The sequence below is a fragment of the Anolis sagrei genome, chromosome 1 (genome assembly GCF_037176765.1).
Source record: "Anolis sagrei isolate rAnoSag1 chromosome 1, rAnoSag1.mat, whole genome shotgun sequence".
NCBI classification, from domain to species: domain Eukaryota; kingdom Metazoa; phylum Chordata; class Lepidosauria; order Squamata; family Dactyloidae; genus Anolis; species Anolis sagrei.
In genome coordinates, this window is record NC_090021.1 from 327,465,886 (window position 1) to 327,610,064 (window position 144,179).

Genomic DNA, 144,179 nt, shown 5'->3' on the forward strand with positions numbered 1-144,179 from the left:
ATTTTTCTATGAATTTTGTGCTTGTACCTTTTGAAGCGTATTGCTTGTATGTGCATCCTTTTTGGCTGAATCGTAATAAACCTTGGTAACTTTGGCTTCAACCTGGAGCAGCTGTATTCTCCCTGGCTGATCTGGTTTAGGAAAGAATCACCAGGCATGGACCTCTTCATCCACGGTCCTAGCTGAAATCTCTACAATATCCAAAGTTTGGAAAGACAGACCAGAAGCTTCATTTGAAGACTATAAGTGAAGAGAGATATTTCTTTGCTATATGCATTGCTCTCTATTTCTCTTCTCCTCCACTACACGAACCAAACTTTGAATCAGCCTCACTGAAACTCTCATCCATGCACTAGAAAGATCTTGGGCAGAGCTTTTGGACCACAGCTCCCAGAATCCCCCAGCCTACATGCATTAGTGCAGTGGTTCTTAACCTGGGATCCCCAGATGTTTTTGGCCTACAATTCCCAGAAATCCCAGCCAGTTTAGCAGCTGTTAGGATTTCTGGGAGTTGAAGGCCAAAAACATCTGGGGACCCACAGGTTGAGAACCACTGCATTAGTGGCTTCCTTGGGTACCACTGCAACATTAATGCAGTTTGACACCACTTTAACTGCCTTGGCTCAATGCTATGGGATCTGGGGTGTTGTAGTGCATACAACACCAACAGTCTTAGGTTGAGAAGACTAAAGACCCATGGCAGTTGAAATGATGTCAAACTGCATTAATACTACAGTGTAGATGCACCCCAGTTCACTGGATTGGTGAATTTGTTTTGGGATTTAGTTTGAATTTCAAAGGAGCCATCCAAGGTATTAATTCCTTTATCCTATGTGGCTGCAGAGGAATGAAAAGAAGATTTATCTTCCTCTCTTAAAAATAACTCCTGGTTTAGATGTCCCAAAGGAAATAGACACATTTGTGGAGATTAATACAGCTTCTCCTACTCACAACTGCTGTTTGAAATTTCTCAGTTCAGAACCAATAGGCGACTGAATCACATAGCAATTCATATTATACTGTTAGTCATTGGTTTTATTTTTTAAGACAAATGAAGCAATGAGTAACACATTACTTTAAAAAGACTAGTAACATGAGTCTTGTCTTTTTTTTAAAAAGGAGAGAGCAATATGGCATGTTACCTTATTTATTTATTTATTTATTTATTTATTTCCACATTTGTACCCTGCTCTTCTCACCCCTTAGGGGACTCAGGGCAGCTTTACAACAGGCAACGATTTGATGCCAACATATATCAATAAAAAACCCAAATATATTAAAAGTCAAACAATTAAAAAATTAGTCTCAGGCCTGTCCATTTGTCAATCACATTAATTCATTATCATTATCACACTGCTACAATTGCTGCTCCAATTCTTGGTCCCACAACCATGTCTTAAGCTTTTTCCTGAAGATCAGGAGAGAGGGGGCTGATCTGATTTCCTTGGGGAAGGAGTTCCACAGTTGAGGAGCTCCTTCTGAGAAGGCCCTGTCTCTCATCCCCACCAGTTGCTCCTGTGAGGGGGGTGGGATCGAGAGCACGGGCTCCCTGGATGATCTTAACATCTGAGGTGGATCATGGAGAGAGATACATTCAGACAGTTAAACTGGGTCGGAACCATTTAGGGCAGTGGTTCTCAACCTGTGGGTCCTCAAGTGTTTTGGCCTACAACTCTCAGAAATCCCAGCCAGTTTACCAGCTGTTAGGGTTTCTGGGAGTTGAAGGCCAAAACATCTGGAGACCCACAGGTTGAAAACCACTGGTTTAGGGCTTTATACGCTAAAGCCAGCACTTTGATTTGTGCTCGGTAGCAGACTTTACAATAATATACATAGATAAGTGGCTCCAAAGTACCACAAACTTATAAGAAAAAAGTATTACTTCACAAAAATACATCCCTATGCATACATTATCCTAAAAAGTAATGTGTCGCTAGTAATATTGGCCAAAATCCTGTTAAGTGAACTTACATTTCTCATAGATAGATAGATAGATAGATAGATAGATAGATAGATAGATAGAAAGACGGACAGACAGATAGATGAACTTACATCTGCAGGAATTAGAAAAGGACAGTTCTGTAAAGTTCTGTAACATCCGTATCCAATAAAAGGCTGCTATTATGCTACTACATAGGAGAATCAGTAAGTGAATGAGGCACATTGGAATCAATACACAACAGGACAAATGCACAATGCGAACAATAACAGAATAGGATTGATGCACAGTGTTGCATTATTCATCTTCGCAATTCATTAATAGGCTTTCTAAGCTCCTCTTCTGTTACATAGCTGAGGATCTGTAAAGTTACGTAACATAACCATGATAAAGGATTCCAGCCATCATTACTTCTCAGCTCTGGTTGGATTAACTTCTGTTTGGGAAATATGTGAAGTGTCAGTTTATATGTCTTGCTTCAAGAGCCAGCTTTGCTTCTTAGGGGCAAGTGCGAACAGCTTAAATGTTTCTCCAACCCATTCAAAGATTCAAACATAGTTTGCTTTGACTTGAAAAGGACTATCTCACATTCCTCTGACCAGTCTGTTGAGTGATCAAAGATGTTGAGGATCAGTTGTCTCTACCTGGGGTTCCCCATAGCAAGCATTGGCTTTGGAGCCAGGAATGCCAAAGCACATTGTGCAATCCATTGGGCATGTGGAGACTTGTGTGGGGATTGACATCTTGCTAACCCCATCTCCTGCTTAGAGGTGTGCAGATCAAGGCAAGAAGGTATTTCCTAAACAGAACATATTGCTCTCCTGTGAAAACCAGGAATGGAGTAGGGTCCCCAAGTTTCATAACTGAAAAGATGTCAACCATTAACCTGTGGGCTGCAAGGAAAGCAAGACAAAAATTCCTTCTGTTGTTCCAGTTAACCCTTGGACTTTTCACTTTGTCTACTGTGTCTAAACACATGCGGACTGAATATGGCCCACCACATCATTTTACGTGGACATCCTGATGCTGGACTACAACTCGTGTATTCCTTACCATTAGACCTCATGATTAGAGTTGATAGGAAGTGGGATATAGTTACATCTGGAAGGATGCAGCTTTTTCTGTTTAGTCAAGAGATTAGGGTTTGAATGTAAATATCAGGCTTGTGGATATGATGACTGGCTTTAAAATTCCATTGGGCTGCCTTTTTCCTTGAAAATAAGACATAGCAGGATTTCTAAGCATATGCACAATGTAAGCCATACACTGAAAATAAGACATAGTAATAGGTGTGGCTATGCAGCATACCTGCATGGAGCGGTAAAGGGAGTCTCATCAACAATGTCAGCTCCCCGAGTCAGCTCCCAGTCATTCTGTGTGTGCTGCAAGCTGAGGCATAGAGAGAGACATAGAAAGTGAATGAGAGCTCTGTTGCTCAAGATGAAAGATTGGGAAATGGAGTCACAAAAAAATCCAGATGGAATTGGATTTTTGGACAGTTATGCCCTGTTATGTCAGTTCCACTGGCTGCCAGTCCAATTCAAAGTGTTGGTTTTGACCTACAAAGCCCTATACGACTCTGGCACAGTTTACCTGTCTGAACATATCTCCCTCTATGTTCCACCTTGAAATTTAAGATCTTCTGGGGAGGCCCTGCTCTCAGCCCCCCCTTTGGTGCAAACACGCTTGGCGGGGACAAGGGACAGGGCCTTCTCGGTGGTGGCCCCCTCTCTGTGGAACTCGCTCCCCAGCGAAATCAAGTCAACAACAACATTTCAGGAAGAAATGGAAAATGTGGTTATGGGACCAGGCCTTTGGGTAGCTGACAGATAATTGACAATGGTAATAATGATAGTGCTATGGAAAATGGACTGTGGACAGGCTTCTGATAGTGTTGTGCTCACTGAACTTGTTTCTACATAAGGCTAGACAGCCAGTATTATTGCACTTTTCATTAATGTACTTTTTATTTTAAAACTAATTTTGTAATCAATTTACTGTGTTTTATATGTATTACTGTGTGTATTATTTATATGTAATGGCATCAAATTGTGCCAGATGTAAGCTGCCCTGAGTTGCCCCCCCCCCGGGGGGGGGGGGTTTGAGAAGGGTGGGGTACAAATGTTTGAAATAAATAAATAAATAAATTCCAGAAGAAGATGACTTAATTATATTTGAATATATTGTCGAAGGCTTTCATGGCCAGAATCACTGGGTTGTTGTAGGTTTTTCAGGCTATATGGCCATGTTCTAGAAGCATTCTTTCCTGACATTTTGCCTGCATCTATCCTCAGAGGTTGTGACCTGCCATACATAGATGCAGATGAAATGTCAGGAAAGAATGCTTCTAGAACATGGTCAACTAGCTCAAAAAAACCTACAACAACCTCTATTTGAATAAATACAGATTGTTGTACCATACTTAATAAAAGACATCCCCATAAAATGAGCCATAGTCTGTCTTCTTGAGGAAAAATAAATATAAGACAGTGTCTTATTTTTGGGGAAACACAGTATGGTGTAGCGCAGATCCGACCACCAGCGAGAGCAATGAGTGCTGTGAACCTATTGACAGTTGTGTTCCACTCAGCCTTCCCTTCCACTGCGCAGCATCAACCTGGAAAGGTTGGTGCAGTAGAACTGCTCTATCATTGCCACCATTTCCCGTTACCCTGCTACTAGCTAGCCATACCTGAAGTTAGTTCAAGTCCCTGATATCTTATAGGATGACAGTACTGGGGAATTTTACCAATCAGCCCCCCTTTGACCATCAACTTAGTACTGAAACCCTTTGTACTCAGGTGACTTCTGTTGCTACAAACAGAATTCAAAGTGCAAAAATAATTTATACTCAATTAATGGGATTGTGAAGAGACGAGGGGCAAAACTAAAAGGCTAGAGCCCTTCTGGTCTATACTTATTCATTAGTAACTTACTCATTTGTAACATCTCGACCTCAGTATTGATGTTGCTTGGACACACTGGTCCCATTTTCATCTGTAAAATGTTGGAGGGCACGAGAGAGGCTCTGTGCTATAAATGTAGCCAGCAGAAGAAAACTATGAAGGCATAGTAGAGCGTGAAAAGATTCCCTTTTTGGCTCTATCTAAGAATTTCCCAACCAACATGGGAATTCTAGGAGTTGTAAGGCAAAGAAAGCACATTTCTCATCTCTGTGGAAGTGCCCCTGGCTTCAAGGTTATTAATTTTTAAAATTGCTCCCTGCTCATGTGCTTTTAAGCAGCAGCCTGAGCTGCATATGTTAACAGGCAATATTACTGGCCTCAGAACTTCAAAGAAACGTGACATCCCACCTATTCGTATTAGCTGTGTCATTGCTTTGGTCACTGTCATCATCATTATTACCACCATCTGCAGGCAGTCCCCAAGTTACAAACAGGATAGATTCTCAACATCTCTGATCGCTCAACAGACTGGTCAGACGAATGTGAGATGGTTCTTCTCATGTCGAAGCAAACTGTGTTCTTAAGTTGAATTGGTGTGTAAATTGGAACAGGTACATTTTAAAATGTAACTCTGGTCAAATATCTGTCTGTCTGTCTGTCTGTCTATCTATCTATCTATCTATCTATCTATCTATCTATCTATCTATCTATCGTTACACACCCTGCACATTCCACTTGCCTAGTTTCCAACAGACCTCGCAACCTTTGGGGATGTCTGCCATAGATGTGGGCGAAACGTCAGGAGAGAATAATTCTGGAATATGGCCATACAGCCCAGAAAACTCACAGCAACCCAGTGACTCCAGCCGTGAAAGCCTTCAACAACATATAGTTAGATAGTTAGTTACTTTTGGATAGCATAGGGAAGGGCTAACACCCCTATGGTGTTGGTTTTGTTGTCTGTGCCCCTGTTCAGAAGATTTTACGACACTTTCTGTCCCTTTTTGGTTTGTTGTGAGAACAAGAATTGGTGATAGAGCTTCCATGGACACACTTCCCCCCCATGATAATAACTCTTCTAGGATTCAATTTCCATTCCAAGGGGTAGATTTTTCTCACTTCCTGTTGTTTCACTCCCATTCTCAACCAGGAGTAATTTGTAAGTTGGATGTTCGAAACGAGGGGACTGCCTGCATTTATAAATCACCATCAATGTACATGTTGTTCACTGCTTTGAGTCCCCCCAAGGATGAGAAAGACGATAAAGAAATACAATAAATAAATAATTAAATAAACTAAGACAATATTAAGTTTATGTCACATTGTTCTCTCTATTATCAGAGTCTGGTAAGAATTATACCTCACAGAGTCCTCCAGCCGCCAGCTGTGGGATTCCCAGGGTTGTACTTTAAAAAATACAAGCTTTGTTATAAATGTTCAGACAATGTCCATCATGTTCCCAAAACAGTACCATTTAGGCAACAACGAGCAAACCTGAAGCTTGCAGAAGCATAGCATATATTTAGTTTTGCACAGCTGAATGCAGAACGGGGATACAATGGATTACAAATTAATCCTGATTTTTCTTCTAGGCCGACTTGTTTCTGAGAGGAAGAAGGACTCATCTCTTGGCTTTTAGACAAAAAAGCATTACACAAGCTCACAAGGAGTTTTTTTTTAATTTGCAAAGTAGCCAGAATCCATGTTCAGATGATGACACAACTGCTCTGTGCTTCCAGGGAAGGAAAATGAGGGTGCATGCAATCTGCAAATGCACCCTCATTTTCTCCCACTCCTCTTTGAACTAAGACGAGTTGCTTCCTCATTGTCTGAATCGCCTCCTTTCCCTCCTCCCCAGTAAACAGCAGAAGCAGAGATCCTTCTCAGAGTTTGACAGCTACTGAGGTAGTGAGATGATATGGAGCTTCATGTATGGCATATAGAGTCATTGAATCAAAGAGCTGGAAGGGGTATCATGGGCCATCACGTTCAACCCTTACTCCATGCAGGATCTCCAGCTAAAGCATCCTTAGGAGATAGCTATCCGATTTGAAGATGTCCAAAGAAGGAAACACTAGCTAGGCATTTGGTTCCATTGCTGAATCACTCTTACTCCCAAGAAGCTCCTTCTGAAGTCCAATTGAAATCTACTCTCCTATAACTTCAAGCCATTAAGCCTGTTCCAACCCTGTGGGGGATCAGAAAACATGCGACATCCTTCAACATGTTTATTTATTAAGTAAATAAATTGTTTCTCTCAATGTAGGAACTCAAGATGACTATATTCAAGGATTATGACCATTTCACTCTTCAGACTTCTCTTCACCAGGCTGAACAAGTCCAGCTCCTTCAACTCTTCCTGATAGATTTTGCTCTTCATACTTCTTATTCTTTTTGCCCTTCTCTGAACCTACTTCAACTTGTCTATGTCCTTCTTAAAATGAAACCAATGGAACTGAGTGAAGTACTCTCAATGTAGGACTTTATCAAATTTTGACTAGTTCACCTGTAGTCCAGATGCCTTTGACGACAACCTCAAACCACCCTACCCAGCATGGCCATTTGCAAAGGACTATGGACTGCTTTAAACAGCTGAAAAGCCATTGTTACCCATGCCTGATCTAGTTAGTTTTACATAATTTACCACAGTAGTCAATGTTTGGGAGTCCTACAACTGAGGGCAAAAAATATATATCTCTGTGATTCCCTGGTAGCTGATACCATGGGGATCATGAAATGAATGCAGGAAAGTATTCCCATGCTTCGCCTTTATGAGAAGCAACTAATGGACACGAAAACAGATCCCAACTAAACATGTTGTTGTTCATGTTAGGTAATCCCTCGCTGTCCAAGTAAGATTGTCCTCCAAGTTCGGTGTCCTGGCGGTGGGTATGTAGGTGACTCTGGAGCCCTATTCTTGATCCACATGTTCTCCCTTAGTGAGGACATTTGTTTCCAGGTGGAAGGTGGTCCTGGTCAGTTTGGCTTGACGTGCCTTCCTCTTGGCATGTTTCTCTCTTTCGCCCTCCATTCGTGCCTCTTCAAATTCTACAGCACTGCTGGTCACAGCTGACCTCCAGTTAGTGTGCTCAAGGGCCAGGGCTTCCCAGTTCTCGGTGTCTATGCTGCAGTTTTTAAGGTTGGCTTTGAGCTCATCTTTAAATCTCTTTTCCTGTCCTCCAATATTCCGTTTTCTGTTCTTGAGTTCGAAGTAGAGCAACTGCTTTGGAAAACGGTGATCGGGCATTTGGACGTGACCGGTCCAGCGGAGTTGATGGCGGAGGACCATCACTTCAATGCTGGTGGTCTTTGCTTCTTGCAGCACACTGACATTTGTCTGCCTGCCTTCCCAAGAGATTTGCAGGATATTTTGGAGGCAACACTGATGGAATCGTTCCAGGAGTTGCATGAGACGTCGGTAGATAGTTCACGTTTCGCAGGCATATGGCAGGGTTGGGTGGATGATAGCTTTATAAACGAGCACCTTGGTATCCCTATGAATGTCCTGGCCCTCAAACACTCTCTGCTTCGTTTGGAAGAATGCTGAACTCGCAGAGCTCAGGCGGTGTTGTATTTCAGTGTCAATGTTGACTTTTGTGGAGAGGTGGCTGCCAAGGTAGCAGAAATGGTCAACATTTTCTAATGTTACACCATTAAGCTGTATTTCAGGCATTGCAGATGGGTTTGTTGGTGACTCCTGGAAGAGCACTTTGGTTTTCAATGTTCAGTCACAGGCCAAGCTTCTTGTATGCTTCTGCGAAGGTGTTTAGGTAGGACTTCTTCAACAGTGGAACAGACTATTTTGGACTGTGTTAGATTCTCATTTCTTGAGTGCCTTTAAAACAGAGGTTGGATGGCTATTTCTCAGGAATGCTTTAACTGGTTCTATCTGCATAGTGGTGGATTAGACCAGATGGCCTTTCTAAATGCACAATTCTATGAAGCATCTTGAGATGGACCTTGATAGAATGGTTTGCCATGAGGAGGTTTGCCATGAGATCTTGGTATGGGAATTTGTCTGACAGCCATTTAAAAACACACAAATTGACTCTCGAAATATCAACTAAAATAGTCACATTTGGATAGGAATGGTGAGATGATAAATGTAGCAGCACTCCTGTAGTTTTTATAGATGTGCCACAGAAGGAATGTAAGCAGGTGTTGTTTGCATGACTTTTGCTGAAATCCCCACACAACTTCAGGAGCTTTATCTTCTTTTTGGTTTCTGGTGGCAACCCTATATGTCAGGAATGGGCAAATATCGGCCCTCCTACTGTTTTGGACTTCAACTCCCACAATTCCTAATGGCTGGTAGTCGGTAGGCTGTTAGGAATTGTGGGAGTCGAAGTCCAAAACACCTGCATGGTTGAAGTTAGCTCATGCCTGCTATATGTGGAATGCAGCACCATTCTTTCTCAAAGAGAAAATTCCAACGAGATAGATTCTCCAGTTCAGAAAACAGGTAGCCTGGAGAAACAAGATGAATGCTTGGATTTTTGCAGGAGGGACGTCAATATTTCTGTACTCCAGAGAGGACTATGTTTCTTTCCTCTCTTGTCCTGTCCTCTCTTTCCTTCCTGTACTGCTGAAGAAAACCACTTGACATTTTAAATAACACCATGTTTTATGTTCCTTCCTGCGGTAAAAGCAAACACAGCCCACTATTCCAGCACTTCTTAATTTCACCGCAGTGCAGTGAATAAATGATCAAGCCAGGGAGACATTTTATAGTCAGCCGAGGCTACAATCTCAAATAGATACTTGCTTGGGAGTGGGATGGATTTTTGAGTTGAATACAGTGCTTCCACATGTTGCGTTCACTCAACTCAAACTGAACCACATATGTGCCGCTGTTCCTTGCAATATTTCATTTGAGTTTGTCCTTCATTTAATTTAGTCATTCAGAAGTTTTCCTGTTTTAGAAATGCATGTACTCATTGGAAAGCAGGCAGGTTTCCCTGCTTTTCCCAAAAGAACAGGGCAGGAAAAGCTTCTGCTATACTCTATGAAACTTAGCTCTTCCTTTCATGGCAGCTTCGGTTCTCTCATCAGAACTTGCTTCATGTTCCTACTGAATAATAATAATAATAATAATAATAATAATAATAATAATAATAGCAATTCGCAGTACGTGTGGAAAGGATCTTGGAGTCCTTGTGGACAACAAGTTAAACATGAGCCAACAATGTGATGTGGCAGCAAAAAAAGCCAATGGGATTTTGGCCTGCATCAATAGGAGCATAGTGTCTAGATCCAGGGAAATCATGCTTACCCCTCTATTCCACTTTGGTTAGATCTGACCTGGAATATTGTGTCCAATTCTGGGCACCACAACTCAAGAGATATATTGACAAACTGGAATGTGTCCAGAGGAGGGCAACTAAAATGATCAAGGGTCTGGAGAATAAGCCCTATGAGGAGCGGCTTAAGAAACTGGTCATGTTTAGCCTGAAGAAGAGAAGGCTGAGAGGAGATATGATAGCCGTGTATAAATATGTGAGAGGAAGCCACAGGGAGGAGGGAGCAAGCTTTTTTTCTGCTTCCCTGGAGACTAGGATGTGGAACAATGGCTTCAAATAACAGGAGAGGAGATTCCATCTGAACATGAGGAAGAACTTCCTGACTGTGAGAGCCGTTCAGCAGTGGAACTCTCTGCCCCGGAGTGTGGTGGAGGCTCCTTCTTTGGAAGCTTTTAAACAGAGACTGGATGGCCATCTGTCAGAGGTGATTTGAATGCAATATTCCCGCTTCTTGGCAGGGGGTTGGATTGGATGAGGTCTCTTCCAACTCTTTGATTCTATGTTCTAAGATCCAATACTTTATTTATATTCAGCTCTATCTCCCCAAAGGGACTCAGGGCGGATTCCAAACATAAAAGGCAAACATACAGTGCCCAAATACAACAACAATACACCCATACTAACAAAATTGAGGGTGCATCTAGATTGTGGATTTAATGCAGTTTGATGCCACCTTAACTTACATGGCTCAATGCTGTGAAATCATGGGAGTTGTAATTTTATAAGGCATTTAGCCTTCACACACACACCCCACCCCCAGTGGCACAGTGGGTTAAATGGCTGAGCTGCTGAAATTGATGACCGAAAGGTTGGTGGTTTGAATCTGGGAAGCAGGGTGAGCTCCCACAGTTAGCCCCGGCTTCTGCCAACCTAGCAGTTTGAAAACATGCAAATGTGAGTAGATCAATAGGTACCACTTTGGCAGGAAGGTAATGGCGCTTCATGCAGTCATGCAAGCCACATGACTTTGGAGGTGTCTATGGACAACGCTGGCTCTTCGGCTTAGAAATGGAGATGAGCACCACCCCCCAGAGTTGGACACGACTAGACTTAGTCAAGTGGAAATCTTTACCTTTGCTATAGCCTTCTCAGCCCAAGAATGCTGATACCTCACCAAACTACAAATCCTAGGTTTTGATAGCATCAAGCCATGGCAGTTGAAGTTGTCTCAAACTGTGTAGATGTATCTCTAGTGAAAAGTCCAATTGTAGCTGAAAGCAGGTATTTTCCAAGGTGCATGTTTCCCCATTTTTTACTCACCTTCAGAGCAATGGTAAGGCTTTTACATCTTTCAATTTGGCCAGATAGCTGTGGTCAGTTCACCCTGGAATACACTTCTTTAAGACTTGGGTTTTTTTAAATTCTCTTTTGCCAGTTTGAGCATTTATTGTGATTTGCCTTAAAATAAGGTCTGACTTGAGTTGTTTCAGCCAGCTGCTCCTGCAGTTTTTGTTTGGCCATTCTTCTGCTCATTTATGGATACTCTTTCCCTCATATCTGTGGGCAGGCGTGCATTTACAGCCGCTCCATTAATGATGCAGCAGTTTCAACCCTGCTTTCCCTCAAAAGTGCTTTAGAGCAGCGTGTAGTCAAGACTTTCACATCCTTCCTTGGAGGAAAGCTGGAGCCCTGGAACACTTACGTAACATCCTCAGCTCAGATGCTTTGCTTTCCTGAGTTTTAATCTGCTCAGCCGGTTCTGTCTTCGCGTGTCGTGGGATTGGCGGAACATTTGCTAAACTGTTATGGATTAGCGCCGGGGCTGTAACCCGTTAAAAGCTCAGCTGTGTTTATTTTCGTCAAGAAAAGGGCAAAATCGGGTTCACATGAGCTGGCAGATACACTAAAGAGCTTGTGCTTGCAGTGGATAAAAGAGGTATAATTCATGGGCTGCAGTTTTATCCAAATATTGCTTGGATAAGATTGTTCGGAGATAAGACTGTTCAGTGCACAGGCTTCGGAAGGAACGGGGAGAGACTTTAGGCTCTAAGTATCTACAGTAACAGAGCTCTGTAAATGTGAACTCAGACTTGCATACAGAATGGATCAAACCCATGTGTGCAAAGTATGAAACAGGATGAAAATCTTGCTGATCGAAAGGCTGACAATTCAAGCCCAGGTTGGGGTGAGCTCCCAACCATCAGCCCAACTTCTGCTCACCTAGCAGTTCGAAAACAATAATGTAAGTAAATAAATAGATACCACTTTGACGAGGAGGCAATAAAAGGCTCCCATGCAGACATGCCGGCAATTCGGTCAGGAAAGCTTCTAAAGACAACAAAGCTCCTCAGCATAGAAGATGGGAGTGACAGAACACACACACACACTCCCATGGCTGGAGTCGAGCACAGCCGCTAGATGCCTGAGATGGAAAAAGATGGGAAGCCTTTACCTCTGTTTATGTACGGTCTGTCTTTGTTAAGTGTGTAATGGCATTTAATGTTTGCCATATATGTATACTGTAATCCACACAGAAAAAGATGGGAAGCCTTTACCTCTGTTTTTGTACTGTCTGTCTTTGTTAATTGTATAACAGCATTAAATATTTGCCGTATATGTGTACAGTAATCCTCCGAGTCCCCTCAGGGAGATATTATTTATTTATTTATTTATTTACAACATTTATATGCTGCCCTTCTCACCCCGAAGGGGACTCAGAGCAGCTTACAAATTATATGTACATACAATATGTTACATTATTAGCATAGCACAATATTAGTATTATATATTACTGTATTGTACTGTACCACTATACTGTAATATTATTAGTAATATTACATGTAATATGAAATATAAAATTATTATATTGAATTATTATATTGCATTACATTATAATATTATCAATATTATGTGTATATATTATATTATTAGAACAGCACAATATTAGTATTATATATTACTATATTGTACTATACCATTATACTGTAATATTATTAAATGTAATTTAAAATATAATAACAATAATTAGCCATTAATTTGTGACCAAATGGACTTCTTCAAGGAGCAGATGAGAAAAAAATACTTCTGAATCATATTACTTCGGGTTACAAACAGGGAGGAAACAGAATCAAAGGAAGTTGCTTTTCTGTTGCTAAAGAAATTGAAATTCTATTACCTGTTTTTATTGGCCAAGGAAGGAGTGGTATTTGTCTGCACTGAGATCTCTCCAGAACAACTGAACCACAACAGATATTATTACCTCTTCTTCTCTAAACAAAGACTTGATGTATTATCTGCATTTTGATTGGCTAATAAATGGGTTGCTCTCGTGTGGATTTTGCATTTTGTTGCTTTCTGCTGCAACATAAATTCTCTATGTTAATGATTGCACCAGGGGAAGACATGCAGCTGCATGCTCACAAGAACTAGTCTCGTGCATGAATTTTTCACAACAGGGAAGTTCATTCAATCATGTAATCCCACACCTATAAGCTCACAAGCTATTTCACCATCTCACCTGTTGCATGCTTGCTGAATTTCACCAATAAAATGGTGCTTCCGGATGGAGGACTGCTAGCACAAGCTACTGAAAGGCATTTCAGAGCCATTCTGTCTCCCTCCTCCCCAAAGGCCAAAAGATAATGACTGACAACATAACCTAAAAAAAAACATTTTCAGCCCTCCAAAGTAAGTATTCATTATGACATAAGGACATAAGACCAAAGTGAGTGACCACATATGCGGACTAAGTTGAACATGATTTTACCTTGGCGATTTGGTATATATGTATTTTATCTATATGTATTTTAATCTTGTATTGTTGTATGATGTTTTAACTTGTATTAGTAGCATTGAATCCTTGCTGTAAGCTAGTCTGAGTCCCTCTACGAAGGTGAGAAGATCGGGATATAAAAGTTTTAAATAAATAATAATAATAAATAATCATTTCCGTTATTACTTTTGGGCATCAAGGGAAAATGGTCATACTCTCATTAGCCACAAAAAACATTCTTAAAGGAGCTGATGATAAATTGGACTGCCCACAACATGTTTTCCAATATCATTGATATAATATTAATACTAAATATCTCAGTGTCACATTAGATAGAACACTAACATTTAGGAATCACTGAATGAACACCAAGCACAAAGTAGCTGCATGCAATAACATACTGTGGAAACTTCCTGGCAGCACATGGCGTGCAGACCCAAAATTAAGAAGAACATCAGCCCTGGCTTTGTCTTACTCAACTGCTGAGTATACCTGCCCTGTTTGGCACAAGTCTGTCCACACAAAGCAGGTGAATATAGCACTGAATGAAACACTGAATGCAGAATAATCACAAGATGCCTCAAACCTACACATGTTGATAGACTCTATAAGTTAGCTGGCACTGCCCCCTCCCCCCATGTGTGATGGTGAGAGAAATAAGGTTGAACACTGTGAAAGCCACCCACTGCATGGCTATCAGCCACCTCCCAGTAGACTTAAATCAAGGAAAAGCTTCATGAGAACCACCACTCCTCTATATGTTCCTCCAGCAACAGCAAGAGTATCCCTCTGGGCAGCTAAACCAGGAAATTCCAACTAGATGGTCCCCCATGAGGGTCTTCCTCCAGGGACATACCAAGAATGGTCAACTTGGAAGTCCCTGGACAGACTGAGAAGTGGATTGGGCAGATCAAAAGACAACCTGGCAAAATGCCACTATCTAGAAGAATCCTCAACCTTGTGAGACTGTGGAGCAGAACAAACAACTCAGCATCTGTGTCCTTGCCCACAATGCCCTGCCTCACGCACAGAGGAAGAACTGTTTAAAGCTACAGACAATGCAGTTGCTGTTGCCAGTTTTTGGTCTAAAATCATTTACCTGCTTGTGCTCTATTTTATCAGTTTTATAATAATTTATGAAATGCTTTTGACACAAAATAAACAAAATGCCATTAATTGAACAACTCTGAACTTCTTTCAAATTCTTTATTGGACATTTGGTGAATTCTTTTTTAAAAATAGCTATTGTTCCCATTTGTAAGCATTCTGCTTAGTAAATACACACACACACACATACACACACACACTTTTTTCCATGGCAGGCTGTTTTAAAGAAGAATAATCAAGACAGAATCTATAAAGAGGACAAGGAGACCTTGTTGACATCCCCTAAAGCCTCCATCCCCTTCTCCAACCTAAGCAAGTGGTTGTTACTTTGCAAATTCCAGCCCACAGCTATTAGCTGCTAATCCATCTCCCCACCTGACAGCCAGCCAAGCAGTGTTCCAGAATGACAATGTCCCGCTAAGGCGGATCTGGTTAGTGCTCCTACGTACTATTTAAACAAAGCATAATCTTACTCAATCTGACTATATATGGAGTTGCCCGGCGAGCAAAAAAGCCCGAGATGCTCAGTCAGGAGGGCGAGGCGGGACAAGGCTGCTCTCCTCTCCGTGTGTAACTAAAATAGACTTTTGGTAGCAAAGGTCAAATAGCCAGTGTGACCCACCATTTCCCTGAGCGGTACACTGCTTCTGAATTGCACGGTCCCTGCCTGAGGACTTGCCGCATCTTGATTTGATGGGCTGCCTCTGTCAAACGCTGTGACGCTGGCATTATCCTCGGCTGCTTTTCCAAGGTCAGGGATTTGCAAGCTAATTGTCCGAACGTTGTACACCCTGAGCAGGATCTCCGAAGTATTAATTTCAGTAAAGCCGTGTTCCTCCAAAGCCAGGCAGGTCCTTTGAACTTGCTCGATGCAGGGGGAGAAAGAACAGATGCGTCCACCTAGAGAAAGAGGAGGAGGGGAGAGAGAGAAGGAATGAATGAATGAATGAATGAACGAATGGATGGGTGACAAAAGAACCAGCAATTGCAATCATCATTTCCAAACTCAATTCCTTGGTAATGTTATCTAAGCTTCAGTTCTGTGAATCCTTGACTGAATGTCCAAAGCAGCTTTGCCTCCGTTAAATTCCACATCACATTGCATATACAAATACCACAGATTTCAAAGTTAATTTGTTGTATTGCAGCTGATCATAAATGGAATAATCACTGCACATGTCCATATCCTATTTCTCAAGGTGTTACATTGCTAACAGTTAGTTAAAACACTTTTTTTCTAAAAAAAGAAAGAAAGAAAGATATAGTGCTACTGAAAAAACATCAAAATATAATGTCAGGTCTAATGAGGTTTTAGGTAGGGAGGGAATTCCACAGCTGAGGAGCCACCACTGAGAAGGCCCTGTCTCTTGTCCCCGCCAGGCGCGCCTGCAACAAAGGCGGGATCGAGAGCAGGGCCTCCCCAGAAGACCTTAAATTCCTAGCTGGTTCTTAGGGAGAGATACATTCGGACAGGTAGGGTGGGCCAGAACCATTATCAATGGTTTCCTCTTTCCACCAGGGATAGAGAAGTCACACTGGATATACTGAACTGGAAGTAAGCTCCAATGAGCTTAATGGGAAACTTCCTTCCAAACAGACATAGATATGGCTGTATTGAGAAAGTATCCCCATGCCAGCTTTGTTTTTCCTGGACTTTGTCATTGTACGGAAAGAGGCTCCTGGAACAGAATGTACTCGATCTATGTGCCTTGTCGCTGATTAATGCTCCACTTCCTAGATGCTTCACACAGATGTTAGCACCTCATTAAAAGAACCACTGGCTTTCTCAAAAATGCCTTTGATATTTTTTGGAAGAGCTCTTGAGGTTGTATTTGTGTAAACAATGATTGCATTTCAGATAATGGCCTTTTTGACTCACAATGGTTAACGGCCAGGCACACCACCTTGGCCAGAAGAAAGACAAATAGCGCCTAAATACCATAAAAGCACCAGATATCATCTCATCTTACAAGTTAAGCAGGGTCTATCCTGGCTAGTACTTGGATGGGAGGCCACCAACTACTATTAGGTCTTGTAGGCTATATTTCAGCCCCTGGTGGCACTCTATGCAGTCATGGCAGCCACATGACCTTGGAGATGTCTACAGACAATGACATCTCTTTGGCTTAAAAATGGAGATGAGTCGGAAACGACTAGTCTTAAATCAGGGAAAACCTTTACCTTTACTTAGGATATATTTCAAAGGAAGGAACTGGCAAAAACATCCCTGAATAATTTATTGACTAAGAAAACTATGGAATTCATGGGGTTGTTGAAAGACAACATGAAGCTGCAAAGCAAGATCAAACTATAGATAAACATGACTTGAGTAGGTCTCCCTCTCCCAAAACAAGAGCAAATTTGTGGAGCAAATCCATATTTTTAAATCCAGGGAACCAATAAATGATGTTGGAATGGTCTAGTGTTGACGATATTCCCACCAATATTAGACCTGACAGATAATACAATAGATGCTGGGATGATATGGGATAGATAGTAAAAGTTTTTAAGAGCAATGGAACAGAATTTGAACCAGTTAACTACAAGAGAGGAGATTCCATCTGAACATTAGGAAGAACTTCCTGACTGTGAGAGCCGTTCAGCAGTGGAACTCTCTGCCCCGGAGTGTGGTGGAGGCTCCTTCTTTGGAAGCTTTTAAGCAGAGGCTGGATGGCCATCTGTCAGGGGTGATTTGAATGCAATATTCCTGCTTCTTGGCAGGGGGTTGGACTGGATGGCCCATGAGGTCTCTTCCAACTCTTTGATTCTATGATTCTATCCGTTTTTATTTCCTCTCCTTTGCAGGAATGCATTGCATCACCTTTTCTAACCTTGCAAAACTCTGGAGACTTCAATGCTCTTTATGGGTATCTCAGAATAGCGCCCTTTTTGTTGTTAAAGAACATCACTGGTGCTTAAAAAAAACCAAAACACAAATTTTAATCAAACCCAAACAGCACCCTACATCCCTAACCAAAGGAAGCACATTTGTACAGGAAATTCAGAAATATCATTTCTGGGTCTGAGTAAAACTGGACAAGGCTTGGCATGCTTTCTGCACTGCAGAGATACTACAGTTCCCGTTAACATTTAGCATTCGTATGGTCAGCTACAGAATACAGTTGACTGCCAGTCTTGAGTGTCTTCCCATTTTTGCTTAATATTTCTATTACTTAACATAGGATCGTGCAGTTTTGGCAAATCTATGAGTCATATATCTGCTCCAGGGGGTCAATGGACCTTCCCAAATAGAAGGGAAAAAACAAAACTGAATGTTGCCAGGAAAGGTTATGTTGAATATCTTATATACTCAAGTATAAGCCTAGTTTTCAGCATATTTTTATGCTGAAAAAGGCCCCCCTTGGCTTATACTCGAGTGAGGGTCCTGGCGGGAAGGCATGGAGCTGAAAGAAGCCCTTTGCAGGGCATATACCAGCTGTGTGCCTCCTCCCCTTTCTGCACAGCAACCCAGATGGGTCGTTGTGCCGAGAGGGGAGAGGAAGGAGCGTGGCTCATCAGTCACGCACCTTCCCACCAGGCTGAGCCTTGTCTGGCCTCTCCTCTTGGCACAACAACCTATCTTACAAAGAGGAGAAGCTGCATGCCTTGGCACATCAACCAAGAGGACAGGAGAAGCTGCATGCCTTAATTAATGTAATTTTATTGGTGTCTATTTTTATTTTGAAATTTACCAGTAGCTACTGCATTTCCCACATCAGACTTATACTCGAGTCAGTAAGTTTTCAAAGTTTTTTGTGGCAAAATTAGGTGCCTCGGCTTATATTCAGGTCAGCTTATACTTGAGTATATATGGTAATAGGAAGACCCTGTAAACTAACTAAAGGAACAATTCCTCGTAGAGGTTTCAAAGAGGGACAATCAATCCTTTTTATGCAAGAAAAAAAAAAGGTATTCCAGGTGTGTTTGAAGATGGATTATGGACTATAAAACCAACCTTGTGAATAGGGAGAATCAGGCCTGATACATATTTATATAACTATATAAATAAAAATGTAATGTTCGTTTGTGGGATTAACAGAACTCAAAAACCACTGGACAAATTGACTCCAAATTTGGACACAAGACACCTAACAACCCAATGTATGTTCTTCACTCAAAAAAAAATGATTTTGTCATTTGGGAGTTGTAGTTGCTGGGATTTATAGTTCACCTACAATCAAAGAGTATTCTGAACCCCACCAACATGAAATTGAACCAAACTTGGCACACAGTTCTCCCATGACCAACAGAAAGTACTGGAAGGGTTTGGTGGGCAGTGCCCTTTGGTTTTGGAGTTGTAGTTCACCTACATCCAGAGATCACTGCGGACTCAAACAATGATGGATCTGGACCAAACTACACGAATAGTCTATATGCCCAAATGTGAACACTGGTGAAGTTTGGGGAAAATAGAATCTTGACATTTAGGAGTTGTAGTTGCTGGGATTTATAGTTCACCTACAATCACAGAGCATTCTGAACCCCATCAATGATAGAATTGGGCCAAACAACCCACACAGAACCCCCATGTGGGCCACAGCAACGCGTGGCAGGGGATGGCTAGTGTGTGTGTGTGTGTGTGTGTGTATATATATATATATATATATATATATATATATTCCCAGAGGTTTTGCAATATGCATTTGTATGGAGAAGGCAAGTCTAATTTCCTTGTCTCTCAACTATGAAATGGTCTTTTTTTGTATCAGGCCTGATACTATACACACACACACACACACAGATGTTTTACAATATGCATTTGTATGGAGAAGGCAAGTCTAATTTTCTTGTCTCTCAACCATGAAATGGTCTTTCGCAAAGCTATTTGGTCTGAATTTCCAATCCAAAAACAAGGCACCTGAAGATACCAGGCATACGCAAACTTTGGCTCAGTAAGTGTTTTGGACTTCCACAATTCTGGCTGTTAGGAATTGTGGGAGTTGAAGTCCAAAACACCTGAAGGGGCAAAGTTTGCCCTGTACCAAGGATAGGTAACAAAATACAATGTGGGTGAGAAAATTCCCTCCCACGGTCCAGCATTTATGTCAGGATTACAGTTAAGCTCCAAGGGAACAGGGATTTGCAACTGACATTATCATCAACCCTGTTAATCAAAAAGTCAGATGCTTTGATGCTGAATCTGGCTCCATCCCAAGACAGTGCAGGTATAAAGTAGTCAGGTGGAAATGAAAGAGAGTAGGACATAGGATGTTATTTGCTAAAGATGAGGTCCTTAAAGACAGATCAGTTCAGGAAAGGGCATAGCACTCCAAATGCAGCTAGACTCCAAAGCTCAGATGTCCTTGCTAGCTAGGGTTGCCATAATTCAAAACTGGAGAAGATTCCCACACCAATAACACTTGGACTGGAGACAGAATTTTAGCAGGCATTGCTTGTTACCTGCAAAAAAATTCCTCTTTTTACACATCTCTTAAATGTATGTGCATTGGTTCCTGTTTTGAATTTGCCAATCCTATATAGTCAATAGGAGTTCCCATTCCTGGTTCAGATGAAGGCATTTAGACTATAAAGAATCATGTGATATGAGTTCTAAAAGGACAAAATAAATTAATTTGAAAGTGTGGGTTTTAAATTTGCACTCTATTTCTCTTTTAATGTATGTGGTTTTATTACATTTCAATCCTTGCACAAAGTATTTTAATACATGTATTTTGTGATGATGTGTTTGAATGTATTTTTTTTTCCGTGATAGGAGTGACTTGAGAAAATGCAAGTCACTTTTGGTGTGAGAGAATTGGCCATCTGCAAGGACATTGCCCAGCCCAGTGGACACCAAGATGTTTTACCATCCTATGGGAGGCTTCTCTCATGTCCCCACATGAGAAGCTGGATATAATAATAATAATAATAATAATAATAATAATAATAATAATCGTGCAGTTTTCTGGCATTGTATATTTCTGCTGCTTCTGTGATTGTTCATTTGTATTTTGATTCTGTAGCCCACTTGTTGATGGATGTCCAGAATCAGCAGCATCCACTGTGGTACTTTTTATCCTGGGCATCGACCATAGTGCTAATGGGTTAGGTGCTTTTGGTTCCACTCCTCAGCTGAGACCTCTCTGACTTGGTTGGACCTGCTCGAAGTTACACTATCACCAGCACAGCTCTCAGCATCCCTGGAGCAGTTAAGCCTCCCACCACGACAAGGTGGCACCCATTGGGGGTGGGTAGGCGAAAAATCAGTTGATCACCCAAAATGCAGACTGTGCAAGGAAGGTGATGAAACCATTGATTATATCCTCAGCTGCTGCAAGAAAATCGCACAAACGGACTACAAACAGAGGCACAACTCTTTGGCCCAAATGATTCATTGGAACTTATGTCACAAGTACCACCTGCCAGTAGTAAAGAACTGGTGGGATCATAAACCTGCAAAAGTAGTGGAAAATGAAAAGGCAAAAATACTGTGGGACTTTCGAATCCAGACTGACAAAGTTTTGGAACAAAATACACCACACATCTCGATTGTGGAAAAGAAAAAAGTTTGGGTTGCTGTAGGTTTTTCGGGTTGTATGGCCATGTTCTAGAACAGAGGTTCTCAACCTTCCTAATGCCACGACTCCTTAATACGCTTCCTCATGTTATGGTGACCCCCAACCATAAAATTAGTTTTGTTGCTATTTCATAACTCATTTTGCTGCTGTTATGAATAGTAACAGATTGGGGGAGGGTATTGATTTTGTCCTGTGGGAGTTGTAGTTGCTGGGATTGATAGTTCTACAATCAAAGAGCATTCTGAACTCCACCAATGATGGAACTGAATCGAACTTGCCACACGGAATTCCCATGACCAACAGAAAATACTGGAAGGGTTTGGTGGGCACTGACCTTGAGTTTTGGGAGTTGTAGTTTACCTACATCCAGAGAGAACTGTAGACTCAAACAATTATGGATCTGGACCAAACTTGGCATGAATTCTCAGTATGCCCAAATGTAAACAGTAGTAGAGTTTGGGGGAAATAGACCTTGACATTTGGGAGTTGTAGCTGCTAGGATTTATAGTTCACCTACAATCAAAGAGCATTCAAACTCTACCAAGGATTGAATTGGGCCAAACTTCCCACACAGAACCGCCATGACCAACAGAAAATACTGTGTTTTCTGGTGGTCTTTGGTGACCCCTCTGACACCCCCTCACGACCCCTCCAGGGGTCCCGACCCCCAAGTTGAGAAACACTGTTCTAGAAGCATTCTCTCCTCACAACCTCACAACCTCTGAGGATGCTTGCCACAGATGCAGGCGAAACGTCAGGAGAGAATGCTTCTAGAACATGGCCATACAACCCGAAAAACCTACAACAACCCAGTGATTCTGGCCATGAAAGCCTTTGACAATACAAAAAGGTTTGGATTATTGATGTCGCCATACCAGGTGACAGTCACATTGAGGAAAAACAACAGGAAAAACTCAGCCGTTATCAGGACCTCAAAATCGAACTGAAAAGGCTCTGGCATAAACCAGTACAGGTGGTACCAGTGGTGATCGGCATACTGGGTGCTGTGCCAAAAGATCTTAACTGGCATTTGGAAACAATAAACATTGACTAATTCATGATCACTCTACTGCAAAAGGCCACCTTACTTGGATCTGCGCGCATCATTCGAAAATACATCACACAGTCCTAGGCGCTTGGGAAGTATTCGACTTGTGATTTTGTGATACGAAATCCAGCATAGAGATATCGTTTGCTGTGACATACTGTTTTTTGTGTCATAAAATAATAATAATAATAATAATAATAATAATAATAATAATAATATCATTTTAATCTTCGGGGTAATCAAACAAATGTCACCTTGCACACAAATGCCTCTACAAATAGCAAATTGTAACTGGTCTCCTTATGGAGCCCCCGGTGGCGCAGTGGGTTAAACCCCTGTGCTGGCAAGACTGAAGGCCGACAGGTCGCAGGTTCGAATCTGGGGAGAGGCAGATGAGCTCCCTCTATCAGCTCCAGCTCCTCATGCGGGGACATGAGAGAAGCCTCCCACAAGGATGATGAAAACATCAAAATCATCCGGGCGTCCCCTGGGCAACGTCCTTGCAGACGGCCAATTCTCTCACACCAGAAGCGACTTGCAGTTTCTCAAGTCACTCCTGACACGACAAAAAACAAAACAAAACTGGTCTCCTTAATGTGACAGGGTTTTTTAAAAAAATGAAGGGAGGTTTTTCTGTTTTTTAAATACAGTGCAGCATTAAAACCTGGACAATCCCCCACCTGCAGTGTGAAGTGGTAGAGTTCATTATACATCATCTCAGAACACTGCCACCTAATTCTATATAACATAAAAGCATTTGTCTAATTTCTCTTTCAAAAGCACTTCTTCAGCAAAGCTTTCTTAATTTCTGGTTTACTCGTATTTGAATCTGTGTAGTGCAGGCCAATGGGATGTTCTGGGCTTTGAGAAACAGCAGAACAGATGGCATAAAAGGCCAGGGAGGGGGAGAGAAACAAAGAAGTTGTACAATAGATGACTCCCTGCCCCTCGGAGGGGGATGAAAAAAGGACAGGTTTTAAAAAATGCCAGATTTCTTTTAAGACAAGCTCTCATGGACCAGATCTCGTTATAGCAAACACAATGAAGAGTCCTCAATCTCATGAAAGAATTCACCCAGAGACAGTCGGGCACATTCCAGCTTGCTGTAACTCAGAAAGGAAACTGCAGAATTGGAAAAGTTGGAGATGGGAACCATCAGATTCTCTGGGGAGCTGAAAGCACTCCTTATGAACCAAGCTAAATATATTACATTAATATCTTGTTAAAGAAATGTGCATTTCTACTAGGCCACTTTCTAGTTGGGTACCCTCATGAAAATATGTATGTGACACCTAATTTATACAAAACCGTTTTGGTATAAACAAGGTTTCACGGTGCAATTGATTCTGTGCAAATCTGTTTTAAAAGAGATGTACAACTTCTAGAGATTTGAAGCCATGTTTTCCACTGTATTTTTTAAACTCCCTGAACAAACTCCAAAATTGTTTAAACTAATGTATTGTGGAAGGCTTTCATGGCCGGAATCACTGGGTTGTTGTAGGTTTTTTTCGGGCTATATGGCCATGTTCTAGAGGCATTCTCTCCTGACGTTTTGCCGGCATCTATGGCAAGCATCCTCAGAGGTAGTGAGGTCTGTTGGAACTAGGAAAATGGGTTTATATATCTGTGGAAAGACCAGGGTGGGACAAAGGACTCTTGTCTGCTGGAGCTAGGTGTAAATGTCTCAACTGACCACCTTGATTAGCATTTAATAGCCTGGCAGTGCCTGGAGCAATCTTTTGAGAGGTGCTTAGATGTCCCTGATTGTTTCCCCTCTGCTGTTTTGCTGTAATACTGGTTACCAGTATTAAAAAACTCTAAAATTAAAACAACCAGGGTTTTTGGAAAAAGCATTTTTGGAAAAAAGGGGGGAACGCCCACAATACACCAGGCACTAATTCTGCTCCCTGAAACTCTGTCTCATTTTCTAAGCCGTCACTGTCAGCAGTTAGTTTCTTCTGATCCTTCATTTCTGCAACCTTCATAGACTTCTAAAAATGGAAAGTTTGCTTGGATGGAGACAAAGCTCTGTCTTTTCACATGCCAATCTATTTTTTGATTTGATGCCTTTCCAAATATAGACCAGTTTCTTTCCTACACTACGGAAGGAGAAGCATCAAACGCTGGAGAGAAGCAAGAGGAGTCGCTGGCTGCATCCAGAAGGCCTTAGGACCTGGTTGTGGGAGGAATACGCTTGGCTGAATCCCTGACAGCGTGTCTGCACCAAATATCTTAGGACTGCCATATTTGTGAGGGGAAAGTCCCTCAATGTATGGTGGAAACATGAAATTGCAGATAATAGTGAACCCTGGGTTGTTGTAGGTTTTTTCGGGCTATATGGCCATGTTCTAGAGGCATTCTCGCCTGACGTTTCGCCTGCATCTATGGCAAGCATCCTGTGATTCCGGCCATGAAAGCCTTCGACAATACAATAGTGAACCCTATTGAAAAGACTTCTGATGGGAATTGACCACAGAGACATGCCAAAGGACCGAAACAACATCTACACATCAACAACTTAAGTGTCCTGGTTCTATTTCAAATATACATAGACTCACTGGCCAACACACATTTTGGTTCCTGAAATGTTAAGACCTGTTTCTGGGCATGTCTGACTGCCCAATTCCAAAATTTGCACCAGTTCCCCCCTATCAGCTCCAGTTTTTAGATATAGAACATATGCCATATATGAATCTTCATCTGCCTGTGCATAGAAAATCATGATAACCATATCTAAGAAACTAGAGCTGATGTAGCAGCTGCGGTGGCGCAACGGCTTAAATACACGTTAACGTTATGTAGTAATTACTGTATTTATGAATTTGGCACCAAAACATTACAATGTATTGAAACAGTTGTGGATCCGGGCGGGAGGCAGACTGCGTTGGATAATACAGAACGTTGGATGAGCGAAGGTTGGATAAGTGAGACTCTACTGTAGTATCAATTATATATATACACTAGCCATCCCCTGCCACGCGTTGTTGTGGCCCAGTCTGTGTATATGTGTTTTGTGTGTGTATATATATGTATGTGTATATGTATTTGTGTATATGTATAAATGTGTGTTTGTGTATATATGTGGTCTTGCGCATGCACTGTAGTGTCTTTTTGCTTTTTTGGCTTTTTAAGTCCCTTCTGCTCTGTTTTCCAGTGTTTTCCTGAGTAATGGTCACTCGTTGGCCTGAAAGGTGTATTGTGTCTAAATTTGGTGTAAATTCGTCCAGTGGTTTCTGAGTTATGTTAATCCTACAAACGAACATTACATTTTTATTTATATAGACTAGCCGTCCCCTGCCACACGTTGCTGTGGCCCACATGGGGGTTCTGTGTGGGAGGTTTGGCCCAATTCTATCATTGGTGCTGTTCAGAATGCTCTGTGATTGTAGGTGAACTATAAATCCCAGCAACTACAACTCCCAAATGTCAGGATTCTTTTTCCCCAAACTCCACCATTGTTCACATTTGGGCATATTGAATATTTGTGTAGAGTTTGGTCCAGATCCATCATTGTTTGAGTGCACAGTGATCTCTGGATGTAGGTGAACTACAACTCCCAAACCAAATGACACTGCCTACCAAATCCTTTCAGTATTTTCCGTTGGTTATGGGAGAACTGTGTGCCAAGTATGGTTAAATTTTATCGTTGGTGGGGTTCAGAATGCTCTTCGATTGTAGGTGAACTATAAATCCCAGCAATTACAACTCCCAAATGACAAAATCCATTTTTTTGAGTGAAGGACATACATTGGGCTGTTAGGTGTCTTGTGCCCAAATTTGGTGCCAATTCGTCCAGGGGTTTTTGAGTTCTGTGAATACCACAAATGAACATTACATTTTTATTTATATAGATGTTCAAAAATCATTCACTATGTATTGTCGAAGGCTTTCATGGCTGGAAACACTAGGTTCCTGTGGGTTTTTTCAGGCTATATGGCCATGTTTTGGAGGCATTTTCTCCTGACGTTTCGCCTGCATCTACAGCAAGCATCCTCAGAGGTAGTGAGGATGCTTGCCATAGATGGAGGCGAAACGTCAGGAGAAAATGCCTCTAGAACATGACCATATAGCCCGAAAAAACCCACAAGAACCTAATCATTCGCTATCTTGCAGAGAAAAGGGATCTAGGAATCCCTCAATGAGCATTGGTCTCTCTTCGCCAAAGTACATTTCCCAAAATCGTTTAGCCATTTAAAGTTATATAGTATTTCCAGTTTAAATGCATTCTTCGTGTATCTTGAGCCATAGCCAAGGTCCACAAAGTGCACCCAGACACATACGCTAAATGTTGTTCAAATTGTGGTTTGGCTACATTCCACTACGTTTGAATTTCTTGCACTGGACATGGCAGGAGGGGTGGAGCGAGAGAAAGCTGGCGAGGTTTATTTAAGAGGGATGGTATGTGTACACAGAATAATCTCCACTCCTTAGATGGAGAACTCTGGAGGCTTTAACTTCCCAGCCAAGAAGGCTCTCGTCTCCTGAACATATCAGTTTGACAAGAAGACGGCAGAGGAAAAAGCCTTCCAAGGGTAACAGAAACGGGGCAGGCGCATCAATGTCTTTGAGCCGGTCATATTTTACAGAGAGGTTGCCCTATATACCCCACAAAGCAGCCTTTCCAGTCCAGCGTTTTGAAGACATCCTTTCTCTGTTTCCCACAATGTCACCTTTGTGGCTGGGAATAGACTGTTTCAGATTTACCCTGAAAAGCCACCCATCCATCCAAATCAGCTCAAGGAATTAAAAAGGATGCTGCCGGCCAGAAATCCAAGGGCCATGTGGTCTTGGTCATGATGCAACGGCCCCCATAAAGCAGGCTTCCCGGCACAATGTGGATTTTCGCAGAGAATGCAAGCGGTTGGGAAAAGAAGAAAAGGGAGGAAAAAAATAATAATAACCGGAACGGCGTTAATTGCTTGGCTGAACTATTCTGCATTTTTCTCCCTCGCTCTGCTTTGCTGCTCAGCCCTCTAATGAAACTAACCCCCACAAAAGCCTCTTATGTAATTCAAGATAACAAGGCAACCTGTCTGCTAAAAATAGAGGGTAATGGGGACATCACAGCATACTATCTATTCCTCCCTATTAAAAGAAAAGCTTTGGATTTAACACTCCCCCCCATTTCAAAGTGTCAATCATTCAATATAATTCACAAAATAATCAAGACGATGCAGTGGAATCTGGAGCTGAACTATATTTGAGCAAACATACGAGGTATGGGAGAAGCACCAATATTTTTCAATTATTCGAACAGAAAGCTACCTTAATTGGAAGAAAGCCCGATTCGCTTGCCATGCTAGATAGCCACATGGAAAGAGAGATGGTTAGTTCTGAATTCTTTTCAAAATGTGTATGTGTGGGTATATTTCTATCCTGTTTTTTCATAAGCTTAAGGCAGCATGGATAAGACTTCACTTCTCTACTATGTGTGGATAGGAAGGGATACATCATCCCACTCACCTCATGTAGGTTAGGTTAAGAAATGGATGGCTGGTCCAACATAATCAAGTGAATTGCATTGGCTGTCTGAATTGGAATTTGAACCAAGGTCTCCGCAGTCCTTGTCCAATATTACAGTGCAACTTTCTCTAACAGGATGGGTTAGACAACCAGTCCAACATATGAAGGAAGATAGATTCGGGACATCTGTTCCAACCAGTATTCTGGTTATAAAAGCAATCATGTTTGCTTGCTGCTGAATTAGAATTGTCCAGTTAGGCCAGTGGTTCCCAACCTTTTTTTTTTTTTGAGCAGGGACCACTTGACCAGGGACCACTCTCCAACATTAAGCCGGTCTGAGTCCCTCTATGGAGGTGAGAAGATCAGGATATAAAAGTTTTAAATAAATAAATAAATAACATTAGTAACAAAAGGGTTACGAATCAGTTTTTGGTCAACTTTAGATTCAGTGTGGTTATTTGGGGTGCTGATTCAGAAAATTGCATTGGATAGACCACATCAACTCTAGTTTCTGATACAAAATATATGCCATGCAGTAGTTGCGATCTGCTTGCCCAGAGAAAACCATATTTAACTATCTAGAGATGACGTGGTCTATCCAATGCAATTTTCTGAATCATCACCCCAAAAAACCCCAGGAACAGGCCTAAAAACGAAGACACCAAGGTACCCCCGCTTCCAGGCGCCACGTGGAATGGCTCCACTTGGTGGGAGAGAGGAGGAAGAGAAGCAGCAGACAGGAGTCTTGTTGTGCTGCCTTTCGTGGGTAGTCGTGGGTAGTCAGCCACTCCCCTCCCGACATCCCAGCACTATAAGCGGGTTTGAAGAGACTCAGTGTACCAGAGTCTTTGCAGTTCGATCTTTAAACCCTTATGTCGTGTCAGCTTTTCCAGTAGTTTCTCTTCAATCCTGCTGTCGCCTGGGATTGCAATAATAATAATAATAATAATAATAATAATAATAATAATAATAAACCAGTACAGGTGGTCCCAGTGGTTATTGATGCACTGGGTGCCGTGCCAAAAGATCCCCACTGGCATTTGGAAACAATAAACATTGACAAAGTCACAATCTGTCAACTGCAAAAGGCCACCTGACTTGGATCTGAATCAGCACCCCAAATAACCAACTGAATCTAAAGTTGACCAAAAACTTCATAACCCTTTTGGGTACTAAAACTTCATAACCCTTTGGGTACTAATGTTGGAGAGTGGTCCATGGTCGAAAAACTTCATAAATCTTTGGGTCGTGGATGGTTGGAGTCATGGATGGTTGAATCAGTGGATTACAAAATCTGTGGATAAGGAGAGGACATCAAGACAAACCCCATGATCCTGGTTCCTTCTACTCAGGAAGTTAATCTTCTCTTGGAGGGGAAATGAAACCTCAAGACAGACCCTTAACAGCTTACATTTAGGTAAGTTTACTGGCCCACTTCAAAAGGCAAATCTGAAAGAGGTCCCCCACCAAACAGTTCATCCTTGGTAAATAGAGACTTGTGAGAACACAGAAGAGAAATCTCAGACAGATTTGCTGTTCCAGCAGGCAAAGTACTTGTCATTATGAATGTCTAATGACATGCTTGATAATCCTGCTGCAGGCTGGAAAACACATCCCACCCCCCAAATAAATCAAAAACAAACTCTCACTACCTCTGAGGATGCTTGCCATAGATGCAGGCGAAACGTCAGGAGAAAATGCCTCTAGAACATGGCCATATAGCCCGAAAAAACCCACAAGAACCTAGTGATTCCAGCCATGAATGCCTTCGACAATACATTAAACTTAGAATAATTCTGCTAGCTTTGCTGGTGACTAAACTCTCATCACATACCTTAAAAACTGAATTCCTCTTTTTTAGCTTTATGAAGCAGTGAAACAACAGCTCCAATAGGCTGCTAGAAGATGCTATTTAAATTTTATGCAGAAATAAAGATAAAACACATTGCAGATATGAGAGAGAGTGATAGAAAGAAAGAAAGAGAGGAAGGGAGACTGTTATCTAAAGTACTGAACATCTGGAACAGAGCTTTCTTTCCAATGCAAACTGTTTGCATTTCTGCAATGCCAAGTACATTTTTAAAACAGCGCAGAAGGGAAACTCTGTGGGGAGTCTAATTAATAAATCACAGCAAAGAGAAAAATTATTCTGGACTTTTAGCATCAAGTTAAAGTTGCTTTTTAAGTAAAGGCTGTTTTGGAAAAAAATACAGGATGGAGGGAGAACTTTTAATTCTCGTCCTTTAGGAATGAGGGAGCATCTCAGCTCTGTGAAATGTCACCTCACAATAAATGCTTTGTGCTCAGAGAAAGTGCTTGGGAAACACAAGAGCGACTTATACTATTGTTTGTGGCAAGCCTTTAAAGCATTTGTACGCAGTGGTTTACACTGGAATGTTATAAGCTACAGAGGGATATACTGGCATGTTATGATGCCAGATGTTCTAGTGAAACAAAAAATATATATTCCCTAAATGGCAAATGTTTAATACTCTCAAGGCAGAAGAAAACACTCCTGGCTGCTGAAACTCACATCCTAATTAAAGCTTTTTAAAAAAGACATGTAAACTCTTACCCATCACAAGCTTTGGGGAGTTATCTAAATTTTAAAATTTTGATTTTATTTTTCTTCCAAGGTTAAGATGCAAGGCAGTTTATAGCATTTTATTTTAAAATATTTGAAAAAAATGTGAAATATAAAATTAGAGTGAGATCCCATCCTCCAAACCTTCCACACACAATTGAAGAAATGGCTTTTCCAACAAGTCTTCAACCATTTTTAGACTCTCTAATAATACATATATATGTGGACCTTAAGATTCTTTATTAGCACTTTATACCTCTGAGATTGAATACTGCTGTTTTATCTACTAGAAACAATATCATACAAAAGCTGACTGGCACAACCTGGGGATCACAGCCAGACACAGTGAAGACATCTGCCCTTGCGCTGTGCTACTCTGCTGCTGAGTACGCATGCCCACTGTGGAACACATCTCACCACGCTAAAACAGTGGATGTGGCTCTTAATGAGACATGCCACATTATCACGGGGTGTCTGCGCCCTACACCACTGGAGAAAATACACTGTCTAGCCAGTATTGCACCACCTGACATCCGCCAGGAAGTAGCAGCCAATAGTGAAAGGACCAAGGCAGAGACATCTCCAGCTCATCCCCTGTTTGGGTATCAGCCAGCACGTCAACGACTTAAATCTAGAAATAGTTTTCTAAGATCTACAGAGACACTCGCTGGAACACCTCAGCAAGCAAGAGTCCAGAAGTGTCAGACTCAAACCCAGAACCTCAACCAATGGCTGATACCAAATGAGAGACTCCCCCCCTGGGCACACAGAAGACTGGGCGACTTTGAAGGCGCTGAACAGACTGCGCTCTGGCACCATGAGATGCAGAGCCAACCTTCAGAAATGGGGCTACAAAGTGGAATCCACGACATGCAAGTGTGGAGAGGAGCAAACCACTGACCACCTGCTGCAATGCAACCTGAGCCCTGACACATGCACAATGAAGGACCTTCTTGCAGCAACACCAGAAGCACTCCAAGTGGCCAGCTACTGTTCAAAGGACATTTAATCAACTACCAAACTCACAAATTTTGTATTTTGTCTGTTTGTTTGCTTTGTTCTGTTAGAAATGTAATATAATTGACTGGTTGCCCTGACATGACAAATAAGTAAAATCTACAGCAATTGCTGTATTTTATTGTTTTTACCAGGGGGTACTGTGAATCAGGGACAGCCAATCACCTCTCAACAAAGGATTTTCCCAGACACTAACAAGCCATAACTAAAAACTGCAAGGCCATTCAATGCTAATCAAGGTGGCCAATTGAAACATTCACACCTACCCCCCAAACAGACAAGAGTTCTTTCTCCCAGCATAGACATTCCACAGATATATAAACCCCATTTTCCTAGTTTCCAACAGATCTCACAACCTCTGAGGATGCCTGCCATAGATGCAGGTGAAACTATGCTTCTGGGACATGGCCATGCAGCCCAAAAACTTACAACGACCCAAATAAATAAATATTTGGTACAAATTCAATCACCTATAAACAAATGAATCAATTTTAGCCAAAGGTTGAAATGACTTGAATACAACAACAACAACAACAACAACAACAAGTCTTTCTCCTCTTCTCCATGGAAGACTTCTGGGTAGTTGAATATGTGAACTAAAAGCTTTTAAAACCACAATAGTAATAACAGTAATAGATAAGGATGGTGATCATAACAAGAAAACTCTGAACCCCTCCCCCCTCCAAAAATGAGTAAGAAGTGAACAAAAAGCAAATAGAGAGACGGCAAAGTTTCCCAAGGGAATCCTTTCATAGAGACAACCTCTCCTAATGAGAAAAAAGTGTTGCGCGAATGTCAACCCCTGCCCCGCCATTCCCAAGGTGGTTCCTTCAAGTGCCTCCCAGCTCCCTCCTATTTTTCAGAGAAGCTACCCCTGCTCAATTTGTTTAATGAGATCTCTGCGTCAGCCTGAGTTGATACAGTAATTATCCCAGATTAGTCCTGCTCACATTGGGAAGCTGTGTGAGCCCTTTGATCCGGGGAGGGTGCAGGGAGCTGTCTCCAAAAATGAATGCACTCATGTATAATGCATCCAAAACTGCGGAGGCAGAGGAGGTGAGAGGGAATAATGGGAGGGTCTGTAGGAACTCTCCCACCCGACTTCCATTCAATAGAGGGGGCCAAAGGGTCTCGCCGAAACGGTCCTATCAAGAGGTCTACTCTCCCCGTTGCATCAGCCGGGGAAGAGGTTAGGCGGAAGGCCAGCAGACGCTATAAGTAGGAACAGATTCAGGGTTGGTACAGGTCACAGCACAGCTCAGGGTGGAGAGATTAGAAATGAGAGATGCTGGTGTAGGCATGGATTGGAAGAAGAGAAGCAAGAAGGAAAATGGACATTCGACTCTTTCCAAGAGCTTTTTCAACATGAAAAGAGAGCTGAGGAATCGGACAACAGTATGTTTTGCAAAGAAGGTTAGGTCAGAAATCTCTTGAGAGACCAGGGAGGCATGATCATGGCAATGATGAAGTACATCCCATCCCTGCCACCAATTTATCATCAAATTCTGTTATAATTTCTCTTAAAAGGTCTTTGCTTGCAGAAAAAAGCCTGTAGACCAGTGTTTCCTAACCTTTGGTCCTCCAGTTGTTTTGGACTTCCAACTCCGAGATATCCCAGCCATCTTACCAGCTGTTAGGAATTGTGGGAGCTGAAGTCCAAAACATGTGAAAAACCAAAGATTGGGAACCACTGTTGTAGAACAGGGGCAAATGCAAGATACTCCACTTAGGCAGAAAAAAATGAAATGCAAAGATACAGAATGGGGAACGATGCCTGGCTCGACAGCAGTACATGTTAAAAAGATATTGGAGTCCTTGTGGGCAACAAGTTAAACATGAGCCAACGATGTCATGTGGCAACTAAAAAAGCCAACGGGATTTTGGCCTGTATAAATAGGAATATAGTGTCTAGATCCAGGAAAGTCATACTATCCCTCTATTCTGCATTGGTCAAATTATATCTGGAATCACACTGTGTTCAATTCTGGGCACCACAGTTGAAGGAGATGTTGACAAGCTGGAATGTGCCCAGAGAAGGGTTATTAAAATGATCAAGAGTCTGAAGAACAAGCCCTATGAGGAGCGGTTTAAATAGCTGAGCATGTTTAGCCTGCAGAAGAGAAAGCTGAAAGGAGACATGATGGCCATGTATAAATATGTGAGAGGAAGTCAGAGGGAGGAGGGAGCAAGCTTTTTTTCTGCTGCCCTGGGGACTAGGATGCGGAACAATGGCTTCAAACTACAGGAAAGGAGATCCCACCTGAACATGAGGAAGAACTTTCCAACTGTGAGAGCTGTTTAGCAGTGGAACTCTCTGCTGCAGAGTGTGGTGAAGGCTCCTTCCTTGGGAGGCTTTTAAACAGAGGCTGGATGGCCATCTGTAGGGGGTGCTTTGAATGGAATTTTCCTGCTTCTTGGCAAGGGGTTGGACTGGTTGGCCCTCAAGGTCTCTTCCAACTCTTTGATTCTATGAAAGAAAAGGGCCAGCCTAGCCTTCATGGGAGAGGAATTTCACAACTTCAGAATAGGCACTGGGAAGCCTTTCTTCCTTTCCCTCCACAGCAGACCTGGGATGGTAACAGGAATGGGAGAAAGCTTTCGTTGGGCCGGGAAGGACCTCTGCCTGAAACCTGGTGATTGGGTACTAATCACTTCAGGCATGCTTCAGCAAGATAAACCAAACAAGGTAACATCTCATGTTTCCAACATCTCATGTTCCAAAGCTTTTATTTTTAACATTAGCTTTCTGGAACATCAGATTGGTTCTCTCATCCCATGTACAGTCTTAATAATGATTTAAGGCAGCCTTTTTCAACCTGTCGGTCGGGACCCCAAGAGGGGGCTGAGAGGGGGTGTCAGAGGGGTCACCAAAGACCATCAGAAAGCACAGTATTTTCTGTTTGTCATGGGGGTTATGTGTGGGAAGTTTGGCCCAATTCTATCATTGGTGGGGTTCAGTATTCTCTTTGATTGTAGGTGAACTATAAATCCAAGCAACTACAACTCCCAAATGTCAAGGTCTATTTTCCCCAAACTCCACCAGTGTTCACATTTGGGCATATTGAGTATCCGTGCCAAGTTTGGTCCAGATCCATCATTGTTTGAGTTCTCTGGATGTAGGTAAACTACAACTCCCAAACTCAAGGTCAATACCCATCAAACCCTTCCAGTATTTTCTGTTGAAAATGGGAGGTCTGTGTGCCAAGATTGGTTCAATTCCATTCTTGGTGGAGTTCAGAATGCTCTTTGATTGTAGGTTAACTATTAATCCAAGCAACTACAACTCCCAAATGTCAAGGTGTATTTTTCCCAAACTCCACCAGTGCTCACATTTGGGCATATTGAATATCCGTTCCAAGTTTGGTCCAGATCCATCATTGTTTGAGTTCTCTGGATGTAGGTGAACTACAACTCCCAAACTCAAGGTCAATGCCCATCAAACCCTTCCAGTATTTTCTGTTGGTCACGGTAGTTCTGTGTGCCAAGTTTGCTTCAATTCCTTCATTGGTAGAGCTCAGAATGCTCTTTTGATTGAAGGTTAACTATAAATCCCAAAATCTACGACTCCCAAATGACAAAATAAATCCCAACCCCATCAGAATTCAAATTTGGGCATATTGGCTATTTGTGCCAAATTTGGTCCAGTGAATGAAAATACATCCTGCATATCAGATATTTACATTACAATTCATAAGAGTAGCAAAATGACAGTTATGAAGTAGCAACAAAAATAATGTTATGGTTGGGGGTCACCACAACATGAGGAACTGTATTAAGGGGTCACGGCACTAGGAAGGCAGAGAACTACTGACTTAAGGAATGATAAATTACAGAAGCAATGCAATTTAGTTTGTTTTTTAATAGATTTTCAAGGGGGAGAAACCACAGTGTTCAGCAATGCCACTGCTGCGTCACAACAGCAGCAGCGCATTACCAGTATCTCAGTGGCAGCAACTGTGGTGGGAGGCATCGATGGCTTGTGGGAGTGAAGCAGCAGCATCCGAGACAACAACGGCATCTTCTTGGCAGTCTCCCAATGCTTACTAGCGCACTAAAAACATTGCCTTTGCAAAGAGGGGGACAGAATGTCCTTTAAGTGAGCAAGCACGTGGGCAAACTGACGTTTTGCTGACAAGGAAGCCAGGAGGGTTCACCTCTGAGAAGAAATGCTTTTGATTCATTACAAGTGTGTACGTGAGAGAGATCTACAAAAATCACAGCATTATACACAAGGTTGATGCATAACATCAAACTCCGCCAACAGCAAAGAATTGGAAGTAGGCACTGAGAAGCAATAACTCCTCATTCGAAGCACAGTTTGGCCTTTCCAAGATTTGATGCAAATCAAATCCAACTGGCAAGCATTTGCCTTTCTAAACAACTTTTGCTTTAATGAAGCGAACACATTTCTAGTGCTCATTATCCTGAGTTGGAAAATCCTGAAAAATCTGGATATTGTGAGCAACATGTGGACAAATGCATAGGAACCCTATCTGCATTGCAAACCTACATACGATTTTGTAAGCAAGCTAGTAAGAGGCAGTCTTGCATAGGGGTTAGGTTAGCATGCTGGACTTGCTTGCATGCTGGTCCAGGGCAGGAGAAGCACATGGCAGAAACAGAAGAACGGCCTACCTCAGGGGAGCGTGCTTGCTCCATCCATGTTCAACATCTACACAAATGACCAGCCACTGCCAGAAGTGACAGAGAGTTTCATCTATGCTGATGATCGTGCCATTACCGCTCAAGCAGGGAGCTTTGAGATGGTTGAACAGAAGCTTTCCGAAGCTCTAGGTGCTCTTACTGCCTATTACAGGGAAAACCAGCTGATCCCTAATCCATCTAAAACACAGACATGTGCCTTTCATCTCAAGAACAGAGAAGCATCCCGAGCTCTGAAGATCACCTGGGAAGGAATCCCACTGGAGCATTGCAGCGCACCCAAATACCTGGGAGTCACTCTGGATCGTGCTCTTACCTACAAGAAGCACTGCCTGAACATCAAGCAAAAAGTGGGTGCTAGAAACAATATCATACGAAAGCTGACCTGCACAACCTGGGGATCACAACCAGACACAGTGAAGACATCTGCCCTTGCGCTGTGCTACTCTGCTGCTGAGTATGCATGCCCAGTGTGGAACACAACTCACCACACTAAAACAGTGGATGTGGCTCTTAATGAGACATGCCGCATTATCATGGGGTGTCTGCGCCCTACACCACTGGAGAAATTACACTGCTTAGCCGGTATTGCACCACCTGACATCCGCCGGGAAGTAGCAGCCAATAGTGAAAGGACCAAGGCAGAAACATCTCCAGCTCATCCCCTGTTTGGGTATCAGCCAGCACGTCAATGACTTAAATCTAGAAATAGTTTTCTAAGATCTACAGAGACACTCGCTGGAACACCTCAGCAAGCGAGAGTCCAAAAGTGGCAGGCTCAAACCCAGAACCTCAATCAATGGCTGATACCAAATGAGAGACTCCCCCCTGGGCACACAGAAAACTGGGAGACTTGGAAGATATCTGCACAAGATGCAGAGCCAACCTTCAGAAATGGGGCTACAAAGTGGAATCCTCGATATGCGAATGTGGAGAGGAGCAAACCACTGACCACCTGCTGGAGGACCTTCTTGCAGCAACACCAGAAGCACTCCAAGTGGCCAGATACTGGTCAAAGGACATTTAATCAACTACCAAACTCACAAATTTTGTATTTTGTCTGTTTGTTTGCTTTGTTCTGTTAGAAATGTAATATAATTGACTGGTTGCCCTGACATGACAAATAGATAGATAGATAGATAGATAGATAGATAGATAGATAGATAGATAGATAGCATGCTGGACTGGAAATATCAGATTTAATTTCTCCATTGGACTATCTGGATGACCTTAAGCCAATTATTCTCTTTTACCCCAACCTATCTCATTGGGATTGTTCTGAGGATGAAATATTTTCTAGCCTTCTTCTCAAAACGATTGACCCAAGACTTATCTGGCGTGAGGAAAAAACGATGACATTAATTCAAATCTGTAGCAAAAATACAGCCTATAGATCAGAAAGCCTGCTTTCTCAACCATGCCTGTTCCCATCTGAGCTTTGCCTGGTCATCCTTTCCTCCCTCCCCATTTTGTCCCCTCTGACTTCCTCATCTGTGCAAATCTATTTCTGGATCTTCCACACTTTAAATGCTACATTGAGAACATTATGCAAATGCAATTTTGCACAGCTTACTCCAAGCACAGCATCTGGGCTTCTCCAGCACAGAATTAAGGAGGGATTCTATTGGATTTCTGATATTGTGTTCCTTAATTATTTTTTTAAAAAACCCCACACTTTTCCATACAGGATGCTCATTACAACAAGAACAAACAAGAAGAGAAAGGCAATTGTCCTCAGCAGTAGCTCGAAGCTGGTCTTTCCAGGAAAGGAAGAGCAATTGAAGGTCACTACAATTTGCCTCTAGCCTACCATGGAAGACAGATGGCAAGTGTGTGTGTGTATGCGTGTGAGTGTGCATAATACATTACAAAAATCACTGTGGATTTTCTCCTCCTCACCCCAACTCTGCTGTTCTTAATACATCTTGCAAACTACTGAATTGTACATGAAGCACAGCACTCAGGTGCCAATGCTATACAAAACAACGTTCAGAGATGCATTCTAGGACAGGGTTTCAGGGCATAGTATCAAGCAACAACAGCCTCGGTTGGGTCAATATCTGGATGGGAGATCAAGATACAGAATGCAAAGATACAGAATAGGGGACAATGCCTGGCTTCAGAGCAGTACGTGTGAAAAAGACCTTGGAGTCCTCATGGACATCAAGTTAAACATGAGCCAACATTGTGATGGGGCGGCAAAAAAAGCCAATGGGATTTTGGCCTGCATCAATAGGAGCATAGTGTCTAGATCTAGGGAAGTAATGCTACCCCTCTATTCCGCTTTGGTTAGACCACACCTGGAATATTGTGTCCAATTCTGGGCACCACAATTTAAGAGACATATTGACAAGCTGGAATGTGTCCAGAGGAGGGCAACTAAAATGATCAAGGGTCTGGAGAACAAGCCCTATGAGGAGCGGCTTAAGGAGCTGGGCATGTTTAGCCTGAAGAAGAGAAGGCTGAGAGGAGATATGATAGCCATGTATAAATATGTGAGAGGAAGCCACAGGGAGGAGGGAGCAAGCTTGTTTTCTGCTTCCTTGGGAGACTAGGACGCGGAACAATAGCTTCAAACTACAAGAGAGGAGATTCCATCTGAACATGAGGAAGAACTTCCTGACTGTGAGAGCCATTCAGCAGTGGAACTCTGCCCCGGAGTGTGGTGGAGGCTCCTTCTTTGGAAGCTTTTAAACAGAGGCTGGATGGCCATCTGTCAGGGGTGATTTGAATGCAATATTCCTGCTTCTTGGCAGGGGGTTGGACTGAATGGCCCATGAGGTCTCTTCCAACTCTTTGATTCTATGATTCTATGAACTTGTATTTGGGTTTCTGGATGAATGTAAAGCAGGATATACACTGTTTCAACCCACTCTTAACGTCTGGTCTGTCGGCTGGATGTAGACAGAGTGTGTTGGAGCATGTAAGAAATCAGTTAATGTGTGTGTGTCAACTGTAAAATAAGATGCATGAAGCTGATTAACTGGGAGGTGGCTGAGCCTGGGACTTTTGGTTACTGTTACACTTTTGTTCAGGCTTGAGCTATCCAAGTGCAGAGAGACAGTTTGAAGACAGGAGCAGAGAGAGAAAGAGTTTGGAGTATACTCTTGCTTCATAAGCTGCTGAATGAATTTATCCACATGGACAAAGAAATACTATTTTAAATCTCTCATAAAAAGGACATTAAGTGAATTGATGCAACTGATCACATTGTACATATTTTGTTCTGAACCACAAAGAGGAAACTACTTGTTCTTTACTGTTCACCTGTGTGGCATATGCTGTTTTTAAATTGTTTTAAATTGTTTTTAAATTGTGTTAGATTTTAGCCTGTTCTTGTAAGCCGCTCCGAGCCCCAGGGGAGTGGCGGCATACAAGTTTGAATAATAAATAAATAAATAAAAAAAATATTTTCTTTCTCTGGGAAGCAAGTGTATGGGCTGATCAAACGTGAACTCTGCATGGTTTATTTTTACATTACACTAGCTGTGCCCTGCCACGCGTTGCTGTGGCCTATAGTAAAACTTATCAAAGTTGAGGTAGATATCTGGACTATTATGAAAGAGAGGTCCCTACCTATTCCTTCCCCCTTTTCCTCCCCCTTTCTCTACTTTCTTCCTTCTCTACCTCTTTCTTTCTTTCCTTCTTTCACTACTTGGTTTCATCCTTCTCTCTTTCCTTCATTCCCTCCCCCTTTCTTCCTTTGCCTTTCTTCCCTCCCTGTTTGCTTCCTTCTTTCACTTTTTATTTCCTTTTATTTCACCACCATCATAACAATAACAATAATGCAATGCATTGCCTCTGGGACCTGACACCTCTCCCATTCCCCCTAAAAGGGTCTCAGAGGAACAATAGCATAATAATAATAATAGAAATAACAACCTTCACCCGCCACCTGTTGCTGTGGCCAATCTTCCCTCTTTCTCTCCTTCTTTCCCTCCCTCCTTCCTTCCTTCCTTCCTTCCTTCCTTCCTTCCTTCCTTCTTTCCTTCCTTCCTTCCTTCCCATCTTTCCTTCTCCTCTTCTTTCTCTACCTCTTTCCTTCCTTCCCCCTTTTTCTTTCTCTTCTGCTGTCTCTCTTTTCTTTCCTTCCATCTTTCCTTTTCTTTCCTTTTCTTCTTCCTCTAACTTTCCTTCCTTCCCCCTTTTTCTTTACCTCCCTTTCTCTTTCTTCCTTCTTTCCTTCCTTCCTGTCTTTCCTAGATTTTGACAGGGCGGGAAGGGCGGGGTGGGGTTTGGAGGTGGCCTGAAGTAAAAGGAGGTAAGATTGGGGCAGGGGAGTGATGGAGCGTGGGGTTGCGTGTGTGTGTGTGCGGCAGCGGGGGGAGTGATGGAGCGTGGGGCTGCGTGTGTGTGTGCGGCGACGGGGGGAGTGGGGTTGCGTGTGTGTGTGCTGCGGCGGGGGGAGTGGGGTTGCGTGTGTATGCGGCGGTGGGGGGAGCGATGGAGCGTGGGGTTGTGTGTGTGTGTGTGGCGGCGGGGGAGTGGGGTTGCGTGTGTGTGCGGCGGCGGGGGGAGTGATGGAGCATGGGGTTGCGTGTGTGTGTGCGGCAGGGTGTGTGTGTGTGCAGGAAGCGGCGCGGCGGGGCTTGGAGTGGGCATGGTTTCCGCAGAGGGAACGTTGGCCGGAAGGCCATGTGCGCGCGCCAGGGAACTTGCGGCTGGGCGCCAATGCGCATGCTCAGTTGTTTTGCTGTTTTGTGAGTGTGTTGTTGTGTTGTTTTTCATTTTGAGTAGATATGTTTGTACCTTGTGGGTTGTGTTATGGGCATGGGAATTTTGGTTAAGTTTCGTTGGGGTTTTTTTTGAGTTTTGTTCTTTTGCCGTTTTGTGAGTGTGTTGCTGTGTTGTTTTTCATTTTGAGTAGATATGTTTGTACCTTGTGGGTTGTGTTATGGCCACGGGGATTTTGGTTAAGTTTCGTTGGGGGATTTTTGAGTTTTGTTGTTTTGCCGTTTTGTGAGTGTGTTGTTGTGTTGTTTTTCATTTTGAGTAGATATGTTTGTACCTTGTGGGTTGTGTTATGGGCACGGGGATTTTAGTTAAGTTTCGTTGGGGGATTTTTGAGTTTTGTTGTTTTGCCGTTTTGTGAGTGTGTTGTTGTGTTGTTTTTCATTTTGAGTAGATATGTTTGTACCTTGTGGGTTGTGTTATGGGCACGGGGATTTTGGTTAAGTTTCGTTGGGGGATTTTTGAGTTTTGTTGTTTTGCCGTTTTGTGAGTGTGTTGTTGTGTTGTTTTTCATTTTGAGTAGATATGTTTGTACCTTGTAGGTTGTGTTATGGGCATGGGAATTTTGGTTAAGTTTCGTTGGGGGGGGTTTTGAGTTTTGTTTCTCCGTTGGATGCCCCTAACAAATTTATATATATAGATTACAGAGTGTAGGGAAGGAATGGGGAAAGTGCAGCCCCAGGTCCCAACTCTACTATCCTGAACCCCCTAATCTGTTTCCTCACAACTCCTAATTTTTTTAAAAAAAAAACTGGCCCAATTTTCTGGCAATTCCTTCTTCCTAAAATTATGCAGAAATGCCATCAAATGCATCAAAATATGAAGGAAGATCCACCACCATTACAAGTACCCCGGAATCCTGTACTATCCCAAATATCTCCATTTTCTTCTGCAACCACTCTCAAAATAGAGACAGGAAGGGATGCATGATCATTTTGAGAAAGTCTGCAGATAATGTGCCTCTCAAAATGGTGACTGGAAGTTGCCATTTAGAGAGTCACTGCAGAAGAAAATGGGTATTTGGTCATTGAGTGTTTGAGGAATGCGGCCCACCAGATGGGGAGACCTGGGAAGGAGTGGGTCCTTGAGTCCAATGCTTTTACCCATTACCGCTATAGGGGTTCTTCATCACGTCGATAAACATCTATTGCTCTGTGATAGGAGACTATTTAAAGTCTGGGAAGCTGTTGCAAAGAAAGAAAGAAAGAAAGAAAGAAAGAAAGAAAGAAAGAAAGGGACAGATCAAAGAAAATATGCAATGACAGCCAGAGTTTCCTCAATATAGGTTGCCTGCTGATGTTTGGCTCTAGATTTGTAGGTTGCCTGCTGATTCCTGGCTTCAGACTCATAGGAGATTACTGAATATATTCTGTGCTGCATACCTTGCTTTATATGGGGTCATGGTGAGACCCAAAAAGCTTGACCCGCACCACATATATTCACCGAACAACTTAGATGGGAAAAATCTTGTACACATTACTGTTACATTATGTTTACAGCCTAACGTGGGACTAGCTTTTTTTAGTCTCAACTTCTCATGAAAAGTGCACAGCAATTTCAGAGTTGAAATGGAAGAGCTTTTGCTAAGTTACAGCTCGGGCTGATGGCTGTTGTAGTCCAACACATCTGGAAAGTGCCCACTCAGGGAAAGCTGCCATTCAGAGGTATTTATGACCAATAATTTATTTAATTACTTACAAATCCAGCAAAATTCAGTGTCACACAGGTAAGCAATAAACATGTCTCATCAAAATATAAACAATCTAAACATATATAAACAATCTAAACATATAGCCGGTCTGAGTCCCTCTGCAGAGGTAGAGAAGATCGGGATATAAAAGTTTTAAATAATAATAGTAATATAAGCAATTAGACATATATCAATCAATTAAACAGATTAAAAGGATATAAAATGCAGAGTCATAATTTCATGTCCAAACGTTTTCCAAAATCTATAGTCCATTATTTAAGCTGTTAAAGTCTCACTCTGTAGTTTCCTGTTCACCAAACGCCTATGAGAAGAGCCAAATCTTAGGGTTTTTTCCCTAAAAACCAAGAGGGATGCAGCCTGCCTGCTGTCACTAGGGAGATTTCCACAGCCGAGGGGCCATCACTGAGAAGGCCCTTTCTCTCACCCCAACCAATCACAGTTGCAAAGAGGTTGGGACAGAGAGCAGGCCTCCCCAGCTGATCTTAAAGCTCCTGTAGGTTCGTAGAGGAAGATGCATTTGGACAGGTAAGTTGGACCAGAACTGTATAGGGCTTTGTAGGCCAAGACCAGCACTTTGGTAGCAGACTGGCAGCCAGTGGAGCTGACGTAACGGAGTAGTATGCTCCCAGTTAGAAATCTGGCTGCTGCCAGTTGAACCAATTGAAGCTTCTGGGCCGTCTTCAAAGGCACCCCCATGTAGAGTGTGTTGCAGTAATCTATGCAAGATGCAATAAGAGCATGGACCATCGTGCTCTCCGTGCATCCACCGTGGCCAAGTCTGAGTTCTCAAGGTACGGGTGCAACTGGCGCACAAGTTTTAATTGTGCAAAAGCTCCACTGGCGGCTGCTGAAACCTGAGATTTTAGGCTCAGCGATGAGTCAAAGAGAACTCCCAAGCTGTGAACCTGTGTCTTCAGGGGGAGTATAACCTTGTCCGACACAGGCTATAACTCTATACCCTGCTCAACCTTAAGACAGTCCAGGAGGACCTCCGTCCTGCCTGGATTCAATTTCAATTTGTTTGCCCTCATCCAGACCGTCACAGTGGCCAAGCCACCTGAACAGCATCCTTAGTAATGACTTCCAGGGTCTTTTTCCCAAGGGGTCTAGATTGTGTCTCCTTGTTCTGTATCAGCAGTTAGCAGTGGACAACTGTAGCAGGTGCGTCAGTCCTTTTTGGAGGCCAGAAAAAGGAAAGTCCAGAGAATCTGGAAGGCTCAAGGCCACAAAAATGTCCTTGGAAGGTCAGATTTGACTGAATGCACACTGTACTGAACATTGCTGTACTTTGCTCCCTCATGTGCTGGGACACTGAGGGATAACCAAGAGAATAATAGCATCTCAAGAAGACAGATGGAGAACTTTGGATCAAGGTGTCCCTTTGAGCATAGAAATCTGTTCTCAGGTCCCAATCTGCAGTTCACACGGCACTGCTTTCCTCCAATAATTTTTTTATATTTCAACAACCTAATTTAGGAGTGTGAGGGCAGAGAGCTTTCTGTTCTCCTTGTTGCTGAAGCAGAAGGATTGGAAACCTTTGCCTATGTGCTCAAATTACCCGGAGATCTACCTTCTGTTTCTCCCTGTTCTACAGTAGCCCCCGGCAAACACTGCTCCAAAATGCTGTGCAATGTTCCAGGTTTCTGTAGCAGATTTCTTAGCTGACAAATCGATGCTGGAAAAAAAAAGAACAGTGTGAACGCCAGTGCTCTGTGGCAAAACTGCAGTCACGTAGCTGTCTGGCTGGTTAACACTGAAAGAGGAAAAGAGAAAGAGAGGCAAGCTGATTCTGTACGCAAGGAGTTCCCTTCTTTCTCGCAGCGGTAAGGACTGAAATTATCACTCCCAAAACATCAATCAAAAGCTACACAATTACAAGAGGATTTAAAAACCTTGAGATAAATGCAGTTCTAGCAATAGGCTTCTGCACTACCTCAACAACCGAAAGAAGGTGAACTATGAAGGAATCTGTAAGAAGAGGAAAAACAGAAGATGAGATCTAGTAAAGACCGGTCTAATGCAATCCCGATTCAGAAATTCGCTCCTCAAAAATATTATCTCTGCACAACCAACTAATGCTTAATGTATTCTCGAAGGCTTTCATGGCTGGAATCACTGAGTTGTTGTAGGTTTTTCGAGCTATATAGTGATGTTCTAGAAGCATTTTCTCGTGATGTTTTGTCTGCATCTATGGTGGGCATCCTCAGAGGTTGTGAGAGTCCTCTTGGATTCATCACTTAAGCTTGAGGCTCAGGCGTCGGCGGTTTCCGGGAGGGCTTTTGCACAACTAAGACTTGCGCGCCAGCTGCGACCGTACCTCGCAAAGGCTGATTTGGCCGGGGTGGTCCATGCCTTAGTCACCTCTAGGTTGGATTACTGTAATGCACTCTACATGGGATTGCCCTTGAAAATGGCTCGGAAATTCCAACTGGTTCAATGGGCGGCGGCCAGGATGTTAACTGGCGCCCCTTACAGAGAGAGGTCAACCTTCCTGTTTAAGGAGCTCCATTGGCTGCCGTTTACCTACCGAGCCCAATTCAAGGTGCAGGTGCTTACTTACAAAGCCCTAAACAGTTTGGGACCTGCCTACCTGCGTGAACGCATCTCCGTATATGAACCCATGCACTCCCTCCGTTCATCCGGAGAGGCCCTGCTCACGATTCCACCTGCGTCGCAGGCTCGTTTGGTGGGGACGAGGGACAGGGCCTTCTCTGTGGTTGTCCCCCGACTTTGGAACACCCTCCCCAAAGACATTAGACTAGCACCCATGCTGGCAGTCTTTAGGAAGAACTTGAAGACCTGGCTATTCCGATGTGCCTTTCCGGATTAGGATAACCTCCAGCACTACGTCCCAGAAGCACTTTATTAGAGTTTAAGTGCACATTGCCCAGAATCCCAACATATCACCTCTTACACCCAGCACTTTTAACTTGTACCCTTCATTGGCCCGGCCCTGGTTTTATTGCGTAATAGTGTAATGTTTTGTTGTTGTTATTGCTTATGTTTTTAATTTGCTTGTATTATATTGTTATTGTCTGTTGTTGTTGTTTGAGGCCTTGGCCTTTGTAAGCCGCATCAAGTCCTTCGGGAGATGCTAGCGGGGTACAAATAAAGTTTAATAATAATAATAATAATAATAATAATAATAATATAGATGCAGGCAAAAAGTCAGGAGATAATGCTTCTAGGGCATGGCCATATAGCCCGAAAAACCTACAACAATCCAACTAATGCTTACATTAAGAGCAAATGCTCCTCTCTGATAAATATAGTAAAGTTTGTATTCTTTTGCATGCCCTTCAAGATTACTTTAAGTCACTCAGAGGTTACAGTGAGTTCATCTCTATGTTCAGAAAAAAGCAGGGAACAGGACCAATCTCACTGTGAGGGGCAGCAAAGCAAAATGTCTCAGCTGGCAAATGTTTAAAAGCCTGGAGACAATTCCTGAGCTTTGCCTTCTGGGCAATCCTAAGGTGGAACATGTTCAGAGGAAAGAAAACCAGATGGTAAAAGGCCTGGGAAGAAAGCCCTTTGAAGAACATCCTAGGCAGTTGGGTAGGATTAACTTGTAGAAGAGTATATTGAGAGGTGATATGACCTTCATGTTAAAATATCTGAATGGCTTCCATGTAGAAGATGGAGCATGCTTGTTTTCTGCCAATGGTTTCCATTTAGCTTTTAGGAAGAACTTATTGACTGTAAAAACTATTTTATATTAAAACACTTCCTTGAAGGGTAGGGGATTCTCCCATTTTGCAGGTCTTTAAACAGAGGTTTTCAGGAGCCCTCTCTTTGTATATTCCTGCATGATAAGAAGTTGAACTAGATGGCCTTCAGGTTCCATTCCACTTTTAAGATCTCATGAATCTATGATTCAATTAGTTTATAACCCACTGCAGTGGTTCTCAACTTGTAGGCCCCCAGATACTTTGACCTTCAACTCCCAGAAATCCTAACAGCTGGTACCGGGCTGTGGCACAGCTAGTTAGTAGCCAGCTGCATTAAATCACTATTGACTGACAGGTCATGAGTTCGAAGCCAGCCCGGGTTGGAGTAAGCTCCCGACAATTAATAGTCTAGCTTGCTGTCGACCTATGCAGCCCGAAAGACAGTTGCATCTGTCAAGTAGAAAATTTAGGTACCACTTTATGCGGGGAGGCTAATTTCACTAATTTATGACACCACAAAACCTTCCAGCAGCGTGCAGAAGAATGAGGAAGTACTCCATCAAATGCAGCTTTTCCTTACTTGCTTTCCAGGCAGACTATTTTTTTTAACGCAGGGAACATTCAATCTGTTGAGCCCACGGCTTGCATCCTGAGGAAATCTCACTTCTGCCATGGTTTTGGCACATCAGATATCTGTCAGCCTTGGCCTTCTATGTGCATTAATAAAGGGATTACATTGATCTACTTGGAAGACGGGGATGGGCACCTGCAGAGGTCTGGAGGCATACCTGATGCATTTTCCACCTCCATTGGACACACTTCTGGAGATTTAGGAAAGCAAAAACAACCTGGATTTATTGCAAGAGGGCCAGAGTTAAAAGATAGTTTAAGCAGTATGAGTTGTATTCAAGAATCATACACCTGGAAGCTTCCAGAAAAACTATCCTCATTTTATTATCCTTTTTTTCTATATTTTTGTGTGTGTGTCAGGAGCGACTTGAGAAACTGCAAGTTGCTTCTGGTGTGAGAGAATTGGCCGTCTGCAAGGACGTTGCCCAGGGGACACCAGGATGATTTGATGTTTTTTTATCATCCTTGTGGGAGGCTTCTCTCATGTCCCCGCATGAGGAGCTGAAGTTGATAGAGAGAGCTCATCCACCTCTCCCCGGATTCGAACCTGTGACCTGTCGGTCTTCAGTCCTGCCGGCATGGAGAGCCTCTGGGGAATGGAGCAAAAGCCCATGTGAAATGTGAGTTACCTGTGAACCACAGAATTCCTGCTCCTACTGCAAAGCATGTTGAGATGAAAATGGTTGAGTCTCAAGAGAGATTTGTGTGTAGGTATGTATTTTGCAGAAAATTTAGATCAGTCCTCCAGTTATATATAACAAGGAGCTCTGTACTCTTATCTGCTAAATACAACAATAGCTCTGCTGTTTTCCTGGAGATGGAAAAAAAAAACCCTTAACCTCTCATGGAAATCTCAACAAGTTTGTGATTCATTCCATCATCTACTTATTGGAAGTGGGACATAATTAGAGGTTGAAACAAATTCAGGGCTGGTCATTAACCTAGTACATGAACAGGCTTTGGAGAAAATTACTGCATGGGAATTCAGAATTCTTACAGTGTTTTTCATTACTTACTCAAGTCACAAGGAGCCTTCTCTTTGAAAAATAATAACCGTATATACTCGAGTATAAGCTGAGGGCGGGAAATGCAGCATTTACGGGTCAATCTATATAAATAAAAATGTAATGTTCGTTTGTGGGATTAACAGAACTCAAAAACCACTGGATGAATTTACACCAAATTTGGACACAAGACACCTAACAACCCAATGTATGTCCTTCACTAAAAAAAACATTGATTTTGCCATTTGGGAGTTGTAGTTGCTGGGATTTATAGTTCACCTACAATCAAAGAGCATTCTGAACCCCACCAACGATGGAATTGAACCAAACTTGGCACACAGAACTCCTATGACCAACAGAAAATACTGGAAGGGTTTGGTGGGCATTGACCTTGAGTTTGGGAGTTATAGTTCACCTACATCCAGGTAGAGCACTGTGGACTCAAACAATGATGGCTCTGGACCAAACTCTAAAAGAATACTCAATATGCCCAAATGTGAACACTGGTAGAGTTTGGGGAAAATAGAATCTTAACATTTGGGAGTTGTAGTTGCTGGGATTTATAGTACACCTATAATCACAGAGCATTCTGAACCCCACCAATGATAGAATTGGGCCAAACCTCCCACACAGAACCCCCATGACCACCAGAGTGGGCCACAGCAACGTGTGGCAGGGGCAGCTAATTTCAAAATAAAAATAGATACCAATAAAATTATATTAATTTAGGTATCCGTAGGTTAAATGTTTTTGAATATTTACATAAAACTGTAATTCAAGATAAGACTGTCCAACTCTGATTGAACCATTTTTCTAACCTTCTTCAATGTAAATATGCTTACATGTCCTCCAATAATAATATAGAGTAAAATAATAATAGAGTAAAATAATAAATGTAATATCAATACAGTAAAATAATAAATGTAACAATGACAATAATAGAGTAAAATAACAACAACAACAAAATAATAATAAATATATAATAATAAATAAAATAATAAATAATAATAAATATAACAACAACAACAACAACAACAACAAAGTAAAATAATAAATAATACTAACTCGAGTATAAGCCGGGGGAGAATTTTTCAGCCTAAAAAAAGGACTGGAAAACTAGGCTTATACTCAAGTATATACAGTAAATAAATAGCCTAAAGGAGTTATCTAAAATACTCTGTCAACATCAAGGTCACACATGGGGTAATGCAACCATTGCAGCGAATAGCATTTTACTAACAGAGGCTGTAAATGGAAGATGCGGGGAGGAAGAGAGAGAGAGATTGGAAATCTGTGCAGGTTTTTGAAGATGAAGCAAGATCTGCAGTGCAGCAGTTTTGAGATAAGGCAAGAATTGCTGCTGTTAGAAAAGAGCAGCCACAGCAGAAGCTCTTGGATAAAAAACCTCGGTGGCCCAACCCAATATCCTTGAGCAAAGAAGGCCTTTCAACAGGCATGGCCCCAAAGCCCCTTTCCCTTTATTCCTTCCATCTCTTTGCAATATATTGCTAAAAAGGGAGGTCAAAGCAATCTGGGGCAGGAGCAGCAGAGAAAGATGTATGCCTAGCAGACCATTAACGCTCAGCCTATTAAAATAATGAAGTGCAGCTATTCAGAGCTGGGGATTTGAGTCACGCAACAGGGTGGGCGGGATGCTCTTTCCCCTTGTTAGGGATTCATGGAATGGGTAAATTAAAAATTAACGGCCGCCTTCAAATAATTCGTTATGCGATTTCATGGGGAGAACAGAAAAAGGTGGACAAGCAAGAGAATGGCATGGAAGCAACTGCATTCTGTCATTCATCTGCATTATACAAACCTTGGCACCTTAGAATCATAGAATCATAGAATCAAAGAGTTGGAAGAGACCTCATGGGCCATCCAGTCCAACCCCCTGCCAAGAAGCAGGAATATTGCATTCAAATCACCCCTGACAAATGGCCATCCAGCCTCTGCTTAAAAGCTTCCAAAGAAGGAACCTCCACCACACTCCGGGGCAGAGAGTTCCACTGCTGAACGGCTCTCACAGTCAGGAAGTTCTTCCTAATGTTCAGATGGAATCTCCTCTCTTGTAGTTTGAAGCCATTGTTCCACATCCTAGTCTCCAAGGAAGCAGAAAACAAGCTTGCTCCCTCCTCCCTGTGGCTTAGATCAAACACTAGCATTTAGGAAACACTGCATGAACACCAAGCACAAAGTAGCTGCAAGCAATAACATCCTGCAGAAACTTACTGGCAGTGCATGGGGAGCAGACCCAAAACCTAAAATTAATATGAATATCAGCCCTGGCCTTGTCTTACTCAACGGCTGCATATGCCTGCCCTGTTTGGCACAAGTCTGTCAATGTGAAGCAGGTAAACATAGCACTGAACGAAACATGCAGAATAATCACAGGATGCGTCAAACTTACACCTGTTGATAGACTTTCCAAGCTAGTTGGCACTGCCTCCCTTGATGTGCGATAGGAAGTTGCTGCTAACTGTGAGAGAAATAAGGTAATAACACTACAAAAGCTATACACTGCAATGGCTATCAGCCTCCTCCCACATCAAGGAAAAGATTCATGAGAACCACGATTCCTCTTAATGTTCCCCCAAGAAGGAGGAGGAGGAGGAGGAGGAGGAGGAGGAGGAGGAGGAGGAGGAAGAGGAGGAGGAGTCATCGTAGTAGTAATTGTTGACAAGGAGAAGACCTGGTTATGGCTCACTGAAGAAGGAGACAGAAGGCCTAATTCTTGCAGCCTAGGAGCAAGCCATCAGAACAAATACAATTAAGGCCAGGAGTGAAAAATCAGCTGATAACCCAAAATACATACTGTGCAAGGAAGCTGATGAAACCATTGATCATATCCTCAGCTGCTGCAAGAAAATCACACAAACGGACTACAAGCAGAGGCACAACTCTGTGGCCCAAATGATTAATTGGAACTTATGTCGCAAGTACCACCTGCCAGTAGTAAAGAACTGGTGGGATAATAATAATAATAATAATAATAATAATAATAATAATAATAATAGTGCGGTTTTCTGGCATTGTATATTTCGGCCACTTCTGTGATGGTTCATTTGTATTTTGATTCTGTAGCCCACTTGTCGATGGATGCCCAGAATCAGCAGCATCCACTGTGGTCCTTTTTATCCTGCACATCAACCAAGCCAGTATGGACTTCGTTTTGTTTTGTTTCTCCATAGTGCTAATGGGTTAGGTGCTCTTAATTCCATTCCTCAGCTGAGACTTCTCTGACTTGCTTGGACCTGCTGGTCGTTACACTACCACCAGTACAGCTCTCAGCATCCTTGGAGCAGTTAAGCCCCCCACCCACGACAAGGTGGCACCCATTGGGGTGTGAAAAATCGGTTGATGACCCAAAATGCAGACTGTGCAAGGAAGCTGATGAAACCATTGATCATATCCTCAGCTGCTGCAAGAAAATCACACAAACGGACTACAAACAGAGGCACAACTCTGTGGCCCAAATGATTCACTGGAACTTATGTCACAAGTACCACCTGCCAGCAGTAAAGAATTGGTGGGATCATAAACCTGCAAAGGTAGTGGAAAATGAATACTGTGGGGCTTTCGAATCTAGACTGACAAAGTTTTGGAACAAAATACACCAGACATCATGAATGTGGAAAAGAAAAAAAGTTTGGATTATTGATGTCGCCATACCAGGTGACAGTCGCATTGAGGAAAAACAACAGGAAAAACTCATTTGTTACCAAGACCTCAAAACTGAACTGTAAAGGCTCTGCATAAACCAGTACAGGTGGTCATAGTGGTCATTGGCAGCTAGCATTTGGAAACAATACACATTGACAAAATCATGATCTGTCAACTGCAAAAGGCCACCTTACTTGGACCTGCACACATCATTCGAAAATATATCACATGGTCCTAAACGCTTGGGAAGTGTTCAACTTGTAATTTTTGGATATGAAATCTAGCATATGTATCTCATTTGATGTGTCATACTGTGTTTTTGTGTCAGTAAAATAATAATAATAATAACTTTACTCTTATATCCCGACACCATCTTCCTAAAGGGACTTGGGGCAACTTAAATGGGGACCAAGACCAGTCAAACAGAGTTAAAATATAACACAATAAAAACATATACTAAACATCATAAAAACATAAACCATCAATAACCAACAACCATTAGCTGAGCACAGTGGACTTGTTCAGAACTGAAAGGGCGAGGGAAGGGTTTGTGCAATACAACTGCAAGGGCGAGGCTGATAGTAACGTGAAAGAGCCGGATATTAAGTTAGGGCTAGAAGGGCCAAGTCAATTAGTGCAATATAACTGCAAGGACAGGGCTGATAGTAAAGTGCAAGAGCCAGATATTAAGCTAGGACTAAAAGGGCCAATCCACTAGTGAATTGATTAATCAAAGGCACATTGGAACATCAAAGTTTTTAGGTCTTTATGGAAGGTGGACAGGGTGGGCACTAATCTAATCTCCCTGGGGAGAGAGTTCCAGAACTGGGGAGCCACCACCGAGAAGGCCCTCTCCCTTGTCCCCACCAACCATAATTGCGATGGAGGTGGGAGCAAGAGAAGGGCCTCCCCAGTAGATCTTAAAGCTCGCACAGGTTCATATGGGAAGATGCAATCACGAAGCAACAGCAAGAGCATCTCTCTGGGGAGCTAAACCCAGGAGATCACAATTGGATGGCCCCCCACAAGGGTCTGAGTCCAGGGGCAAACCAAGAATGGTCAGCTTGAAAGTCCCTGAACAGACTCAGAAGTGGAGTGGGCAGATCAAAAGACAACCTGACAAAATGGAACTACCTATTTAATCTGTTTTACTGTTGTTGTTATTGCTTGTATTGATGTATTGTGGGCTCGGCCTTATGTAAGCCGCACCAAGTTCCTAGGAGAGATGGTAGCGGGGTATAAATAAAGTTTAATAATAATAATAATAATAATAATAATAATAGAATCTTCCACCTTGTGCGACTGTGGAGCAGAACAAACAACTTCACACCTGTCCACAATTCTTAAAGCTACAGACAATGTGGTAGCTGTTGCCCAGTTTTGGTCAAAAATTATTTAGCCGCTTGTGCTCCTTCTATTTTTACCAGTTTTATACTTTTGTATGCAATGCTTTTGACACAAAACAAATAAAATGAATATCTTATACAGTCTCAACCAATTAAACATAGTTTGCAGTAACCATGAAAACAATGTTTCTGGAGGATAACAACTAGTTTCAAAGTAAGTACCACATAATTAAACAGTAAACAACATTTTCAAATCAGGAACAGAATTTTTTTTCAAATTTGTGTAGCCTGTAAATTAGAAGGGATCACAAAGGCCACCTAGTCCAATCCCCTGCCACATAGAAATACACAATTAAAGCAGTGTTGAAATACATCTATCCAACCTCTGTCTTAAGACCTCCAAAGGAGAACTCATCATAATCATTTCCCACTTTTCCCCACAACTCTGGGAGGAAAGGCACTTGCAAATATTAAAACTTGCACAGATAAGAATTCATATCATGATAGAAAAATATATATATAATTGCACTAGCAATAATATAAAAGGCAATAAAAAGCATGCTTATTAAAAAATACTTATTGCAGTATTTATTACAGTACACATTTATTAAACATGCCTATAAAATTTTCAGATTGTGGGGGTGTTTTCAATGGTTGGGGACCTGGCCTGTCAACACAAATCATTCCTGTTTTATTCCCGCAATCCAATCCAATTCTGTGATGGGGGGAAGGGACCTGCTTGTCATTTATTTCTTTTTAATACGCCACCCACGTCACAGCTAATTGCACAAATGGGGTCTAATCCAATTTGGCCTGGCAAAATAAGCACAAAAGGCTTCTTCCTGATTGTACTCTGGTCTCCTCCAAGTCCACACAAAAATGCTATGCAGATGAAATCATGCCAAAGCAGTTTGTGCCTTGTCGGTAATGCGTTTTGTAGTCAGAACACATTGCCGATTCTCATGCGGTGCGTCTCAAATTCCCTGACAAAGAGCAGGCTTTTTCTACACACACACACCCCACACCCCCAAGGGACCCACCAGAAAGCTGTAGAAATGCTCACCTAGATCTACTGAATAATTCAGCCTAGAATAAATCAGCTCAGTACAGTGTGCTCATCTGAGAAATGAGATAAGCAGTACAGTCATTGAGCTGGAACACTGCAATGAGGGACACACCGAGCATTGTGTGAATGGATTGCTGGCCCACTGGGCCATAGGAAAGCTACTGAACAACCACCAAAAAATAAAAGACTCCCGACTTACTCCTAGCAGTAGGGAAACTTCTTTTTTTGGATGTAATCACAGATGTGGACATCTGAATGACTCATAGAGGACTACATGGGTGGGATCATTTCTGCGAGTCTTGCACACTCCCCACCAGAATGGGAGTGTGCCCCAGTGGCGCAGTGGGTTAAACCCCTGTGCTGGCAGGACTGAAGACCGACAGGTCGCAAGTTCAAATCCGGGGAGAGCACAGATGAGCTCCCTCTGTCAGCTCCAGCACCCCATGCGGGGACACGAGAGAAGCCTCCCAAAAAGGATGGTAAAACATCAAAAGCATCCGGGTGTCCCTGGGCAACGTCCTTACAGATGGCCAATTCTCTCACACCAGAAACTTGCAGTTTCTCAAATCGCTCCTGACATACACACACACACACACACACACACACACACAAAAACCCAAAAAACCCACTATGGTGATAGTGGTAGTGGAGGTCTGAAGGGTAAAGACTTGTGCTTGAAAAGTGACTTTCCTAAGGAGACTTAGTCAAGTTTTTGAAAGTCCTTGGTTGCCATTACTTATTGCAATTTTTTTTTCAAAAGCATGCTCAGAGCATTATTTGCTGTCTTGTTCATTGCCCTTTTCAATTTGTGTGTGTGTGTGTGTCAGGAGTGACTTGAGAAAATGCAAGTCGCTTCTGGTGTGAAAGAATTGGCCGTCTGCAAGGACGTTGCCCAGGGGATGCCCAGATGTTTTTATGTTTTTTACCATCCTTGTCCCCACATGGGGAGCTGGAGCTGACAGAGGGAGCTCATCCACGCTTTCCCCGGATTCGAACCTCCGACCTATCAATCTTCAGTCCTGCTGGCACAAGGATTTAATCAATTGCACCACCGGGGGCTCCTGCCCCACTGTCAGGATTGATAAAACCATTGTAATGTACCCTAACTACAGAACTAAAATGCTGCTAGTGGGGTAACTTCATCTCCTCTCCTTATCTTGCTTTAGAAATTTCCCTCTGTGATGCCCTTGCCACCACAAAAAAGACAAGCACAGTTGACTGTAAGAGCTGTTTACAGTAAAATGTTTCTTGGTGGATGAGTAACTCATCTTCTTTGGAAATCTTTTAAGCAGAGGCTGGATGGCCACCTCTCAGAAGACCCAGTACTCATTCATGCCCTGGCCATGGAGGAAGAGTAGACAAGGCAAAGAGAACCTGCGTTGGACTAGGATCCCAGAAGACCAGAGTTCAGAATCTCACCCAGCCATGGAAACCTTTTGGGTAGCCTCGGGCAAGTCACTCTTTCATCTTGGGAGGGAGGCCAAAATCCTTGAAGGCACACAACAACAACAATATAGATCGAAACACACAGAAATCACCACATTCCCTGATCTTAGCAGGATGAAGACTGGCTAGTACTTAGATGAGAGGCCACGAAACAATACCAGGTACTTCAGACTGGATTTCAGAGGAAAGAGATGGCAATCCACCTCCTGAGTATTTTCTACCTAAGTAAACCCTACAGAAATCATGGGATCACTGTAAAGCTGACAGACAACTTGAAGGTATGTGCACACTCTTTTCACCTATTTTCCAAGTGGACCTATTACTTCCAGTTGTTTTTCTTTTGGTAACTTCGGCATTCTGTAAAGCCAGCAGAGTCCCAAACACAAAAAAAGTGATCTGTATTGTCGAAGGCTTTTATGGCCGGAATCACTGGGTGGTTGTGGGTTTTTTGGGCTGTATGGCCATGTTCTAGAACAGTGTTTCTCAACCTTCCTAATGCCATGACCCCTTAATACAGTTCCTCATGTTGTGGTGATCCCCAACCAGAACCCTAACATTATGAATCGCCATGTAAATAATGATCTGCAGGATGTATTTTCATTCACTGGAGCAAATTTGATACAAATATCCGGTATGCCCAAATTTGAATACTGGTGGGGTTGGCGGGAGGATTGATTTTGCCATTTGGGAGTTGTAGTTGCTGGGATTTATAGTTAACCTGTAAACAAAGAGCATTCTGAACCCCACCAACAATGGAACTGAACCAAAGTTGGCACACAGAACTCCTATGGCCAACAGAAAATACTGGAAGGGTTTGGTGGGCATTGACCTTGAGTTTGGGAGTTGAAGTTCGCCTATATCCAGAGAGCACTCTAGACTCCAACAATGATGGATCTGGACCAAACTTGGCACGAATACTCAATATGTTCAAATGTGAACACTCATGGGGTTTTGTGAAAATAGACCTTGAGATTTGGTAGTTGTAATTGCTGGATTTATAGTTCACCTACAATCAAGGAGAGGTCTGAACAGCAACAATGATAGAATTGGGCCAAACTTCCCACACAGAGATACCCCTGACCAACAGAAAATACTGTGTTTTCTGGTGGTCTTTGGAGACCCCTCTGACACCCCTTCGCGACCCCTCCAGGGGTCCCGACCCCCAGGTTGAGAAACACTGTTCTAGAAGCATTCTCTCTTGACGTTTCGCCTGCATCTTTGGCAGGCATCCTCAGAGGTTGTGAGGACCTCACAAGCTCTAGAACATGGCCATGCAGCCCAAAAAACCCACAACAACCCAGAAAGTGATCGCTTGACTCCCCACCATAGCCCATCCCTTCAGTAGAATTTGAGACATACATTTTATGGCATCTTAAGTGGAAATGTAGGCATTTCAAGGGTGTTAACAGATCCAATGCTGAAGTACCCTTGGGATAACGGGAATGCTCTCCCACAGCTCCAGAATCTTTGCAGCATTGCTTTCTGCCCACATTGATTCAGCTAAAAGGGTTGATGTAATTTGCAAGGCTACATCCAGTTCATGAGGCAAAGGAAGGCACAAGCTTTGCCGTGGGAACAGCGGCGACTACAATCAAGGACTCAAAATGACACTCACCATGAACACTTTATAGGAATTCAATGCTATCTGCGGCATAGTCCTTTACGTGACTGCTTTAAATGTGGCCCTGCTCCATCCAAGGGGGATGGGCTTCCAGGAAAATGAGGACAAGATTGCATAAGAGTTAGCTAAGCATGAAGCAACGCTTTATGTACATGTGGTTTGTATTAGGAGCTTTTGATAGTTTATTGTGTTGTTGTGTGCCTTCAAATTGTTTCCAAATTATGACAACTCTAAGGCCAACCGATCATGGAACTTTCTTGGCAAGATTAATGGAAGTAGGAAGAGTCACCCTTTCCTTCTTCTGAAGCTGAGAGAACATGGTCAACCAGTAGGTTTCCATGGTGAGATTTGTATCTGCTCTCACAGAGTACTAGTCTAGCAGTCAAATCACCACACCACGCAGGTTCATCCTCTGGTAATAGATAATGCTAAATCACTACCCACAGTTTGGTATGGCCCAATAAAGTCTATCTTCTGGCAGAGGAAGTGACACACCTGCATCATATCATTTCTCCATATTTCATTAAGAGAGTTGCATGGGGAAACTCTCCAGAAAACACTGGACAAGATCCAAAAGAGCCCTACCCTTTCAGAAAAAAGCACCTCCCACTCCATCAAAGGGTGGGCCATTTGGTATCTTATCCTAGATCATAGTGTGAGAAAAAATGATATTGAGCAACTTCTCGTGCCATCTGTTTTGCAACCTGTTGCTCAACATCTTGATGGACAACCTCTTTGGAAAACAGAGCAAGGGGCTATTTTCCTTCCATTCACAGCCACTTTGGATCAAGTCCATGATGTAGGACAGTGGTTCTCAACCTGTGGGTCCCCAGGTGTTTTGGCCTACAATTCCCAGAAATCCCAGTCAGTTTACCAGATGTTAGGATTTCTGGGAGTGGAAGACCAAAACATGTGGGGAACCACTGATGTAGGAGGTGACAGGACAAGTGAAAGGTCTACAGGTGATTTTATGTCATTGTTGTTGTGTGCCTTCAAGTCATTTCTGATTTATGTAGACCAGTGGTTCTCAACCTGTAGGTCCCCAGATGTTTTGGCCTTCAACTCCCAGAAATCCTAACAGCTGGTAAACTGGCTGGGATTTCTGGGAGTTGTAGGCCAAAACACCTGGGGACCCACAGGTTGAGAATTACTGATGTAGACGCTATCAATGTGTTTTTTTTTGGGGGGGGGGGGGTTGTGTGAGAATGTATGACTTACCTAGGGTCACTCCATGGGTTTTCATGGCTGAGTGGGGATTCAAATCCTGTGATGGCCCATTCATACATGTAAATCATTTCCCATTGGATATAGCTCTTACCAAGGAATGACTGAGGAACAGACATCTTTCCACATGTTGCTCTTGGTATTTGTGTTCAACATATGGCTACCCTTTAAATGAGAGACTTCCAAGAGTCCTAGTCAGTTAATCAATACATCCGTAATACAGTCTCCCATCCGTAATACAGCCTTGCTCCTTCAGTACTTTGATGGGTCAACAAATACCCTAATGCATCTGGACAAGAAGGCGATTAGAGACAAAATCTTTGAGAGGGATGCAGCTGACAACTTGCAGATTAGCAAACTGCAAGGTTTCTCTACCTGGTATCCTCAGCTAAAAAGTGACCAATATCGTCAACAATATCTTCAAGACCTAACGCCAGCAGTCCTGAGGAAAGCATTTACAGCCCTGCGATTCCAAACAATGCCATCAAACTGGCTAGAGGGAAGATACAGAGGGATCCCCCATGCCCAACGACTTTGCATTTGTGGCACAGGGGAAATAGAAGACCTAACACACTATTTGCTACGTTGCCCCTTGTACAATGACCCTAGGAAAAATCTCCTAGGGTTACTCTTGGAAGAAAGGGCAGCATGGCAACAATCTGCGGTGATCTACGACTTGCTAGCAGATCATTCTAAAAATATAACACTAAAGGTTGCCACATTCGCAATCGCAGGCCAAAAGATCAGAGCCAAAGTAGCAAAATCCATACTGGGGGTCAGAAATGGAAACGGTTTGGAATGACACAAAGCAGACACTGTTATTGTCATGTTTCTGCTTTCATAATTTTAAAGAACTTGTTTTAGTTTTAATTCTTGTTATGTTTTAAGGTTTATATTGGAAAGTGTTTATAAAGTTAGTATATTACTGATGTCATGGCCTATGGCTAGTACAATAAACAATTCGTTCAATACAGTCTCCCTCTTTTCCTACTGCCTTCCATTTTTCCAAGCATATTATCTTTCCGGATGGGTCATGTCCTCTCGTGATGAGTCGAAAGATTGACAGTCTCGCTTTAGCCATCCTTTAGTAAGAGTTCAGTTTGATTTGATTTCCTCTAAGACTTGACATTTTAGCCATCCATGCTATGTTTATAAGTCTTCTCCAGCATTACTGTTGCTGGATCCTAACTCCTATTAATAACAGCATAGCCCAGGGGTCCTCAAACTTTGTAAACAAAGGGCCAGGTCACAGTCCCTCAAACTGTTGGAGGGCCAGATTATAATTTTTTTTAAAAATGAATGAATTCCTACGTACACTGGACATATCTTATTTGTAGTGCAAAAAAACACTTAAAAACAATAAAATAATTAAAATGAAAAACAATTTTAACAAATATAAATTTATTATTTATTATTTATTTATTTCGAGTACTTCTACCCCGCCCTTCTCAACCCCCGAGGGGGGGACTCAGGGCGGCTTACAAAAAAGGCACAATTTGATGCCTGTACAAAATACACATACGTACAGAACAGCAGTTAAAAACAATTATCACAGTTAAAATAGTCGTTATATAACACAATCAATAAAACTAATCTCATGGTCAGCGTTCATCTTTCAGAGTTCTATAATTCCATTCCACTTAGTCAATTCCTGTCCATCATCAAGATCTTTCTTTATCTGCCAGATTGTCCGAATGCCTGGTCCCAAATCCATGTTTTCAATTTTTTCCTAAAGGCAAGGAGGGGTGTCGCTGATCTAATTTCCCTGGGGAGTGAATTCCACAGGTGAGGGGCCACCACCGAGAAGGCCCTGCTCCTCATCCCTGCCAGCCTCACTTGTGATAGAGGCGGAGTCGAGAGCAGGGCCTCTCCAGACGATCTTAGACTCCAAGGTGGGATGTAGAGGGAGATCCGTTCGGACAGATACACTGGGCCGGAACCGTATAGGGTTTTGTAGGTCAAGAACAGCACTTTGAATTATGCTCGGTATTGGATCGGCAGCCAGTGGAGCTGACACAACAGGGTGGTGGTGTGCTCCCTGTATGACGCTCCTGTGAGTACTCTGGCTGCCTCCCACTGGACTAGTTGGAGTTTCCGAACAGTCTTCAAAGGCAACCCCACGCAGAGTGCGTTGCAGTAATCTAATCGGGATGTAACAAGAGCGTGGACCACTGTGGCCAGATCCGACTTCCCAAGGTCGGATTCGTATTTCAATGGGAAGTGTGGGCCTGCTTTTGGCTGATGAGATAGGGTTGTTGTTGTTGTGTGCTTTCAAGCTTTAGATTGACCTGAGCGAGGGCTGGATAAATGACCTTGGAGGGCCGTATCCGGCCCCCAGGCCTTAGTTTGAGGACCCCTGGCTTAGCCCATGGTGAGTGATGCACAAATAGCTTTAAAGTGTCACAAGTTCCCAACCCCTTTCACCACTATGGGAATGCAGGCCTTGCTCTTGGCTAACGTCAAAAGTTCAAGAAGAGATGGTTCACCTTATTTCATTCGGCCCCTGGTATCGTTAGCAGGGCAGATCTCCCTTTTTAAAAAGGTTAAATCTATTACACATATGCACAGCCCCTACCAACAAAATGTCAGGGAGCATTTACTTTCGTCAAGTTATGTTACTACGTCTTCCCACACACTCATAGAATATGCCTGACAGAAGTTCAAGAGCTTTTTATATTCTGCACATGCCAACTACAGTGGCAATCAAAGACAGAAAACAGTGGGAGAAAAATGTTTTTCTCCTTGCCGAGCTCTTGCTGCAAACCCTGAAGCTCTCTCTCTTTCAATCTTGAAGAATCTTAGCAACAAGCCTCGTGTTTGATTACAAGAACTATGTAATTTAGAGGTAAGAGCTTGAGAGACACGACAGCATCACTCTTTAGACAAATAAAGATGGAAGCAGAGGTTAAATAATCAATTTTAAAAAATAATCTGTTTGACATTTTCCTGGTGAATGATTTGGCAATAAAATACTTAGCATTGCCAAAGGCTGAAATGTTTTTTGAACTGATAGGTTGGCAGAAGCTGGGGCTAACAGTGGGAGCTCACCCCTCTCACCGGATTTGAACCGCCAACCTTAGTTCAGCAAGTTCAGCAGCCCAGCGGTTTAACCCGCTGCGTCATCAGGGATTCCCTGAGCCCTTATCCCATCATTAATTTATATGTTTTGTTATTTAAAATTATTGCTATTCTTTTAAGTTGGTCTTAAATGGATTTGATTTTACACCCTTTTAAGATCCTCAGATATAGGATAAAAATAGACATTTTAATAAAGAAGAAAAATGAGTAGAACAATTTTACATAATTCCAGCAATGACAATTTTTTAGACCTGACTAGGGTTGTTTTGTTATTAAATTATGTTATTTTAAGGTAAAGAACATGCATTCCTGCACAATAGTAAGGTGGTAGCTTTTCACCATAAAAAGGCATTTCTTTAAGATAATAATAGTGGTAGTAATAGTCGTAGTAGTAGTAAATGATGATGATGATGATGATGATAATAATAATAATAATCTTTATTTGTACACCGCCACCATCTCCCCAAAGGGACTCGGCGTGGCTAACAAAGCACTCAAGCTGCCACACATAAAACAGAATTATGTATCATCAAAACAATACACAATTTGACTGGATAAAAACCATGGACAACCTCAATTGATAAAATTTAAAAATTTAAAAATTCTAAAACACAGTCATTGGGTTTCTTCAAACATGAACTAAAGTGCTGAATAACTATGGTCGACGTCATCACATGACCATAGTACATTACTCCAGGTCAAAGGCCCATGTAAATAGCCATGTTTTTAGGCTCAAAGGGAAGGTTTTGAAATTTGGGGCTAATCTAATCTCCCTAAGAAGGGAATTCCAGAGCCGGGGAGCCACCACTGAGAAAGCCCTCTCTCTCGTTCCCACCAACCACACTGTGACGGTAGTGGGACTGAGAGAAGGGCCTCCCCAGAAAATCTTAATATCTGCAAGATATACTGTATAGTAAGATGATAAGGCCAGACAGATGAGTCAAATCACACCTGGTTAGTATATTAAGAGTACAAAGCTGGAAGGAGAGCTACAGACAGGGGGATTGTTTTTGTAGTCATAATCCCACTGTCCCTGCTTCCTACAAGCCTTCATGGGAGTCAATGTGATGTTGTGGTTGGCGTGGTAGCCTAAGGCCGAGGTGACCAGGGTCAAATCTTTGCTCAGCCACAGCACTCCTGATCTTCTTTGGGCTGCTTACCCTCTCTCAGCTTAACTCATCTCATAGTGTCATTGTGAGGACAAAGCAGATCGGGAGAGAACCACATATACCAGTAGTAAACAAATACAAGACCACAGCACATACTTCCATTTCCCTAACTTCAGCAACGTATATAAGGCATTTGCAAAACATAGAATGAATTGAGAGTTTAGACTTATATCCTATTTCCAAGATATTTGATTAAATACATGCAATCATTCCAAAATAAAATAAAAAATAAAAAAAACCTTATGCTATTTCTGGTCCCAAGAATTTCAACTGTACCTAGACTTTTTCAACTGATGAATTTGGAGGGCTTGTTTTGATACAGATCACCCCAAATTTGACTCTACACTAGACTTTCTGTTGCTAGCACCCTCCAGAGCAGTGGTTCTCAGTCTGTGATCCCCAGATGTTTTGACCTTCAATTCCCAGAAATCCTAACAGCTGGTAAACTGGGTGGGATTTCTGGGAGTTGTAGGCCAAAACACCTGGAGACCCACAGATTGAGAACCACTACTCCAGAGTTATTCTAGTTTGATTTTGGTCATCACAGCCCCAAATCAGTCATAGAGCAGACCACATACCTTCATGTTTTAGTGCAGATTTGGCATGGCCTATCGCTTCCCATGGCGATGGGATGTCCAGGAAGACAGCATCAGCAACATCGTTGACGCCAAACCCATTTTTGCAGACATCTTGGTTCTTCACTGTCACCAAATGATCGACCTTGTGTTCTCGAAACTCCTCAATGGCCTTCTCCGCTCTCTGTTGGTGGAACTCCACTGTATACAGATGCCCTGTTGGAGCAATGGTCCGGATGATTGCATGCGATAGGGAACCACTTCCAGTACCTAGAAAGAAAAAAACAGCCACTGAAAGAATGGCTTCCCTGGGTGCATATGCATGGATGCAAATAAAGGGCACATGGCCGCTGCATATGATCCCCACAGTCTACAGCAAGCGCCTGTAGAAGAAACATCACCAAATCTCTGAACACTGGCAAGAGATTGGGAATGCTTCCTATTTAACATTTGGGCGAGGAACCCGTGTCACTGGGTGAGGCAGATTCCAAACCCTGCAATCCTTTGCAGTCTGTATACTGCTATCAGATGTGGCCACTAGAAACGTAAAGAATGTTCGCAGATTTTCTTGTCTAGCACCTTCCCTATCCACTTTCCCCAAAGATATAAAGACATGGATGTTCCGCTGTGCGTTTGATTAAACAATTCCCTTGATAATTGGCCCTAGTTAGGACCCAACAATTTAGACCAAAAACTTTACTACTGTTGTATTCAAAACTAGAATGATCCTTCTTATATTTCTATTATTCTTAACATTGCTATACGACTCTATGCACTTTACACATAAGCCCCATCCTCTGAATTGTTATGCACCAGTCCATCTACCCATTTCGAGACTTGAATTATTCTAGTGTTCACCTCTGCAGGAGTCTACCGTGTACCATGCAGCTGTGGACAAGTCTACATAGGGACCACCAAACGCAGCGCCCAGACACGCATCAAGGAACATGAAAGGCACTGCAAACTACTCCAACCAGAGAAATCAGCCATAGCAGAGCACCTGATGAACCAACCTGGACACAGCATATTATTTGAGAACACAGAAATGCTGGACCACTCTCACAACCACCATGTCAGACTACACAGAGAAGCCACTGAAATCCACAAGCATGTGGACAATTTCAACAGAAAGGAGGAGACCATGAAGATGAACAAAATCTGGCTACCAGTATTAAAAAACTCAAAAATTACAACAGCAAAACAACAGAGGGGAAACGAACAGGCACATAAAATCACTCTCAACAAGAGATTCCCCCCAGGCGCTTCCAGGCCAATTTTTCTCCTGACATTTCGCCTGCATCTATGGCAAGCATCCTCAGAGGTAGTGAGGTCTGTTGGAAGTAGGAAAAATGGGTTTATATATCTGTGGAATGACCAGGGTGAGACAAAGGACTTTTGTCTGCTGGGGCTAGCTGTGAATGTTTCAGCTGATCACCTTGATTAGCATTCAATGGCTTGGAAGGGCCTGGGGGGAATCTCTTGTTGAGAGTGATTTTATGTGCCTGTTTGTTTCCCCTCTGTTGTTTTGCTGTTGTAATTTTTGAGTTTTTTAATACTGGTAGCCAGATTTTGTTCATTTTCATGGTTTCTTCCTTTCTGTTGAAATTGTCTGTTGAAAATATTGTGTTTTCTGGTGGTCTTTAGCGACCCTTCTGACACCCCATCACAACCCAACCCCCCCCCCCCCCCCAGTTCCAACCTCCTGGTTGAGAAATGCTGCCTTAAGGTCATCCAGCCCAACTCCCTTTACAAGGGGAAGAAAATCTAATCAAAGCCCTCCTGAAAAAGAGACATCCAGCCATAGATATAGATAATATGATTCACATACATACATGAATATGTATATGACAGATATAGTATCATAGATTTGAAAGGGACCCTTAAAGAAGGACAATGATATGTTGTATGTTCCAGAGTAGGCAAACCAAACAATCTCTACATCAACACTGACAAAAAAACAGCAACAAGAATTACTGTTTACTCACAAGCATAAAGAAATTACATATATTAGAAACCCCAACACTTTCTCATTACTTTATTTTGCACGTTACCAGACTGTGGGGCCACAGCAACGTGTGGCAGGAGACTGTTAGTTGTTGTTGTTATTATTATTTGAAACACAACAAGATGAGTCCACAGCAAACAAGATCACTCTGCTGTCTGTTGTATTGGATCACATGTATCTAGGACTATGTGATGTATCGGCAAATAATGTGTGCAGATCCCAGTAAGGTGGCCTTCTGCAGCTGGCAGATGGTAATTTTGTCAGCACCGATTGTGTTTAAGTACAGGCCAAGGTCTTTAGGCACTGCACCCAGCGTGCCGATCACCACTGGGTGGAGATCACATTAGCCTCTCTTGTCAAAGAGCCATCAGCCTCTGGAACCATCTTTCATCTGCTTCTGCTTTGTTCACAAACAAGTTGGGGTGGGCCAGTGAGTATTATTATTATTATTATTACAATTATTGTCTTTGAGAAGATATCTCAAAAAACATGAAGCTCAGCCCTGAATACATGCAAGTAATCACTACATCCATTTAATTTGATCTGTGCAGATGAAAGACAATTTCATTTTTTGTGTTTGCAGAATGTCCCTAAATTTCCAATCATCATCATATTCATCATGGAAAGAATCTGAGTTTTTTTTAAAAAAATGAATGTGGAGACAATGAAGCACAGATTTCCCCATTTTGCATTCTACCTCCTTCCCAAAATGCACGTCTGTTTCACAAGAGGAACGACAAGGCCTCTGTAACTTCACCCCACACAACTCGCTGAGTGCAGTATTAGCCATCGATCGTGTTGCATGATAACAGCAGCAACCGCTCATGAGACCAGCTCAATCTGCAGAAGAATCTCATTAGAAGGCTCGGTTGCGTGACTAGGGACTTTTAGCATCCCGGGGAGTGTACCGATTTTTCTTACTTCCCAGAGGATTAACTTGCTCTCACTCTGGGTCTGTTGCTATTCCACGCCAGAATCAAACCAAAGGGGCATCAACGCCGCAGGGTCAGGGAGAGGCAAAGGCAACAGCTTTGCACACATATCCATTTCTCCCTCGTCAATATTCTGCTTCATTTTTAATCATCTGCCTTTGAAAATCTGTTCCTAAACCACTAGGGAAGAGGCTGTTCTTCTCTTTCCTTTCTAGGAACCCCCATTAAAATTGGTTTTGGCCCACTGCCTGGCCTTTGGGATTAATCACAAACGCTGCGTATTTGCCAAGCCTGGAATCTTGATGATGCTTTCAAATTTATAATTTCTTTTAATGGCAGGCACTTTTGGTTTTTACCAACAGGACAAATCCTTATGAGAGCAGGAGGAAACCTACTAAATTGCCATCAAGAAGGTGCATTGAAAATATATATTAGAGCAGTGGTTCTCAACCTTGCTAATGCCGTGACCCCTTAATGCGGTTCCATATGTTGTGGTGACCCCCAACCATATTGTTTTCGTTGCTACTTGATACCTGTTATTTTACTACTGTTATAAATCGTAATATAAATATCTGATACTAGCTGTCCCCTGCCACGCGTTGCTGTGGCCCAATCTCTGTGTATGTGTTTTGTGTGTGTATATATGTGTATATGTGTGTGTGTATGTGTTTATGCATAAATACACATGTGGTTATGCTGAAGCCCGCAGTGGGTTAAACTGTGAAACTTGGTAACGGAAAGGTTGGAGGTTTGAATCCAGGGAGCGGCATGAGCTCCTGCTGTTAGCCCCAGCTTCTGCCAACCTAGGAATTTGAAAACCTGAAAATGTGAGTAGATCAATAGGTACCTCTCTGGCGGGAAGGTAAGGGTGCTCCATGCAGGCCTCATGACTTTGGAGGTGTCTATGGATAACGCCAGCTCTTGGGCTTAGAAATGGAGATGAGCACCAACACCTTCCCCCCTCCCCCAAATCGGACACAACTGGACTTAATGTCAGGGGAACAATGTGGTTATGTGCATGCATTGTAGTGGATTTGCGTGCGTGTGTGCTGCGCGGGGGTGTGTGAAGGGGCGCACACACGCGCGTGTGTGTGCCGCGCCGGGGGGGTGTGAGGGGCCATGTGCGCGCGCGCCGGGGAGTTTGCGCCATTGCGCATGCTCAGTTTTGCCGTTTTTTGTGGTTGTTGTTGTGTGGTTTTGATTTCAGAGTGGATTAGTTTGTACCTAGTGAGTTGTCCTTGGGGCATGGCAATTTTGGTAGAGTTTTGTGGAGGGGTTTTAGAGTTCTGCTTCCCCATTGGACGCCAGTAGGAAATTTATAGATATAGATGTAGGATGTATTTTCATTCACTGGACTAAATTGAGCACAAATACCCAACATGCCCAAATGTGAATGCTAGTGGGGTTGTGGGGAGGATTGATTTTGTAATTTGAGAGTTGTAGTTGCTGGAATTTATAGTTCACTTATAATCAAAAAGCATTCTGAACTCCACCAGCGATGGATTTAAACCGAACTTGGCACACAGAACTCCCATGACCAACAGAAAACACTGGAAGGGTTTTGTGAGCATTGACCTTGAGTTTGGGAGTTGTAGTTCACCTATACCCAGAGGAGTGCTATGGATTCATGCAATGATGGATCTGGACCAAACTTGGCACGAATACTCAATATGCCCAAATGTGAACACTGGTGGAGTCTGGGGAAAATAGATCTTAACATTTGGGAGTTGTAGTTGTTGGGATTTATACTTCACTTACAATCAAAGAGCATTCTGAACTTGACCAACAATAGAATTGGGTCAAACTTCTCACACAGAATCCCAATGACCAACAGAAAATACTATGTTTTCTGATGGTCTTTGGCGACCCCTTTGACACCCCCTCACGACCCCCTCAGGGGTCCCGACCCCCCAGGTTGAGAAACACTGTATTAGAGCATAGCTAAGAACATAAGAAAGGATCCTGCCATTTCCACAAGTGGTGACAAGAGCTCTTTGGCTTCTGGAGAGAGAAATGAGCTCTCGCTGCCAACGCTATTTCTTCCATTGTTGTGCTACAGAATGTTTATGAACGTCTCAGAATGCCAGGAACTGCTGACATGATAGATGTTAATAGGGCAAAGAAAATGGAAGAATAAGAAATGTTTGTTAGAAACACAAGCAAGTGTCAGCAGAGTATGTCAAATGCAATTTTGAGTGATAGCAATCAAAAGACCTCCAAGTCTCTGTAATAAACAGCCTTGCTCAAGTCCTGCAAGCTCAAAGTTGTGGCTTTCTTGATTGTCTATCCATTTGTAATTCAGTCTTCCTATATTTACTGATTTCTATCTTGTTGTTGTCACATGCCTTCTAGTCATTTCTGATCTATGGTGACACCAAGGAGGCCCTATTGCAATATTTTCTTTTCAAGATTTGTTCAGAAGCGGCTTGCCATTCATTGCCTTCCTCCAAAATGGAGGAAGCTTGACGTGTCCAACGTCACCCACTAGATTTCCATGGCCAACAGGAGATCCAAATCTCAGTCTCCAGAGTCCTAACACAATGCTCAAACCACTTCACCAAACTAAATCCACCTTACCAAGCATTATTGTCTTTTCTATTGCCTTGTCTTTTCATAATATTCCAAAGTATGATAGCCTCAGTTCAGTGATCATGGCGGAGCCGTGGTGGTGCAATGGGTTAAACCCTTGTGGCAGCTGGACTGCTGACCGGAAGGTTGGGTTGATGGCCTGAAGGCTGCCTGTTCAAATCCTCGAGACAGGGTGAACTCCCATCTGTCAGCTCTAGCTTATGGAGACACGAGAGAAGCCTCCCAGCAGGATGGTAACACATCCAGGTGTCCCCTGGGCAACATTTCAATTCTCTCACACCAGAAGCAACTTGCAGTATGTTCTCAAGTTGCTTCTGACATGATCATGGCTTCTAAGGAGAGGCCAGGTTTGTTTTGGCCTACTTATTTATTACTTTTGGTAGTCAATAGTGTAGTCATAGTCAGTGACAGACTCTGTTGATCAAGGAGAAATCTTTGATGAAACTCAAGAAAGATTGGGAGTTGTTTATCACTTTTTCACAACAACGATGAGGGCAAATATAAACTGCAGGATTAATGAGTTACACAAATGTTATTAAAAGCAGAAGTGTGGTTATACAGTACCCTCTCTAAAGCAAGTAAGGTAATAAAGGGTAAAAATCAACAGACAATGTGTGAAGTTTGAAGACTTGTCTCTGTAGTTGTGTGCTTGTGGGTTAGGATTAGACACTGAGAACTGGGAAGCCCTGGCCTGAGAGCGTTCCAGTTGGAGGTCAGCTGTGACCAGCAGTGCTGCAGAATTTGAAGAGGCACGAATGGGGGGCAAAAGAGAAACATGCCAGAAGGAGCATCAAGCCAACTCCAACCGGGACTGCCTTCCACCTGGAAACCAATGCCCTCACTGTGGGAGACCATGCAGATCAAGAATAGGGCTCCATAGTCACCTACGGACCCACCCTACTTGGAGGATTATCCTACTTGGATAAAGGATCTCCTAAGTAAGTAAAATAGGGTTAGTATGTGCATGTTAATGTGGGTAAGTTGAGGGTCTTGTCTAGTTTCCAAGTCCTATTATTCTTCTGATTCTCTAAAACATTGAAATACTGGAGGATTTTCTATACTATCGCATACCTGCAAAAATGCGATATACATCTAATATACATCTTGTAGTGTTTTGACTTAGGCCACTAATGCTGGGAGCAAGCATAGATCTCTTTCAGATAGCCCTTCCTCCATCTTCAGCTATTGTTCTTGCCAATGTTTTGTTCTCATAACAACAGGAACATTTGAAGTGCATGCCCTTATACAAATTAGTATTCCCTGAACAGCACCCAAGATAAAATATCTTAACACACGTTCATTTCTTGCCTTCTCTGCCTCCTTCTCGTCTGTCAGACAAACACTCCATTAGCTAACTTAATATTGTCTTGTGCTTGCACTCAAAATAAGCTTTTGCATCCAGTTATGACTTGCTCTAGGCTCCAGTTTTATTTGTGTACACATGGGAGGCTGCATGAGGATTGAAAAACCAGAATGGCACCTGCTCCATCTGGGTCTGAACCAGGAAATTAATTCAAAGTTCTCTGGATTTTATTCAGGATGCAGGCCTGTCCAAAAAAACTTTGCATCTTGGCACCTCTCAAACAGGTCTGATTGAGCATGCCTAATCCAGAATTCCAAAATCTGAAAAACTCCGAAGTCCAAATTTGGGACATGGGTGGTTGAGATTGCAGCACTTTTGCTTTCTGATGGTATGGTTTCGGTCCAGCTTACCTGTCCGAACGTATCTCCTTTTATGCATTAGCTCAAGCGTTAAGATCAGCCGGGGAGGTCCTGCTCTCAGTCCCACCGCCGTCACAAGTACAATTGATGGGGATGAGAGACAGAGGCTTCTCGGTGGTGGCCCCTTGACTGTGGAACTCTCTCTCCAGGAAGATTAGATTGGCCCCTTCTCTCCTGATGTTCAGAAAACAACTCAAAACCTGGCTATGCAAACAGGTGTTTGGAGTGATAGCACTACTGAAGTAGCTAAATGAGTCACGGAATTGGTGCAATGTCTAATATGTTTAATGTGTTTAATGTTTATGTTGATGTATTTGCTTAGTTTTAATGGTTTTAATTCAAAGTTATATGTTATGTTTTAGATATGTTATGTATTGCTTTTATATATATGTCTTTTTTGCCATTTATTATACTGTAAACCACTTTGAGTCCCCCCAGGGTTGAGAAAAGTGGTATAGAAATGCAATAAATAAATAAATAAATGTGCACAAACTTTGTTTTGTCCACAAAATTATTTTAAAATATCATATAAAATTATTTTCAGGCTCTGTGTATAAGAAACATAAACAAATGTTTGTTTATGGGCATGTTTAGCCTGAAGAAGAGAAGGCTGAGAGGAGATATGATAGCCATGTATAAATATGTGAGAGGAAGCCACAGGGAGGAGGGAGCAAGCTTGTTTTCTGCTTTCCTGGAAACTAGGACGTGGAACAATATGCCAGAGCGCAGTCTGTTCAGCGCCTTCCAAGTCGCCCAGTCCTCTGTGTGCCCAGGGGGGAGTCTCTCATTTGGTATCAGCCATTGGTTGAGGTTCTGGGTTTGAGCCTGCCACTTTTGGACTCTCGCTTGCTGAGGTGAGAGGAGACATGATAGCCATGTATAAATATGTGAGAGGAAATCACAGGGATGAGGGAGCAAGCTTGTTTCCGCTTCCCTGGAGACTAGGACGCGGAACAATGGCTTCAAACTACAAGACAGGAGATTTCATCTGAACATTAGGAAGAACTTCCTGACTGTGAGAGCCGTTCAGCAGTGGAACTCTCTGCCCCGGAGTGTGGTGGAGGCTCCTTCTTTGGAAGCTTTTAAGCAGAGGCTGGATGGCCATCTGTTAGGGGTGATTTGAATGCAATATTCCTGCTTCTTGGCAGGGGGTTGGACTGGATGGCCCATGAGGTCTCTTCCAACTCTTTGATTCTATGATTCTATGAAATTTAGACTTTGAGTCCCATCTCCAAGATATCTCATTACATAGTACCCAAAGAGGGTTTCCTATTATCCGTGATTTCGTATATCCGTGCAAAGTCCAGGAAGGCATTTGAAAAATCCAAAACTTCCAAAATCCAGCACCTTTCTAACCCTAAACATTTCTGGTAAGGGAGACTCCATCTTTACATCAGAGCTTTCCAAACATTTCATGTTGGTGACACACTTTTTAGATAAGCATCATTTCGCAACATAGTAATTCAAGTTTACTAACAAACCAGAGGTTCAATCAAGCTCTTACAGACACATAAATAAATTGATACAGACACATACATAAATTGTAATAATGAAATGTATGGGGATACAACATATGCCATGAAAACTTTTCATTTCTATTTTTGCATAACGTTACTGATTTTGATGTTCAGAATGTAACTTTGTTTCATTACTCATCATTCTGTCATTATGGAGTATGGATTGATTTTGGTTTTGATTTGCAGGACAATGGAGTAACAACCAAAACAATTCTTTCTAAACTCTTCTAGAAATGTCATTAAACCCCTTTTTAAAATGACGTTTGAATGAAGAAACGATACTGGTTTCACCAATGAAGTTGTTCCTAATTATGTTATTTTGACATATAACTTCCATATATGCACATTATAAGCTTCCAAGCTCAATAATAATAATAATAAACAACTTTATTTATACCCCGCTACCATCTCCTGAGGGACTCGGTGTGGCTTACATGAGGCCGAGCCCACAATACATCAATGATAAAAGCGATGACAACAATTAATACAGACAATAAAATAAAAACTCATAACAAAAAATAAACAATAAACAGTAACACAACAACGTTTAAAACCTATGGCAGGGCCAAATGTAATAATTAAAATTTAAGAATAATGCTGAGCATGAACAGATGAAATATGAACTAGGATAAAGTTTTCAGAAAGGGATGGGGCATGCAGACATTCCTAGATCAATAGTAAAGTGCATTTCGAAGACATATTGCTGGGAGTTTCCTTATTCTGGAAAGGCACACTGGAACAACCATGTTTTCAGGCTCCTCCTAAAGACTGCCAGGGTTGGGGCATGTCTGATGTCCTTGGGGAGTGAGTTCCAGAGTCAAGGGGCCACCACCGAGAAAGTCCTCTCCCTCGTCCCCATCAATCGTGCCTGCGATGGAGGTGGGAGTGTGAGCAGGGCCTCTCCAGATGATCGAAGGGATCGTGTGGGTTCGTACAGAAATGCGATCATGCAGGTAGGAGGGTCCCATCAAGCAATTACAGTACCTGTAACTCATTGGCTCAGATCTTGTTTGAAGTTGGAGGACAGCTAAGTTGCAGCAGCATACTGGTGAGGGGATCCAGGGAAAGAGGATGAAGATACCCACTGCAGAAGGGGTGGAAAAATACATATCCATGGGCATAATTTGGCCTGTGATGGGTCTAAAGAAATCCCTTCCTTCTAGGTTCCTTTCTATCTCAATTGCAAGAGTTAACACAAGGGGAGGAACATCCATTTTGACCCTCATTTGAGATACACCCAGAGACTTTCCATTTCACTTGTTATGCTGTAGGGGAGAATGTTTATCTGCTCTCTCTGCAGAGAGGAACTGGAAACATGTACCCAAAGGAGGACGAAATATGGGCAGAGAAGGACGGAGACTCATTTCCAGACAGCATTTGTCCTGTGAAATTGGCCCCAGGTCCACCTTAAAACGGTCTCTGAACTGGTAATTTAAAAAAATGTCCAAGACAGCTGCTGGAGGATGGAAGACTCTTTCCTCAAACCCAGCACAGAAATGCAGTGGGTTCCTATAAGAAGGCTGGAGCTCTCCAATCCACCTCTTCAAGCCCCTAGCAAGCTAGTAAATGTTTTGCAAGCTATTAACTTTAGTGGCCCTATTTATAAAACAGCCCTGTAAATGTCTAGATAAAAGCTATATAATAGTACACAGTTGCTAGAAAGGAGAGAGGATAGGAAATAGTATGTAGTGCCTGTGTCCTTCCTCTCCACTTCTTGGAGTTTGTTTGGAGGGCCAGTGGTTGAATAAGAGAAGTATAGCATTGCTGCCCTTCACCTGGGCCCATGTTTCTCTTCACCAATACAATTTTCCCATCTTGCTCATAGCATCCCTACCATCAATGGTGAATATTTGGCCTACGAAATGTCTTTTTCTCATCCACAGAGGTCTGTGGGAAAGCCATGATTGTCTGCAATGCCTCTCCGTCTCTGAATCCCTACCCTTACGACAAGGGTGGCTAAGAGAGCCTGTTTTGCATCTTCTCTTGATACTTGGCGCCTATGCTTTATTCCAATGCTCTCCACAAAAGGTGCTGTTTCCAAAATGGCAAATCACATCAGTATGCTGGCTGGATTTTCAATCAGCAATTGAAATATTATTTATTTAAAACAGTTATATTCCACCCTTCTCACCCCGAAGGGGACTCAGGGCGGAGCACAGTAAATATAATTCCCCTGCCAAGGTTATTTGGGACCAGCCGTTCCCTGCCATGTGTTGCTGTGACCCAGCTTACTTGTCCAAACGCATCTGCCCTACGTCCCACCTCGCAATTTAAGATCATCCGGAGAGACCCTGCTTTCGCTCCCGTTAACAACGTAAATGCGGCTGGCGGGGACGAGGAGCAGGGCCTTCTCGCTGTGGCCCCCACCTATGGAATACACTCCCAAAGGAGGTAAGATCTGCTCCCTCACTCCTGACCTTTAGAAAAAAAATAAATCATGGTTCTGGGACCAGGCCTTCGGACAATAGATGTATGCAGCTTTTAGTGGGACAAGGACTGGAACGGGAGCAAGATTGTTTTCTGCTTCCATGGAGATTAGGACAAGGAACAATGGCTTCAAACTACAAGAAAGGAGATTCCATCTGAACATGAGGAAGAACTTCCTGACTGTGAGAGCCGTTCAGCAGTGGAACTCTCTGCCCCAGAGTGTGGTGGAGGCTCCTTCTTTGGAAGCTTTTAAATAGAGGCTAGATGGCCATCTGTCAGGGGTGATTTGAATGCAATATTCCTGCTTCTTGGCAGGGGGTTGGACTGGATGAACCATGAGGTCTCTTCCAACTCTATGATTCTATGATCTGGATAGTCACTGTCAGACAAAGCTCACAATATATTTGGCCTTCCATAGACATAGATACCACCATCCACTTTTTAGATGAAACGATTTTGTAAAAATCCAAAAGGCAAATCTGCATTTGCAATTTTACATGAGGAACATCATTTTACTTGACTTTTGAGCATTCCCAGATTTTGGTGAATCCTGGAACCAGATCACAGTGGATATCAATGTACAGCCCAAAAAATCTACAACAACCCACCAATGTACTTGTCTTTTCATTCTCCTCTTAGGTTGGAGAAAGAAAACCAACAACCTCCAGCAACTTAAGCTAACAATCTAAGCTGCTTCACATCAATTAATTATGAATTAATTCCAATCCAGAGCTGGGGGAAGTTACTTTTTTGAACTTCAGCTGTCAGAATCTCCTAGGTTCTTCTTGAGCCAGAGGGTTAATTAAGTTGTAGTCCAAAAAGTAACTTTTGCCAGCTTTGTATTCTACCACTGCTGCCTGAACCTGAATGGGCACCCTTAAAAAAACCTTACTGTGTGAGATTTAGAGCTGAACAGACTATTACATTCCCAAGTGCCCACAAATATAAATCGTAATTGGGAGAGCTGTAAATAGAAATCCATTTTACCCATCAGTCTTACCAATACAAAGTAGTCACACATAAAAGAGAACAGAAATGGGGCATAAAACACTCCTTCCCCTTGATTTCTGCAAATGATACTTCTCAATTTACATCCAGATCCCCAAGATATCCACTTCCTCAAAATAATAATCATCGGGACATGATGGGGATCTTGCCATTGCAGTGAAAGCTTGGCTGAAACTCCAAGGCCTCCTTTTACCCAGTCTATGGCATGTCAGGTGTTCTTCCTCAAACAGTAAGGAAAGCCAGCAATTCCTGCCCAAGTTGCCCTGATTAAACTCTTTTTCAAAATAGTACGTCCGCCCTTTAGTTCTCCCAGAACACATCAATCATGCATGTGCTCGGTGTACGAATGAGTGCAGAATCTAGGTTGCTTTCTGCTGTTGCTGTAAAGTGCTGGTCTCAGCGGTCCCAGTGGCTGCTCCAGGAGTCAGCTATGCATACAAATGTCATCTGCAGACCACACAACCCAGATCCTCTTATACCCACAGTTGCTGTTCCCGATCCACACCACTACAGCAAGACAGATTACATATTTAATAAGGCTGTAATGTTCTGCACATGCAAATTAAATCACTCTGTTCTGAAATTCATGACTCATCCTTCCCCAGGGGTTGAGGGGATTACATCTGCACAAACCTACCTGTCCCGTGCCTTCAGAGATCAATGTCTACCATTCAGGCTTGGATAGTTGCTCCCAGGCTTTCCTTTTGGATTACAGTTCCCAAAATCCCACAATCAGAAAAGCTGGTGGTCATGACAGCTGGAGGATTCGGGGATTCATATCCTAAACCCTAACTTTTCCAATCTCATAGCTGTCTAGCTTTCTCTCTCTCTCTCTCTCTCTCTCTCTCTTTTCATTTTCGCCACCCTCTTTCTCACACACATCCTCACACAGGACCTTTGGAAAGGCTATCCAAGAATGGCTCCCAACCTTTTTTTGACAAGAGACCACTCAACCAGGCACCACTTTGACCAGGGACCACTTGACCAGGAACTACTTGACCAGGGACCACTTTGACCAGGGATCACTTTCCAACATTAGTATCAAAGGAGTTATGAATCAGTTTTTGGTCAACTTTAGATTCGGTTTGGGGTGCTAATTCAGTAAATTGCATTGGATAGACCATATTCCGTCTTCCAGGAGCATTTTAGCTGCATGGGATAGCATTCCTTTGCATTTCTCCAGGGTTGCTACAGACCCAGCAGCACCCTAGAAGTTAAACAGTATCAGTGTCTGGAAAGCCAGCCTGTAGGCCCTCTGCAGTTATTGGTTTAGAAAAGTATCTCTTTGGGTCTAGAGACCGCCCTTTTTCCTGGGGTTGAGATCTCCATTTTGGAATCTCCCCTGCCTCCTTCAGTAAAGAAAAAAGCCTCAGATGTGCTGTTGGTCATACAGATAGCTCTGAAAAAACAATTGTGAGTACAATTGAGTAATTAAGATAGAGAAGCTAACTGAGCAATTAAGCAATTGAGTAATTGAGTTATAGATAGAAATTGAGTTATAGAGATTGAGTTATTAAGAAAGGCAATTGAAAAATAGAGAGAAATGGTTATTGAGTACTACTGAGCATTACTTCATCTCCAAAACTAACCAAGAGCTTAGATAGGGGAAGACCTGTTCTTTCTAACCATAGCAGCTCAGGGTTAGGGTGAAAGATCCCAGGATTTTTTCTACCAATTGGAGAAAGGTTACCTCAGTAATTGAAGGAAAAGGAAAGAAAGAACATTTCTATGGTTTCCCAAATTGACTGCTTGTGTTGTAACTTTTTCAAGCTATGCCAAGTCTGCCAAGGACTTTGGAAATAAATATTTTGTTGATATTCATATCTTGACTGGCATCAGTTGCTGAAAGTATTTAGTTATTGCTTCAAAGAAAGACCCCCAGCAGTTCACCCAGATAAAGAGAAACACATCTTAGTTTTAATTTTACAGTGTCTGGGTGTGATGGCACAGACCATATCACCTCTAGTTTCTGATATAGAATATATGCAATGGTCAGCAACAGGAAAGGAGTGGCAAGCAGCACAAAAGGAGCAGAAATAAATAAAATGAAATAAAGAGGAAGGAGGCTGCGGACCAGATTTTTGTCCTCACGGCCCACTGGGGGCCCGCAGCCCACGGGTTAAGAACCACTGCTATACAAGTTAAGTCTCTCTTATCAGGAAATCTGAAATCTCTTAAAACTCAAGGTTGATATTTTGATATATTTTACCAACACATCTACCCCAGAATATATTCCCAAGTTTGAGGGACCTCTTTCAAGCAAAGGACATAATTCAATTTTTGAGATGTTCTCCCTGGCCACATTCGAAAAGGTGGAGACAAAAGCAAAAACATGATACCAAAAGTACCAGCAAGTAGATGTATTTCAACCTTTTAAAATGTGGGGAGATGTACAAAACCTGGAAACCACCTAAGGAAAGAGGCATGGCCTCCTGGGAACTCCAGATTTGAACCCTTTCCCTTTCAGAAGGTCCAGGTTCAGCCCCAGGGCTTCATGAGGAAGAGCGTTTACTTAATGCAAAATCTAGAATAGACGCTCTCTCATGTGGTCAAGGCCCAAGTCTTATACAAGATCTTTCTCAAGCTCTCAAAACACATGCTAGGACAGGACTCCACATCTCATGTAACATCTTATGCTTGTTGTTACCCAATGGTTCATGGAACAATGCCATGACCAAGAACTCATCTCCTAATCTAAATATGGATTTATCCTTGTACAAGGTAACCAGAGGCAAAAATGAGACAGATCACCTACATCTTCAGTTCTGGTATAGAGTTTCAATTGTTGTCTTCCAAGTGTCCAGGACTCCATCTTCCACATGCTTCAATCTATAGTAGTGGTTCTCAACCTGTGGGTCCCCAGATGTTTTGGCCTTCAACTCCCAGAAATCTTAACAGCTGGTAAACTGGCTGGGATTTCTGGGAGTTGTAGGCCAAAACATCTGGGGACCCACAGGTTGAGAACCAGTGATCTATAGGAAGGGATTTTGGAAGTCAAAGTCCAAAACATTTGAGACACTCGTCAATGGGAAGAAGAAATCTCACTGACATTCATTTGTCAAACTGAAATTTTCTCCTCTATGCAACTACAAAAAATTGAGGGACCACTTGCTTTTGGCCACCCTGAAACCACAATTTATGTGACCATCTCAAAATGTGTGAAGGGTTTCCTTTAAAGAATGTTAACAACTTGCCAAGGCAAAACGACAATCCCATGCCTTCCAGCTGTAGCTTGGCATTCTTCATGCATGCAAAACAATTAGGAACACTATACAACATCCAACTGAAAAATGTGCAAATGAGACACTTCTCACAAGTTGTGTGAGCACTTCCAATAATATTGTTTGCACCGAGCAAACTGCCTGCATCTGCCTCACAATATGTGTGCTGCCAAGCAACTTACAACATAAAAGCACCTGTAAGTAAAACAAGTCTGAGCAGTACAATCTTAAAATACAAGTTCTAGAAGACGCAATGACATAAGCTCATCATGTTGATTATTAGTTACACCATTCAGCCAGATTCAACACCCTGGCATAAACACAATGGGACTCGCTTACAAAACTGCCCTTACTCTAATTGGCATTTATGTAAAAATACCTTTGTCACTAATATAATACAAGGATGAGCAGAAAGAACAGTTACTACTAGTAGATCTCTGCATGGTGTACAATATAGATTGCCAAGGTTTCCAATTCACAACCATTTTACAAGAGGAATCACAAAATGTTCCTCTTGCCTCATCACCAAATTATATGGTTGAAATGAAGATGCTGTGGAGAAAAAAGAAGTGGATTTTGGTAAATAAAGTCTGAGATGACTTTTGGGAAACCCACACACTACTAATAAAAATAGTATTTAAAAAATACTCGACTTTCATTTAAGAATGTTAAAGCTTTAGAACTATTTCAACTTTTGTTACATAGGATAATGAAAATGTGTGTTCTTTATTATTTAGATTTGGTAATTTTATGAAAGCAGTCATCATCTTAAAAAAATAAGGGTGGGATATAATATCTCTCCCCAACAATGTTAGCCTAATTTTAGAGATTTGAATGATATTTTGAGGATTTAATATGTTAGTAATTATATGGATTATTTTATGTCTTGTTTATTTATGTCCATTTATAATTTACCGAGTTATTCTTGATTTATTGTTTTGTTTAGTAGTTTTCAAGGTGTGGCTTCTTACTACCTGGGGGAATCTTTTGTTGAGAGATGATTAGCTGTCCTGATTGTTTCTTGTCTGGAGTTCCCCTGTTTTTAAAAGTTGTTCTTTCCTTACTGTTATGATTTTAGAGTTTTTAAATACTGGTAGCCAGATTTTGTTCATTTTCATGGTTTCTACCTTTCTGTCGAAATTTTCCACATGCTTGCGGATTTCAATGGATTCTCTGTGTAGTCTGACATGATACACAGAAAGGCCATTTAAATCCACAAGCATTTGTACAATTTCAACAGAAAGGAAGAAACCATGAAAATGAACAAAACCTGGCTACCAGTATTAAAAAACTCTAAAATCAGGACAGTAAAGAAAGAACAACACTCAAAAACTGGGGAATTCCAGACAAGAAACAATCGGGGCCAGCTAATCACCTCCCAACAAAGGATTCTCCTTGGCAGTAAGAAGTCCCACTTTGAAACTGATAGGCAATCCAATGCTAATCAAGGTGGCCAACTGAAACATTCACACCTAGCTTCAACGGACAAGAGTTCTTTTCCCCACCCTGGACATTCCACAGATATATAAACCCCACTTGCCTAGTTTCCAACAGACCTCACAACCTATGAGGATGCCTACCATAGATGCAGGCAAAACATCAGGAGAGAATGCTTCTGGAACATGGCCAGACAGCCCAGAAAACTTACAGCAACCCAGTGATTCTGGCCATGAAAGTCTTCGACAATACAAGAAAAAGTCTATTTACAAACATCTGAGACTGAAACCACCATTTTGAATTTCCAAACCAATCTCTTCCATAATTTCTTGTGACTAATGAGATTGCAGCATGACAATTATTTTGTAGTATTCTCTATTCCTGAGTTCAGAGCATCAAAGTGTATTCAGTGGCAGAATTGTATACCAGGAATACAAATTTCCCACACAGAGGGGGAGAAACATCCTGCTGAATAAGGAAACAGGATAACAGATGGCATTTCAGCCGTCCAAGAAAGAGAGGGCCACGCCAGAAGGCTGCCAAAACTTACGCAATCATAACAATCTTGCTTTTATTCAACAGCCAAAGGCATTAGCTTCTATCGCTGAGCCAGTAAACAAGTGGCTGGGATGGGGCAGCAACACTTGGAACAGCAAGAATGTGGAAAAGTGTGTCCGTCTCCCCAGTGATGAACATCCCTCCCAATACTGGCCTGCCAGCGAATGACCCAGGACTAAATCCAATTCTTAGACCCAACAGAGCCTACTCATTGGATCCAATGCAACTAGAGAAGTCAACATTTCTATAAGCTTCATTGATACAATGGGTCTAATTTAGATGGAACTGGTCTCATGCCTAGAATTAATTTTTGTTAGATGTCTGGCAGGAGAAAGGTGGGAGAGAATCGCAGAATCAAAGAGTTGGAAGAGACCTCATGGGCCATCCAGTCCAACCCCCTGCCAAGAAGCAGGAATATTGCATTCAAAGCACCCCTGACAGATGGCCATCCAGCCTCTGTTTAAAAGCTTCCAAAGAAGGAGCCTCCACCACACTCCAGGGCAGAGACTTCCACTGCTGAACGGCTCTCACAGTCAGGAAGTTCTTCCTCATGTTCACCTGGAATCTCCTCTCTTGTAGTTTGAAGCCATTGTTCCGCGTCCTAGTCTCCAGGGCAGGAGAAAACAAGCTTGCTCCCTCCTCCCTGTGGCTTTGTCTCACATGGCTATCATATCTCCTCTCAGCCTTTTCTTCTTCAGGCTAAACATGCCCAGCTCCTTAAGCCGCTCCTCATAGGGCTTGTTCTCCAGACCCTTGATCATTTTAGTCGCCCTCCTCTGGACACATTCCAGCTTGGAATGTGTTCAGAGGAACTGAATAATTAATTAATTAATAAGACCGGATATCCATACATTTCAATAAATCTTTTTTTCACATTATTCCTGGGACTAGGTTAACCTTAAAGTTAACTGTTAGTCTAAACCTGAAGTTCATTTATGTTTCATTGGCTCATCTATACTGCCATATAATGCAGTTCGAAACTGTATTACATGGCAGTCCAGATGGGGCCAAAGACACCTTATACAAAGAGCCAGAAGGCCATATTATGCACAATATCTTAATAATTTTGTGCATGAAATGACATTTGTTTATATTGACATATCAGAAATCACATCTGTCACTCTCCCAGCTACTCATGTGGACAATTTCAGACTTTGGAATACTTAGATTTAGGAACTCTGGATTTTATTTTATTTTTTTCGTGTCAGGAGCAACTTGAGAAACTGCAAGTCGCTTCTGGTATGTGAGTATTGGCCGTCTGCAAGGACGTTGCCCATGGGACGCCTGGATGTTCTTATGTTTTACCACCTTTGTGGTAGGCTTCTCTCATGTCCCCGCATGGGGAGCTGGAGCTGACAGAGGGAGCTCATCCGCGCTCTCCTTGGATTCGAACCTGCAACTTCATTACTGCCAGCACAAGTGTTTAATCTACTGCACCACCGGGGGCTCTGGAACTGTGGATACAGGATACTCAACCTGCTTCATAATAGCCTTGCAACAACAACAATAACAACAACAACAAAAACAAAAACAATTCATTACCTGATTCACACACAACAGATCCTGGCTTCAGCTCCAGCATCATGGTGATGAGAGAAATGTCAGTCGAATACAGGATCTGCGTCCGATGGGGGAGATTGAGAGTCCACAGCTCAGGGGTTGGGTGAAGAATATAGACCCATCCTCCTTTGCTGCAGGTCACCTTGGAGCCATACGGTTTGCCTATGAGGTCCGTGGAGTGCCTTATCACACCATACTTGGTCTGCGTTTTGCCACCGTTCTGTACCTTCACCGGAAACATGGACTCATGGCCCAAGAAGACAATGGCCGTGTCCCCTTCCTTGATTGTGTCTCCATATTCAATAAAGCTCATTGCAATAATCTTGCAGTTGATAAATTAGTTGTGGCTAAGGACAAAGGAGACATGCTTTAGAAAAAAACATTCATCTTTCTAGGATGTTCTTTCTGCTGAAAACATTTTTGCATTACTTCTGCTCATCTTTAATCTCACAGCTAATCATGCATCCCTGTGGTTCTCAACCTTTGGTCCACCAAGTGTTTTGGACTTCAACTCCCAGAAATTCCAGCCAGCTTACCAACTGTTAGGAATTGTGGGAACTGGAGTCCATAATACTTGGAGGGCCAGAGTTTGGGAACCACTGCATCTTATTGGACTACAACATTCATTGGTCTTATCTTAGTCAATAAGGACATCTAATGGGGCCTGCAGTCCAACAACATCTAGAGCAGTGGTTCACAACCTTCCTAATGTGCGACCTCTTAATACAGTTCCTCCACCAACCATAACATTATTTTCATTGCTACTTCATAACTGTAATTTTGCTACTGTTATGAATTGTAATGCAAATATCCAATATGCAGGATGTATTTTCATTCACTGGACCAAATTTGGCACAAATACCCAATATGCCCAAATTTGAATTCTGGTGGGTTTGGTTTTATCATTTGGGAGCTGTCACAGTTAACCTACGATCAAAGAGCACTCTGAACTCCACCAAAAATGGAATTGAACCAAACATGGCATACAGAACTCCCATGACCAACAGAAAATACTGGAAGGGTTTGGTGGGCATTGACCTTGAGTTTTGGAGTTGTAGTTTACCTACATCCAGAGAGCACTGTAGACTCAAACAAGATGGATCTGGACCAAACATGGACTTGACATTTGGAAGTTGTAATTGCTGGGATTTATTGCCCAGATTGAGAAACACTGATCTAGAGGGATACATCTTCTTCATTCATGTCTTGGGGATAAACTTAGGGAATGTGGTTGGGTTCCTTCAAGTAGTTCCAGCTTATGACAACCCTAAGGCAAACCTATCATGGAGTTTTCTTGACACAATTTGATCAAGAAGAGATTTGCTGCTGTCTTCCTCTGAGGCTGAGAGAGTGTGGCTTTCCCAAAAGTACTCCAGTGGGTTTCCAGAGTTTGAATCTCAGCCTCCAGAGTTGTAGCCCAATGTTCAAGCCAACTCTATGGAATTTAGGAACTATGGAATCTACAAGGTCTTTAGCCTTCTTTGCCCAGGAATGCTGGTGCCTCACCAAACTACAGCTCCCAGGATTCCATAGCAAAACGCCGTGACAATTTAAGTGGTATCAAACCGGATTAATTCTGCAGTGTAGATACATCTCTAGAAATGCCTGGAGAGGACACATTTTGTCACACATGGATATATGATAGCATAGTTACTAGTTTTGGGGTTATAGTGGTCACAGCATATGCTATTTTTAATTCCATGATGGAAGAAAGACAAAATAATGAAGCACCTAAATAACAGCTGCTTTTGCTCCTGTTCACCTTTACTGCAAACTGCCAAAAATAATGAAAGTCTTCTGCTCTGTGACCCAGTTCTGGTTCTCAGCACTCACCACTTAAATTTGGTATTAGAAGGAGCAAGATATGGGCTTACATATCAAAAGAGGCTTTTGACTTCAAACATTATCAGAAACAACTCACAGGGAGTCTATTTTCTATGCATTTTTAGAGTCACACTATAAAGCAGTCAAAGCAATAGTTACTAATGCAAAGTCGATGAGAGCTCAGTTCTCCACCTGCATTTTGTCATTGGGAAGACGCAGCAGACAGCGGTTGCACTACAAATATATCATCTGGGGAAGGTCAAAGCTATTTACGCAAGCAGACCTAATAAAACCCAAAATCCTGTTCTTTGTACAGGTAGTTCCCAAGTTACAAACATCCGACTTACAAACAACTCATAGTTAAGAATGGGGGTGAGACAACAGGAAGTGGGAGAAATCTATCCCTCGGAAGGGAATTCCACTCCTGGAAAGGTTATCATGGGAAAAAGGTGTCTGTACTGAAACTTTAGCACCAATGCTTGTTTCCACAACAAGCCAAAATTTTCAGAATCCAATTATCAGAGAGACAGGAAACAAAGTGAAATCTTCCAAACAGGGGAACAGACAGCAGAACAAACACTATAGGGGTTCTAACCTTTGCTTATGCTATCAAAAACTGTGTTTGTGTGTGTGTGTGTGTGTATGCATGCACATATATAGTTTATTTATTTATTCATTTAAACATTTATATTCCGCCCTTCTCACCCTGAAGGGGACTCAGGGCGAAGCACAGCATATATTAAGCAAACATTCAATGCCAGGACATGAATTCATTATATGCATAGACAAACATTAAAAACATTTGTCTCAATATTAAAATACACTGTTTAAAACCATCTTGATCATCTGCGTCAAATCTAATTGGCCTGGTAATGTTTCCTATCGCTGCTTTATTGCAATGCCCCAAAAGTTTGGTCCCACAGCCAAGTTTTTACTATCCTTCTGAAGGACTGGAGGGAGGGGGCCAACCTGATCTCACCAGAAAGGAAGTTCCATAGCCGGGGAGCAATCACCGAGAAGGCCCTCTCTCTTGTCCCCACCAATCGCACCTGTGACAATGGCGGGACGGAAAGCAGGGACTCCCTGGAGGATCGTAATCTCCATGATGGTTCATAGGAGGAGATGCATTAGGACAGGTAAATTGGGCCAGGGCCATTTAGGCCAAAGTCAGCACTTGCATTTGCATTATAGGCCAAAGTCAGCACTTTGAATTGTGACCGGTAGCAAACTGGCAGCCAGTGGAGCTGGCGTAACATGAGAGTTGTATGCTCCCTATATGCTGCCCCAGTTATTAACCTGGCTACCTCTCATTGAACTATTTGAAGCTTCCAAGCAGTCTTCAAAGGCAGCCCCACGTAGAGTGCATTGCAGTATTCTATCCTGGATTTAATGAGAGCATGGACCACCATGGCTGGAGTTGCACTTTAAAATGTGCCTGACTTACAAGCACATTCAACTTAAGAACAAAACTACAGAACCTATCTTGTTCATAACTTGGGAGACTGCCTGTAGTTTGGAGGAACTGAGAAGCCTCAGAACATAAGAAGAGATGTGATGGGTTTATGGCCCTATATAATTGAATCGTTATGGCCCTATATATATGAATCGTTATGTAAATATATGATATGCAGGACATATTTTCATTCACTGCACCAAATTTGGCACAAATACCAAATATGCCCAAATCTGAATACTGGTGGGGTTGGGAGTTGTAGTTGATGGGATTTATAATCCACCTACAATCAAAGAGCATTCTGAACTCCACCAATGATGGAATTGGACCAAACTTGGCACACAGAACTCCCATGACAAACAGAAAATACTGGAAGGGTTTGGAGGGCATTGACCTTGAGTTTGGAGTTGTAGTTCGCCTACATCCAGAGGGCATTGTGGACACAAACAATGATGGATCTGGATCAAACTTGACATGGATACTCAATATGCCCAAATGTGAACACTGGTGGAGTTTGGGGGAAATATACCTTGGCATTTGAGAGTTGCTAGGATTTATAGTTCACCTACAACCAAAGAGCATTCTGAACCCCACCAACGATAGAATTGGGTCAAAGTTCCCACGCAGAACCCTCATGATCAACAGAAAATACTGTGTTTTCTGATGGTCATTAGCGACCCCTCTGACACCCCCTTGCGACCCCCCACCAAGGGTCCCGACCCCAGGTGGCCTTTGGCAACCTCTCTGACACCCCCTTGCAACTCCCAGGTTGAGGAATGCTGCTATAGAATTAATGTAGTTTGACTCCACTTTAAATGGCATGGCTCAATGTTATGGAATTCTGAGAGTTGTAGTCTCTTTGGCCAGGGAAGGCTGTAATGGTTACACTTATTCCATGATTGCAGTTTAGTCATAGCTCCTAATATTTGAGAAAAGCTTTTTCCGAACACCAGAATAAGAAAGCAGTCCATAAACACATAAAATACCACTTAGGATTCAGATCTTATTTTAATAATCATTGGATTATGCTCGCAATTAATCTAAACTTTGATTGCATGCAGAGGACTACTCATCTTATTAAAAAATATATTCTGAGTTCCTGACACAAGCTTTATTAGAATGTAATTCAGAGCCAAGTGGAGTTAATTCTGAACAGTTAATTTAGTGCTGTGAATCCGCACTCTGATTAACTTCCATTTGCTATTTAAATATGAATGGCAATCAATCATATAAAGAGAGAAATAAAATGTAGAAAATCAAGAACACTCCCACACAGCAAAAATGCCTTTTAATTAGATACTGGAGCAGAATGTGATAATGCTGCCAACTTTTTTGATGCTTTGGCTCCTGTGCCACTTTGAGTAACTTACCGTATATACTCGAGTATAAGCTGACCCGAATATAAGCCGAGGCACCTAATTTTACCACAAAAAACTGGGAAAATGTATTGACTTGAGTATGAGCCGAGGGTGGGAAATGCAGCAGCTACTAGTAAATTTCAAAATAAAAATATTAATTTAGGCATTAGTAGGTTAAATGTTATTGAATATTTACATAAAACTCTAATTCAAGATAAGACTGTCCAACTCTGATTAAACCATTATTCTAACCTTCTTCAATGTAAATATGCTTACATGTCCTCCAATAATAACAAATAGAGTAAAATAATAATAATAGAGTAAAATAATAAATGTAACAATAACAATAATAGAGTAAAATAATAAATGTAATAATAAAGTAATAAATGTAATAATAATAATAGAGTAAAATAATAAATGTAACAATAACAATAATAAAGTGAGTAAAATAATAAATGTAATAACAACAATAATAAAATAATAAATGTAACAACAACAACAATGTAAAATAATAAATAATATTATATTATAATATAAGCTGGGGGAGACTTTTTCAGCCTGAAAAAAGGACTGAAAAACTAGGCTTATACTCAAGTATATACAGAAATAACAAAAATAGAGTAAGATAATTTTTTCTGGCACAGAAACAAGTGCATATATTTGAGGATTTTACCTACGAGGTTTTGGGATACCAAACCGCTGGTAAAGTAGAGGTGTAGAAAGTTACACAAACATACAAACACAAACACAATTTTTTTTACCTCCCATCAACCTCAATATTAACTGTGTAAATTCCCGTCTCCTTAAAGAAACATACAACATTTCTAGAGTGCAATTATACAAATCCTATTTCGTGAAACTGGAGCTTGGAAAAGTTATTTTGTTGGATTTCATCTCCCAACATTCGCCAACAAACATGACTGATGACCATGTTGGCAGAACTGTAGTCCAGAAAAGCAACAAATCCATGATTTCTATGGAGCCATGAAGCTTAGCACATCAGTCTCTTCTAAAATCATTATAGCAAATGGATTGATTGCTAGATGATTTCCTAAAGTCAATATTCAAAGAGAAGCAGCAGGGATGCCCAAAAGATACTCACATTTGCCTGGCATTTCCATCATAAAATATAATGGCCTAATGTGCATTTTCATAAAGTGCATTTACACGTAATGAAGTCTGACACCACTTTAACTTCCATGGCTTAATGCTCAATTGAATCCTGGGAGTTGTAGCTTGGTGAGATACCAGCATTCTTTGGCAGAGAAGATGAGAGACCTTGTAAAGTTACAGCTCCATGACTCCATAGCTGTCAAAGTGGTATCAAACTGTAGTAACCCTACAGTGCAGATGCATCTATAAACTAGGGACTATTTTGTGAAGGCGATGATAGCGTGATTGACAACAATGGCAGGTAAAGTGTACATTGGGGTGTGTCCTGGACTGCAACTCCCATAATCCAAAATAGACAGTGATGATGGATTATGGGATGCACAGTTCAGGAAACATCTGAGGGCCCCATGTTCTTTCCATCCTTGAAAAAGTAAAGATGTGGATAGGAACCAGTGTCATATAGTGGTTTGAGCACTGGACTACGATTCTGGAGAACATGAGTTCGAGTCCTTGCTCAACCACTGAATGAGTCACATACTATGGCAATTAAAGTGGTGCTCAACTGCAGTGTAGATGCACCCCTAGGTCAGCGGTTCTCAGCCTGGGGGTCGGGACCCCGGGGGGGGGTTGCAAAGGGGTGTCAGAGGGGTCACCAAGGACCATCAGAAAATACAGTATTTTCTGTTGTTGGTCATGGGAGTTCTGTGTGAGAATTTTGGCCCAATTCTGTCGTTGATGGGGTTCAGAATGCTCTTTGATTGTAGATAAACTATAAATCCCAGAAACTACAACTCCTAAATGTCAAGGTCTATTTTCCCTAAACTCCACCAGTTGTTCACATTTGGGCATATTGAGTATCCGTGCCAAATTTGGTCCAGATGCATCATTGTTCAAGTCCATAGTGCTCTCTGGATGTAGGTGAACTACAACTCCAAAACTCAAGATCAGTGCCCACCAAATCCTTCCAGTATTTTCTGTTGGTCATGGGAGTTCTGTGTGCCAAGTTTGGTTCGATTCAACTGTTGGTGCAGTTCAGAATGCTCTTTGATTGTAGGTTAACTATAAATCCCAGCAACTACAACTCCCAAATGACAAAATCAATCCCACCCCAGTATTCAAATTTGGGTTTATTGGGAATGTATGTAAAATTTGGTCCAGTGAATGAAAATACATCCTGGATATCAGATATTTACGTTACGACTCATAACAGTAGCAAAATGAGAGTTATGAAGTAGCAAGGGAAATAATGTTATGGCATGAGGATGGTTGGCAACCACTGCCCTAGGCAATGTGTCCTGCTGCAAGGGAAAACCTATTCTGTCCAATGGGCTTCCTCCCCGCAAAGTGGATTTTCCACCCTTCTCCCACTGCTTACCTTTCCAGGGAGGGAGGTGCATAGGACCAGGACCCAGCACGTGGCTTCCCCGCTTCCTCTGCCTTTCGCTTTCTCTCGTCGCAGCCTGATGACGCGCCCTGCCTTTCCCCGCCCTCCCTGCAAAGCAAACACTTCTCAGTCTGCCTGCACGTGTCTCTTTCCCAGCTGTGCTGCTTCTCCTCTCTCTCTCTTTCTCTCTTTTTGCTGCGCTGTTATTGGAGGCATCTGCTCTGCACCTTCCTGGCCAAAGAGTGCTCTCTCCAGATTACAACTCTCAGAGTTCTAGAGCACTAAGCCATGGCAGTTCATTCAGGGTTCTAGAGCACTAAGTCATGGCAGTTCATTCAGGGTCCTAGAGCCCTAAGCCATGGCAGTTCATTTGGGTTCTAGAGCACTAAGTCATGGCAGTTCATTCAGGGTCCTAGAGCCCTAAGCCATGGCAGTTCATTTGGGGTTCTAGAGCACTATGCCATGGCAGTTCGGGGTTCTAGAGCCCTAAGTCATGGCAGTTCATTCAGGATTCTAGAGCCCTGAGCCATAGCAGTTCATCCAGGGTTCTAGAGCACTGAGTCATGGCAGTTTGTTCAGGGGTCTAGAGCACCAAGCCATGGCAGTTCAATCGGGGTTCTAGAGACCTAAGCTGTGGCCGTTCAGTGGTTCTAGAGTACTACAGCATGGCAGTTCATTTGGGGTTCTAGAGCACTACATCATGGCAGTTCATTCAGGGTTCTATAGCACTCAGCCATGGCAGTTCATTCAGGGTTCTAGGGTACTCAGCCATGGCAGTTCATTCAGGGTTCTAGAGCACTCCGCCATGGCAGTTCATGTTGTTGTTCATTCATTCAGTCGTTTCCGACTCTTCGTGACCTCATGGACCAGCCCACACCAGAGTTCCCTGTCAGCCGTCACCACCCCCACCTCCTTCAAGGTCAATCCAGTCACTTCAAGGATACCATCCATCCATCTTGCCCTTCCTTTTTCCTTCCATTTTCCCCAGCATCATTGTCTTCTCTAAGCTTTCCTTTCTTCTCATGATGTGGCCAAAGGACTTCCACTTTGTCTCTCGTCTCCTTCTCTCCAATGAGCAGCCGGGCTTCATTTCCTGGAGGATGGACTGGTTGGATCTTCTCGCAGTCCAAGGCACTCTCAGAACTTTCCTCCAACACCACAGCTCAAAAGCATCTATCTTCCTTCGCTCAGCCTTCCCTATTGTCCAGCTTTCACATCCGTAGGTGACTATGGGGAATTTATTTATCATGTCAGGGGCAACCAGACAATTGTATTACATTTCTAACAGAACAAAACAAACAAAGAGACAAAACACAAAGTTTGAAAGCCTGGTAGTTGATTAAATGTCCTTTGACCAGTATCTGGCCACTTGGAGTGCCCCTGGTGTTGCCGCAAGAAGGTCCTCCATTGTGCATGTGGCGGGGCTCAGGTTGCATTGCAGCAGGTGGTCTTCTCCAAGCCTCATACTTATACAAGGCTATCATGTCTCCTCTCAGCCTTCTCCTCTTCAGGCTAAACATGCCCAGCTCTTTAAGCTGCTCCTCATAGGGCTTGTTCTCCAGACCCTTGATCATTTTAGTCGTCCTCCTCTGTACACATTCCTGCTTGTCAACATCTCCCTTCAATTGTGGTGCCCAGAATTGGACACAGTATTCCAGGTGTGGTCTAACCAAGGCAGGGGTAGCGTGACTTCCTGTGATCTAGACACTAGACTCCTATTGATGCAGGCCAAAATCCCATTGGCTTTTTTTTGCCGCCACATCACATTGTTGGCTCATGTTTAACTTGTTGTCCACGAGGACTCCAAGATCTTTTTCACACGTACTGCTCTCGAGCCAGGCGTCACCCATTCTGTATCTTTGCATTTCATTTTTTCTGCCTTAGTGGAGTATCTTGCATTTGTCCCTGTTGAACTTCATTTTGTTAGTTTTGGCCCATCTCTCTAATCTGTTCAGATCATTTTGAATTCTGCTCCTGTCTTCTGGAGTATTAGCTATCCCTCCCAATTTGGTGTCGTCTGCAAACTTGTTAATTCTGCCTTCTAATCCTTCATCTAAGTCATTAATAAAGATGTTAAAGTGTCATTAATACATTAATTATTAAGTCATTAATAATTGTACAGTATAGATGCAATCACTAGAACACCAGATCAGAGAGCCCCCAGTGTGCAAAACAAGACAAAACTCTTGCACTAAGTAAAACCTTGCTACCTCATCACACTAGAGAATGAATCCACTTTAAATCCGGATTCTGCCTCCTGCAGAATTCTGGGATTTGTAGTTTTGGGAGGAGGCTTTAACAGCCCCACTAAACTACAAACCTCAGAATTCTGTAGGAGACAGAAACCAGATTTAAAATGGATTCATTCTTTAGTGTGATGAGGTCCTTGGTCTGTATTTACATTTTCTTCAGTAGTTTTTGAGTGTCTGCACACTTTCCTGTGGGTGACTCCTCCATTGTAAATCATACTAATTTCAGTAATTTAGTAAATCATACTAAATGCTCCTAGGTAAAAGCTGTACAAACAGTAACAGTTGTGCAGCCATTAATTTATTCCAACCCCCTAATTGATGGGAGTTTCTTAATTTTAGTCAAAATGTTTCTTAGCCAAAATTGATGTCTAAGGAACAAGCCCAGCCTGTTCTCAGAGTGAGAACAGTAAAGATGGATGCTTCATATCACAGCAAGAATATGTTGTGTTCAGTATTTTAGGTTGCTCTTTTCTTGTGTTGCATGGGGATGTTTAAACATAATTTTTATTAATTTTTCAAAAAATGCAACTTAAATCCAATTAAAAATAAACAAAGCACAAAAATAGAATATAGCGAAACAAAATGCCCAACAAAAATAATCACCTAATTCTACCCCTCCATAATAATAATAATAACAACAACAATAACACTTTAGTTATATTCTGCCCTATCTCCCTGAGGGAACTCAGAGCAGATTACAGTATATATACAAACACAAACACAGACAAACATTAAATGCCCTGATGCAATGAGACAGAAATTTACAGGCAAATAATTGCTTCTGGAGACTCTGGGGTGTTCATCTCCATTTCCAAGCAAAGGAGCCTGCATTGTCAGTAGACACCTCCTGGTCGTGAGGCCAGCATAATTGTTTGGACTGCCTGTTTGCCTTCCTGCCAAGGCACTACCTATTGATCTCACATTTGTATGTTTTCAAACTGCTAGGTTGGCAGGAGCTGGGGCTAACAGCATGAGCTCACCCTGGCCACGGATTCGAACTGCCAACCTTCAGGTCAACAAGTTCAGCAGCTTAATGGTTTAACCTACTGTGCCACCGTGGCCTCATAGTTTCCCCCAACCTCATATCGCTACCTTAAAAATAAAGATTTTAAAATATATTACAAATTTTAAAAAAAACACAACTAATTTCTCTCCCACCTTTTCCAAGCCAAGGCAACTATTTATTTATTTATTTGTCGTGTCAGGAGCGACTTGAGAAACTGCAAGTCGCTTCTGGTGTGAGAGAATTGGCCATCTGCAAGGACGTTGCACAGGGGACGCCCGGATGATTTGATGTTTTTATCATCCTTGTGGGAGGCTTCTCTCATGTCCCCGTATGAGGAGCTGGAGCTAAAATAATAATAATAATAATAATAATAATAATAATAATCACATTAACCTCTGCTAAATATAGACAAATATATTTAAGAATACCCATGATTAATAATAATAATAATAATAATAATAATAATAATAATAATACTTGGAATGTATTAGAGTCTTATTATTATTATTATTTATATCCCACTTTTCTCTCTAAAAACAAAAACTCATACAATTTGAACATTCTGACTAAAATTAAATTCTTGTAATTGTAGCTTTTTTACATAATCATATTCCTGATATTGTCCCCCTTTTAATCTAAAGATCTTACTCTATTTCAACATTTCTCTATATATCGTAGAGTCTCGCTTATCCAACATAAATGGGCCAGCAGAATGTTGGATAAGCAAAAATGTTGGATAATAAGGAAAATACTATTAAATGTCTATGATTTTACAAACAGCTATGATTTTACAAATTGAGCACCAAAACATCATGTTTTACAACAAACTGACAGAAAAAGCAGTTCAATACACGGTAACGTTATGTAGTAATTACTGTATTTACAAATTTAGCACCAAAACATCTGAATGTATTGAAACAGCAGGGGATCTTGGTGGGAGGCGGACTGCGTTGGATAATACAGAACGTTGGATGAGTGAAGGTTGGACAAGCGAGACTCTACTGTAATGTCATATTATATTTTTCCCTTCATTCTCAGTGTTCCTATTTCACCCTACATGACCTTTCAGGAAACTAGTTATCACTGCACTGTAATGATGAACAATAGATGATGATGATGATTATAATTTATACCCTACTTATTTCTCTCCACAAAGGAGACTCAAAGTCACTATATTTCGAAAGACAGCTGACAGTTGCTCTCAATAATTCAGTTTGGGGAAATCAATGCTCTATTAAGCAAACATTTTGATGTGGAAGAAGCTATAGAAGTAATTCTATTTCCCCCTCCAAAAAAATATAAATTCTGTGCCTTTTAGTTGGAAGATTTCACTTGATTTTTCTCTCTCTCCTGTTGCTTCATCCCTTGGAACAGAAGATCACAATCCCATTTTAATGATGCAATAAATGAGGCTGGGAACAAGTGAAAATCAAACTGCTTTTTAAAAAAAATTCACACAAGGCAGATAATCATATCAGATGCTTTTCTCATACTAGGGGTTAATGTGGTTAAACTGAGCATCCCAGCCAATTAAACCAGTGTGTTCCATTTCCAAATGCTGAATTAATTTTTTTCATGCCGACTTTCACAACTCTGCCAGAACATAGTTTACAAACCACTTGTCAACTGGGAACCACATCTAATATGGGAAACAGCAAAAGCTTTTGAGGAAGGGATTTCTGCACTCTTTTCAACATAGTGGAGAAATAACTTGATCACAGCATCTTTTCCTAAGAGTGCATTTACACTAGAATGAATGCAGTTTGACACCACTATAAGTACTATGGCTCCATGTTATGGAATCATGGGAGTTGTCGATTTACAAAGTCTTTTGTCTCCTCTGAACATAATTCCCATGAATCCATAGCACTGAGCCATGGCAGTTAAAGTGTTGTCAAAGTGCATTAATTCTACAATGAAGATGCACCTGTTGGGAAAAGATGGGCAAGACACACGCAGCCTCAGGGGAATCATAGAATCAAAGAGTTGGAAGAGACCTCATGGGCCATCCAGTCCAACCCCCTGCCAAGAGGCAGGAATATTGCATTAAAATCACCCCTGACAGATGGCCATCCAGCCTCTGTTTAAAAGCTTCCAAAGAAGGAGCCTCCACCACACTCCGGGGCAGAGAGTTCCACTGCTGAATGGCTCTCACAGTCAGGAAGTTCTTCCTCATGTTCAGATGGAATCTCCTTTCTTGTAGTTTGAAGCCATTGTTTCGTGTCGTAGTCTCCAGGGAAGCAGAAAACAAGCTTGCTCCCTCCTCCCTGTGGCTTCCTCTCACATATTTATACATGGCTATCATATCTCCTCTCAGCCTTCTCTTCTTCAGGCTAAACATGCCCAGCTCCTTAAGCCGCTCCTCATGGGGCTTGTTCTACAGATCCTTGATCATTTTAGTCGCCCTCCTCTGGACACATTCCAGGGCAAGCCTTCTTTGGACAGATTGTGCCATGAAAACCCAGTAATAGGGTCTCCATAATTCCGAAATGATCTGAAGGCACATAATGACAACATATTTTCATCACTCAGCCACAGTGCAATAGCCTCCAGCTTAGATGACTTTAAAGGAGTTTACTAAATTAATTGAGGCTATTAAGAGCTCTAGGCACTATGTCTATACTCTCAGCTCTCTACATTTGCTGGAGTTAAGAGCTTGAGACTCCTGAAAAAGTGAAAAGCTGCAGATAAAATAAATTTATGCTTTTTTAAAACACAGGAAAAACCTCTCTGGAGATTTCTAGGTTTTCCAGCACAACTATGGTCAACTTCCGTTGGAAGATAACTGTGGAATTGAAGCTGAAATTCAGCTACCTGTCAAAGGGGTGGGCTGGGAATCTCCAGTATCCATCATGCTCCACTACTTTAAAGACCAGATCAACACACAGAATAGGGTTGAAGGCAACAGTAACAGAAGTTTATTACTTTCAGGCCTGAAAGGATGTCTGATAAAGAGTCTCAAAAAGATTGGTAATAACCATGCAATACAGTACAAGAGATTTTATCCTCTTTGACAGCCATTCGAAGCCCCCATACCATCCTGTGATTGGTCAGATGTCTGTTAAGTAATCCCCTCTGGAACATGTAGTTTCCTGGCCGGACTGCTGGAAATAAAGTCTACTGCAGACCAGAGAAATTATACTGTTTTGCTATGGCAACACTTCATATAATGTAAAAAATATAATAAAATTCATATTTATTTTGGAACTTGTGTTGAATTTATTGGGGAAGGATTGATTTTTTTGACAACAGAATCGCTTTGGAGGACCTAGAGATTCCTAGAGAGAATAGTTTTAGTCAAACCTGTGAATAATAAAATCCACAAAAGTCAAAAACACAAACATGGAGGGAATGACTGTTATTCCCTTCTGTGCTCTTACTGGGCTTTTCCTTTGCATCTAGTTGGTCACTGTGAAGTCAGAATGTATTTGGTCTGATCCAAAAGAAATATTCCTATATTTTTAAACTGGAATTTATTTCAGACAGAAAATACAGATTTAAGGTAAGGGTGTTGCTAGCTTTTTAACCAGGCTTTCTAACAGGATCTAATAAGTGATACATCCTCATTGTCTGAATCCAATTGTTTCTTAACCTGCTGCTAAAGGCAGACTGACACAGACTGGGGAAAAGCTGGCAATTCAAGATGCCCTTTTAAAATGTCTATTTTAATTGCAACTGCTCTTGTGATGCATTTCTGATATGCAAGAAATAATTAGATATAACCTTTCCATCTCTTTATCTGTGCCAGAAAATGCTCTATCTTCTCAGTTTTTGTATGTCAGGAGAGAGGCAATGAAATGAAACTGGCTGAATTTGGTTATGTCTACAAGTTCCTATCAGCAGCCTTCAAAAATGGGTATGTAAACATTTGCAAATTAGGAAGAATAAGGAAAATGTTAAGATGCATGAACATTTTCTTGATATTTCCTAACAGAGGTGGATCAAGAAATATCTCTGCATCACTGTTCCTGTTTTACATCTTTTAAGCTGAATGAAATATATTTTCCTTTCTCCAATTTAATAGTGTAATATTCTCCCTACAAAATATGAGTAAGAAAGATGCCACTAATTACATTATTTTCTAAGCCTGGAGGCTTTAAGAGACTAATAGCCTCCACATTGAGGAAAGCAACCTCTGTTCTTTCATTTATGAGTAGAAGGCAATCATTTTCCAAAAGAATCCGACTGAAAGGTTCACTGAAAGGACACAGCGTTAGGGGGGTATGATTAGTTTAGACACCTCAGGGCTTGCTCAGGCATTTCATCCAGGATGTAAATATTGCATTATTCCAAGTAATGCAAGCATCCATGGCTTTCTTTAAGAACCATTTTTCTCCTCCCTGTCATAAGTAAACAAGAGCTGGGGAAAATGTTCAAAAAGTGATCAGAGGAACAGAAAATTGGAAGAGATCCCAAGAGCCATGCAGTCCATCCTCATGTCATGGAGGAAGGCACAATCAAAGCACACCTAGAATCATAGAATAAATAGAGTTGGAAGAGACCACATGTGTCATCTAGTCCAACCCCCTGCCATGCAGGAAATGCACAATCAAAACATCCCAATAGATGGCCATCCAGCCTCTGTTTAAAAGCCTCCAAAGATGTAGGAGTCTGATGTGCACAAATATGAATCCGGTCCTTAGCACACTAAAAAAAAGCAGGTTTCCCACATCAGATAGGATGAGAAATACTGAATTAGGTTCTCCTGAACTATTTCGGAAGTGTAAGCAATGTTGTTTTCTGATGGCACTTATTTACTTCACATTTATAATTAAGCCACCTGGGAAACCAATACCATGCCCTTGAGTAACTTTCTCCTATGAGTCTTCCCTTCGTCAGTGTGTTGGAAACCTTGGTTGCAATTACCTGAAGGTTCAGTATTTGGTTGCAAACTTGCCTGCTGCTCTATAATTCAAGATCACCTGCTGTATAATTCAACAAGATGCTTACAGAGTTGGTCAAGGCAATGCATAATGCAGCCTTCTATTATTAGCAGACTGCAGTGGGGGAGGGGGATGGGGTGAAAACTTAAGTGTCCCATCTCAACAAATGTCTCACGCAAACTGGCCAAGATTACTTTGGGTTTAGAGCACTGAGCTTCAAATATACACCAGATTATAATTAACCCACAGGGATGGGATGATGTGAGAGGAAGCAGGTAGGCATCATGCATCTGCCCATGTAATCAAGGTTGCCAGGTCAGAAGCTGGACACAGTCACTTGTTTGGGCCGCAACTCCCAAAATGCTAAAGCTGGTATAACCAGTTGACCACCTTGGCTGTGAAATTACAGGTGTTATAGTCCAAGAAAGTAACTCCTCCAAGCTGTGCCAATTTTTGTTGAGAACACAGTGATGCCAGAAATGAGGACTTTGGGTCAAAGATCCAGAATTCTATTCAATGGAATGAGGAGGAATTGTCAGCTCAGAAGGGAAAACAAATGAAGGAAACACACACTATCATCCTGAGAAGTCTCCATATAACTACTGGAAGAGCAATTTTAAGACCAAAATGTCCCAAGTCTAAAATTAATTGACTTCATTATTAGTTGTGAATAGAATTCTACTTATCATTAGAAGTTGGGAAAAGAAAAGTAAGCCATGCATAGGTATCCCAAATGCTTGGGACCTGAAGTATTTTGGGTTCATATTTTTTTCTGAACTTTGGAATACCTGTATTTGCATATATGTATATAATTTGACCACATAATGAGAAGACAGGAAAGCTTGGAGAAAACAATGATGCTGGGGGAAATGGAAGTAAAAAGGAAGAGGGGTCAACCAGGGGCAAGATGGATGGATAGTATCCTTGAAGTGACTGGATTGACTCTGAAGGAATTGGTGGTGGTAATAGCCGACAGGGAGCTCTGGCATGGGCTAGTCCATGAGGTTGTGAACAACAACAAATATACTGAGTTATCAGACATGGGACCCAAGTGTAACCACAGTATTTATGTGTGTTTCATAAACAACTTAAACACATACCCTGAAGTTAATTTTATATGAAATTTAAACTATTTTTTTCATGAAACAAAGTGTATGTACATGAAACCATCAGAAAGGAAAAGCACCAATACAGCAGAGTCTTGCTTATCCATCATAAACAGGCTTGCAGAACATTGGATAAGCAAAAATGTTGGATAATATGGAGGGATTAAGGAAAAGCCTATTAAACGTCAAATTACGTTATGATTTTACAAATTAAGCACCAAAACATCACAACAAAACATTACAACAGAAAAAGCATCAAAACATTGCAATGTATTGAAACAGCTGTGGATTTGGGCAGGATGCAGACTGCTTTGGATAATACAGAGCGTTGGATGAGCAAAGGTTGGATACACGAGACTATACTGTATCTCGGTCACCCGCATGGGTGGCTCAACCCATTACACAAAGTAAACATTTGCAGTATAGTTGATTTTGTCCAGGGGCGCTCTTGAGGCGCTCTTGGGGGAAAATAGATCTTGACATATGTGAGTTGTAGTTACTGGGATGTATAGTTCTCCTACAATCAAAGAGCATTATGAACTCCACCAATGATGGAATTGAACCAAATATGGCACACAGAACTCCCACGACAAACAGAAAATATATATCAGTGATTGGTTGGGGAGGGGGCACCAAAATACTGTTTGCTTACTGTTGAAAATTACCTAGGGCCACCCCCGTATGAACAATTTCAGTCTGATTTTGGAATTCTGGATAAGGGATTCTCAGTCTTTAGCACTTCTACCTTTGGCCAGCGGTGCCCCTTACTTTAATAATTCTAAAGTAAACATAAAAGATGCGTTGTTGTAGGTTTTTTGGGCTATTTGACCATGTTCTAGAAGCATTCTCTCCTGATGTTTCGCCTGCATCTATGGCAAGCATCCTCAGAGGTTGTGAGGTCCTCTGAGGATGCCTGCCATAGATGCAGGCGAAACATCAGGAGACAATGCTTCTAGAACATGACCATATAGCCCAAAAAATCTACAACAACCTAGTGATTCCATTCCTGAAAGCTTTCGATAATACATAAAAGAAGATTTTGATTTGGGAGATTCATGCCAAACTCTGTCTTAAGCACCAGGGAATTGCCCATCTTTTCCCCCATGACAGAGCTGTTGTGACCTTAAACATCAACACAACACAATGACGTTCAAACAATTATAGTCTTCCATGTATAACATCTCCAAGCTAAGAATAGCTTCACTATTTGGATTCCTGTCTGTTATTAAAATCTTGTATACAGTAGCCAGGTGGAACTCCCAGTGGATTTTGCAAGACATGCTTATGTGGGAGACAGTATTCTAGAAAGTTGCCATTTGAGGATTTGAGTTCAACAGCACAATACCAAACTGTTACTGGAAAACAGCAAGCTTACCCACCAGTGCTGGGGCAGGAAGTCAGGATATTGTTTCAAGCCATCCATCAAGCAGCAGCATGTGGATTTTGGTGAAGAAAGAATGACAAAAAGCAGCAACAATTGACATCTTTAAGACAGGTATACAACAAGTGTTTCTAGGAAAGTGAGCATTGACATGATAAGAGTGAGAGGGAACACTTCTTGGAATCCCATTCTCAGAGACTCTTTAATCCTTTCCAATATTTGAAGTAAAGCGGTGCAAGGTAAAGTTGCCCTGTTTTGGGTTCAACAACGGAGGCACACAAAACTCCAAAGACAGTGTCAATCCAGATGTTTTATTGTAGCTGAGTAGTCTGACATAAACAAACATGAACCTGTAATTTAATTTTTGGACAACTTTTGCCATTAGTGGGCATGTATCTTCTTCTACAGAAGACACTATTCTTTGTAAGGTTCCTTGTGTTTGAAATGTTCAGGGTGCCCAATCCAAGACAGGTTTTAAAAGCTAAATAACCATAAGGAATTAGGTTGGGGATCTGAATTGTCCATATGAAATCAATGCTTGTACCACACAGGTCACAGTCTTCCATATTCTTATCTGTTGCAAATTATTATTCCTGTTTAAATTACAAATAAAATATTTTAGTTACAATAGGCCCTCCTTTTGGAAAGGCATGATCTTCTAGAGAGCATAACCTTTTGGAGAATAATGGCATCCACAACCATTTGAAAATCATAACCTTTTGTAAAGCACGATCTTCCAGAGAAGAGCCAAAAACCCATTTGAGTAAAATCTTCTCTTCAGTGGTATATAACCACATATACTTATGTGAAGCAATTTGGCTTTCCATTGTTAGACTGATAATCTTTTTATCTCTGATTTGTTAGAAACAGAGATTATGCACAAAATATAGCAGTTCTTCAGAAGTGTTTTTTTTCAGTGCCCAAAACATCTACTCTCTCATAAAATATCTTATTTCTATATCATGCTCTCAAGAGACAAAAATAGACTTCGTTAACAGTAACATATCTGGTTTGCTCACAACCTTCATGTATTTAGCATACAGATACATAACTTGTCAATCCAGTTACAGATAGGATTTGAAGTAGTTTCTCTGTGCATATAACACAGGGCATCTTTCTTATACTGAAAACCTGGCTATTTGAACAGGTGTTCGGATAAGCAGTGCAATGAATATAATGAATATAGGAAAACGGAATTACGGATGATGAGTTGGATCACGATTCTAGTTACGAGATGTTAATGTGTTGTTTATTGATGTGTAATTACTTAGTATACTACGGTGTTAATTGTTTTTAAATAGTGTATGTTGTTAGCATTGAATTTTTGCTCTTGTTGTTAACCGCATTGAGTCGCCTACGGGCTGAGAAACTGCGGTATACAAATAAAGTAAATAAATAAATAAATAAATAAATTATACTCTTAACAGTTCAAAGTCTCGTGGTGTCTCTTTATTATTATGAAGTCTTAAGATCTGAGCAGTCCCAAATCTGATCATGTGATCTGCAGCCCCTCCCACAACCTCAAGTAAAGGAAAAGCTGCATACCAAAACATACATATACACTACAGTAAACTAACAGAATCATATACAAACAAATTACTAGTGGAGGTTTGAAGAAGATTGCTATTTCCAACACCTCCAATTCCACTGCAATCGAATCACTTGGACGCTGTGAAAGTGAGAAATATGATTTTTAAATACACTATTGTTTTTAGCTGCAATGACACCTCTAGAGTTGCAGTGGAGAACCTATAGATTCTTAGAGGGAAGGAACATATTAAATTCATAAACAATCAGATCTGCCAAAGTTAAACTCACAAATGGGGAGGGCAGATTGCACACCTACACTGATTTTATGCAAATCACTTCCCTCTTTTGTCTACTTTCTTGATTATATATGTTCTGGGGGGCTGATGTGTAAGTGACCACCATAGTTTCAAGCATGGGAGAGTGATGCTTAATTCTTAACATGTAGATGTAAGTGTTAAATGTGTTTGTCAAGTGTTTTGATATGGCCAATGGACTAATCAATGAAAAGGTACTACTACTCAACATGAAAGCGGTCAACTAGTGGTCAGCTCTTTATGTTTGCTGGGGTTAGAGCACAAGTACCCAACAAAAGTAAAACAATTGTGAATAAACAAATTGTATTATGTTTTACTTGAGAGAACACCAGTTCTGGAATTTCTAGATCTTCCAGCATGACACCATGGTCAACTTCTGTGAGGAGCTGGCCATAGAACCACACTGGAGAACCTAGTGATTCAATTTAAATCAAATCTATAAGTAATGAAATCCACAAAAGCCAAAACCACTTATGTGAAATGGTGACTGTATTGCAACCTCTTTAAGAACCCCTAATTAGGATTACCCGCCATATAAAAAACACAAGCAGTTAAGAGAAAGGGAAAGCAACTGGTCAATGGTATGTATTGTCTAAGACTTTCATGACCAGAATAACTGGGTTGTTGTAGGTTTTTTGGGCTATATGGCCATGTTCTAGAAGCATTTTCTCCTGACATTTCGCCTGCATCTATGGCCGGCATCCTCAGAGGCTGTGACCTTACAACCTCTGAGGATGCCTGCCATGGATGCAGATGAAACGTCAGGAGAGAATGCTTCTAGAACATGGCCATACAGTCTGAAAAACCTACAATAACCCACTGGTCAATGGTGCTCTCCACCCAGAAGGTTTTGTTTGAAAAGACCTTTAGGGAGTTTTTTTGGCACAAGGGACAAACCTTTTAATTTCCCGCTGCTTTGGACATTCTCCAAATGTACATGGGTTTAAATTATTTAATACGCTATTTAGATTGTTTATGTCTTTCCTTACTGGGATATACTATTAAACTGTTTCAAAACATTTTAACACTGAGACCATGTGGCATGGGGTTGATTGGTAATATTTTTATAAACCAGTTTTTCTTACTGCTTTCTCCTCTCCCTTGTTCTTGTAATTCAGCCATTCCTAACCTGTGGTCCTCCAGGTTTTTAGGACTTCAACTCCCAGAAGCCCCAACTAGCTGTGCCAACTCTCAGGAATTCTGGGAGCTGAATTATTTATAATTTATTTGCCACTTTTGTCACTTCTGGGGGGACTCAAGGCGGTTTACAACATACTAATGGCAAACATTCAATGCCTACATACATGGAGAAAAAAGTCATAAAACTAAACACTTGCAAATAACTATAATTTAAAATCATTAAAATCATTAAGCAAGACAAAAACAACATTTAAGCAATTAAGACAAAGCATTAAATATATCCTAGTATAAATATTAAAACCACATGATCCAAAAATCATACATCGTAGCCATTCCGATTACCATTGCACATATTTCCTAGTTATTATTTGCACTGCATTACTGGCCAAATGCTTGTTCCCACAACAAGTGTCTTTGTTTGTTTTTTTTCTAAATGGCAGGAGGTTGCTGATCTAATCTCATTGGGGAGAGAGTTCCAGAGACAAGGGGCCACCACTGAGAAGGCCCTGTCTCTCATTCCCACCAACAGCACTTGCGACTGCGGTGAGACCGAGAGCAGGGCCTCCCCAGATGATCTTAAGCTTCATGAAGATTCATAGAGGGAGATACGTTTGGACAGGTAAGTTAGGCCGGAACCGTTTAGGGCTTTATAGTCTAAAGCGAGCACTTTGAATTGTGCTCAATAGCAGACTGGCAGCCAATGGAGCTGACGTAACAGGACACTTAGCCTTCTCTGTCAGAGACTTCCAGGGCTTCACCAAATTACAAATCCCATGACTCCATAGCATTGGGCCATGGCAGTTAAAGTGGTATCAAACTGCATTAATTCTATAGTGTAGATGCACTCTAGATGCAAAATGAATGTAGACAAGGAGAGGTCTTTGATCAACGTTGCCTTCATTATGACATTTTATTTTAGGACCCTATTCAACTCTGGATTTGTATTTCAGTTCCCCAAATCCCTGACCATTGGCCATGCTACCTGTGGGTTTGGGGAGTTAAGGTAAAGGTTGTCCCCTGACATTAAGTCCAGTCATGTTTGACTCTGGGGTGTGGTGCTCATCTCCATTTCTAAGCCAAAGTGCCGGCGTTGTCCGTAGACACCTCCAAGGTCATGTGGCCGGCATGACTGCGTGGAGCACCGTTACCTTCCCGCTGGAGCGGTACCTATTGATCTACTCACATTTTGCATGTTTTCGAACTGCTAGGTTGGCAGAAGCTAGGGCTGACAGTGGAAGCTCACGCTGCTCCGCGGAATCGAACCTGTGACCTTTCGATCAACAAGCTCAGCAGCTCAGTGCTTTAACCCACTGTGCCACCGGGGGGGGGGGTCATATTTTTGGGAGTTAATGTCCAAAATATCTGATTGTAAACAATTTTTCTAAAGCATATAGCCCTCCACCTGTTGCGAAAGTGCACCTCCCTTTTTTCCTTGTCTCTTCATATGCAGATAGGAATTGCAACTCAACAACAGCCAGAAGGGCACATATTTTCCCACCATGGACCAGAATAAGCTGAACAAAGCAGGAGATAACCCAGTGGGACCTTTCAGGATGGAATTAAGGGGAATTATCTCAGCTGGAGCCCTGCTAATGAGACAGTGGGTCTGCTTGCCTCTCCTTTGATGGCATGGGAGTAGCAGGAGGAAATCAGAGCTTTCTCTGAACTTGTTACAGACCTGAGGAATGTCGTTGCTGGGAAAGGAAGGGTTGGGGCATTTTTCTGAATGAAAGACTGGAAGGTCACATGCAAAAGAAGGCAGGACTCCTGAGCATTTAACAGCAGTGCCAAAGGGGAATTGCAGCACAGAACAAGTCACACCTGTTGAAATCCCTTCTCTTACATAGCTGTTAAAGGTGCACTAGCCCTTTTTGCACATGGCCACGCTAATGGAATGTTTTTTGGCTGTTGCATGTATGTCAAAATGCAACAGTTGGACCATTTTCTATAGGGATTCATATACATCAGTAGAGCCCCTGGGTTATTGTAGGTTTTTTCGGGCTATATGGCCATGGTCTAGAGGCATTCTCTCCTGACGTTTCGCCTGCATCTATGGCAAGCATCTATTGTCCACATTTCAACAGAAATTTCAACAGAAAGGAGGAAACCATGAAAATGAACAAAATCTTACTACCAGTATTTAAAAACTCTAAAATTACAACAGCACAACAACAGAGAGGAAACAAACAAGGACATCTAATCACCTCTCAACAAAGGTTTGCTCCAAGCACTGTCAGGCCATTATATGCTAATCAAGGTGATCAGTTGAAACATTCACACCTAGCTCTAGCAGACAAGAGTCCTTTGTCCCACCCTGGTCATTCCACAGATATATAAACCCTTTTTCCTAGTTCCAACAGACCTCAATACCTCTGAGGATGCTTGCCATAGATGCAGGCGAAACGTCAGGAGAGAATGCCTCTCGACCATGGCCATATAGCCCGAAAAACCTACAACAACCCAGTGATTCCGGCAATAAAAGCCTTCGACAATACATAAGTAGAGCCCCTGTGGGTTAAACCACTGAGCTACTAAACTTGTTGACTGAAAGGTTGCAGGTTTGAATCCAGGGAGTGGTGTGAGCTTCTGCTGTTAGCCCCAGCTGCTGCCAACCTAGCAGTTCAAAAACATGCAAATGTGAGTAGATCAATAGGTACCACTCCGGCGGGATGGTAACGGTGCTCTATGCAGTCATGCTGGCCACATGACCTTGGAGGTGTCTATGGACAATGCCGGCATTTGTTGACTTTCTTTGGTAACATGGGAACATGGGTTGTTATACTGAATGTCTTGTTTTCAACTTTTACCATTGAACGCTGTGAAAGCCACCCACTGCATGGCTATCATCTTCCTCCCAGCAGACTTAAATCAAGGGAAAGTTTCATGAGAATCACCAGTCCTCTTAATGTTCCCCCAGCAAGAGTATCCCTCTGGGCAGTAAAATCAGGCAATTCCAGCTGGATGCACCCCCTCCCCCAACAAGGGTCTGCCTCCAGGGGCAAACCAAAAACGGGGCAGTGTTAGTCCCTGAACAGACTCACAGGTGACGTGGGCAAATCAAAAGACAACCTGGCAAAATGGCACTATCTAGAAGAATCCTCCACCTTGTAAGACTATGGAGCAGAACAAACAACTTTGCATTTGTATGCTTGCTCACAGCGCCCTGCCTCATGCACAGAGGAAGAACTGTGTAAAGCTACAAACAATGAGGTTACTGTTGCCCTTTTTTTGTCTAAAATTATTTTATCACTTTTATACTTGTTAATTTATGCAATGCTTTTGATATGAATAAATAAATCAAACTTTTACCATGACATTGCAATGCTAGTCTTTATTTGGGATAATTTATATTCAAATACTTGCGGATTTCTTTAATCCTAGCAAGTTGGCATTCCACATTTGTGTTGCTGATTCTGCAGATAATCAAATCTGCATATTAAAATGGTATCTATGGGAATCTCTAGGTCAGTGGATCTCAACTTGTGGGTCCCCAGATGTTTTGGCCTTCAACTCGCGGACATCCTAACAGCTGGAATTTCTGGGAGTTGTAGGCCAAAACAAATGGGAACCCACAGGTTAAGAACCACTGTTCTAGGTCCTTCAATGTGATTCTGTAGTCAACTTCTACCAAAGACTGACCATATTAGACAGATTGGAGAGATGGGCCAAAACTAACAAAATGAAGTTCAACGGGGACAAATGCAAGATACTCCACTTAGGCAGGAAAAAAGAAATGCAAAGATACAGAATGGGGGACGATGCCTGGCTCGAGAGCAGTACGTGTGAAAAAGATCTTGGAGTCCTTGTGGACAACAAGTTAAACATGAGCCAACAATATGATGTGGTGGCAAAAAAAAAGCCAATGGGATTTTGGCCTGCATCAATAGGAGCATAGTGTCTAGATCTAGGGAAGTAATGCTACCCCTCTATTCTGCTTTGGTTAGACCACACCTGGAATATCGTGTCCAATTCTGGGCATCACAATTCAAGAGAGATGTTGACAAGCTGGAATGTGTCCAGAGGAGGGCGACTAAAATGATCAAGGGTCTGGAGAACAAGCCCTATGAGGAGCGGCTTAAAGAGCTGGGCATGTTTAGCCTGAAGAAGAAAAGGATGAGAGGAGATATGATAGCCATGTATAAATATGTGAGAGGAAGCCACAGGGAGGAGGGAGCAAGCTTGTTTTCCGCTTCCTTGGAGACTAGGACACGGAACAATGGCTTCAAACTACAAGAAAGGAGATTCCATCTGAACATGAGGAAGAATGTCCTGACTGTGAGAGCCGTACAGCAGTGGAACTCTCTGCCCCGGAGTGTGGTGGAGGCTCCTTCTTTGGAAGCTTTTAAACAGAGGCTGGATGGCCATCTGTCAGGAGTGATTTAAATGCAATATTCCTGCTTCTTGGCAGGGGGTTGGACTGGATGGCCCATGAGGTCTCTTCCAAATCTTTGATTCTATGATTCTATATGTCCTCTGTATGAACAATGTGCTTTTGGGAATTCATTTGTTATCTGTCCTTTATATGCCTGTTTGGACTTAACTATAAAATTTTGTAGAGAGAACTGACCTCCCTCCCCAAAAAGGAGAGAGAGAAAGTATTTTATAGCATAAAGATTTAGCAACTTCTCAAAACACCTCATTCCGCTTCTGAGGAGGCCAAGGTGGTGGATATAGGTCTATCCTCCATCCTTGTGTTTCACGCGCACAACACACTTTGGTGGTAGATTAAGTAGAGATGTTCATGAATAACCCATGGTGTTGTTGGCCCCGATTTTGTGGAAACTCACACGCTTACTCACCTACAGTTTCATTAAACTCAGGTTTGTATTTCCGTGTAACACTAGATGCCGCTTGAAGTCGGAAATTATTAATTGGAGCTGTTGACAGAGCGTATTGCAACAGCCCTGCGTAAATCTTGAGCAAAGAACCGGTTCTACAAACACTTAGCTGTATATTGCTCCATTTAAATTAATGGTGCATCACAGTGTTATGAAACATGATGTTCTGCAGAGTGTGGGGCACAAAGTCTTGTTTTACAGGCAGGTCAAAGACATTCAGCTCTGTGGTTAAGCCTGGAGTCATTGTGCATGGAAGGTACTTACTACATGACCATTTTTGGCTTCTTCCTATTATATTGCATGCACCCAATGAACGCATGCGCTACAAGCAACTACGGTTGTTTTCATTGCTGCTGATGTTTGTAGTAGCTGATTTTGTCAAATTTTCTGTTATTTTAGTTACAATATTATGGCATCTTCTACAGTGGTGACAACATGAGTTACCGCACTAAGTGACACCAACCCTAGTGATGCCTTTCATAAACAATGAGAAGCAGTATTGAGGAAAACTTGTTTTAGCCATTAAAGCACATATGGAGGACTATCTACTTGTCAAAGACTTTCATGGCCATAATCACTGGGTTGTTGTGAGTTTTCCAGGCTGTATGGCCATATTCCAGAAGCATTCTCTCCTGACGTTTTGCCTGCATCTATGGCAAGCAACCTCAGAGGTTGTGAGGTCTGTTGGAAACTAGGAAAATTGGGTTTGTTTATCTGTGGAAGGTCCAGGGTGGGAGAAAGAACTCTTATCTGTTGGAGGCAGGCGTGGATGTTTTAATTGGCTACCTGATTAGCATTTAATGGTCTAGCACAGTGGTTCTCAACCTGGGGTCCCCAGATGTTTTTGGCCTACAATTCCCAGAAATCCCAGCCAGTTTACCAGCTGTTAAGATTTCTGGGAGTTGAAGGCCAAAAACATCTGGGGACCCCAGGTTGAGAACCACTGGCTAGCAGTTTTCAAGGTGTGGCTTCTTACTGCCTGGGGTAATCCTTTGTTGGGAGGTGATTAGCTGGCCCTGATTGTTTCTTGTCTGGATTTCCCCTGTTTTTGAGTGTTGTTCTTTATTTGCTGTTATGATTTTAGAGTTTTTTTAAATACTGGTAGCCAGATTTTGTTCATTTTCATGGTTTCTTCCTTTCTGTTGAAATTGTCCACATGCTTGTGGATTTCAATGGCTTCTCTGTGTAGTTTGACATGGTAGTTGTTAAGAGTTGTCCAGCAATTCTGTGTTCTCAAATAATATGCTGTGTCCAGGTTGGTTCATCAGGTGCTCTGCTATGGCTGACTTTTCAGGTTGAATTAGACTGCAGTGCCTTTCGTGTTACTTGATTTGTGTTTGGGCAATGCTTCATTTGATGGTCCCTATGTAGACTTGTCCACAGCTGCATGGTATGTGGTAGACTCCTGCAGAGTGAGAGGATCCCTCTTGTCCTTTGCTGAACGTAGCATTTGTTGAATTTTCTTGGTGGAACTGTAGATACTTTGTAGGTTGTGCTTCTTCATCAGCTTCCCTATGTAAGTAAGCCATTAAATGCTAATCAAGTTGGCCAATTGAAACATTCACACCTACCTTGAATAGACAAGTGTTCTCCCATCCTGGAACCTCCACAGATATATAAACCTCCCTTGTCAAGTTTTCAACAGACCTCACAACCTCTGAGGATGCCTGCCATAGATGTGGGTGAAACATCAGGAGAGAATGCTTCTGGAACATGGCCATACAGCCCTGAAAACTCACAACAACCCTATCCAACCTCTGAGGATGCCTGCCATAGATGCAGGCGAAACATCAGGAGAGAATACTTCTGGAACATGGCCATACAGGCTGGAAAACTCACAACAACCCTATCCAACCTCTGAGGGTGCCTGTCACAGATGCAGGCGAAACATCAAGAGAGAATACTTCTGGAACATGGCCATACAGGCTGGAAAACTCACAACAACCCTATCCAACCTCTGAGGATGCCCGCCATAGATGCAGGCGAGACATCAGGAGAGAATACTTCTGAAATATGGCCATACAGGCTGGAAAACTCACAACAACCCTATCTACTTGCTTTTCAGGAGTCATAATCATGTAGCCCTCCAGCTGTTCTTGGATGATTATTCCCAGAATTGTACAACATTGGTTGTGCTGAAAAACCAGGTGCTGGTCAAATGCATCAGAAATGGGATATGTTTTTCCCAGCCCTGGTTTACGGTTTCATTTGTGTTATGTGAGAAAGCAATGGAAACCTCTCATGGATTTGAAGTCATGGTTTTGTTTATGTGATTATTTTGTGTACTAGATGCAAACCTGCCACAAACATCAACTCCATTATTGTCATGTTAAAGAATTTGTATCTTTCAGGGAGCGCTATACAATCTTGCAATCTCTGTCCACTTTGCCTCCACCCTATACATCAAGTCCGAGGTTTTAGGCATATTTTCTCATCTATCAACAGCACCTCTTAGGTTAAAGAGACTATTCACACTTTAGAATTATAGCAGTTTGATACCCCTTTAACTGCCATGACTATATCCTTGGGAACCCTGGAATTTGTAGTTTGTGATAGCACTAGAGCTCTAACAAAAAAGAATAGATATCTCGCAAAACAATAAATCCCACAATTCCATAGCATCGAGCCTTGGCAGTTAATGTGGTATACAACTCATCTAATTATGCAGTGTGGATGCTGCCAAATATCCCAGCTGCTTTTGTAATCCCTTGCCAACTGTTGTGTGGCTCTTAAATATTTAATAGCTCTTCTTATAAGGGGCTTTTTAGGAGGTGCAGCGCCCTTTGTACTGCCTCTGCCTGTTGAAATTTCCTGTTCTTCTCAATTATTAAAGGTTATAGGATCCTTGTCCTTTTTCCCATGAGGTCATACCACCTCTGGGCCAAATGGCTAAGGGCACAGTCATACGAGTTTTTCTATCTGGTCCCAAATAAAACCATTAGTTCGAAAAGCTCCCTCCAGAAGTCAGCTGTTACAATAATGCATAATCATTATTGTAATAGAACCTTTAATAATAATAATAATAATAATAATAATAATAATAATAATTTTATTTATTTCATATCAAAAGCATTGCATAAATTAGTATAAAACTGATAAATATAGAAGGAGCACAAGTGGCTAAATATCTCTTGACCAAAAATGGGCAACAGTAATGTTTGTAGCCTCCAACAATTCTTCCTCTGTACATGTATTAATAATAATAATAATAATAATAATAATAATAATAACGATAGTAATACACTATATAGGGTTGTGTGGAAGGCCCCATAACTGATGGAGAGGATAAGACCTATAGCAGCTATTCCAAAACATTGGTCCTCCAGGAGTTTTGGATCTCTGCTCTCAGAAGTCCCTACGTCCTTGGCTGATGTTCAGGATTCTGGGATCTGAAATCCAAAACACCTTGAGAATTAGCCCTATATCCCAGAATATCAAGGCAGAGCAACCCACAATATCTGCTTTGAACTGGGTTATCTAAGTCCTCATTCAGATTATGTGGGATTTCCTGCCTTGATGTTCTGGGATATAGGGCTGTGATGGAGAGGATAAGACCTATAGCAGCTATTCCAAAACGTTGGTCCTCCAGAAGTTTTGGATCTCTGCTCTCAGAAGTCCCTATGTCCTTGGCTAATGTTCAGGTTTCTGGGATCTGAAATCCAAAACACCTTGAGAATCAGCCCTATATCCCAGAATATCAAGGCAGAGCAACCCACTATATGTGCTTTGAACTGGGTTATCTGAGTCCACATTCAGATAATGTGGGATTTCCTGTCTTGATGTTCTGTGTGGAAGGGCCCTAAGTCCACATTGCCATATGTCCCAGTTCAAAGCAGATAATGTGGAGTTTTATTCAGCTGTGTGGAAGGGGCTTCAATGATCCAGTCCAGCAACATCTGGATGTAGACCTCCGGCTGTCTTCCCCAGGTTTAAGGAATTTATTGTATTTTTATACAATAGTTATTCCCAGCCAAGGAAGCTATGGCCCTGCATCTGCAAGCTATCGAGAACAGGGTGACTTGGAGGTCTTTCATTCATCGGGTCACTATAAATCTAAATTAACTTGATGGCAATTAACAACAAGAAACAGATTGTATCTTTAAAAATCTGTTTCTTCTTTCATCATGTCACGGGGAGTGGGGAGAGGGAGGCTTTTTCCAGAACTCAGGCTTTTCACTGGAACATCAACATCCATTAACTGGATTACAATTACATAATTCTGTGTCTAGGAATGTCTTTGGAGTATCAGGACGGGATGATGTTCAAAGCCCTCCTGCATGAAACAAAAAATTCAGGCTTGGCAGAGCTTTAAAAACATGCTGTTTCCAAAATACGGCTTCCAGAAGCTTTGGAAGAGTATTGGGTGTTGTAGTCCTGATGCTCAGGTTCATGGCTACTTTAAGCAGCCTTAATCTCAGTAGTTTAATTAAAGGTAGCACGAGGAACTATTTTGCTGCTGCTCTTCAGTGACTGAAATCATTGTTGTTGTTCTAGGAGAGGACCTATCATCTCCGGAGATACGAAGCTACCTTTGGCTCATTGTACCTAATGTAAACAGAGGAAAAAAATCCAAAACAAAAGGGATTTGGGACCAGCAGTGATGGTTTTTCTTATAGTATGCATGGGGTTAAAATATATTTGTGTTCTACATCTTGAGCTGTGAGTAGAGGGAGTCTAATCTATGAGTCCTTGCTTACTTACTTACTTACTTAGGCGATCCCTCGTTTTCCGAGGATGATTGTCTTCCAGTGTTCTTGTGGGTCCGTATGTGGCTGTGGAGCCCTATTCTTGCTCTGCATCTTCTTCCGCAGTGAGGGCATTGGTTTCCAGGTGGAAGGCAGTCTCGGTCGGGGTTGGCTTGATGCGCCTTCCTCTTGGCACGCTTCTCCCTTTCGCCCTCCATTCGTGCCTCCTCAAATTCTGCAGCACTGCTGGTCACAGCTGACCTCCAGCTGGAGCGCTCAAGGGCCAGGGCTTCCCAGTTCTCAGTGTCTATGCCAGAGTTTTTAAGGTTGGCTTTGAGCCCATCTTTAAATCTCTTTTCCTGTCCACCAACATTCCGTTTTCCGTTCTTGAGTTCGGAGTAGAGCAACTGCTTTGGGAGACGGTGGTCGGGCATCCGGACAATGTGGCTAGTCCAGCGGAGTTGGTGGCAGAGGACCATTGCTTCAATGATGGTGGTCTTTGCTTCTTCCAGCATGCTGACGTTTGTCTGCCTGTCTTCCCAAGAGATGTGCAGGATTTTCCGGAGGCAGCACTGATGGAATCGTTCCAGGAGTTGCATGTGACGTCTGTAGACAGTCCACGTCTCACAGGCATATAGAAGAGTTGGGAGGACAATAGCTTTATAGACAAGCACCTTGGTATCCCTACGGATGTCCTGGTCCTCAAACACTCTCTCGGAAAAATGCTGCACTCGCAGAGCTCAGGCAGTGTTGTATTTCGGTGTCGATGTTGAGTCCCTGCAGCTCTTCACAGTAGACCAGGCACTGGCAAACTTGGGCCCTCCAGGTGTTTTGGACTTCAACTCCCACAATTCCTAACAATCTCAGGCCCCTTCCTTTTCCCTCTCAGCCGCTTAAGCGGCTGAGGGGGAAAAGGAAAGGGCCTGAGGCTGTTAGGAATTGTGGGAGTTGAAATCCAAAACACCTAGAGGGCCCAAGTTTGTTCAAAAATGCAGTAGACTCTGTTAAGGAAATCCCATCCCTGTCCTCCCCTCTGTCTGCAAATACTTCCTCTATACAGAATATGGCAACCTCTTCCTCTTACATCTCACCACACTGGGCTGGAAATTCCCTCTCTGTACAATGACACAGGCAATCTCATCAGCTGGAAAAGAGAACCCGGAAAATGTTATTTCTGCTGCTTTTTGAAAGCATCACTGCTTGCACAATGTCAAACCTTCCTGGCACTCTTTCGGCATGGGGAGAAAGAGAGTTCCTCCTTTGCTAGACTACAATTCCCATTGCCTTCTGTCATCCTCCTTCACTGGGGTCATAGGAACCGCCGGTGGTGCAATGGGTTAAACCCTTGTGTCGGCCGGACTGAAGACCGACAAGTTGGAGGTTCGAATCCGGGGAGAGCATGGATGAGCTCCCTCTCTCAGCTCCAGTTCCCTCTCAGTACAATGACACAGGCAATCTCATCAGCTGGAAAAGAGCACCCACAAAATGTTATTTCTGCTGCTTTTTGAAAGAATCACTGCTTGCACAATATCAAACTTTCCTGGCACTCTTTTGTACTGGGGGGGGGGGGTCTTCCTTTCCTAGACTACAACTCCCATCGCTCTCTGTCACCCTCCCTCAGATTTCAATATTAATGTCAAAAATACATAGTATGATTTTACATAGGATTTGTGTTACATTAGAACAGTAAAGACAAATATCACTTAAGTAAAATAAACATTAAATAATAAATATTAAATAACCAGAAAATAAAATAAGGTGTAAACTAATCTGGGAATCTGCTATTGCAACACATCTAATGAAGTGGTTAAACCCTTTTGTGGGAGGGACTGAAGACTGACAGGTCAGATGTTCAAATCCGGGGAAAGCGTGGATGAGCTCCCTCTGTCAGCTCCAGCTCCCCATCTAGGGACATGAGATAAGCCTCTCATAAGGATCATAGAATCAAAGAGTTGGAAGATACCTCATGGGCCATCCGGTCCAACCCCCTGCCAAGAAGCAGGAATATTGCATTCAAATCACCCCTGACAGATGGCCATCCAGCCTCTGTTTAAAAGCTTCCAAAGAAGGAGCCTCCACCACACTCCGGGGCAGAGAGTTCCACTGCTGAACAGCTCTCACAGTCAGGAAGTTCTTCCTCATGTTCAGATGGAATCTCCTTTCTTGTAGTTTGAAGCCATTGTTCCTTGTCCTAATCTCCAGGGAAGCAGTAAACAAGCTTGCTCCCTCCTCCCTGTGGCTTCCTCTCACATATTTATACATGGCTATCATATCTCCTCTCATCCTTCTCTTCTTCAGGCTAAACACCAAAACATCTAGGCATCCCCTGGGCAACGTCCTTGCAGACAGCCAATTCTCTCACACCAGAAGCAACTTGCAGTTTGGAGTTTGAATCCGGGGAGTGGGGTGAGCTCCTGTATGACCGCTCCACATCCTCATGTGGGGACATGAAAGAATCCTTCCACAAGGATGGTAAAACATCAAAACATCCGGGCGTCCCCTGGGCAACATCCTTGCAGACGGCCAATTCTCTCACACCAGAAGCGACTTGCAGTTTCTCAAATCGCTCCTGACACAGAAAGAAACAAAACTGGGGGCATAATCCTTGTTGACAGCTGTACTGAAAAGGAAGAATAATTTTTGTGTGTGAAATAAAATCTCTATCCCGATTACAATACAGGAATAGTGACCTTGGACTCCAACGTCCCACTGAAACCAGCAGTACCACTTACCCCCAAGTAAACATTCCCAGGCTTGGCCTACAAATGTCAAGCAGAGGTTAGTTCTTAGAGAAGTAGCCATTCCCCCAGAGCGTGGATATTTTCTGTGAAGTTTATACAGAGAGGCAGTTAATCACTCACATGACGCGTATGTCCAGCTAGCCCCAATCCCTTAAAGCTCTTATTTGCATTTCAGCCCAGATCTTTTTTAAAAAAATTACTGCAATCTCAATAGAGCCAGAAGAAGCAGCTCAAGATGCGACAAACTTGGGCTCCAAAAACACATACCTGATGATGCAAGATTGGTTGTTATGAATTAAATTTAATCTGGCACTTAGAATCATAGAGTTGGAAGAGACCACATGGGCCATCTAGTCCAACCCCCGCCATGCAGGAAGTAAAGCTAAAGGTTTCCCCTTGACATTAAGTCTAGTTGTGTCCGACTCTGGTGGGCGGTGCTCATCTCCATTTCTAAGCCAAAGAGCCGGCGTTGTCCATAGACACCTCCAAGGTCATGTGGCCAGCATGGCTGCATGAAGTGCCATTACCTTCCCGCCAAAGCAGTATCTATTGATCTACACACATTTGCATGTTTTCGAACTGCTAGGTTGGCAGAAGCTGGGGCTAGCAGTGGGAGCTCACCCCGCTCCCTGGATTCAAACCGCCAACCTTTTGGTCAGCAAGTTCAGCAACTCAGTGGTTTAACCCGCTATGCCACCAGGTATCTTTAAGCATGAATAGATTTTGGAATATATGAGGAGTCCTGGAACTAAACCTCAGCGGATACCAAGGTCCTTCCCGCCGAAGCAATACCCATTGATCTACTCACATTTGCATGTTTTCAAACTGCTAAGTTGGCAGACACTGGGGCTATCAGTGGGAGCTCGCCCCCGCTCCTCGGATTCAAACTGTCGACCTTTTGGTCAGCAAGTTCAGCTCAGCGATTTAACCCGCTTAGCCATTAGGACTGTGCAGGAAAAGCACAGTCAAAGTTTGGTGAGGTTGGAACGTTTACCGCACTACATTGCACATTAGCACATTGTTTACCTGCATCACACACAGATTGTTGCCCTCTCTAACATGGTTTACAGGCTTCAACATACCTTCCATAATTCTGTCAATCCTTCCAAGTAATTCCTCTTTGCCAGATGGTCTTTGACTAGCAGGGAAATGATACTAAAGCACAGCCTCCTGTTTCCGCAGGATCAGTATCGATGGTTTCAATTATCCTGATCCATCAAAATACATCCTCTCTAGGCATTTTCTAAGTCCTCCTCCAGCAGGACTGTGTGGTATTCTTGGGCCAGAAGTCCTTCAATTCAACAGAATTGGATATGATCCGTATTTTTTGCATATCCATGCAGTCTGGAAATGTATTTTCTGTGGATACAGCAATTATATAATTTTCATCATCTTTCACCAACATCTTTCTAGAGCCTACTAGGTGTTACAGCCTGGATTCGAATCCTGCCCAAGAATATAGAAACCAAGGAGGGAGAGAGAGAGGGAGGGTGGCCAATGGGACATGTTCTTTCTGGCATGGCATTCATGTGATGCTATCTATGGTCATTTCACTCAGGTGTTTCAGTTCGCTTGGACTTGATTTTGGATGGCGTGATTTTAATAACTCTTTTAAAATAGTGTTTATCAGTGGGTTTTAATACAAAAGTTATTATATTATCGATGTGTAATTTTTTATGCTTTATGTCTAAATGCTCTTTTATGTTTATATTTTAATTTGGTTAGGTTTAATTCATAGTTATGTTATTGTCTTGCTATTAGTATTTTGGTTTTCACATGTATGTACAGCATGTTGCCTTTATAAGGCTGGAAACCGCTTTGAATTCCCTTAGGACAGCGTTTCTCAATCTGGGGGTCAGGACCTGGGACGGGGGTCACAAGGGGGTTTCAGAAAGGTTGCCAAAGATCATCAGAAAACATATATTTCTGATGGTCTTAAGAACCCTTTTGACAGAGAAGGCTGAAGATCTCATCGTCTGTCCTTCTCTTCCTTTTTAGAAACAGACTGCGAATCCTCCCACAAAAAGCCCCCCTCAGCTGTGATTGACTGGCCTCTCAGCCAAGGGAAGAGCTGTTTCTGAGACTTCAAGAGGGGAGGGGAGAGCAGGCGTGCTTGGCGAATGGTGTGCATGTGTGGGCGAGGGAGAGCGTGTGAGGCTGAAGGGAGGTTTGCACCAGCAAGTACCTTCAAGGTATGGGGGTGCTGTGTGGGAAGTTTGGCCCAATTCTATCATTGGTGGAGTTCAGAATGCTCTTTGATTGTAGGCTATAATTCCCAGTAACTACAACTCCCAAATGTCAAGATCTATTTTCCCTAAACTCCACCAGTGTTTACAGTTGGGCATATTATTTGTACCAAGTTTGGTCCAGATTCATCATTGTTGGAGTCCACAGTACTCTCTGGATATAGGTGAACTACAACTCCAAAACCCAAGGTCAATGCCCAGCAAACCCTTCCAGTATTTTCTCTTGGTCATGGGAGGTTAGCGTGCCAAGTTTGGTTCAATTCTCTCAGTTGGTGGAGTTCAGAATGCTCTTTGATTGTAGGTGAACTATAAATCCCAGCAACTACAACTCCCAAATGTCAAGATTGATTTTCCCTAAGCTCCACCAGTGTTTACAGTTGGGCATATTGAGTATTCGTGCCAAGTTTGGTCCAGATCCATCATTGTTTGAGTCCACAGTGCTCTCTGGATATATGTGAACTACAACTCCAAAGCTCAAGGTCAACGATATCAAACTCTTCCGGTATTTTCTTGTTAGTTGTGGGAGTTTTGTGTGCCAAGTTTGGTTCAATTATGTCAGTTGGTGGAGTTCAGAATGCTCTTTGGTTGTAGGTGAACTATAAATCCCAGCAACTACAAATGAGAAAATAAATTCCCCTCAATGCCACCAGTATTCAAATTTGGATGTATTGGATATTTGTGCCAAATTTGGCCCAGTGAATGAAAATACATCCTGCATATCAGATATTTACATTACGATTCATAACAGGAGCAATATTACAGTTCTGGAAGTAGCAAGGAAAATAATGTTATGGTTGGGGGTCACCACAACATGAGGAACTGTATTAAAGGGCCACAGCATTAGGAAGGTTGAGAAACACTATGCTAAAGATTATGCAAAATTCCAAAATTGGAAATACTCCTAAATCTGAAATAGTCCACATGAGTGACTGAGATATTGGTGCTTTTCCTTTCTGATGGTTCAGTGTACACACACTTTGTTTCATGGGAAAAATAGTTAAAGTATTATATAAAATCAACTTAATTTTATGGTTGAGGGGTTATCACAACACGAGGGGGTATTAAGGGGGTTGTAGTATTAGGAAGAGTAAGAAACACTGCTTTAGGGGTTTTTAGACCTCAGTGGAGGTGGATGCATGTTGCTGTTTGGACTTTAGTAGAGAAGTATGACTTTCAGACTTCAGTGAGTATAGCTATATTTAAAGACTGTGGACAATTGACTAAGTATCATACTTAAGAGACCATATCTTATCTAACTGAACTCTAATAAGAAATGTGCCTGTGTGGTGAATATATACAAGAAGTTTGTTAGTAAACCCAAAATGTTATTTTCAAAGACTACTTTGTTTTGTCTCCCGAGTGCATGTTTTAAACAAGAGTTTTTGTAAGGGAGAGTAGATGGGCAACTTCAACTTCAAAGAAACAGCCATCCTCTGCTAACCAAATATATTTTTGTAATTGCATGTCTTTATCCTTGGCTATTTAAAGACATGGTTCTTCAGTTTAACAGCTGAGTTATTTGTGTGCCATTACACTGCTTTTTCTGCCAACCTAGCAGTTCAAAAACATGCAAATGTGAGTAGATCAATAGGTACCGCTCCGGCGGGAAGGTAACGGCACTCCATGCAGTCATGCCGGCCACATGACCTTGGTGGTGTCTACAGACAACGCCGGCTCTTCGGCTTAGAAATGGAGATGAGCACCACACCCCAGAGTCAGACATGACTGGACTTAATGTCAGGGGACTACCTTTACCTTTTACACTGCTTTAGGGAGAGAAAAGTGAGATATAAATGCAGTCAATAAAGAAGTACATGCTCCCAGAGCACCTGCCAGCTTGGGACCCACCCTTGTTTACTTTCTCCCAGAGATGCAGTATCTCCCTTTGTAAGGCTTTGCTATTTCATCATCTCACTTTGTCTCCTTGGAGGAGGAGGAGGGTCCATGTCCTTCCCTTTCTTCCCTTCAGAATTGGAACCCAAAAAGACTGGGACTCTTCCTTTCTCCTCTCCCTCTCCACCTGACTGGGAGGCCTGGCTGCAAACTGGGAGCGACTGGGCCAGCAGAGCCCTCTCTCTCCCTCCCTCCATCCTCCTCCTCCTCCTGGAGAGCAAGCCTCCAATGGAATGAATGGAATATAAATAGTGTCCAATGGGTGCTTGGCTTGGGCTGGATATATAAGCGGAGGGAGGGCGGGGGTACGGCTCCATTCGAGGCAGGTCTGTCTGGAAGAGCAGCCGGGTTCCTCCTTCCTTCCACTCACTCACTCACTCACCCACTCGAGGAGGCACAAGTGCGCCGCTTTTGTCTTGCTCTGACCCTCTCGGTAAGTGCTGGGAGGCAAGTCAACCAGGAGTCTTGGGGAGGAAGCCTATCATTTCCAAGGGAGAGCCAATGACCTTGCGATGCTTGCTCTTCTTCATGCCAATGTGCTTTGGGGTTTTGGAGAAGGGAAGGGAAAGGATGCCGAGAGTAACCAAGGCGTGGTGAGTTGGGAGACAGAAGATGCTGCTGCTCTTGACTCTCTTCCTGGCTCTGAAAAGCAAGAGCAAGACCACTCTCGTTCCCATTCTTTTGCCTCCTGCCTGCAGGGCTCAAGCTGCCTCCTTCTCCCATCCCTTGGCCCCGAATTGGCATTTAAGCAGGGGATGGGTTGGCATGATCCTCCTCTGCGCCAAGCAGAGAGGAGTTTCGTTACATAACGGGAGCGCCCTTTCGTTTTCCCCCTTCGTTCCCTCCACTTGGAGGGCGAGCGCGAGGAAGAGATGGAGTGGCCATCTTCCCCAAGGATGGGTGCAAAGGGAGCCGAAGCTTCTCAGTGGCTTGCTTTCCAGAGCCAGCCTTGCCCCAAGGACTTCCCTATCTCAGTCCTCCCCTAGAGAAGGTGTACCTTGCAGGGAAATTCTCCCCCTCTCCTCCTATCTGTGCTTTCCACAGCATGGTTTTTTTTTTCCTTCTCCTGTCAGGAGCGAAACTGCAAGTCGCTTCTGGTGTGAGAGAATTTGGCTGTCTGCAAGGACGTTGCCCAGAGGATGTAGCTGACAGGTGGGAGCTCAGCTCACTCCCTCATTCAAATCGTGGTGTGAGAGAATTGGCCGTCTGTAAGGATGTTGCCCAGGGGACGCCCGGATGTTTTGATGTTTTTATCCTCCTTTTGGGAGGCTTCTCTCATGTCCCGGCATGGGAAGCTGTAGCTGACAGGTGGGAGCTCAGCTCACTTCCTGGATTCGAACCCCAAATTGCAAGTAGCTTCTGGTGTGAGAGAATTGGCCGTTTGCAAGGACGTTGCCCAGGGGATACCCGGATGTTTTGATGTTTTTGTCCTCCTTTTGGGAGGCTTCTCTCATGTCCCGGCATGGGAAGCTGGAGCTGACAGAGGGAAGCTCACCTCACTCCCCCATTCAAATCGTGGTGTGAGAGAATTGGCCGTCTGTAAGGACGTTGCCCAAGGGACGCCCGGATGTTTGATGTTTTTATCTTCCTTTTGGGAGCTGTAGCTGACAGATGGGAGCTCAACTCACTTCCTAGATTCAAACCCCAATATTGCAAGTAGCTTCTGGTTTGAGAGAACTGGTCGTTTGCAAGGACGTTGCCATCCTTGTGGGAGGCTTCTCTCATGTCCCTGCATGGGAAGCTGGAGCTGACAGAAGGAAGCTCACCCCACTCCCCCATTCAAATCCTCGTGTGAGAGAATTGGCTGTCTGCAAGGACGTTGCCCAGGTGACGCCCGGATGTTTTACCATCCCTGTGGGAGGCTTCTCCCATGTCCTGGCATGGGAAGCTGGAGCTGACAGAGGGAGCTCAACCCGCTCTCCTTGGATTCGAACCCCCAACCTTTAGTCAGCAGTCCTGTGGGCAGAAGAGTTTAACCCATTGCATCCTGGGGGGCTCCTGGAGGAAGAGCTTGGATGAGTCAAAAGGAGTGCGATAGAGGAGGCATGGGCAAACCTGGGCGGCTGAGGGGGAAAAGGAAGGGGCCTGAGGCTGTTTGGAATGGTGGGAGTTGAAGTCCGAAACACCTGGAGGGCCCAAGTTTGCCCATGCCTGCGATAGAGAGAGGTATCTCCCTCCCTTTGCCTTCCCCTTGGGCTGTTTATCAGGATGCCCGCCCCATATGTGCCTTTGAGCCCCCAGAATGTCCCTCAGATGCCTTGGCTCTCAGTCTTGAAGGAAAAGGGAAGGAAGGAATGGAATGGAGAAGCCAGCCGTGCGCTCTTGGCAAGCAAAGCGCAATGGGAGAGTCTCCACCCCACACCCTTCCTTCCCTTGGGCTGTTTGCAGGGATGTCAGATCCACCTGCTTTAAAGGGACCAAGGAGAGATTAGAGGGAGGAAGATTGGAGAGAGAGAGGGAACCCTCCTTGGCGCATTCCTCACTGCCAATTTTGCCCAGGACGCATCCATCCCCAACCGGCTTCTCCGCTCTTGCAAAAGCGAGGAGAGTAAGTGAGGCTGGGCTTTGGAGGCAGGAGAAACCAGGGCGGGTCCCCTCTCTCTCTTCCTCTCCTTTTCTGTGGCACCATCTGGCCAGGAGGAAGAGGATGCAAAAGAGAGTGTCCAAGTTTGGGCTTCAACTCTCCAGAAACAAGGGATTCCAGAGCCACCCATCCTTTTCCAAAAACATGTCTGCTCCCTTGCCTTGAAGGTGACCCTTTGGGACCAAGGAAAGGAGGAAGTGGGGCAAGGCTCAGAGAGACAGAGCTCTGCCGCTTTCTATTCCTGGCCTCCTCTTCTCTCTCTCAAGCCAGGCTCTTGACCTTGAGCAGATCCCTCCTGCCGGTCCCTGCTGTGTGGCCCTTCCTGGTGCCAAGAGGAAGAGGAGGCGGAAGGGGAATGTTGGCCCAGTGCCTGGCAATCCTCAGGTGCCGGGCGGGGAGAGTGCCTGCCTGGGCAGGTCGCAGTACCGGAGACAAGGTGACCTTGCTGCGAGGCCCAGCTCCCATCCGCAGCTCAAGCCCACAGCTAAGCTTTCCCCTCTCCTCTTCTTCTCCCTTCTTAGCTCCTTGCAGTCAGGGGCCCGCCATGCCATTCTCAAACAGCCACAACCTCTTGAAGAAGAACTACTCCGCCGAGGATGAGTACCCAGATCTGAGCGCCCACAACAACCATATGGCTAAAGTGCTGACCTTGGAGCTGTACACCAAGTTGCGGGATAGAGTGACTCCAAGCGGATTTTGTGTGGACGATGTGATTCAGACTGGGGTGGACAACCCAGGTAAAGGATGCCGGGGCAGCGGCCCTTCTGTGATCCGGATCTGTTCTCCCTTCATTAAGTGAGGAAGTGCTGCTTTGAAAATGGCATCTCAAAAGACCTCCTGATAAGACCTTCAAGAGGCCTAGCTGCATAATACCCTTGGGCATTGGCCTGAATTGCTGTGAGTTTTTTGGGCTGTATGTTTTGCCCACATCTATGGCAGGCATGCTCAGAGATTGAGGTATTATATATATATATAATATAAATATAAATGTAAGGTGAGTTCTTTCTCCCACCCTGGACCTACCATGTGTATATAAACCTATATATATATATATATATACATATATGGGGAGCCCCCAGTGGCGCAGTGAGCTGCTGAGCTTGTTGATCGAAAGGTCGCAGGTTCGATTCCAGGGAGCGGCGTGAGCTTCCGCTGTCAGCCCTAGCTTCTGCCAACCTAGCAGTTCGAAAACATGCAAATGTGAGTAGATCAATAGGTACAGCTCCGGCGGGAAGGTAACGGGGCTCCATGCAGTCATGCCGGCCACATGACCTTGGAGGTGTCTACGGACAATGCTGGCTCTTCGGCTTAGAAATGGAGATGAGCACCACACCCCAGAGTCAGACATGACTGGACTTAATGTCAGGGGACAACCTTTACCCAACCTTTACCTAAACATATATGGATATCTATCTATCTATATCTGTGGAAGGTCCAGGGTGGGAGAAAGAACTCACCTTATATTTATATTATTTCTCCCACCCTAGACCTTCCACAGATATATAAACACACATATAATATAATATTTTATATATTATATAAACATACTCATATATATGGTTTATATATCTGTAGAAGGTCCAGGATGCGAGAAAGAATTCACTATATATATAATATATATGTATGTATAATATCTCACAACCTCTGAGGGTGCCTGCCATAGATGTGGGTGAAATGTCAGGAGAGAATGCTTCTAGAACCATGGCTATACAGACTGGAAAAATCACAGTAACCCTGGCCATAAAAACCTTCAGCAACACATTTACCTGAATGTTTAAATGTCGAGGGATGCAAACCGAGGATGCAATGAGCTGCTTGACGAAACCAATTGTATTCCAAATTCCTGTGTAAACACTCTGCTAAATACTTTGATGCGCAGTGAGAGGTATGCAGCATCTTCTCTCTTTTCTCTCTCCCTATTGGCACAACTTCGAAAGCTTAATACTCATTAAATTGGAGGTAGTTTTGTGGAAAAAGAAATCCCTTGGTTACCCTCTGTGGCACTTCTTTGACTGATAAAGGGGGAGCAGATCTTGGTGATTTTATGCTGTCTTTGTCTTTAACCCTGCAGTATTTTTGTGTGTTTTTATCACCTTCTAGCGAGAGCAAAATGCCCTTTAATAACCAGAAACTGCCTCCGGATGAGGAATACCCGGACCTGAGCACCCACAACAACCACATGGCCAAAGTCCTAACCCCGGAATTGTACCAGAAACTGAGAGACAGAGTAACCCCCAGTGGCTTCTGCTTGGATGATATCATTCAGACTGGGGTTGATAATCCGGGTAAAAAAACGAAACCAAAAACTCCCCCAAAGCTTTGCTGAGTCTTCTCTGTCAACCCGGCTGATGTAACCATGGCTTGTTGCTTAGGCTGACCTGTGTGTGTGTCTGTGTGTGTGTTTGAGAAGAAGAAGGAACACAGTTGTAGCTCTGCAAATGCCAAATGACTGAAACAAGAAGTGTGGATCAAAGGAAATTGCTATTGCTTGAGTGTAGAGCAGGCATGAACATCTTTCAGCCCTCCAGGTGTTTTGGACTTCAACTCCCACCATTCCTAACAGCCTCAGACCCCTTCTTTTTCCCCCTCAGCCGCTTAAGCGGCTGAGGGGGAAAAAGAAGGGGTCTGAGGCTGTTAGGAATGGTGGGAGTTGAAGTCCAAAACACCTGGAGGGCCCAAGTTTGTCCATGCCTAGTGTAGAGCTTTATTTTTTCCCATTACTGCCGCTTGGGAATAATATCCTGGAGAGCCAGTGTGCACTAGAGGCCAGGATTTGAATCCCCGCTCCACTATGGAAAACTCACTGGGTGACCTTGGGAAAGTCACACACTCTCAGCCTCAGAAGAAGAAAAGACAAATCCCTCTGAATAAACGTTGCCAAGAAAACCTTGTAATACGTTTGCCTTAGGGTCAATTTAATTCCATAATGATTTGAAGGCATCCGACAACAAACCCGATTGCATCTGCTATTTTGGGAAGAATTTTACCGATTGTTCTTGGTGTGTTATTGTGAGTTTTCCAGGCTATATGGCCATGTTCCAGAAGCATTCTCTCCTGACGTTTCACCTGCATCTATGGCAGGCGTTCTCAGAGGTTGTGAGGATAACCTCAGATGCAGGCGAAATGTCAGGAGAGAATGCTTCTGGAACATGGCCATACAGCCCGGAAAACTCACAACAACCCAGTGATTCCGACCACTTCAACCATACATTTTTCTTGGTGTGTTGTTGTGAGTTTTCCAGGCTATAAGGCCATCTTCTGGAAGCATTCTCTCCTGACGTTTCACCTGCATCTATGGCAGGTGTCCTCAGAGGTTGTGGGGATAACCTCAGATGCAGGCGAAACGTCAGGAGAGAATGCTTCTGGAACATGGCCATACAGCCTGGAAAACTCACAACAACCCAGTGATTCCAGCCATGAATGCCTTCGACAATACATTGTTCTTGGTATGTTGTCCTTCCGATATTTTGGACTTCAAATCCAATACATCAAAATGTTTGAGAATCAGTAGCTTAGAGGAGTTAACTACCTTTACTTAAACTTCCAAAATCCCCAGCCATGCTGACCAAGGATTCTGGGTGTTGTACTCCAAATGTTTAAATCTTCCAAATTGCCATCTAGATGCCCTGCTTTGTAGGTTTCTTGCTGGCATCAAAACTACCAATGTTGGGAGAGTGGATGCTGGTGCCAATGGTATTTAAAGTGATCATATGGCCTTCTATTACAGGACTGGGAAAAATATAGTCCTTTGGATGTTGCTTAACTGCAGTTCCCCATCATCCCTCACTACTGGCCAGACTAGCAGTAGGTTGCAGTAGATTCTGCAACACATTTTATCCAGCCTTATATTATGGAAATATAGGACTCTTATCCCACACTGCTTTGTGGACATTTATGCTTTGACAGTGGCTGCATTGTTTTCAAAATATTTCCTCAGCCTTTGGACCGCTCCTTAGAATTATATGTAAGTTTTCTCAGCCCCCTGGTGGCGCAGTGGGTTAAACCGCTGAGCTGCTGAACTTGCTGACCAAAAGATTGCCAGTTGAATACAGGGAGCAGAGTGAGCTCCTGCTGTTAGCCCCAGTTCTGCCAACTTAGCAGTTCAAAAACATGCAGATGTGTGTAAATCAATAAGTGCCATTTTTGTGGGAAGGTAACAGCTCATGTTAAACCACTGAGTTGCTGAACTTGCTGACCGAAAGGTTGGTGGCTCGAATCTGAGGAGCAAGGTGAGCTTCCGCTGTTAGCCCCAGCTTCTGCCAACCTAGCAGTTCAAAAACATGCAAATGTGAATAGATCAATAGATGCTGATTCTGCGACAAGGTAACAGCACATGCTAAACTACCATGCTTCTGAACTTGCTGACAAAGTTTGGCGGTTCAAATCTGGGGAGCAGGGTAAGCGCCTGCTGTTAGCCCCAGCTTCTGCCAACTTAGCAGGTCAAAAACATGCAGATGTGAGTAGATCAATAGGTACCACTTCTGCGGGAAGGTAACGGTGCTCTATGCACTCATGCTGGCCATATGACCTTGGAGGTGTCTACAGACAATGCTGGCTCTTCGGCGATGGAGATGAGCACCACCCCCAGAGTCGGACACAACTAGACTTGGGTTGTTGTAGGTTTTTTCAGGCTATATGGCCATGGTCTAGAGGCATTCTCTCCTGACGTTTCGCGTGCATCTATGGCAAGCATCCTCACTACCTCTGAGGATGTTTGCCATAGATGCAGGTGAAACGTCAGGAGAGAATGCCTCTAGGCCATGGCCATATAGCCCAAAAAAACCTACAACAACCCAGTGATTCCGGCCCTGAAAGCCTTCAACAATACAACTAGACTTAATGGCAGGGGAAACCTTTATTTTTTTCTCAAGCTTTGGGCTGCTCCTTAGAATTATATATAAGCTTTGGACTCTTCAGAATCCAAGGGAAGGTAGTTCCTTACACACTGCGGCAGGATTCATACAGCCCTCTGAATGCTGATGAACATCAAATCCTAGCAACCTAAGCTTGTTCAAGGATGAGGAATGCTGGGTGTTGCAGTCCAGCCACAACTGCGGGGCTGTGTTATTCCTATTCCTGGTTTAAATAAAAGGCTTTTGGAGCATGCAGAATAAGATGATAAGAGTTCAGAGCAGACAGAACGAACAGTATTGTGTTTCGGAATACAGAAAAAAATCAGAATGCTATCCCTGTGCAAACAGAAAATTGTGGCATGAAGGAATGGTTGGTGTGTATGAGTAGCTCTGTGATTGCAAAGTATGTTTTCCTGAGAAAAATGGCTGGGTTAAATCCAACGTTTCTGTCCATTACTGTTATGTCTCCTGACACCTCTAAAGATTGAGATCCCTGCATGAGATGTCACAGGTTTAACATCTATTTTCAGGGCTCTGCATTAGCTCCTTCGTCTTCCAGGATTAAGTTACGTAAAAGTATATGTATGCAGATATAATTGTAGAAGAAAGCATAGCCTCAATTTGCATAATTGCATAATTTGTATTGTCTTGCATGCAGAATTTTAATGCGGACATGAAAGATGTACAGCCTTTCATACAAGTAGTATCAATCAACACTAGATACCTTTGTGGAGTTTGGAAGGGAGAAGATCAAATTCATGTCTCCTGTTCAGTATTACAGCTTTTCCAGTGACCTCCGATGATATTGCACCCCAAAGCTACTAACTCATTATAACTTGAATAAACAAAGCCAATTAATTGTGACTGGAGGACATAATTTCTTTTTCTGATGGCATAATTTTGAATTAATCAGACATGCCGACTCTTCTCCAGGTTGAGCGTCCCTTGTTGGAAATCTTTAGGACCAGAATAGTTCCAGATTTTTGTTTTTCCCCCAGAATTTGGGATACTTGTAAATACACAACGATATATGTTAGAGATAGGGACCCAAGTCTAAACAGGAAATTAATTTTGTGTTTCTTTACACACACCGCCTGAATATAATTTTATGAATGTTTGTGTACGTTGAACCATCCGAAAGTAAACATGTAACTATATAAGGGTGCATCTACACCAGGTATGGGCAAACTTGGGCCCTCCAGGTGTTCTGGACTTCAACTCCCACAATTCCTAACAGCCAGTAGGCTGTTAGGAATTGTGGGAGTTGAAGTCCAAAACACCTGGAGGGCCCAAGTTTGCCCATACCTGATCTACACAATTTGACACCATAGTTCAGTGCTATGAAATCTAGGGTTTTGTAGTTTGCACCAGCACATTTTGGCACAGAAGACCTTGTAAAACTACAACTCTATGATTCCATTGCACTGAGTTATGGCAATTAAAGTGGTGTCAAACTGCATTAATTCTACAATGTACTCATGTGGACGATTTTGAAACCCTAGATAAGAAATACTCAACCTGTACTATAATTTATCCGTGCCCTACATTTTTCTAAGTGGTTAGTAAGCATTTTAATTAGGCCGCGCACCAGATGGTAATGCAAATTGTGTGCAAACTAAAAAGTCTTAATGATTTGAGTTCTTTCATCGTAGTAAAACAAGACCTCTTTTTGAAAAAAACCCAATGAGATACACAATTGGTAGTTCTTACCTTGGTGATGATTTTGAGTTGGGAATGCAAGCTGCTGGTTTCTTGGAGTTGTGCTTGAGCGTCAATCAATATCCTTCTGGCTTGTTCGTCTCTATAGGTCACCCCTATATTATGACAGTCGGATGCGTAGCTGGTGACGAGGAGTGTTATGATGTGTTCCATGAACTATTCGACCCCATTATTGAGGACCGACATGGAGGCTACAAGCCTTGTGATCAGCACAAGACGGACTTGAATCCTGATAACTTGCAGGTAGAGACGCCATTGAAGATCAGGGGATATTTCACAGAGAAGCATGTTATGATCAGATGTGTTTGCCACCCAGAATTCCCCACCCAGGATGGATGGGGCATTCTGGGAACTGTAGTCCAAAAAGTAACCAAACCATTGCAACCTGTTTCCTGGTGTGACTTTCTCTGAGTACTGAGTACTTAGTTATTTGCCTCTTTAAATAGACATCTTATGCTGGTAAATATTATCTTTCCCCTCACATTTCCTGCAGTACTGCTACTACAACCTTAACAAATTGTCCTGTCATCTGCATTGTGACTCTTGTTACAACGAAGAGTCTTGAAGATTGAAATAACCAGCAACACTGTTGAACAATCTCATTAAACTAGCTGGAGTTGCTTCAACCAACGCATTATCCCTTCCCAAGGAAAATCGAGACATGTTTAGTGATCCAAGTTGCACAATGGAAGAAAGGAAATAGATTCTCTAGCTTTTTGGTATTGTTCAGATAATAGCCTAATTCCCATTGGGGAGAAAAGTGGGATATAAGATCAACAAATGCATCCTGTTGTTAGTTCTGAGCAGGGGAGACTAATTGAACCAACTGGATTTATTTATATACCCTATTTATACCCAGCTTTTCTCAACTCTGAAGGGGACTTGTGGCAGCTTTACATATAGGCAACTATTTTGTACCTTAAAACAACATACAATTAAATAACATTTAAATTAAAATTTTAAATAAATGCATTTTAAAACATTACAGTCAATATTAAAACCACAGCATCCATAATCATAACCAGGGGCCATTCCGATACTCATTGCACATATTCAATATCTATTATTGCATTATAATTATTCTCCAAAGGCTTGATCCCAGAGCCACATTTTCACCTTCTTTCTGAAGGCCAGAAGGAAGGGGCTGATCTAATGCCACTGGGGAGGGAGTTCTATAACTGAGGGGCCACCACTGATAAGGTCCTGTCTCTCATCTCCACCAGTCGCGCCTGCAAAGGAGGTGGGACTGAGATCATGACCTCCCCATATTATCTTAATCTCCAAGATGGTTCATAGGGGAGGTGTGTTCAGACAGGTTAGCTGGACCAGAACTGTTTAGGGCTTTTCAGGCTAAAGCCAACATTTTGAATTGTGCTCGGTAGCAGACTGGCAGCCACTGGGGCTGGCGTAATGGGAGTTGTACTCTCCTTGTATACTGCTTCAGTGAGCAATCTGGCTGCAGCTCGTTGGACCATTTGGACCTTCTGAACAGTCTTCAAAGACAACCCCACGTAGAATTCATTGCAGTAGTCTATTGGGGATGTAAGCAGAGCATGGACTACCATGGCCACTTATGTATTGCCTCACTGTTCAGTAACTGATGCAATGGGTCTCTTCTAGCTGGGACTGATAACAGGATTCCAGCTAAAGTAAAAAGAAGTATATAAGTAAAGTTGTAGTAGTTCCCAAGGGTTGCTAGCTGATATATTAAGCTCATCCAGCCAAGGTTGGATTGAGAGATGGGAGACATAGGTTCAAATCCTCAGCAAAACTATGGAACTATTGACTGAGCTTGGACCAGATTCACATAAATCAGAAGAAATAAAACCATGCAGACTATTTGGAAGTGCTTTATAGAAAAAGAGAGAGAAATATAAGTAAGACTTAAACAAGACAAGCCCAAGAGCACCCTTTGTGTTGTGTAGCACATCTTGCTTTCCCTGTATGGAGGTGAGCCATAAAATATGCCTTCCTCTTATTCATTGACCTACAAGAGTTTGACCACAAATTGCTTTAAAGTGCTTCCTTCTGCCAGACTCAAAAACACTGCTCTTCAAGCTTTGAGCCGGCCTTGTTTAAAGCATTTGGAGCAAAAGGATAATACAGCACTGACCTCTGCTAGCAGAGGTTAAATGGACTAGGCCACCTCTCCTAAGAGGGGTTGGAGCAGATAGACGTCTACTACTGTGAGTCCACCTAGAGAAGGTGCATTGGATCAAGGGGATTTACCTACCTGTTGGTTCATCTGTAGTTGGTTGATTAACTACGAGTGCTTTTGTTGGAACGAACCAATAGCTTTCAGGCTACGGGGATCTGAGAACTTGAGAAGTGCTGGCTAGGAACTGGATACCAAGTGTTTTATAATTAATGGGCTGTGGGGGAAAAGCCGCTAAGACTTCAGCACAAAAGCTTAATGGGATGTCTTGTGTTAATGCCAAATAATACTCACTTGCCCTCATTAAATGGTGAGCATTACATGCGCAGGTGATTCAAGGCAAGACTTGACAGTGGATCATGTGCTCCTGTGGAGAGACTACTTACTTAAGATGTTTTTCTCCTGTCCTGCAGGGTGGTGACGATCTGGACCCCAACTATGTTCTAAGTTCCCGTGTCCGAACTGGTAGGAGCATCCGTGGCTTCTGCCTCCCCCCTCATTGTAGCAGAGGAGAGAGACGTGCTATTGAAAAGCTTTCTGTGGAAGGTACGGTTGAGCAGAACTTGAATCTGGCTGTAGTTTTGACAACATCTCCGTAGTGTCATTGGAAGGAATGAGTTGATAGCCTTATCCTGGGAGATAGGTCCCGAATCCAGTTGATAGAACTCCTAAAGTAGAGCCTTTGAATCAATGAAATGTACCCACGTTTCCCACACCATTCAGCAATCTAAACGTTTATTTTAGTTGGGGCAATTAATGAGATTGACCAAGCTCTCTCAGGTTGTACCAAATTAATGTTCTTGCTATTAGCTGGGGAACTAGAATTTGGTACATGTGTAGGCCAAGGTCTTAGTCTTTAGTCCTCCAGAAGTTTCAGTCAACATGATCAAGGGTTTGATGTTCAAGACTTCTGAGAGGGTCAAAGTTTGAGATCCAGTGGCCCAAAACATCTTTGAAAAAGGTCAGCATTGTTCCAACACAGGGTGAAAAGGGAAAGCTTTGAGTTCAAATAGAGGTAGCCACATAATGCGAAGACAGGAAAGCTTGGAGAAGATAATGATGCTGAGGGAAATGGAAGGAAAAAGGAAGAGGAGCCAACCAAGGGCAAGATGGATGGATGGCATCCTTGAAGTGACTGGCTTGACCTTCAAGGAGCTGGGGTGGTGATGGCTGACAGGAAAACAACAACACTGCAAAAGTACTTGTTCTCCCCCATGGCCCTAAACTAGGTTGCTGATGCCACATGAAGGATAGGATCCTTTTTTGAGGGTCTTTCAGTAGGATCTTGCAGCCATTCACCTAGGGTGATTTTTATGACAAAAGGTCCATTAGGAGAGCTGCAGAAGGCCAAGAAGCTTTATGCACCATGCAACAGTACACTGAGTTTTGCATTGGATGGATGGTATCCTTGAAGCGGCTGGCTTGACCTTGAAGGAGCTGGGGGTGGCCACGGCAACAGGGAGCTCTGGCATGGGCTGGTCCATGAGATCACGAAGAATTGGAAGCTACTGAACAAATTAAAAACAAGAGGTAGCCAAGCCACATTTTAAATCAAAAGTTGGGCTGTAATCTGTTAAATCTTTAAATGTTTGAATTAGACTTAATATGACACCAAGAATTTCATCCCATAACTGGAATGCAAGTCCCTGTCAACAGGAAACTCTGATAATGGCGGGTTGACATAGAAAAGAAAAAGAAGACCATCATCTGAGAGTGAACAGATGAATTCAGTTTGTTTTCTTTGTATCCCTCTCAACTTCTAGCTTCCTGGGAAATAACAATGAATTGCCCAGTTGGGAAGGTTTTTTTAAGACTAGAGTTCTCTTGGGTTGACTAGTTCTCCTTAATTTAGTCACAATATTGGCATACCAAGTAAAAGCTTGTAGGGAAGTATTTTTTGAACAATAACTTTTAGTAATTATGGGAACTAGTCCAAACAAAGTAATTGGTTTAGAACAGTGTTTCCCCAGGTGTTTTGACATATAACTCCCAGAAATCCCAGCCAGTTTCCCAGCTGTTAGGATTTCTGGGAGTTGAAGGCCAAACATCCGAGGACCCACAGGTTGAGAACTTCTGGTTTAGAAGATCTGGTAGCAGGGCAGAATAAGAACTTGCTTTGCCTCTACTCCTTGAACTGTGTTTTTAATTCTTTCATGACCTGAGAAATCCTGCAAGCCTCTTATCTTGTCTTTTCAGCTTTGGCTAGCCTGGAAGGGGACCTCAATGGGAAGTACTATGCGCTGAAAAACATGACAGATGCTGAGCAGCAGCAACTCATTGATGATCACTTTTTGTTTGACAAGCCTGTCTCTCCTTTGCTCTTGGCCTCTGGAATGGCACGGGACTGGCCCGATGGCCGGGGCATTTGGTAAGTCATGTCTCGCGGAAATATAACAGCTTGGAATTGATGCGGCAGGCTTCCCAAAGGACACAATCAGAACTTGAATAATGCGGCTTTTTGGGCAGCAGAGCTCCCAGAATTCTCCATTTTGCATGGCCAGCGGGTTCAGTAGGCATGAGGTCAAACCTTTTTAAAAAGATGGCTGTCATGTAATCTCTTTATGTAGAAAATGGTCTTAAGGCATCAGCTGTCTAGTAGTGTCCTGCTTTTAAAGGTTACTGATATTTTGGTTGAGAGAATACTGCATGCCTTAAATATATTTTGTGGACATAATGACAACTTGGCACAGCCTGTCTAGTCTCAACTGCCATCATTAAGACAGAAGAGCTGCCTTGTATCTGGGACTCCTCAAATACATCAAATTAAGAATTTGAAACTATCTCATACTAAATCTTACCAGTATAATATGAAACATGAGACACTCTCATTGGAGTGGTTTACCAGTGTGATTCACCACGTATGTTACATCCCTTCCAAGCAACTGCCGGGAAAAAAAACCCACGATTCCAATAAACTGTGTTGGACTTGACATAATGGCTGGAGCTTAACTTGACCTCAGGAACACCAAAGTTGAGTCGAAGTTCAGACTGATGACTCATCCAACATATCACAACGTATTTGCCAGTTCATCCATGGGATTCCCCTTCTCAAGGATTTGTGGGTTTGTTTTGTCTAGAATTTGTAGAAATATTCACAAAGGCAATGCAAATCAACCAAAGCTCTAAAGAACAACTAGGGTGCATATTTTGCATTGGAAATCCAAAACTTAACTGATCATCTACATCATGTGTGAATCTCTGCTTCAGTAATTAAGTGGTGGGTGTGCTGTACCGTTTCTCCTGAATGCCGGCATTATGCAGCCAATTGCAATTCTGTGAAAGTGTTTCCTGTTTCCTAATCCTAGTGAATAATGCAGCATGAAGACATACTGTAGTTACGGACTATACCAGATTGCACAATCGCATGTGTAACAGTTGCACTTCATTACATAACTATGAACTGAATATGGACATTGCATATTGGCTAAAAAAATACAGCTTCAGATTTAAGCAAAAATGCAGAACACCAAAAGGATGCCAGCATTAATGTCCAGCATTTCGGTTTTGTTGAAGCAATGCAAACTAGTCATAAATCCACCTTATCAATCCTTCCAGTTATTTGGAAGGTGTTTTTGATGTTCTGCTCCTATGGTAATCTCTATTCAAGGAATTAGACGTGGGGTCCAGTTTCCTAAGAGCGATAGCAGAGCTATAACAGGGGACCTTGGTGGTGCAGTGGATTAAACCACTGAACTTGCTGACCGAAAGATTGGCAGTTTGAATCCAGGGAGTGGGAGGAGCTCCTGCTCTTAGGCCCAGCTTCTGCCAACCTGTTGTTCATTTGTTCAGTCATCTCCGACTCTTCGTGACCTCATGGACCAGCCCAACCTAGCAGTTTGAAAACATACAAGTGTGAGTAGATCAATAGGTACCGCTCCTGTGGGAAAGTAATGGCGCTCCATACAGTCATGCTGACCACATGACTTTGGAGGTGTCTACGGACAACACTGGCTCTTCTGCTTAGAAATGGAGATGAGCACCACCCCTTAGAGTCAGACATGACTAGACTTAATGTCAGGGGAAACCTTTACCTTTTATAGCAGAGTTTACAATTTGGTGACTTAACTGTTTTGGGGATTATAACTACCATAATCAACAGGGCCGATGGATATTATGTGACCTGTGACCAAAACATATGAAAGGCACTAGATTTCCTACCTTTGTGTGATAATTATAAACACTTTGCAACAGTCCTAGAGGACATCCAGTCCAACCAAATTCATATCAAGCAGGAGGGCACCATCCAATCCTTCCCAACAGATGGCCATCCAGCCATAGATAGATGGTTGTAGAAATGAGATATATGATTTTGAAAGAGACTGAAGGGACCTCAAAGGCCATCCAGTCCAGCCCCCTTCTGCTGTAAGAAGCCCTCCCGACTGATGACCTGGGTGGCCTCTAAAAATCTATTTTGACCACCCAGTCAGGATCTGAATGCAAACTTCCAGTGAACACTCAGCCTTTCATTTTCATGTATTCTTCATCTACCTATTCAACAATTCAAAGCATGAAAACACTTCCTCCTCCCTTACAAAATGGAGACAGTAAACCTTGATTTTGCCATTTTATATAAGGGGCATCATTTCATTGTATATAATGGGACAGATAATGTTATCCATGGAGTTCCTGGCACCAAACCCTAGCACAGGCATGAGCCAATTTAGATCCTCCAGGACTACAACTCCCACAATTCCTTACAGCCTCAGGCCCTTTCCTTTTCCCCCTCAGCTGCAGAATTCTGAAGGTTTTGTTTATGTAACCTTCCAATTGATTTTTGGAAACCTATCTCCGGAACAGAGTTTAAATCCCACTCCCCTAATATGACTACATCAGGAACCAACACAACTGATACTGCTGTCCATGGTAGCTGGCAGTCAGGAATATATAGAGAGAGAAGCCAACTTCAATACAACTTTGTAAATGGCTTTCCTTACCTAAACAGTGGCTGCTTTGTGCTGATATGCCTGCTTGGAGGTTCTAAGGACATGGCAAGGGGAAATTTGTAAAGCTCCTGACTCTAAATGGTTCCCTTCCTACGTAGTGCTATTGTACTTGAGTTGTAACCAAGGAGATCTCAGATGTCCTTGGCTCCTTGAACGCATGATGCACCTACTTTGCTGGAACAAAGCAAGGACATGCCTACTCAGTCTCCGGATGAGAGGCTGCCTAGGAATCTCTCTTCCAAATTGATTCAGCACTTTGGCTAGGGCCTTTAACACCCATCCTGCATGTGTTGCACCCTTGAGGTGAAAGCCACCAGCCCACATTGGAATTTCATGAATTTGGTGGTGGAAGAATGATGGAATACAGATGTAACAGAATAATAAACTGAGCAGCCCTTGATTGTCCTTGCAGCAAGGATTGGAATAATTACTTTTCAGCATGACTGTTAGTCATGGTAGCTGAGGATATTGTAGGAGTAGCTCTAAAATCAACTGTTTGGGGCTCTGACTTGCTGCAGTTGCTATTCCTTGATATCATAACAACCCACATCTCTCCCCCCTCCATTGTCTGTTTCCTATTAATAACATCAATTTTAGTACAATAAGGAACTGCATTTCAAAGTCTGAAAGGTGAGATGGGCTAGATCAGGCATGGGCAAACTTTGGCTGTCCAGATGTTTTGGACCTCACCTCCCACCATTCCTAACATCCAGGTGTCCCGTGGGCAATGTCCTTGCAGACAGCCAATTCTCTCACACCAGAAGCAAATTGCAGTTTGGAGTTCCAATCTGGAGAGTGGGGTGAGCTCCCATCTATCAGCTCTAGCTTCTCATGTAGGGACATGAGAGAAGCCTCCCATGGAATGGTAAAATATCCAGGTGTCCCCTGGGCAACATCCTTGCAGACGGCCAATTCTCTCACACCAGAAGCTAATTGCAATTTGGAGTTCCAATCTGGAAAGTGGGGTGAGCTCTCGTCTATCAGCTCCAGCTTCTCGTGTAGGGAAATGAAAGACACCTCCCACAGGATGGTAAAACATCCGGGCATCCCCTGGGCAACATCTTTGCAGAGGGCCAATTCTCTCACACCAGAAAAGACTTGCAGTTTCTCAAGTCGCTTTTGACATGAAAAAAAGTTTTGAATTAGGATGATCCTATGAAATGAGATCCTGTAAGATCCCTGGTCATCAATTGCTCTGATCAGGTCATGCAAATTTGGGGCTATGGTATCCATGAATGAATCAATCCACTTATAATGCACTCTTCCTCTTTTCCTGGTGTCTTCCACTTTTCCAGTGGGTCACATCATTTCAAGATACAACCAAAATACAACAGCCTAAGTTTGGACATCTTGACTTTTCAGGAGAATTGGAGCTTGGTTTGCTCCAAGTCCAATTTGTTTGTCTTTTTAGAAGTTGGCTGTGTCCATAGGACTCTTCTCCAGCACAATATTTGAAATAGATTGATTTCCTTCCTGTTAGAAATTTCCACTTCCTAGGGGTTCTGGAAAATAACTGTTTTGTGAGTTCCACGAGCATAGATTGGCTATTTCATAAGGTAAAACTTGTGTTTATTGCACACTTATGATATAGGTCAGTGATTTTCTCTCTCTCATCCTCAGGATGGTTTGAACTTTAGCTCTAGAACAGTGGTTCTCAACTTGTGGGTCCCCAGGTGTTTTGGCCTACAACTCCCAGAAATCCCAGCCAGTTTAGCAGCTGTTGGGATTTCTGGGAGTTGAAGACCAAAACATCTGGGGACCCACAAGTTGAGAACCACAGCTCTAGAAGGTGATCATTGGTCATGTTAGCTGCAGTTTCTGGGAGATGAAGTCCCAGATGTCTGGAAGACATAATGTTGAAAATTACTGATAACCAATGAAAATATAGCTCATTTTCTTAGTTCTGGGTAAATATGTGATTCACTCAACCACTTTCCTGGTTTGTCTCTCCTCAGGCATAATGACAACAAGACCTTCCTTGTCTGGGTCAACGAGGAAGACCACCTCAGAGTTATTTCCATGCAAAAAGGTGGGAATATGAAGGAAGTTTTCAACCGCTTCTGTACAGGACTAACACAGGTAAAGTGTGATTGGTGGTAGATCTGAGTAGAAGCTTCCAGAAGGGGAGGGAATTGGTGCAGCCTTGCAGCATTGCAGTGCTGAATTCAAAATGCTGACTTAAGGGTCGGCTCTAAAATAAATGCAGCGGCATGCGTCGGCCGAGCTGAGAATTCCCAGTCCAGACAGAGGTTGTGGTGCAGTGCGCTTGAAGGAAGAAGTGCAGTTCCCTCCTGGCAGCAGACCTCTACTGGACTGCCTGCCTTCTTTTTTGCTTTGAAGGGATAGAGATCTGCAAGCATTATTAGCCCAATAAAGACTTGAATCTCACATTTTTGAACAGGTTGTTAAGAGCCTTGTATGCTTAAAACAGCCTTCATCTAAGTCTGGCACATGTAAAAAGACTAGCAGGTGCTGCTTCCATAAACAAATACAGTCAAATGGAGATGTTGCAATTTTTATCTTGCATAAGTGCACTGAAATTTGGACATTGTCTCTTCTTGTAATTTGCATTACAGGAGAAGGTCAGTAAAGTATTAGAACATTGTTTCTCAACTTGGGGGTTGAGAAAGGCCATCAGAAAAAATATTTCTGATGCTCTTAGGAACCAAGTTTGGCCCAGATCCATCATTATTTGAGACCACAAGTGCTCTCTTGATGTAGGTGAACTACAACTCCAAAACTCAAGGTCAATGTTCATCACACCCTTCCAGTATTTTCTTTTGGTCATGGGAGCTCTGTGTGCCAAGATTGGTTCAATTCCATCATTGGTGGGAGTTCAGAATGCTCTTTGATTGTAGATGATCAAGTTTGGTCCAGACCCATCATTATTTGAGACCCCAAGTGCTCTCTTGGTGTAGGTGAACAACAACTCCAAAATTTCAAGGTGTATTTTCCCCAAACTAGTGTTCACATTTGAGCATATTGAGTATACATGCCAAGTTTGGTTCAGATCCATCGCTGTTTGAGTCCACAGTGCTCTCTGTGTGTAGTCTCATAGAACTCTGGGTGTAGACTCCTGGTGTAGGCTCTTTGATTGTTGGTGAACTATAAATCCCAGCAACTACAACTCCCAAATTTCAAGGTCTGTTTTCCACAAACTACACCAGTGTTCACATTTGGGCATATTGAGTATATGTGCCAAGTTTGGTCCAGATCCATTGCTGTTTGAGTCCACAGTACTCTGGATGTACAACTACAAAACTCAAGGTCAATATCCACCAAACCTTTCCAGTATTTTCTGTTGGTCATGGGAGTTCTGTGTACCAAGTTAGGTTCAATTCCATCACTGGCAGAGTTCAAAATGCTCTTTGATTAGAGGTTAACTATAAATCCCAGGAACTTCTGCTCCCAAATGACAAAATCGACTCCTCCCCAAATCCCAACAGTATTCAAATTTGTGCATATCGGGTATTTGTGCCAAATTTGGTCCAGTGAATACATCCTGCATATCAGATATTCACATTACGATTCATAACCATACAGTTATGAAGTAGCAACGAAAATAATTTGATGGTTGGGAGTCACCACAACATGAGGAATTTCATTAAGGGGTCATGGCATTGGGAAGGTTGAGAACTACTGTATTAGAAGAAGCCATGCATGTTGTAGTAGTCTCTCATGTGCATGCAGAGAGAGTGAGTGAGTGAATGAGTGAGAGAGAGAGAGAGAGAGAGAGATAGGTGGGGGTGGGGGTGGGGGTGGGGGTGGGGGTGAGGGTGGAGGGAGATTGTTGGTACAGAGTTGTAGAGTAGGAAGTGATCCCAAAGGCTGTCTGGTCTTACCCCCTGCCATGCAGGAATATACAGCCAAAGCACTCCTGACAGATGTCTATCAAGCCTCTGTTTAGAAACCTCCAGAGAACGAGACTCCACCACACTCCGAGGCAGTGTCTTCCACTGTCAAACAGCTCTTGCTGTCAGGAAATTCTTCCTAATATTTAGGTTGAATCTCTCTCCTTTTAGTTAGAATCTGTTGTTTTGTGTCTTAGTTTCTGGAACAGCAGAAAACAAGTTTGCTCCATCTTTACTATGGCATCCCTTCAGATATTTCTAACATGGCGATCAGGTGACCTCTTAAGCTTCTCATCTCCAAGCCGAACATGTCCAGCTCCTAATGGTAATTCTGGGAAATTAGGAAGGTTGAGAACCACTGTTTTAGAAGAAGCCATGCATGTTGTAATAGTCCCACAATAAGTGAAAAACCGCAATGTAGGGACGCTATATTTATTTTAATATTTATACATTATTATAGTAGTTGTATACTACTAAAATAAGTCTTTATAAACTTAAAATAAAGTGAAGAAAAGGAAGAAAAGGCCCTTCAAGGCTGGAGGGAGGGAGGACTCAGGAGGGAAAGCTCCTTGAAGAGCTGTGGTGGCAAAACCCCACAAAACAGAGAAAATGCCACAATATATATTTTAAATTAATTTTTTTTAAAACCGCGAAACAGCGAGTCCACTAAAAGCGAACCGTGAAGTAGTGAGGGAATACTGTAGACCAAAAGCAATTTTCTCCTAAATGTACATCTGCCATTAGTTTCGTAGACAGACCTATTTAACCTGCCTTCCTTGTCCAAGATAAATATAGTTGAGAGTCCCTTAGGTTCTTTTGCCTTTTGTTACAAATAGGCTCCTCCATAATGATATTTTTCCACCCTCTAGATTGAAACACTCTTCAAATCCAAAAACTATGAATTTATGTGGAATCCCCACCTTGGCTACGTCTTGACCTGCCCATCCAACCTGGGCACAGGTCTCCGCGCAGGTGTCCATATTAAGCTGCCCAACCTTGGCAAGCATGAGAAATTTGGTGAAATCCTCAAGAGGCTGAGGCTGCAGAAACGGGGCACAGGTAAGAAAATATAACTTGGGGCTTTTATCCCCCTTATTCCTTTCCTTGAAATGCACTGTCTGTTCTTTAGCCAGGACACAGTCAAACCCTTAAAACTACCACAGAAGCAATGCCAAACAAACAAGGCATTACAACAAAACATTACTGTCTGCAGGCATTTATAGTTCCTAGCATGAAAACAAATAAAAACCCAAAAGTTTGTGCCAAAAGAGCAGGGAAGAGAATTTTAATGGATGTCAAAAGATGTTGTTCATTTTCAGAAAAGGCTAAAGCCCTTCTAAAGCTTGAAACTTAACTATGTGTATGCCTCGGTCAATGAAGTAGATGTGGTCCCTGGCAGTACTGCTTTAACATGGAAAGAATAAGGATGGGTTTCTAGACCACACATAAAAGATTAGAGCCATGTTTCAGCAAATGGTTTACAAACAATATGCCCTTATGAAATGAAACAACAAGGACAGATAGTCTTGCATAACTAAACAAAATATTTTGAACCTTTTAGGGATTTGAAAACTTCTCCCAAAATTCATCCAGGAATGACTTTTTCCCATCACTCACCACATTTCTTATAGTTTTCAGTTTGGTGGCTAAACTTATTTAGCTGCTTCATCGCACTAGATCCACTTTAAATCCAATTGCTGCCTCCTGCAGAATTTTGGGGTTTGTAGTTTAGGGAGGAGCCTTTAACAGACTCGTTAAACTACAAACCCCAGAATTCTGCAGGAAGCAGAAACTGGATTTAAAGTGGATTCATTCTCTAATATGATGAAGTCACTTGTCTATGCTTAAAAGAATATGCTGATAGTGAGGCAGATTTATCTGCTTTCCACATTTCTCTCTGTTTTGGTGTTCATGCATTTTCAGGGAGAGACTCTTTGCCTTTTGTGGGCAGATCCACACAATTACAGTAGGAATGGCTAGAGTTGAATCCTATCTTTTCTGGGCTCAAGCTTTATTACTCCTTTTACCGCAAACAAGCATCTACAGCCCTACACTAAAAACCTACATTTCTCCAAGCCTACTTTATCATCCTTCCAGTATCAATGCTGCTAGGAAACTTTTGAACTAGAGGATATGGAGGAAAAGTTGGGAATGATGTTAAAAGAACCTTTGTTGGAGGCTTTGATAACTGAGATATATTTCAAACTTAAGTTTGACCTAAAATAGTCCAGGCAGGTTTACCACCACAGTGAACATTGGGCTTTTCACTGAGGGGCCATCCCAAAACATTTGGCTGTCTTTTTCATATCAGGAGTGACTTGAGAAACTGCAAGCTGCTTCTGGTGTGAAAGAATTGGCTGTCTGCAAGGACATTGCCCAGGGGACACTCGAATGTTTTGATGTTTTACTCTCCTTGAGGGAAGCTTCTCTCATGTCCCCGCATGGGGAGCTGGAGCTGACAGAGGGAGCTCAACCCACTCTCCCCAGATTCAAACTGTTCACTTGTCGGTCAGCAGTTTTGCTGGCACAAGGGTTTAACCCATTGTGCCACTGGCTGCCTGAGATCAAGGTGATGAACATGGCTCATTCCGCTCACAGCTACTCTGTATCATTCCAGGCTGACAGTGACTCAAAGTCATTGAATGAAAGTCATTCAAAGTCATTCAAATGCTCTAACCACTACACCATGCTGATTTTCCAACCTCTATTTACTGGTTTTCTTTACTGGAATCTAATTGGAAGGAGGCAAGCCCCCAGAAGGGATTTAGGACAGCTAAGCAGTTTATTTATTTATTTCTTGCATTTGTTAACCGCCGCTCTCAGCCCTAGGGCGACTCGCGGCAGTTGTCCTAGTGGCCAGGCTATTTTGATGCTGCTCTGCCTGCAAAAGACACAGTATAGTTTCCTACTCCTGTAAGGTCTGATGAAGAGGAAGGAGGGCTAGAACTGTGATGAAGGGCATACCAGGAAGCTTCCTATGTCGATGGATGCTCTTGGGATTTTACTTGTTTACACCTGCATATCTTTCTCCCCCGGTGGTGCAATGGGTTAAACCACTGAGCTGCTAAATGAGCTGACTGAATGAGCAGGTTCGAATCCAGAGAGTGGCGTGAGCTTCTGCTATCAGCCCCAGCTTCTGTCAACCTAGCAGTTCGAAAACATGCAAATGTGAATAGATCAATAAGCGGAAAGATAATGGTGCTCCTTGCAGTCATGCTAGCCACATGACCTTGGAGGTGTCTATGGACAATGCCAGCTCTTTGGCTTAGAAATGGAGATGAGCACCAACCCTCAGACTAGGACACGACTGGACTTGATGTCAGGGCAAAACCTTTACCTTTAACCCTATCTTTCTCAAATTCAAGAATCTCAGGCTGAATGGATAATTCTCAATACCACCCCACCCCCCATTCTGCATGAACAAGAGTCTGCTTTGTCTTAAGTGAAATCCAGTTACAGCTGGAGTAAATTAATTGATTCTTCTGAAACACTCACTTAAATCTCATTCATTTCAATGGCTCTAGTTTATTAGGAGTAGTAATTGGGTTTAGGTCTGCTTCCTAGGTGTTTGTTCTTAGAGAAGACATTCAGATCCACCGGGCTCCAGATTTCAAATAAGTTGACATTTTGTTTTCATTATTCATTTGCATTTGGAATTTCAAAATGTTCCAAAATCTGAAATGTCCAGATGGGTATCTGAGATTATATTACCCTCTAAGGAAAAACACCCAGGAATTAGACTCATTTCTTAAGGAATGAGCCTTTCATAATACGTTCAATGTTCTATTTGCTGTTGTCCTTCTGCTGGTTTATGCTTTTAACAGGTTTGAATTTTTTGATAGTTTAGTGATCTTTCTAACTTTTGTCTATTGTTAGGTTTTAGTTGTGTTTCAAGTTTTTTGAACCTCCTTTCAATCCTGAACTGGAGGAAAAGGATATAAATAAACAACTTAGCAATGCGTGTGTTGGTGGAGGCTTCTGCCTCTCAGCTTGATTCCCGTCTTCAATTTCTTTGTGGGTTTTTAGGTGGTGTGGACACAGCTGCTGTGGGAGGAGTGTTTGATGTCTCCAACGCCGACCGTCTTGGATTCTCCGAGGTGGAGCTGGTACAGATGGTGGTTGATGGGGTGAAACTGCTGACCGAAATGGAGAAATGCCTTGAGAAGGGGCAGTCCATTGACGACCTCATGCCCGCTCAGAAATGAAAAGCACTTTAACATCCCAGCACCCCCCATGCTTCTTCCTAACTTATTGGATGAATAATACAACAAATGATGAAAAAAACCCATGAGCTGCTCCAATCAAAACGTGGAGTCAACAGAGAAATCCCCACTTAGTAACACTTGTAGAAAGTCTTCCATCCATATGTGTTAGAGTTTATTTTTTTGATGGCTAAAATGTCACAGAGAAACTGAAATAAAACCATTGTTTGGCCTGATATATGTCTTGATGGTTGTTTCCCATTCTACTTGTGTTCTGTTGCCGCTGGAGCCGAAATTAAATGCTTCTAAAAGAGGATGCAAGGCTTGCATCCAGCAGGAAGCCCGGGGGCCCAAGAAAGAACCTTTAGAGGAATTTCTCCTATTAAACAGGCTTTAGGAGACTAAAGCTTAAATACAACAGTCTTTATTAATGAACAAGCAGGAATTGTAAAATTTCTAAATAGTCTATTGGCTTTTGCAGTCTTGTTTGCAGGAAACAGGCACTATCTTCAAGAAATTTTGTTTAACAGAAAAAAATCCCCTTTAAAGCTCCTCCCAGGC

General features: G+C 42.5%; 2 protein-coding genes across 3 annotated transcripts; one reads left to right on the forward strand and one right to left on the reverse strand.

Annotated features, from left to right (window-relative positions):
- Positions 1 to 15,049: 15,049 nt before the first annotated feature.
- TRMT61A (tRNA methyltransferase 61A) lies at positions 15,050 to 89,392 on the reverse strand. Its single transcript, XM_060754875.2, has 4 exons — positions 89,288 to 89,392; positions 82,147 to 82,511; positions 63,192 to 63,458; positions 15,050 to 15,864 (listed from the first exon to the last, which is right to left on the reverse strand). Exons 2-4 carry the CDS (start codon positions 82,475 to 82,477, stop codon positions 15,539 to 15,541), a joined length of 924 nt encoding a protein of 307 aa, XP_060610858.2. The 5' UTR covers positions 82,478 to 82,511; positions 89,288 to 89,392; the 3' UTR covers positions 15,050 to 15,538.
- Positions 89,393 to 119,604: 30,212 nt separating this feature from the next.
- CKB (creatine kinase B) lies at positions 119,605 to 143,854 on the forward strand. Of its 2 annotated transcripts, none has more exons than XM_060754868.2 (8): positions 119,605 to 119,744; positions 122,417 to 122,632; positions 128,556 to 128,710; positions 131,036 to 131,168; positions 132,819 to 132,990; positions 137,521 to 137,644; positions 140,286 to 140,475; positions 143,443 to 143,854. In XM_060754868.2, the coding sequence occupies exons 2-8, from the start codon at positions 122,440 to 122,442 to the stop codon at positions 143,619 to 143,621; spliced, it is 1,146 nt and encodes a 381-aa protein (XP_060610851.2). In that variant the 5' UTR covers positions 119,605 to 119,744; positions 122,417 to 122,439; the 3' UTR covers positions 143,622 to 143,854. The 2 variants fall into 2 exon arrangements, with proteins under 2 accessions (XP_060610851.2, XP_060610847.2); XM_060754864.2 differs by lacking the exon at positions 122,417 to 122,632 and adding an exon at positions 123,996 to 124,180.
- Positions 143,855 to 144,179: the final 325 nt, after the last annotated feature.

What these genes read in the sequence shown, in the direction of transcription:
- TRMT61A (XM_060754875.2), bottom strand. Translation starts at nt 82,477, where the DNA reads ATGAGCTTTATTGAATATGGAGACACAATCAAGGAAGGGGACACGGCC. An exon ending in ATCTGTTGTGTGTGAATCAG is followed by an intron (nt 63,459 to 82,146) that starts GTAATGAATTGT and finishes TTTTCTTTCTAG; the next exon opens with GTACTGGAAGTGGTTCCCTA. An exon ending in ATCTGCACTAAAACATGAAG is followed by an intron (nt 15,865 to 63,191) that starts GTATGTGGTCTG and finishes CTCTTTCTCTAG; the next exon opens with GTGGACGCATCTGTTCTTTC.
- CKB (XM_060754868.2), top strand. Translation starts at nt 122,440, where the DNA reads ATGCCATTCTCAAACAGCCACAACCTCTTGAAGAAGAACTACTCCGCC. An exon ending in CCCGATGGCCGGGGCATTTG is followed by an intron (nt 132,991 to 137,520) that starts GTAAGTCATGTC and finishes GTCTCTCCTCAG; the next exon opens with GCATAATGACAACAAGACCT. An exon ending in GCTGCAGAAACGGGGCACAG is followed by an intron (nt 140,476 to 143,442) that starts GTAAGAAAATAT and finishes GTGGGTTTTTAG; the next exon opens with GTGGTGTGGACACAGCTGCT.